At 44.9% G+C, this 144,179-nt stretch overlaps 1 long non-coding RNA gene across 1 annotated transcript; it reads right to left on the minus strand.

Moving 5' to 3' along the window:
• Nucleotides 1-2,859: 2,859 nt before the first annotated feature.
• LOC144255770 (uncharacterized) lies at nt 2,860-98,075 on the minus strand. The gene is made up of 2 exons (XR_013343930.1): nt 98,004-98,075; nt 2,860-3,082 (listed from the first exon to the last, which is right to left on the minus strand). It is a non-coding gene; the product is annotated as an uncharacterized LOC144255770 (long non-coding RNA).
• Nucleotides 98,076-144,179: the final 46,104 nt, after the last annotated feature.

Here is a 144,179-nt window from a genome sequence, read left to right on the forward strand (position 1 = left end):
GATCATACCTCAACATTGTAAAAGCAATCTATGATAAGCCACAGGCCAGCATCATTCTGAATCGAGAAAAATTGAAGGCATTCCCTCTAAGATCTGGTACAAGACAGGGATGCCCTCTCTCACCACTTCTGTTCAACATAGTCCTCGAAACACTGGCCAGAGCAATTAGACAGTCAAAAGAAATTAAAGGCATAAAAATAGGAAAAGAAGAACTTAAATTATCACTATATGCAGATGATATGATTCTATACCTAGCAGACCCAAAAGGGTCTACAAAGAAGCTATTAGAGCTAATAAATGAATTCAGCAAAGTGGCAGGATATAAGATCAACACGCATAAATCAAAGGCATTCCTGTATATCAGCGACAAATCCTCTGAAACGGAAATGAGGACAACTACTCCATTCACAATATCCCTCAAAAAAATAAAATATTTGGGAATCAACCTAACAAAAGAGGTGAAAGATTTATACAATGAAAATTACAGAACCCTAAAGAAAGACATAGAAGAAGACCTTAGAAGATGGAAAAACATACCCTGCTCATGGATAGGCAGAACTAACATCATCAAAATGGCGATATTACCAAAAGTTCTCTATAAGTTCAATGCAATGCCAATCAAAATCCCAACAGCATATCTTGTAGAAATAGATAAAAGAATCATGAAATTCATATGGAATAATAAAAGACCCAGAATAGCAAAAACAATACTAAGCAGGAAGTGTGAATCAGGCGGTATAGCGATACCAGACTTCAAACTATACTACAGAGCAATAGTAACAAAAACAGCATGGTACTGGTACCAAAACAGGCGGGTGGACCAATGGTACAGAATAGAGGACACAGTAACCAATCCACAAAACTACAACTATCTTATATTTGATAAAGGGGCTAAAAGCATGCAATGGAGGAAGGATAGCATATTCAACAAATGGTGCTGGGAAAACTGGAAATCCATTTGCACCAAAATGAATGTGAATCCCTATCTCTCGCCGTGCACAAAAGTTAAATCAAAATGGATCAAGGAGCTTGATATTAAATCAGAGACACGGCATCTGATAGAAGAAAAAGTTGGTTATGATCTACACGCTGTGGGATCGGGCTCCAAATTCCTCAATAGGACACCCATAGCGCTAGAGTTAACAAATAGAATCAACAAATGGGACTTACTCAAACTAAAAAGTTTTTTCTCAGCAAAAGAAACAATAAGAGAGATAAACAGGGAGCCTACATCCTGGGAACAAATCTTTACTCCACACACTTCAGATAGAGCCCTAATAACCAGAATATACAAAGAACTCAAAAAATTAGACAATAAGATAACAAATAACCCAATCAATAAATGGGCCAAGGACCTGAACAGACACTTCTCAGAGGAGGACATACAATCAATCAACAAGTACATGAAAAAATGCTCACCATCGCTAGCAGTCAGAGAAATGCAAATCAAAACTACCCTAAGATACCATCTCACTCCAGTAAGACTGGCAGCCATTAGGAAGTCAAACAACAATAAGTGCTGGAGAGGATGCGGGGAAAAGGGCACTCTTGTTCATTGCTGGTGGGACTGCAAATTGGTGCAGCCAATTTGGAAAGCAGTATGGAGATTTCTCGGAAAGCTGGGAATGGAACCACCATTTGACCCAGCTATTCCCCTTCTCGGTCTATTCCCTAAAGCCCTAACAAGAGCATGCTACAGGGACACTGCTACATCGATGTTCATAGCAGCTCAATTCACGATAGGAAGACTGTGGAACCAGCCTAGATGCCCTTCAATAGATGAATGGATAAAAAAAAATGTGGCATTTATACACTATGGAGTATTACTCTGCATTAAAAATGACAAAATCATAGAATTTGGAGGGAAATGGATGGCATTAGAGCAGATTATGCTAAGTGAAGCTAGTCAATCTTTAAAAAACAAATACCAAATGACTCCTTTGATATAAGGGGTGTAAACAAGGACAGGGTAGGGACGAAGAGCTTGAGAAGAATATTTACAGTAAACAGGGATGAGAGGTGGGAGGGAAAGGGAGTGAGAAGGGAAATTGCATGGAAATGGAAGGCGATCCTCAGGGTGATACAAAATGTCATATAAGAGGAAAGGAGGGGTAAGACAAGAGAATACAAATGGAAGAAATGATTTACAGTAGAAGGGGTAGAGAGAGAAAAGGGGAGGGAAGGGAAGGGGAGGGGAGGGGAGGGGAGGGGAGGGGAGGGGAGGGGGATAGTAGACAATAGGACAGACAGCAGAATACATCAGACACTAGAAAGGCAATATGTCAATCAATGGAAGGGTAACTGATGTGATACAGCAATTTGTATACGGGGTAAAAGCGGGAGTTCATAATCCACTTGAATCAAACCGTGTAATATGATGTATTAAGAACTATGTAATGTTATGAACGACCAATTAAAAAAAAAAAAAAAATGAAACTCGAGAACTGGGTAGCAGAGGGAAAGCTGGCATGGGACTGGGGTGACCTCAGGCCCTCACCTTGCCAAGGTTAGCAGACTGTCCTGTTGGTCTTTGTATGCGAGTTTTGGCAAGGTATGCAGTGGTAAAGAGGAGCGGTCCGAGAACGATGAGTAAAGAATACTACAGGGAAACTACATAAGCTTTGTTATTAGCTCAGTGACTCTTCTGTTCCTATTTACTACTCCATTTCCCTTCCTTTCCCATTTGGTGTCATCTGTTTCTAACCCAACACACAGTAAGTGTCTGTGGTGCACCAGGAATCCCCAAGGGGCTATGGGGAGTGGCCCTTGCCCTCACCTCTGTGCGTTTCCTGATGGAGAGTTCCTCACGTTAGGGTTACTGGAATGCATTGATTGAAATCCTGAGTCACAAACAGGGACGGGCTCACCGAGTTCCTCTCGGGCTATCGCAGAAGCAGCTGCTGGGAGCAGCAGCAGTGGCCCACTGTTTGCTTGGTGTGTACCTTAGCACTGACCACCTGTACACCTTTTTCCTCTTTGTTTTTCTCGGCTGGGGAAGTGGGTCCTTTCTCCTTGCAGCTCCCGCATTCTCTGGGTGTGTGCCTCCTGCTGCCAAAGGAAAATCTCGCATCTCCAGGGCACTCTACAAGAAAAGAACACCCCAAAATGGTGAGACATAACATAACACAGAAACATAAAACCACATCACAACAGGATCAAGAGGAAAGCACCAGCCAACAAAGAGCCAGTGAGATCATCCCTCAGCTTCCTGCAGAGTTAAAGAAAAGGGCGACACTCCTATCCTGGCCACGGGCTCTGGTGCTGAAGTAGCTGAAGAGTGACTAAGACCTTATCCCAGCACACAACCTCCCACCCAAGCAGCAAGATCCAGGCATCTGTAAGCAGAGGAGAAATGCAGTTTAGTCGTTAGCCACTTAGTCTCCTTCACATTTCTCTGCTTCTGAATACAAAATCCTCAAAAACATTTTATTCTTTTTTTCTTCTAAAACAATGCTTTGAAACCACTGGGAAGTGCAGATTCAGTGACTCTCTGCTATTTTAGCTCTGGTGTCAAAACAATGGCATCAAAATGTAACAAACCCACCCCAATTTCAAACCAGGAATCCAATGAATCTATGCTTATTTTCTTAGGGCCTCAAGGGCGAGGAGACATGAAAGGAGGAACTTCTGAAAACAAATATTGAGCCAATACTAAATACAATCAGTTCTGTTCCCGATTTCCATGATCTTTCTATTAAATTATGCCAAATATGTGTCTTGTGTTCTCACTGCTTAATGACAGGGACTTTAGGAATGGGTAAGCAAGGGAATGATCCATAATTCTGAAGGTAAAAGAACATCTTTGAAGGCTAATATATTTTTTGAGTCAATTTGCAAGGATAATGTGCAGCATAAAGGTCAAGTAAATATTCCCAAACCTAGCTAGAGAATAAATGAGAAAGCCCTTTATTTAGGGAAGCCCAGACTGGCTAAGGGAAAATCCAGGTATACCCTGAGTCAGTCCCTCCCCTCCCTCCCGTCCCGGTGCTGGTGTCTTACTTCAGAACACAAGACTGAAGGGGGAAGTCATTAAGTGCAGGACTAGCAGCTGAAGAATCAAAACGTGTCACAAATAGCTCAGTGTTGCAGCTTACATGTGTTTCCAGAGTTGAAAACTGGACTAATACCGGGAGGGTCAGTTATTTTCTAGGTTTTGGCAGTATGATTATTGCCAAGTGTTAAGTGTCTATTTTGTCATTTAGAAATTTTTACAGTCCCAACCACTTTACCTGGGATACAGAAGGAATTCATGGAAGTTCTGAATATACACACTTTTTAAATAGAGAAGGCAGGAAAAAGAACTAGAACAAAACATAGGGAATGTTTCTAGGCTAAACATTTTGTTTTTAATTTAAGGTTGTATTTTATCCCTATCACCTTTCAGCCTTTTTGCTTTTCCAGTTTAAACTATAAAATGGATTGTTTGTCCCATCTAACAGAGAATCATAAAGCATTCTGTAGCTTCCCATCCAACATCAGCAACCTCTGGTAGGGAGGAGCAGCAAATGCATCCACACAGACAAGGCTATTCCAAACCCTTTACCTCAGGGAAGAAAAGCAGTTACCCCTGTACAGGGCCCGTAGCTCCTGGTCCCTCCCGTCTGTGTCACACACTGACCTCCCCGTGTGCGTATTTTACCCCTGTGTGAAGGCTGTGTCTCTGAAGACAACCCCTGTTTCAACGTCTTTGGTTTTTCTATAACACTCAGCACAACACACTAAGAGAGTTGGGTCTTCTGTGACTTACTTGGCTTCTCACTGAATGGAAACACCCAGCATTTGTAACAATCTCTTTCCAAAGAAATACAAAACATATTACAAATATCAAATCTCTATTAATCTGCCATGAATTTATGATGAGCTGGTAGCACAGACTCTTTCTAGTAATAATCCTGTGACCATAAAACACTTTTATTTTCAAAGTACTTCTACATATAGTTCCTTATTCTCTTATCACCCCAAGCTCTAGGCCTTCTGATAGTAAGAACAAATGAGCAAAATTCTCATCTTTTTGTGGGGGATGGCAGGGGGTGCCAGGAACTGAACCTAGGGACACTAAACCACTGAGCCACATCTCCAACCCTTTTTACATTTATTTTGAGACAGGGTCTCACTAAGTTGCTTAGGGGGCCTCACTAAATTGCTGAGGCTGACTTTGAACTTGTGATCCTCCTGCCTCAACCTCCCGAGTGATGGGACTACAGGCGTGCACCATGACGCCCAGCTCATCTAGATTTTGCCAGGGATCCTGATCCCTTCCTTCTTGAAACTGACCTCATTTGGTTTCCCTAATACCATGTTTCCTAGTTTTCTCCTAGCGCTCCAGTCACTCTACACCTGCTTCCCTTGAGGCCTCTTCTCCATTCAGGCTCTAAAGCCCAAGCTCCTCAGGACTCGACTCTGGGCCCTCTTCTGTGCTCATCCTGGAGTTCTCTCCATGCCGACAGCTCCCAGATCCCCACGAGGCTCAGCCTCTGTCGGCAGACTGCACCCACCCCTACACTTCACACTTCCCCAGACAGGTCCAACCCGACAGGATCAAACATGAGTTCTTATCTCTGTGTAGTCTTCCTCCTTCAGTTTCCCACACTTTAATAAATGTCTCCTTTATCCACTCAGTTGCTCATGTCAGAAATTTGGTAGTCATTCTTGACACTTGTCTGCTAACCCCCACGTCAAGTTTGGACATTTTTGTTTAAAGAATGAAGTCTCAGCTTGTTTCTTCTTCAGAGAAGGAAAGTTCCTTAAAACCAGGAATCTACACGGGATTCTGCATTACATTCTTCTCACAGCATCCTGCATTTTCCATGTTTATAATTACATGTGTAATTATGTGATCATCTGTGTAACATTCATCTCTAACAGCACACCAGAAGCTCCATGAAGGTGGGGACGAAGACCAACTTGCTCATCCCTGTATTCCCAGAACTTACTACAATGCCATGAAAAATATTGGTTTTTATCCACAAAGAAAATGATATCAACATGGAGAAGAAATATCTGCATTCTCACACTCACTATAGCATTTACAATAGCCACGATGTGGAATCAACTCAAGTATCTGTCAGCAGATGAACAGTTAAAGAAAGTGCGTTACATTCATGCACACCCTCTGGAATACTATTTGACCTTAAAAAAAGATGGAAATCCTGTCATTTACAACATAGATGAAACTAGAGAACATTAAGTGAAATAAGCCAAGCACAGAAAGACAAATATTGCATGATCTCACACACAGAACTGAAAAAGGTTGAACTCAAAGAAGTAAATAGTAGGATGGTGCTTACTAAGGGACAGGAGGTGAAGAGGGGAGTTGGGTGATACAGAGGGGAAAAGGTCCGTGAAGCAAAGCCCAAACTTCCTGAAGACCACCTTTCAAAGCCAGGCCTGTGCCCCAGCGCTCTCTCCACCAGTGTACTCACCGAAACCCCCCAGGTCACAACACTGCAGTGCTCATCCTGGAGGTGGGGAGTCCGGAACCCCTTTCTTAAAGGTGATCTCACCTGGAAGACGGTAAGTAGTGGAAAAAAATTCCTAAATAAATTTTGAAAAATAAACCACATCAATTTGTCACTTAATAGCTTAAGAGAAAAACAGGTTTCCCACTTATTCTAAAATATTAATTGACAAGAAAATTGTCATCTCCATGTAAACAGAACCTACTCCCAATTATGAAAGGGTAGATATACAATCTGCAGATAATCCAAGACCCTGTAGCTTCTCCTCCTTCCCAACTGCGTATTTCACTGTCAGACACTAGAGAAATACTGGGTGAAATCAAAATTTATTTTTCTACTTTTGAAGTTTCTGGGCATTTGGTCGGGGTACTTTTGCTTCTGCCTATTTCTTGTGAGTATAGAGAATTGAGCACTGACTGTAAAGGTGAAAAGACAAAATTCCAGACGTGCTTTTGAATTGACAAAGTGAAGACCATTCGTGGTTCCTCCCTCCTCTCAACTGTATCTCTACAGGGCAAGCATCCAGCAAGAAAATGTATTTTCATATATTTTGGAAGGAACTTAGGGCTGAGCAACCTGGCCATGTGATCTCCTTTTATTCAACCCCTACTATGTGCAAAATGCTTAAGATTAAGCCAGCAGAACAAATACTGGTCAAGGAGAACTATTTTCAATATTAGTCCTCATATACTAGAGTTCTGACACTAAGCCCCCCGCCTTTGCCCAGAATTTATAGTTTTGAAATTGCAAGGAAAAACAGTTCCAGACTGTGTTACGGCCAAATTATTCAGAATTTTTAAAAGGAGACTCTATAGGTTGCTGTAAAGTTTTAGGTAAATTCACAAATAAATTTGACCAAGCTCAGAATCACCTCTAAAATTCCAATTTCAGCTCTGACAATGAAGCTTTCCTACTTTCCTATTCTAAGTTTATTAGAACTATGTCATGTTTAACAAATTTCATTTCTATGCTATGACCACTACTCCATAAAAGGCATAGTATCAAACTTAGAATGTGCAACTACAAGGCCTCAGGATTCCATTCTGAACTCATTCTTGACTTGTGGCATGCCAACTAATAAAAGGCTTCTTCTCAGCAAAAGTACGCAATAGGAAAAACCAATCTTTCCCCACCAGCAGGAAGACTGCGGAGGAAAGTAAACTCTACATAGGGTATGTCTAGACCTTGGTCCACATAAAATATCAATGTATGTATGAGGTAAAATGTATCTATTGACCTTCAATAACTAGCAAACATTCAAAGAAAGAAAAATTCATATTAAACTGAAGAATCTCGACAACATTCAAGCACTTAAAAATGAATTTCAACTACTTGATTTGAATCATTTAGAATAATAGCTACCCAAGGTAGTATTTAGAATAAATTTCCCTTCTCTGTGAAATTCTTCTAGATTGCCAACTGTCCCCCATATGTCCTCTATGGCCACATAGCATTGTATTAACACTATTATAACACCTATAAAACTGTGGCACTGTTATATGTAGACAGGGGACTCCCTGAGGACCATGTCTTTCATCACCTCAGCACCTGACACCCAGGAGAAACTCAATAAAAGCGGGTTGACACCTGCATCATAATCCCATCATAATGGGATTGAGCACTGCCACCTTCACCTTGCATTTCTAGGAACCAAAGGTGACGGGGCAAATGCCTGTTCAACCCCCTACCACCTGTCTTACTCCTCAGTCTCCTGAAGTGACTTACACTCAGTCCCTGCTCACAGAAAAGTATAAGGTAACTGCACTTGCAGTTTTGACTTGCATTTATTTGATGACTTTTACCTTAGGAACTGCTAGAATAATGAACCAATACAATTTTAGCTTAGAAACAACCCTATGGATACAAAAACAAAAACCCCCCAAAATGCAGACCGAATCCCAGAAGTTATGGGCTTATTATCAAGTTCTTTACCTTTCAAGGTGTCCAATTTGCTCTCTTCTTCTACATCAGGACACAAGAGCTTTCTGAGAATGATCTCTGCCACCCAAACAGAAGGAAATTTTTAAATCAAAGTGGAAGGACACTAGCTAGTCCCACATTCAGTCCTACAAGGACAAGATGAAAGTTAAAGTTTATACCCAAGTTCATACTGATTCCAAAGAAAACCACCCATTCCACAATTTTCTGTGGTCAAAGCAATATCTGGAAAAGGCAATAAAAAAAGCACGCTGGTCAAAAATGGGAAAGGAAGGCAAAACCCACTAGAACTCAGAATACAAGTTGGAGATACATACCCTGCAGCCCACATCTAGCCCACTGAGGAACAGTTATGATTAACAGGTAACTGAGAGCTTATAGAGCAAAATTCACCAGACACAAAAATTTCACATGAATTATTGTTTTTAACTTTTTCCACAGTCAAGAATAGCCACCATAGGCTGTAAAATGGACTTTTATTTCATATGTCCCTGTTTTTCAAGTGGTAGAGATACTGAAAGATATCACAAAGCCTAAAAGGCAAGTGTCCATAAGAAATGATAATTTAATTTCCCCAAATTGCTTTGTCTAGGAAGAAAACAAAATCCACTGGTTTGCAGCAGGCATTCCCCAACCTGGGAATCACTGACTCCCAAGGCTTCTGTGGAGAGACTTCAGGGAGGAGGTGTGTCTATGGACCTTTTGGGAAAAATTTCTTCAACTGTGGTTATAGTTATAATAATTCATAAAAGTATTAGCAATCCTGTGACTATGTTACCAAAATAACCACAAGACATTTTCATGTCAACATTATAGTTGTTGTAAATACCCTAACATAACTTAGTATAGTCGTTGCTACTTCAAAATTATAGTATCATTAAACTGAGGCTACATTTTATTATTCAGTGTGTTAAAGAAGAACATACATCACTATACCACAATTAACATTTTGATAACTGTTTACATTTCATAAGCAATTCTATGCTCTTTATTTTGTGTATTTAAAAAATATTTTCAGAAGGGGTCCTTTGTTAAATTGCTAAAGGGGTACATGGAATATAACAGTTAAGAACCCTCAATCTAAAGCAAATAAAGTTTCTGCAGACTCAACCATCATATCCCCGAGGCCAACAGAAGCTAAGTCATCCCACCACACTATTTCATAGCTGGAGAAAAGTAAACTGCCAGGAAGCAGAGAAACACATTCAAGGCCACATGCACACAGAGTTAGCAAAGCCCAGGTGAGCACTCACAGCATCTATCTTTCCATCCTCTCTTGGTGACCTTTGCTTACATTTCTGCAATTTTCATCAGTATTCCTATTTTGCCACTAAATGGACAGAGGTAATACCTTTCAAAATTAATATAAAACCAAAGCTCAAACAGAACAAGACAGCTTGATAAGCTTGTTGCTATAATTGTTACAACAGCTGAATTTAGTGTGCTAGTGAGATGGTAATTTTGTAGAGGTGAGAAAAAGTTAAGACTACATAACCTCATTCTCAGAGGTGTTCAAAGTACTTTGGAGATAAGCATTAACTTGATATGCTGAAATGCAGTTATGTGTGATTCGAGCGGGTAGCATTACCACTTCATAGATGGGAGAATAACAAGAGATTTGTTCAAAGTCACCATAAGGCAATTGGAGAGCTAAGGATTCCACGTTCAGGCTTTAACCACTGATCCAAGCCACCAGGATCAAATATTTAGTTGATTACACGCTTGTGAAATCTCTTTTTTCTCCCACAAAACCAGAGTATTTTCTTTTGATTTACAAGAGCAGACACTTCTGAAGGCTAAGGGGGAATCTTCTCATACAATAAATTTCAATGTATACAAGTACTTTTTGCTTCTGTTAGTCATCTAAACATCCAAGTTAAGAATGGTTTGCACAAGGGCCAGTTATGTACTACTCGCCTTATAAAAAGAGAACTACATGAAGACTGTAATTTCATCTTTTAGCCAATGACCTCCATGTCTGTCTATCCTATTATCACCTTAAATTCAGTACAGTTATTACAAAAGAACATGCTAATGGTTCAATACCAAATCTCTAGGTCATAAAACTACCAAATGTCACACACACACACACACACACCCCACTCTGAACTTTTCTAAAACTTTAGATTTTCTCTTCTTATCCAACCATCAAACAATTAATGGAACCACCAGTTAACTAACAGCTCCTTTTATTTACCTCTCTAATAGTCTGGGTCTTTTTCAGCAGTAAATAAAGAGGACTGTCTTAAATTTTTATTTAGGAGCATTATGTTTATATACACAAATATTTCTTCCTTGCTAAACTTCCCAGTCACTGGGAATCAAACAATCATGTTGCACTGTCTCCACAATCACAGGTTCTAAACACAGGAAGTCTTACTATCTAACATTCTTTTGTCCCCTCCTTCCACTTTTCAACTATTTTACAACTTAGACTTTCTGTCTGCTAATTCTGATTCATCACGTTGTGCTCAGTGCACAAGAGCCCAAATCTCTGCCTCAAGAACAAACATTTAGCCGGGCATGGTGGTGGGTGCCTGTAAATCCCAGAAGCTCAGGAGGCTGAGGCAGGAGGATCTAAAGTTCAAAGCCAGCCTCAGCAACTTATTGAGGCCCTAAGCAACTTATTGAGACCGTGTCTTAAAATAAAAAATAAAAAAGGGCTGGGGATGTGACTCAGTAGTTGAGTACCCCCTGCGTTCAATTCCTGGTACAACAAACAAACAAACATTTAATTCCTTAATAAATCGAATGCTAACAAATACTTCATCACATAACACTGACCAAAAGGTGGCTTCTAAGCCCCTCATTCCTTTTCCCACGGAGCCACCTGGGTCCACCTGACACAGGTGACTGGCGTCACTGCTGGCTCACCTTGGAGACTCTAAGACTAGCTAAGGCTCTGGTCCCCTAGTCCCCTGCCCGCCCGTCTGGTAACTTCCCTGGCCCCGGGCTGCCCCTGGGGCTCGCCCCCTGACAGGCTCTTTCCTAGCTCCCCCAGCCCAGGCTCTGGGAGGGCGGGCTCAGGCCTCCTCCTGGAGGCTCGGTGGCCTCCTCAGAAGGCCCCCAGCAAGACTGTCACAGGCCTCGGCCCTCCTTGGGGACAGGATGTCCAGCCCTGCCGTGCTCTCCTGGGGACGTCTCCGTTTCGCCAGTCCCACCAACACTCACCGGTGACATCTTAACAGTCGCGGCAACTTTGGAAGGCGGCGGCCGCTCCGCTGCGGGCGCCCGGGGCGCAGCGACCTCACCTGCTGGCCCGCCCCTCGGCACCCGCCAGCCGCCCAGCCGCACGCTCCCGGGTCGCGGTTTCCCGCCTCGGCCGCAGCCGCGCTCCGCCCCGCATCCCCGGCCTCCCTGGCCCGCGGCCCGCTCCGCTCGGCGCACCCCCGCGGGCGCCCGCCCGGCCCCGGGCCGCAGCCCGACCCGCGCCCCCGACCGCCGCCCTCCCCGGGGCCACTCACCCTGAGGCGGGCGGGGGCGCGGGCGGCGGCGGGCGGGCGCGCGGCTCTCAGCCCCCCGAGGCCGGGGCCTGTGGCAGCGGTGGCGTGGAGTCTTCCCCCGGCGGAGGCGGCGCCTTCCTCCTCCCGCGGGCACACAAAGGCTCCCTTGTCCGCCGGCGCCTCCCCCTTTCCGGCTCCCCCCCCCCCGCCCGCCTGGGACCGCCTCTTCCCTCCCCTCGGCCCTCCCCCAGCCGCGCCAAGCAGCCCAAGGGAGGGCCGGCCCCGGCCTCAGACTCGGGCGCAGCCGCCCTTCCCAGGCCCAACATCCCGCCCAGCGGGGGAAGGGGCCGCCCCGCCCTGCGCCGTGCAGGGCCGCCCCCTCCGGGGAAGGTCCCCGGCGCCCCTCCAGGAGCACGCGCGATGGCACCAACCGGCCGCTCGCTCCTCCCCCCGCCCTCCCGCGCAGGCCCCGCCCCCGCCCCGCCCCCCAGCAGCCCCGCTGCCTCCACCACTCCCTCCCGCGGAGGCCCCGCCCCGGCCCCGCCCACCACCAGCTTAGTCGCCTCACTCCCTCTCAGCCCCCGAAGTTTTACTACGGACCGCCCCACCTGCACCGCCTCCTGGTTGGCCTGGACCCGCCTGCCAGGTCCCCTTCCCAGCCCCTCACCCGGCCAGAGGCGACGCCCACTCCTCACCTTAAAGTGGCAGAGCCCTCTGTCTCAACTAAAAGCGCCTCCCGCGGGCGGTGGGGTGGGCGCGCCCTCCTGGAGCCCTGGCACTGCCCGCCGCCCTGGGAGCAGCCAGAGGAGACGGGAAAGGCGACGAGGGGGAAGGGCAACGTGGAACTGGGCCATCTTTGGCCGAAACCGGTGGCGAGGTCTGGCCCGAGCTAGAGGCCGCCTCCCAGCACCTGGGGCGCGCTCCGCCCAGCCCTTTCCGGCCTCCCGTCACCTCAGGGCTGGCCCAGCGGCAGCGCGCCGCGTCCCCTCCCTGGGGCGGCCCGGGTGGCACACCCCCCCCCTCCCGCCACCCGCGCCAAAGCGGATTCTGGCCAGGGTCCTGCAGCCAGGAGCGGGGGCGGGGTGTCCTTCCCCGTCGGACCCCGCCCTGCCCCGCCCCGCACGGGACGTGCTACCTAGAGCCACACAGGGGACCTTCTGTCCAGGTCTGGGAATCACTTCCGGACCGCAGTACGCTCCCCCCAAACCTCCGGATGGAGGCTCAAAGCCAGCGGACCCCGATACTGGGCACAGTGAAGTGAGAGTGGCTGGTTAGAGGGCACTTTTTCTCAGAAGGAAAAGTGAAGGCATCACGGTTCAGCATGTTGCTGAATCAAAGCTCAGATTCAGGCGAGTTCTCTTTTATCTGCGTGGCCCTGTGGCTGCCTAGACCGATCTTGATTGCACACCTGCTGCTCTGCAGCCTCCCCCAGATACATGGCGTTCATCTCGGCTATTGGGCTTTGTGGGGTCTTGACCTCAGGTGCTTCTGCAGCTCCGTGCACTGGCCCAACAACTCTTGGAACTCAGTTAAGTGAAGTCTGCCCACGTTAGAATGTGCCCTGTTTCTCCCCCAAAAGACAGACAGGCAACCCACTAAAAGACCTAGATCAATTTTCTTCGGCTCTGGCATCTGTTACCCATGATTTTAACCGGGATACCTATTTCTGTGTCAATTTCCCTGTCTATAAACAGGAAACCTTCCTGGGGACATCCTTGTAAGGAATAGTTCTGTGGTAAAGAATCGTACAAGAGAACCCTAAATGTCAAAGCTGATTCACTGCTTTCCAAACCACTTAAAACTCCTCACTGGCCATGTAAGTTTCGATGCCATACCTCCCCCACAAAGATCCTATGGAAAATTTTAGCAAGATGTTTTCTGTTTGTCTTCTGTTGTGACTGAGGATATAAATAAAGAAACCAATAATGGTTGTAAACAGTGGAAACCTAAGAGCAAGTGAGGGATTCCAAACAGGAAATAATTAAAATGCTTTTTGGTCAAGTTTTGTCTATAGAATATGTGATGTAACATAGCTAAGAACTTCTTTAAATGTTTGGGGGTGGGGGAGCCAGGTATGGTACAGATCTAAGAGAAAGACAACCAAACCCAGAACATGCAAGACACATTTGGGATTTCCAATGTAGGTGGAAAGAAGGACTCACAGGGTGTATAGATCAGATTGTAATTTTCAGTAAAAAACACTGCCAAAATAAGCCTTAAATTGGGGTCTTCCAGACTAGATCACCTCTGCTCAGCAAGCTCACAATACTCATAACGACACAAATTAAATATTCTTAACTGTTTTTGCTAGGCATTAAAACCTCATGCAGTCTTATGTGTCAGAGTTCAAAATTATTTTTGTTATTGGAACAAAAATACAAAGGAGTATTAAGTGTAGAACACTAGAATAAAAGGTCTAATATCAAGAATTGTAGCATGCTCTGTGCAACCAAAATAAATGAATGTTTTGTAAGGGAAAAAGAAGAACTTAAGCATGCTAAAAGTCACAAAATCTAAAGGTTAGAGTCTCAGTAGTAACATTAATTTAGTTGTAATACACATGGGATGGAAATGTTTTAAAATGTTTATTCTATTAAATAGTTTATTTTACTAGAATATTTGCCTTCTAAGTTTTTTAACTTCCATTCCTTTCCATGTCACTTGAGAAAGAATTCTATTTTGGTATACAAGGATCTGACACTGTGTGTGTGTGTGTGTGTGTGTGTGTGTGTGTGTGTGAACACTAATGGATAATGGTGAAGTCATTTTTAAAAGCATCCTATAAATAAATGCTTCAAACTGTTTTTGCTACTGTAGAAATTCTAAGATAAGGAATTTTTTAAAAAATCCAAATGGTAAAATTGCTTTTAAAAAAAAGGGTTTTGACACTAAAGAAACCTAGCTTTGACTTTCTTAGCTACTGAAATTTGCTTCTCAGGGATGATAAATAAGCATTTGCTGATTGCAAACGTGGGAGGTGGAAGTTTTGCTCCTTACTTCCTACATAGCATTTGTGTTATTATTTAGGTTTGCCTCCAGTCTTTCTACTGTACGCTACACTTTGAATTGAAGGAATAAGTGCTTGTGTTTACTCAGCTCTTGATAAACATGCCTGAATATTAGAATTGGAAGGAACTCCATTCCATTTCTCAGATAAGAATGCTGACCTGGAAGTCCAGTGATTTGCCAAGATCATGCTCTCTGTTAGGGATTAGAATTCAAGTTCAACACTCCACAGCATGGTTCTAATTTCTCAGGATAGTTCATTCCTAACAGTACTTACAATTGTGGAAAGAACATGAAGTTCTACCTTAGGAACAAGGAGATTAAGACTGAGAAAGGTTGAGCCCACTCAAGAGGCTCTAATGAATTCTTCCCATGGTCAAAGTCCTCAGCTTGGCCATGGGTCCCCACTGCTTGTACTACTTATGACCAGTTCATCTACATCACTGTCCAAACCAAAGCTAGTGAATCTCAATGCCAAGGAAGACTACCCAGGAAGTCATACTGACTCACATTGAAGGGTGAGAATGGAATGGCATCTCCTGCCTTGTGTGCTGCTGGAATAACATAGGCAGGAAATCATTTCTTCTTTGATTTGTCCATGACTAGAGAAACCCATCTCCTTGCCCTGACTTTCACCAGTCCACTGAGGGCCATGGGGGAGTGCCAGTGTTTCATTCCTGCTGGGGAATGTGGGACCAGCTGTCTCTTGTGTAAGGCAGAAATCAACATTCCCCTTTCCTTCCTCCCGTAGCTTCACCTGGAATGATGTGTGAGAGGCTGGGTACTGTTGTGTGTCACGACAGACGTGCTTTCCCCCATCTGGGAACTGGAGGCACCCTGTTGGTTGTGCTCTGGTGGATCTGTGAGATGACCTCCCATCTCTAAAGTTTTCACCAATGTTTCCCTCCTTTATTTTCATGCTTAACCTATACTGTTGTGCCTCTTAACTCTTGTCATTCTGCCTTAGAAGATTCAAGCTCTGTGACATTCAACCTGCCATTTTCCTGGGTCTTAAATGACTGAATTTCAGTGCTGATGCCCTCCCCACTTTTCAGACTCAACTGTGTGGTCCATTATGGCTTAGCATGACACTCAGTAAGCGTCCCATGAGCTGCGACCATTTCTCCCCAGATTGATAGAGCTTCATGCCAGGTCTTTACATGGGTTCTTCTCCCACTTCCCTCTTCCCCCTCTGTTTCTACTGATTTATTATTCCGTTTCTTATTCTTTACTGCTTTCCCACGAGCTGGGAAAGTGCCCCTCCTAGTTCATTTGATTCCTTCTAGATTTACCTAGGAGACAATAAAATGATTTTATTCTTCCAAGTTCTGCATTTGCTGCTGTACTCTTCCCACTTTGCAAGATCAACCTCTTCCCAGTTTCTCCTGAATTGCTTCTCAACCATTTCAACATTGACTTCACTTTTTTGGTTTGTATCCAGGTTGCTCTCATAGCCACATAGGCTACTATCTAGCTATATGCAGGACTGTCCACCATTGCAGCAATGGGAACGCCTAACGCTGAGATGAACCCACATTTTCCCTCCTGGGCTGCCAGACAAGAAACCAAGAAAGCGGATCCCAACCAAAGCAATGAAACAAACTGAACTCCATTTCTTATCACTTGGCATTCGTTTTATGGAGTCTTATTGTTGGCCTGTGACATATTCCAGAGAAATTATTTCAAATTTTTTCCATACTCCTCTGTATTGCAAGACCAACCTTGTTTTCTCTTTCCACTCCTGAAGGGCCTTGCTCAGTTTCTCCCTTCCAGTGCCTACCTACCCTTTGCTTCAGTATCTTCAGTAAAATCCTTCCTATAGCAAACTCCATTTCCCCATTTTTTACTCCAAACTTATTTAAATAGAAGCTGCCACCACAGTTCTTTCCTTCCTGTCAATAACCTAACCACTCTGAAATGTTCTCTTTAATAAGACCAAACCTAATGGCGAAATCCGCCTAATGAAGACCTTTTTTCCTTTTAACTCTGAATTCTAAGAAGTGATGATATTCATGTTTTGTCTTCTTTATTGATTCAAATCACTTCTTTTATCTGCAAACTGTGGGTGTTCCTTAGACTCCTCAGTTCTTTGATCAGCCCCTCTCTCCAGTTTCTCCACTTCAGCCATCACCTCTTAGAGTCTAAACAACACATCTACAAGTCTAACTCGGGCCTCATTTGAACTTAACCCTGCATATCTATCTGCTCCTCGGCCATCTAGAGGGACTTCACCTGTCAAAACAAATGTGGCTCAAGCGGTAACGAGTTCGCCTGGCATGCGTGGGGCGCTGGGTTTGATCCTCAGCACCACATAAAATAAAATAAAGATGTTGTCTCCACCGAAAACTGAAAAATAAATATTAAAAAAACAAACAAATTCACCCTCTTTCCAAAGTCTCCCCCCTGAATTTCCTGTCTTCCACCTAACCCAAAACTTCAGGAGTAATCCTGACTCCAAATCTCCTCTTGTCCATGGATCTTCTCAGTCACCAATATCCACAAATTCCTTCTTAAATGGATTTACTGTTTTCTGTTTCCAGATTGGGATTGTCACAACAATGTCCCTGCTTCTCCCTGACCAGTTGAGTCCACGTGCTTTCTCCAGATAGATCTCCCTAAAGACCTATCCACATCTCTTATTCCAGTTCATGCAGTGTCTTTTCCTCTAGAATTATTTAAGCCACACTGATACTTCAGGACCCATCTACTCTCAGATCCTAACAATACGGTGTAATAGAAACAACACTGGCTTTAAAGTCATATGGACTTGGGTTTAAATATTGAGCTACATTTTATTAATCAAGAAACTTTAAGCAAAAACAAAACAAAACAAAAAATCCTTTTTTTCTTTCTCATCCATTTTAGTGGTAGTTGTTTATATTATCAATTTAAACATAGCCTAAATATGCAAATGTTTAATATCATCCAGTTTTTACTGTAGGTCTCAGAGTTCCCCCATATCCTGTGAGTGGAATCTCATGCCTGCTTTTGAACAGCTTATTTTTGTTATATTTATTGAGCATCTATAAAGTGCATAGCATCTTTAGGATCCAAAAAATGAATCAGACATGAGATTCTATCCTTGTATGGATGGTTCATGTGTTTTAAGAAGGTTTTTTAGTAAGCATCCAGTGTGTGGCAGGTGCAAAGAACTGAATGAAATTCAAAAAACTTAAGATATGTTCCAGGATGTTGGGATCTGGGATCTATCTAGTTAGGAATACTGACAAGTAAACATTCATAAACAATTATAACAAGTGATATGATATGGAGAAATACCAGGGGTTGGAGGCATAGAAAAGAGAGGTGTCTATCCAATAGGAGAGTAGGGAATGCCAACAAACCTGAGCAGAATCTTAAAGAAGCATAGGAGTCACCAGGCAAAGGACTCAGCACCACGCCAGGCTGGGCTGTGGACCCAGTGTGACAGGGTAGAAATGACCACAGTGTGACAGTGTGTGGAGACCACCACAGTGTGACAGTGAGCGTAAATGGCAGAGGCACAAGTGAAACGGCAGTCAGAAAAGATATTTGAGGGGGAAGAGATGAGCAAAAACTGCTCCTTGGAGGTGCACGTGTTGGAGGTGACCTGAAGGTCAGGTTGGTGCCAACAGGCAGGGGCAGAGGCCTCTGTCTTCTCAGCACTGCATGCAGTGCCCTGCATGTGACAAGGACCCCTGTCCACTGTGATGATGACAGGGATGGTAGCTAGGTCTTTCTCATGAAGTTTGTTCCTCTATTTTCCCAGGATGCTTATAAGGGGTTAGACTGCCTGGTTTTGAATCCCAGCTCTGCCATTAGTAAGCTGTGTGACCTTAGAAAAATTACTTGACAATACTAGGATTCATCAAGTGACACTTTCCACCTGCAGCGGTAGGGGAATAAATGAGCCAGCAGAGCCTGGTACATGGGAAGGATTCGATAAATGCTGGTTATTATTATTACTGATGTCCTGGTTACTATTATTACCCAAAGTGGACCTGACTGTAGGGGAGATTTTAGGGGCCATCCACCATCCTAACACTTCACTTATTCTCATGCCTATGTCAATCACCAGCATCTTCTTAATGCTCCTGACATGCCCCTTTAAATTCTGCCACTAGAAATTCATACCTTTGGGTTTAAGATGCCACTTCCCCCAAGCCCTTGGGCAGACAGCACAATAAAGGGTTAACTCTGTTTTGTTTTAAGAAGTTATCTGGCCATACCTCTATCCTCCTTAATTGCTAACTGCACTGAGGGAATGTTGTGAGGAAGAAAGAAAAGGCTAATTCTGAAGCTTGGAGACCTTTCCCCAGAACTCAAGGCAGGAGGCGAGACACCCAGAGGGCTTTCTGGGATTGGAGGAAGGGGTTGAAACAAGAGAGATGCCAAGAAGGGATGAGGGAAACAAGGTCATTTGTGCCAGTAAAGACAGGCCTACTAACTTACACAGTGCTGGCCTTGATCTGGGGACTCTTCTTCAGTCGCCCCTTTCTCTACTCTGGGCTGTGTTTTGGAATTAGTAATTTCACTCAGAGTCAGTCCTCTAGTAGAGGATGCTGGACAGGTGCTCAAGGAACCCCTGGCTTAAAATTTCACAATGACTTTTCCTGTTTGCTTTCTTACCATTTATCATACAAGAATTGATAAGAACCTACTATGTGTCTGGTGCCAAAGAAGTAGGACGAGAGTTCCAACAGAAGCTGAAGAAATCTTAGAGTCCAGTTGAGGAAGCAACAAAAATAGGAATACTGACAAGTAAACAACTACAAAAATAAATAGATAAATGTTAAAATATGTCTGTGCAGACACTTATATGTGAATAGTCATAGCAGCATTGTTCCTAATTAGCCCCAAAGTGGAAACAACCTAAATGTCCATCAACCGATGACTCGATTAATAAAAGATGGTACAGCTATATACAGTGAGTTACTATTCAGCCATAAGGAATGAACCACTGATACTTACTACAACATGGAAATGCCTCAAAATCACTATACCAAGTGAGATGCAAAGGACCGCATGTTGTGTGATTTCATTTACATGTACTGTCTAAAAAAGGAAAATCTATATAGACAGAAAGCAAATTAGTTCAGGTAGGAATGAGGATTGGTTGCAAATGGATATAAGGTTCTTTTTCATGTGAAACAAATACTCTAAAACCAGATTTTGGCAATGGATACAAATTTATTGTGAATTTCCAAAAAAAATCATTGAATCATAATGCTTAAAGTGGGTTCAGTTTATGATATATAAATTATACTTCAGTCAAGCTGGTGTTTCAGAAAAGTAAAGCTGATTTGTGAGGGAGAAGAGAGTTAAGTTTTAGGGTTATGATTGACAACCAGACAGGGAAGTAGAGATGTCCTTCTAGGGGAGAGAGTAGGCCAGGGTTATAGAGGTGAGAGCCGAAGCCATAAAAATGAATGAGCTCAGCAAAAGAAAATGTTTGCAGGAGAAAAGGAAGATGCCAAGGGCAATACTTTTCCATGTCACTACACTTAGGGGCAGTGATGATAATGCGGCTGAGCGGATATGGTACTCACTTGGGTAACAACATATCCAGCCAATCATAAAATTTAGTTGTATTCTCAAAGCTCATATCCACTGAGAGCAGAGGTATGTGCCCCTCAAGAGTAGGGTAAAGCTGTCTAGGGGGAAATTGCCTTTAAGTGATTAAAATACACAAAGATAACTGTGAATGGACTGAATATGTCCCTTGCATTTTGGTGTTAAAAGCAATTTTATCCAAATTAGAAATAGGGAAAGTGGAGTTTCAAGAGCAATGCAATGATGATTCATTAACTACCAAGATGGATATTATGTTGGACCACCCCTGAAATCAGGCTCTTTGACCCTAACACAAACTTCTGAAATTAGAAAAAGCCTGTCCAGACTCTTGGAGAAATCCTGCAACTTATTTCCCTCTTTTGAATTTGGGGCAAACCCTCCTCTTCCTGCCCCGCCCCAAGCTTGAAGACTTCAAAGAGGGGATCCTCCCAGGCCAGGGAACTAGAGATCCTCTTTCCCCCAAGTCCTGACATCTCAAATCCTCAGCCAGTGGAGGGAAAACCCAATCATTACTGTCCTTGGTTGTGAAATAAAGGGTAAAAAGGATCTGGGGCAGGGTGCGGGAGTGCTGGGGAGTGATATTCGACAAATTACATTGCTATGTTGTGTGCGTGTAAAATATGTAACCAATCCCATCATTATGTAAGACTATAGTGCACCAACAAAAATGTGGGAAAAAAAAGAACCTGGGAGTTTCAGGTACAGAGGCAAAGGAGTGAAGGAAAGCAGAAAGTCAGAAAGCACTGACTTCGGACCACCAGGTCTGTCAGCTAAGCAGTGCTGGTCTCGGTCTGTGCTGGAGATGGGACCCCAGGCAAGGGCTCTACCACTGAGCTAAATCCCAAGCCCTAAACTGGGGATGAAGACTAAAGAAGGGATGAAGGCAAGTTTTCCCAAACTTCTAACTGAGGTTGATCATGTTCTTCAATCATAAATATAGGCAACATAATAAGATGGTATAAATAGTCTGCAATTCTTTTTTTACCAATACAATCACAGATATTCCAAGTACAATGATAGTCATCACTATGACAAAATTACAGTAGTTATCAAACCTGCCAGTAGACTTTATTAATGTTTTAATAAAGAAGCATAAATAATATTTGTACTTCAATATGTATTACTTGTATTGTAATACAAATACGTATCGCAAATTTGATGCTTTGAATATTTAGATCATTGTAACTATTTTTGTAATCTTATGTATTTAATTTTATGTTTAAGATCATCATTCTATCAGTAGAATATCCTATCAGTAGGCTTCACCAGATTGTTAAAAGGACCCACAGCAGAGAAAAGTTTAAGAACCCTGGGCTGGAGGAATTTTTCCTAGTCCCCATCTAGCACCATTAAAAAACAAAAACAACAACAACAAAAAAACTCCCTCCAATGCCTGAAATCCCACCATTAGAGAACATTTCCTTTGGGTTTTTAAGATTCCCATTAAAATGCAAATGCCCCCAAAGGAGAAGAACTTCTCCGAGTGTTATTAGTTAACCCTTAAATGGGGCTGTTTAGCAGCTAGCTGAGCACAACCTCCTACAATTCAATTAGACAAATGTTTATTGACCTCCTGCCACAGGGAGGGAGCCAGGCCGTTGAGGGCGCAGACCCTCCAGATTCCCCCCTCTAGGGTGTCTGCGGTCTAGGAGCGGAGGACATAGGTTCAGGGAGGAGAGCTTCCCGGATAAGTGCTGAGTCAGGTGGCCCGGGCAGGGGTGGCCGGGCGGCAGCGGCGCGAGGCCCGCGGGGTCCTGGGGACGAAGTCCAGGAGCCAGGGGACGCCCCTTAGAGCGCCTCGGGCTTTCCCCCGGATTATCAGGGTTTGGGGACGCGCAGGAGGAAGTGACTGAGTCCTGCGGGGGCGGGGGACTGCATGACGACCGTGTCGCTGAGGAGGTGACCTGCAAGCGGAGTCCAGCAGGGTCAGCCTGGGGGGAGGGGAGGGGCGGGGCGCCCGGCAGTGTGCGGGGCAGGGGACCGGGCTGCACCTGGTCCCGGGGCTGGGTGGCGAAGGGACCTGGACTTTGTCGCTAAGAATTTTGCCTCCTATCCCTTGGCGACCGTCAGAAGAGGCTTCACGAAGCTGGCCTGAGAGCACTGTCACAGGAGGGGACGGGGCCAGGCACACCAGGGGCCAGCGTGGACCTCGGGACTTGGTCAACCCGTCAGCTCCCCGCCAGAGGAGGGGTGGTGAGGGGTGTGCCTCGCCCCGGATTCGCCCCCCAAGTCGGGACTGCTCGGGGCCGTCTGGGTCTGCGATTCCACGGGGCTTTTTATGTTTTTGACTTTTGGAGATGGGGATGGAGCGAGGGGCGCCCGACCACCGAGCTCCACGCCCAGCCCCTTTCCCTGTTATCTCGCCACAGGGTCTCCCCAGGCTGCTTAGGGCCCGGCGGAGTCGCTGGGTCCGGCTAGGAACTTGGCTTCTCCTGTCCTGGCCTCTCTGGATGGCAGGCTGCCCCCGCCCTGCCCACAGGGGCTCTCAGGACTCAGTGGAGAGAAGGCTGAAGAGGAGGTGGCTTTGAGGGCAGTGAGAGCCTGGACTTACGTGGCTCCCGAGAACGGCCTGTGGGAGAGTGGTCTCCATCAAGACCGGTTCAGGCAGGCTCAGGGGACAGAAGAATCAGGATGGGACGTGTGGGAACAGATAGAGGCTCTCCTGTGTCCAGAGAGGGCCAGGAGGGCCGATCAGTAGTGGCCAGCAGAAAAGAAGGGAGGAAGGTAAAAGGTCTCTGGGTGGCAGATTGTCTGTGGCTCGCTTGGCCACAGAAGTGGGTGGAGAGGCTGAGTCACCCGTGACCTGAGCTGGCCGTGGGGGAAGAGCAGGGCCTTTGGGAGAGAAGCCGAGGAATCAGGTGACTTGGTGAGGCAGGTGGTGTGCTGAGACATCAAGTGCCCAACACAGAAAAGCCAGACGGTTACCTGGGAAACAGGATCAGCTCCGGGGGCACATCGGTGCTAAGTTCAGGCCGGGAGGGTGCCCAGGCTGGATGGATCGCCATTTTGTTGAGGATCCCCTAAAAAGGTGGCAGCAGCTCTGAGCTATGAACTCAGGCGATTCCTTCTCTTTTCGGGAGCTCCCTCTTCATTTTCTTGTTGGAAAAGCAGACAGTAATAAAACTGATCACCCACTCCTGTCTTGGGAGTGCTGCAAAGAGCAACCAATATGCATACATAACTAAGTTTGAACCTCTCGGCAAGAACACAGTGTGCTAGAGATGCTAAACAGTAACAAATCCAGCCACCCTTTCACCATGAGAGTAAACAAGGTGCAAGAACACAGTGTGCTAGAGATGCTAAACAGTAACAAATCCAGCCACCCTTTCACCATGAGAGTAAACAAGGTGTCTTTTTTTTTCTTTTTAAGAGCAAATGTAATTAACCAGGTACTAACTTTGAGGTTGTCTGTGTAGTCTCCTAACAACCAGTAATTAAGCCTAAAATCTTGATTTTTCAAGAGTTCTCTCATTAAAAGGTCTTAGAGTGACCCTCATACCTCCATCAAACCAAGGCTCAGACTCTATAGCAATTAACTAACATGAAAACCACTTTATCATCCTTTCTGACTTCTTAGTATCACGGATGTGACTACCAGCCACATGCCAACTGCAGGCAGTCCCCACCACCTTCTTAAACTGTGCTCCTTGTCACACCCCTGAGGTCCGCCTCTTGGCAGAATGGTGCCATATAAAATATTCAGATCCTGAATCAGATGTGTGCAACCTACAAGGCAAGAAGGCTGTCAGACAGAAACACTGAAAGGGGAAGCACCCCTAAAACGGCAAAGAGGGCAAGTCCAGCTTTACAGGAGCACACCTCTAATTACATGCTCCATGCACAGCAAATTTCTTTTAACAAATCCCATCGCAGTCTCCGCTCCCCTAAAGAGCAGGCCTGATAGGTCGCCACTCCCCTCTTCTGTGGTAAAATCCAATTTTCACACCTGGTAAATGAAATAACTCCACTGTGAACCCAGGGCAGGTTGGGGTGAGCCACTAACAGAAGGTTAGGGGCTCTACATCATGTAACAGCTCTTCTGGGAACCCCTGCTAGAGACTTGCTCTTTTCATGCCAGTGGAGGCTACTTGGCCAGAAAACCTCCCACCTCCCAGGCCGAGGCGCAGGCCTTCATCATTTGGAGTGCTTAAGAGGAGCCCTGTGGCTCAGGTTTACCTATGTGGAGGCCTGGCCCTGGCTCTTCTCTCCAGATTTGTGGGAAGGTTTCTTACTGTTTGTGGACTTTTAGAAGATAGGCTCACACTGCATTCCTGACAAAATGACCAAGAGAAGGGACAAGGGCAAAGGGATAACACCTAGGAAAAAGGAACTGAAAAAACAGAAGTCCAGCCAGGGTCTGTATCCTGTGAGGACCTAATAAAGGTGGACATCACAGGGAATCAGCAATGAGAGCGCGTGCGCACACACACACACACACACACACACACGCACGCACGCACGCACACACACACGCCCCTGAACATCACCGGAATGCGGGCCAAGAACACATCCCAGGATACATACGTTTAGAAAAGGTGATGATCACAAGTAAGTGGAGAAAGGAAGGATTACATAACAAATAATATTGGAGTGATTCTTCTCCTTTAAGGGAGAAAATTTATGATCCTCATTTCATGCCATACAATTAAAAAAAATCCAGAGTGATTAAAGACATAAGTATAAAAAAATGAATCAGGAGAAACAGAAGAAAATATAGGTGAATATTGGTCTAAAGTTGGGGACAGGGAAAGATTATGAGAATGAAATCAAAGGCAAAAATAATTGAATAGATTTGATTCCATACAAATGTAAAATTCTGTATATAGAATAATCATGAAAGTCAGACAACATAGTGGAAATTAAAATATTCCAAATGTAACTGAAAATAAATTAAAATTTTTAGTATACAAAGAGCTCATACAAAGAGATATGAAAGATATAAATGCCTTAGTAGAAATTTAACAATTTTTCCTTTCTTTTGCTCTTTCTCTCTCTCTCACTCACACACACACAGTATTAATAAAAAAAAATTTTTTCTTGGGGCTGGAGTGGTGGCTCCGTGGTAGAGTGCTCACCTAGCATGCATGAGGCACTGGGTTCGATCCTTGGTATCACATGAAAACAAGCTAATGCATCTACCTAAAACTAAAGATACATAAATAAATAAATATTTTTAAAAATTCTCTTGAACTCATGGAAAAAACTTATAACTAGTCATCAAAGAACTACACATAATTTATATTTTCCATGAGGACTTGGCACATGGAAAATACTTGATAAATATTTGTTGACTTGCTTAAATTAACGAAAAAGAGAATTCCAATGTTCAGTGTTGATGTATGTGTCAAAGGAACACTCTCATAGCAGCTTGTAGGATTGCACACTAAAGCAAGAATCATTAAAATTGTTTTTCTGTGTTTTTTTTTTTTTTTTTTTTGGTACCAGGGCTTGAACCCAGGGTTGCTAAACCACTGAACCACATCCCCAGCTCACTTTATATTTTATTTAGATACAGGGTCTCACTAAGTTACTTAGGGCCTCACTAAGTTGCTGAGGCTGGCTTTGAACTTGGATCCTCCTGCCTCAGCCTCCCGAGCTGCTGGGATTACAAGTGTGTGCCACTGTGACCGGTCGTAAAGTATTTTTGTAGCAGGCTGATAGTGCATATTTGGGGGTTTACAGGCCATACAGTATATGTTGATACTACACAGCCCTTACACTGTAGGGTGAAAGCAGCCGTAGACAGTGTGTAAATGAATGATAATGGTGGTGATCCAAAAATACTTTATGGACACTTAAATGTGAATTTCACTTAATTTTCATGTGTAATGAAATATTATTTTTCTTTTGGTTTTTTCCTAAGCATTTAAACATGTAAAAACATCCTGAGCTCATGGGCTGTCCAAAAACAAGCCACAGGACAGATTTGGTCCTCATGTTTTATTATATACTGGGCCATCTCCTGTACTAGAGCCACATTTCTGGAAAACAGTTTGACATCAGATTTTAAGGTTCAAGGTCACATGGTATAACTTTAATAATTAGACTTTAATAAGGCCACACACAGGCTTAGTAGGTATTAAAATATTCAGGAACAAATATCTTTTTAAGTATTAAATTAAAAGTTTATACCTTGTCCTAATTGCTCCAATAATTCCTTTTCAAGGAATAGTTTATAAGGCAAAAGGAAATCTTTACAAAGAGGCATCTAAACATCTGGCAGAATGGGGATGGTACATTAACACTTGGTACCGTGCATACGATGAAATATTATACAGACATAAATATTTTGTCACACGCAAAAAAAAAATGCTCATGAAAAAGTTATGTGGAAAATCAGGATACAAAATATGTACATTATTCTACCCCAGTTTTGCAAAGCACACATGCACATAGGGTTTATGTGGATAGAAACATATATGCATAGAGAAGAGATGGAAGGAAACGCAATGAAATGTGGATTGTGCTCTGGAGGCTGTTCGTGAATGGCTGGATCTTCCTTTATCCTTTTGTTGTAATTCTCCACCATGAACAGTCATCACTTTTGTCATTAGGGAAACATACAAAGGCTGTATCTTAAATAAACTGGAAAAAAATCCAAAATCAGAAGTTCACATAGAATAGAGAAGAGATAAAGAGAAGGCTTTCACATTCAACCTAGATGTAAAATCCCGGCAAAACTGCAATGAAAAACAGACCCAGGCAACTGAAATTCGCCCGGGTCTAAAATTCATGCCACATCACCACAGGAGGAAAAAAATTCTGATGAAAAGCAGCTGAGACCTGGAGTCTACTGCTGACTCCACCCTGAACGTCTCCAGAAAAAGAAGCATGAGATCAAACCCTCTGCAGATCCCTGCGCACAGAGCGGCTGGGTCATGGAAAGGCTTCCTTTCTCCTACACTCCAGTCTCCCTGCCTGCTGCCCCCAAAGAAAGATAAACCCAAACCAAAACAAAACAAAAACAAACAAACAACACTGACTCTGCTTTCAGACTTTAGAGTAATAGGATTCTACAACTCCCCTGGACTCTGTGTGACTGTGAAAGATCACGGTCTCTCCTGGTGTCTCTCTTCCGAGTGTTAACAGCTGGTGACACCTTGATGCATCTTTGCCTGGACCCGAGGATGACATTAATCAGGGAGGACAATTTAAGTAAACAGAGGGCTCCCTTAACCAGTCCAGGATTTCACAGCTTGTTCCAGAACCTGACTGTGCACAACCGGTCACCATTGAGGGGAGCCCACCGTAAGCCAGTTCTAGGCTACACCTGTATGCTTTACTTAATTCTGATAAAAAGACAGTAAGAAGGTCTTTCCCAAAGTTACCTAAACAACTGTCCTGTCAGACAGACACACCACATAGACCTTAGAAGGGTCAAGTGATTTGCTCTGGGTCCTCTTGATAGTTAGCCATATAAACCTGAATTTCAAGTTTGTGACTTGAAACACTTCTAAAATGGCTGAAATACCTCTAAAATCAGATGTTAAAGAAGCAGGGTAGAGCACCAGTGCTACCATGAAACACACTTGAGTGTAAGGTTCAAAGGTCACATGGTATGACTTATAGGCAATTAAAAAAAAAAAAAAACTTAGGTTTTCTCACCTATAAAACTAGGAGTAGTAATAAGACCTCTCCCTTAGAAATGATACAAAGGAAATGCCCAGCACACAGCGGGCCCTCAGTAAAACGTGGCATTAGGGAACCAGAACTACTCATCTCCTTGGCCAAGTCAAAACATACATAGGATTGCCATCAGGAAAACAAGAAATTACAGTCAAGCAGGGAGATTGTGTAGATTATGGGAAAAGGACTTTTTCTTCCTTTTTACTTCTCAGAAGTTCAATTTTTTCCTTTTCTATTCAAGATAAGGAAGCACGTTTGAGACAACAGGTTTGGAAATGGAGGTACTTCATAGCATGTCTGTGCTTTTGCGATCAACCTAAACCACTGTGCGTGGTGCTTCTGTGGACGGCAGGAGTGATGGACAAGTTCCTATAGGAAGACTCGGGCTCACAGAGCCCCTGAGTGAGCCAGAGGAGAATCTTTTACCCACAAAGAGGAAAGTGGTCACATCCTTCACTTCCTTTGTGGTTTTGACCTGAACCACAACTCCTCCCCTTTAGTTAGAGTGTCTTCTTCACATCCACTCAGATGGGAGTGGGTTTTCTCCCATCTAACATGTCGCTCCCTTCCCTGACTCACAGAAGCACATCCCACGCCCCTTTTCGCCAAGGCAAGCCTGACCCGTACCCAGGAATGGTCTGAGCTGCTCTCAAGGCCCTGTTCTATCCACAGACACCTGCGGGTGTAAGAGTCTGTCCCCGGAGTCTCCCGGAAGATTCCAGAGTCCTTCCAATGCTCAGGCCCATGGCTTGGGGCAGGAGGGATGAACTCATGTCCTGGGCACTGCTTAGGCAGAGGGGAAGCCAGGGCTGGGGTTGGGGCTCAGTGGGGGCACGCACGACAGGAGGCACTGGGTTCTATCCTCAGCACGGCATAAAAATAAAATGAAGATATTGTGTCCACCTAAAGCTTAAATATGAATATTAAAAAAAGAGAAGAAGCCAGCTGAGCACCTATAATCCCAGTGGCTCAGGAGGCTGAGACAGGAGGATCGTGGGTTCAAAGCCAGCCTCAGCCATAGCAAGCCCCTAAGCAACTCAGTGAGACCCTGTCCCTAAATAAAATGCAAAGTAGGGCTGGGGATGGGGCTCAGAGGCAGAGTGCCCCTGAGTTCAACCCCCTAGTACCAATAAATAAGTAAATAGATAACAAGGAGAAGACTTGGGCCCTGAAATGAATGAGACGTCGGGCTTTCCAGGGATGATCGGAGGAAACACCAAGTCTTGTTTGTGTTCTCTGCGAGAAGAAAGAATGAATGAAAAGGGAGAAATAAACAATGCTCAAGACACGAAAAAGAAAAATCAGAAAAGACCCCAAAAGCAGTAGGTTCAGGAAGGTGGGCAGACGGTGCAGACGGCGGTCTCCCGACTGCTGCTGTGGTTCCCGAGTTAATATTTGCCAGATTTAGCATTCCTGTGAGTGCTGTTGGGGTAATGGGCCCCAGTCAGCTCACGTGAGCTCTCCGTGTCAGGGACAGGATTTCAACCATGTCACACACAGCTCTCGTGACTTGCAAGGAAATGATCTTACTGAGGAAAGCTTCACAGACCATACGCACACATACTTAGGAGACAGAGCTGCTAGGTGTACCCTGTGCATGACTGACACAGCTCCTCAGTCTCCGTTGCGGATGCCCACGCCCAGGAAAGCATCTCCAGGGTGGATCTGAGAGTCCCTTCAGGACATAGGTGACGAGACAAACAGTCAGTTTCGCTGTTTTGCTAGAAGGGGTGGAATGGCAGTCATCTTCTAGTTTATTAAGCACCATCAATGTCAAGAGGGTTTCTACTCCAAATAGTAGGAAAAAGAAGACCCTCTGCTGTTGAGGATCTTATGATCTTGCTAGGAAACTGATAGCACAGAGTCAGAATTCTAAGGCTAGAAAGGACCCTGGGTGTCATCTGATCCAGTTCAATCTCACGCCTCCGTCCGGCTTTTTGGTTGAAAGTTTGATAACTGAAATCTAGGGAGGCTGAGTGCTCAGTGTCCTTCCCACTCAATAACAAGCCAACAGGGATGGAGCCAAGTTTTCTAACTCCAGTCTGGGTACCCTTCCCTTACACTTCAAAAGGAATAACTAGAACAAATAACTATGTGAGTTAATATGACAAAAACCATGTGCACAGAAGTACTGTGGAATGTGAGCTCTGGAGTTTGTCCACAAGGTCTCCCTGGGAGGAAGGTCTGAAGGATGTGTGTAGGAATGGTCAGAAATGCAGTTCAGCTCAGCAGCCGCTTCTGAATGCCGAATGTCTGCAAGGTATTTGATAAAGAGGGGAGGAAAGCCCATCAGGTGGGTATCACAGAGACCTGTCCTACAAGGCAGCTGTACCCACTGAATTTATTAGTGGAGGGGAATAACTGAAGTCAGCCACACAGACAGTCCTCAGCCAGCAAGAGGAGAACGGCCCTCAGAAATACTGTGATGGCAAAGAAAAGTGATCAAGAGGGAGAGTTCCAACTGTTATCCAAGTATGAGGGGAAGGTTTTCTAAATTCAAGCAGAGTAAAAGAAGAAATCATCAATTCACTTATAGATTAAAACTATTTGGAGTTTGTCCTTATAGACATCAGGTCTTGATTTTTTGTATTGATCATAGCCACGTTCATTCAGCTTGATATCACGAAGACGCTGAAGAAGACATTTAAAACGCACACACACAGAGCATTCATAGAAAAACCAGAAGCACTCTCCAGAGCTCATATGGTAGACTAGGAGGACACCGCAGACCAAAAGGGACCTTGGAGGTCCTTACCAAAGGAAAAATAAAGGTCCAGAGAAACAGAAGGAAAACCCATTTGGTTTTAGCTCTCAGGTTTATATTTTTTAAGCCAAAAAAATTAGGAGATGAAATATAAGCACCCTATGGACCCAATGGAACATGATATTTTTTGTAATATACCTATATTTGTAGTTGTTGATGGACCTTTATTTTTTATTTTACTTTATATGCGGTGCTGAGAATCACACCCAGTGCCTCATACATGCCAGGCAAGCGCTCTACCCCTGAGCCCCAGCCCCAGCCCCTGGAACACAATATTTTAAATAAAGATACAAAGTTACTAGGTTTCAGAACATTCCACTGCTTTAGAACTTGGGTTTGCCAAAGATACTTTCCAGAAGAGAATCATGTTCTACTCAGTCATGAGAGCCTTCCATAGTCTTTACTAAAAACAACAACAACAAAAATCAATCTATCTCAGTCCAACACGAGCCCATGGTATTAAAAAAAAAAGCCACAGGGAATACAGACACATCTTTGATAAATAAAATGAGATGATAAATAAGACCATCAGTTCACAGGCCACCAAGTTTTCTACAATGCCTAGCATGTGCAGGGCTCAATAAATTCTAAATGGAAACTATAATAGACTAATGATGACCTTGACTAGTGTGCTCTTTGGAGATCATGATGCTTATTCTGCTGTAATATTAACCCCGTCAACTATTACTTGCCCAAATGTAAATCTAATTATTTTACTATCACAGTTATTTCTGGCTATTCAAAAGCCAAAAACAATCCCAATTTTAGTGTGATAACTACTGGAAGTTGTGTGGATGTTCTTGCACTGATAGCCCTCCAACAGATTCACCAACCCTGCCCACACAAATGATACGACAAAGATGCCCTTCATAGAAACAGACATTGCTCTTCTGACAGTAATAGATCTGCATGAATTCTCTTCACTTTCTCACCTTGTTCCTCCAGTGACAAGAGATCAGCAGTAACTGAAATTGCTAACAGTGACCGTGACCTAGCACCTCAGTCTCATTACTGCTGATATTGAGAGAAACAGCAGCATAGAAACCTCATCTCAAGAATTAGTCAAAACAGAAACCCAGGAAGGTCCAGGAGTCATTCTCGATAACGTCACCGTTGTCATGAGTCAAGCAGCATTTCTCATTCATCAGTTCTGTATTTCAAATCCCAGTCTATCATCAAGATGTTTCATAATGGTTTTTGCAGGAAGGTAGACTTACGGAGCTTGGTTCTTTGGTTTCTACACAGTGGATGAGGAAGTGAACTAACTCACTTCTGTGTTCACTGTGTACTAGGGTGTTCTGTTAAGGATAAGACCTTTAAGAACGTATATGCATAGAGTGTGCGAAACTGGTCATCTCTGGAGTAGCTGGGTGTGGGGGAAAGTTGGAAGGGAGCTTTTTCACTTTTAGATTTTTGTGATGATTTTAGACTTGGCACAAGTATCACTACCTGCATTATAGTCCTCGCACTTGTGACACTCAGGCAGAGGGTTCCTTAACCCAAGAGTTTAGGGCCAGGGGAGGGAGGGGAGAGGGGGTGGGGGGAGATGGTGGAATGAGACGGACACTAGTACCCTATGTACGGGTGTGATTCCACGAATGGTGTGACTCTACCTCATATACAACCAAAGAAATGGAAAGTTGTGCTCCATTTGTGTAAAAAATTAAATTCACTAAAAAAAATTTTAAAAAGAGTTTAGGAGCAGCATGGGCTATAGAGTGAGAACTTGTATCATAATAAAAATAAATAAGTAAGTAAATAAATAGGTTTTCATAAAGTAAAAAATTCTTGTTGAGCTCCTCACTTCCCAGAATGTTTCAGCAGCGACCAAGATTAATAGCAATGATTCTCCAAGTTTAAAAGGCACAGGCTCCATTCTGGTCAGCCTGCTCTCGGTCCTCCACAGTGCACTGGGGGCACTGTTTCATTTAAACATCTGGCAGAGTTAATTTGAGACAAATATTCCCCCAAATTTTGTGTTCATAATAAGTGAACATTTTTGAGGTTTGCCAAAACCGTAGCTGGTAATTGCTGAAATACAGACTCTGAGAGTGTTAGGTACACTTAAAGAATTTACAGAATCCAGTGATGTGTAAATGCACATAAATTCTATCTGGTTTATTCCAATTCTCTTAGGGTTATTAAATTCAATTACCAATTATTAGACTATGGGCAAAAATCTCTAAATTGTAACATAAGGTTGGAACGTTAAGCAGATAAATATTAATGAGTGGTTAAGGGGATCTATAGCAAAATTGTAAAACAGCATCTTTGAAATGGGAAGAAAGTGTGTATTCCTCTCTCCTTTCCCCAAATGAACATTATCATATTTGTATTACCTAGAAACTTTACCTTTGATTTTTCTAACATAAAGAAAGGAAGCAGGATGTAATGGAAAACACGGAGTGGAGAACCCCACAGCCCTGGTTTGAATCTCTGGGTGACTGATAAGCTGGGTGACAGTTCGTTAGGGTCTTCTTGTTCCGTTCCTGAATACTGCTGGCACTTCACAGGGTGCTGGGCACTGGGCAGAGAGCGGTGGCAGAGGCAGAGGTTAGATTCGAGTTTGATGCGGAAGATGGACCATTAGACTCTGAAAGAGTGTGAGAAAAAAGTCACAAGGAACTCTGGAGGGGAACTAACCAGGCCTGGTGCTCAGAGGTGGCCTCCAGAGGAGTGGTGTTCAATGCAAGAGCTGAAGCATCACCCAGACTCAGCCAGAGGAAGCGACTCCTTCCCTCCAGGAAGCAGAGTTGTAAAACACGGAATTTAACAAGTTATCTCAGAGGTCTCACTGAAGTTTTAATGAGTTTTGACATTTAAAGCATTTAGCAGAGCATCTGGCACATAGTAAATGCTCAATAAATGAGAGCTATGATTACTCTTTTTACAGCCTTCCCTGAGTTGTCTGAATCCATCCTCAAAAGTACAAAAACTGACAAAGTGACCTTCCAACCAAATATTTACCTTCTCCTGCTTATGTTCTGTGGAGCAGGAGGGTCGAGCAGACCAAAAGCACATCCTATTGGCCCAAGAGTGCTCGCCCGCAGCTCAGTGTGGGCCTTCACCTGGACCAAGAGACAGGTGTCCAAATCTCTTTTCCTGGGGTTAACATGTTACGTGAGTCAGATCCACATTCTGGCCCCTTCTCAGGCTGCTGGTTCTCCCTGTTTAATCAGACAGGAAACAGATCGCGTGCTGCGGCAGAGGCGTACAAACACGCTTTAATTACAATATTGTAACACCAATTAGAGATCTATCTAATCGAGGACTCCGCACTTCCTGCTCGGATATTACTCCCATGTTGGGATAATTACTGCTAATTAAGCTTGGAACTAATTAGGCCAAATGATCTCATTTATACCAACAAAGATGACTTCTAGGAGTTCATAAGTAAAACTAGGGTGATTCTATCATTCCTGGACTATTTGGCATTTCACACTGGAAACCGAGCACCTTCCCCTGACATCAAGTGGTGCGCCTGGTTTGTTCCCCTGGAATTCTGGTCCCGAATGGTGGTAGGGTCTTCTTTGTCTAGGGATTCTTTCATACAGGGAGACAACACTGTCCACTCAAATGATACCGAGTTCTTCCACAAACGGCAATCATCGTCCCATGAAGGGGCAGCCGAGAGCAGGGACAGTGACCCACCACCACCTTGTCTCAAGTCCTTTTGTCTTGCAGTTGCATTTACTGTGCCTCCAGACCCTGCCTCAGGTAGAGTAAGGCATGGCTGGGGGCTCAGTGCCTTATTCTCCTAAGCTCCGTCTCCATCTCCGTCTCTAGGGCAGGGACAATAATAATGCCCTGTAAGTTTCTCTGAAGATAAATGAGCTCATACATACATACGGTAAGCAGAATAGTTCTTGGTCACAGTAGTTCTCAAAAGAACAGGATTTTTCCCTTCCTTTAGGGCACCATTATACCCACATCTGAACGAAGTTGCTCATCTCACCTGCCCTGCTGTTCTTCTAGGGCATAGTGCAGGGGCAGTGTCAAAAATCACCCCAGGAATCCAGGAACCCTGGTTATTTTCTTGTTTACCTCTGACTAGCTGTGTGACTTGAGAACGTCCCCCCTCCTGAGAAACAATGACACTCACTGCACGTGTGGAGCCAAGCACTATGGGGAGTAGTTCACATGGACTTCCCGACTGGACCTTTATGGCAGTCCTCCCCATTTTAGAGATAAGGAAACTGAGACCTAAATAAATACGTTATTTAAGAACAAAACAATCCATACTGCCTTTAAATGACAAGTTCAGAAATTTAAATTGCATCTCACTTCAGAGCCTGCTCTTTTTACACTGAAGATTGAATCCAGGGTGATTTACCACTGAACTACATTCCTAGCCCTTTTTATCTTTTAAAAATTTTTCTTTAGACATTGATGGACCTTTATTTTATGCATTGATTTATACGTGGTGCTGAGAATTGAACCCAGGGCCTCACACATGCTAAGCAAGCACTCTACCACAGAGCCACAACCCTAGCCTCCCCCCCTTTTTCATTTTTTCTTATTTTGAGATAGGATCTTGCTAAGTAGCTGAGGCTGGCCTCGAACTTGCAACCCTCCTGCCTCAGCTTCCTGTGTGGCTGGGATTAGAGGTGTGTACCACGGGCCCAGCCAGAGCCTCCTCTCTTAATCTTTGTTACACCGAATATTTCCCTGTGCCCATTTTTGACTGATAGAACTGAAGTCTCCAGAGTGCCTTCTGGTTCTAAGAGTCTGGTTCTTGTTCTGTGGTCAGGAATCTTATTTTTAAGCAGCAGTATTAATCAACTATGAAGACTTTATTTTTATTTCTCCATTTTATGGAGAATAACACAGCCCCACACAACGCCCTGACATATAAGTCTAATAAGATCTGCACCAATCTGTGGGCACACTAACGTGTGCTCCTGCGCGCACACAAACAACACACGCAGAGTCTTTGCTGGATTGTTCCATAGGGAGGAACAAACCCCCCAAACAGAGTCAGCTTCTGTCCTTAAATATGACAGAGGACTGAGACCTTCAACCGGCGGACCTTCCTCCTGAAGAGGTGTTCAGGGGATCGGAACACAATTCTGGCTGGTCACCTTGGTCAGTTCAGGTCAAGAATTTCCTCCACCCACAGCTGTCGCCTCTCCCAGAAGTGATTTCAATTAAGGCTGAAGAGACGGATGGAAACACATCGGTTGCCTGGCTCTGAGGGGCCTTTGCTGAGAAAACCTGCCCTGATCCTGGCCTCTGGTTCACACCTCATGGAATATAAGACCCAGGAAGACATGGGCTTTGTATGGTGCTTCATCTCCAGTCCCCCAGACAAGGCCTACCATCTAGTAGATGTTCAGTCAATGTCCAGTAGGTAGAGCAATGAACCAAGAAAATGAAAGACCCTGGTGTCCCAGCAGGGGTTTGGGGCAGAAGCAAGGGAACTCACAGACCTCTCCAGGTGTGAGAAGGTCCGAGAAGGTCCACCCCCTCCTCGTTCTGCCCTGGGATCCTTATGCCTGGAGAGTTGCCCACAGCCATGCCTTTATCAACCCGTCCCTGGTTCTGGATTCTGTCCTTCTTGAATCTCTCTGTGGGGGAAATGGGAGCGGGATTCCTGCTGAGAAAGAACTCAGGACTTGAACAAAACCTAAGGGACACTCCCCAGGTCTCAGATGGCTGAGTTCCTGCCTCTGGGGGCTTCACCCTGAGGGACAGGAGGCCTCTGCAGCTCGGCCGGGAGGGTGAGGAGCACCAAGGCTCCCTGCCCAGGAATGTGGCAGGCTGGCCCTCACAGCCGGAGTGGGAGCAGGAGTGCTGGTGGCCAGGAAGTTCAAGGGGGATGGAAGGGTTTGGAATCTGACCACCTGGGTCTCGGACCAGCAGCCTTTGTTTCTTTCTGTGTAAAACGGGGACAACAAGAGCAAGAGTTGTGAGAACTGTCACAACTGATCCCACTCCGCAAATATCCGTCAAGTGAGAGCGGTTGCCTCTTGGTCAAGTTCTTCTCTAGTGAAGGAACACTCCTAGGAAGGGTGGGACCGCTGTGTCCTCAGAGGCACTTGGTGGCCCGTGGTATACAGCCGGGTGGACGGAAGACAAGCAGGTCCCCTGGCTCTGCCAGAGGTTGGTTCTGGCTGCCCATCTGGCAGGTGGCCCAGAGCCTTGGTAGCAAACCGTACACAGGGTCTTCCTGGGCTCCACACAGTCCTCTGTGGGGGATGGACTTATACGGGTGGAGACCGGGAGGAGCTAAGGAAGCCCTCCTTATATTCTGCTGTTTCCAGGGTGGTTTCCTACCATTCCTGAGAGTATGAGCAGCCGTGGCGACTGAGGGAAAGACCCTTGGTCACAGGGAACCCCATATGGCTTATTAGAACTCACTTTTAAGAAACCTAAAAGAGGGCAGCAACCTGCCTCTAAGGACAGGCCTTGAAATATGATTTAGGAGAATAAAGATGAATAAATTCATGCTTTGGTAAATTACAGGAACTTTTGTAAGGCGAATCAACAGGTATCCTCTCAGTTCTCCTGTATTCTGTGCGTGCACGATTTTAACTCCTAGTTTTTGTTTCCTTAATACATATGTGATCCTCCGCTTCCTCTGCTGCCAAGACGTGCCGGCCAGGGAGATGAGGGCCTCTGGGATGAGGACCCCAAATCAGCACGGTGCACCAAGGGAGAACTTGGTGCAGTCGACCAACGCTTTCATTTGATGATGAAGAAGTCGTGGCCCAGCAAGGTGTCATGACGTGCCCAGGTTTACACAACTGTGCCCTCTGAAGACAGGCTACTGGGATACTGCCTGAGAAAGCATGCCTGCTTTCCCCATGTGAGAAGAAAAACAAAAATGTCTAACATCTGTTGCTTTGGGGGGGAAATTCAACAAAGTTGCCAAAACCCAAGGCCAAAATCCCCCATGGGGGACTCTCATTCCAGATAACTCCTAGAGATGACAGGAAGATGACGTGGCCAAGGGCAGGTGTGTTAGGAAGCCCATGCCCTAGCTATTCCTTCCCCCACGGGGCCAGGATGAGCCTCAAGGGGGCTGATATCTTCAGGAAAGGAATATGCCTGTCCCTGAAGACGTCATCCAGCTATTTGGATATAGATCTCTCCACATATTTGAGGGCCAGGCACGGGGGCGGTGCATGTCTGTGATCCCAGAGACTCGGGAGGCTGAGGCAGGAGGGTTGTGAGTTCAAGGCCAGCCTCGGCAACTTTATGAAGTCCTAAGCAACTTAGCAAGACCCTGTCTCAAAATAAAAAATTAAAAAGGTTGGAAACGTGGCTTGGCGATGAAGCACCCCTGGGTCCAATCTCCAGTACCTAAGTAAATAAATGAAGGCCCAACTTTGAAATGGGTCTTCCTAAACAGCCTTCAGAATGTCCTTCCTAGTGTACAAAGTGGCTCCCCTGGGGTCTCACTGGGCTTCTCTCTGCATCCAGGCTCCTCTCCCTCATTTATTCACTCATCACCTGGCCCTGCCTGGGTTCCTGTTCTGAGCCACACAGGATAGGCCTGGGAAGGCCGCGTCCTGGCAATGAGGAGGGAATTGCTCTCCAGTAATTTCCCCTACCTCCACCCCCTGAAGACTGGGTTACCTATCACTCTTCTTACCTGAGAAAAGTATCAGCCTCTTTTGGAAGGGGAAGGAGGGGAAAATTCACAACTAATTGGTTTCATGACTCCGATCGTCAAGCCAGCAAGCTCATGTCACCCAACTACAGCGACAGTGACCAGCTAGGGGGTGGGCAGATCAGAGAGAAGAAATGGCAGGGCTGCAAGCAGAGAAATGGTTCTATAAACTTCTGGACGGCAGAACAAACAAATGAACAATAACCAAGTGGAACTGTTATGATTTGGACATGAGGTGTCCCGCAGAGCAGGAAGGTTCGGGTGTAAAGTGATTGAACTGTGAGAGCTGTGACCTAGTCAGTCCCTCCTGGTCTGAATGGGGAGGTAACGGTCGGCAGGTGGGGCCTGGCTAGAGGAGGGGTCGCTGGAGCACACCCGTGGCTCCCCACGCACCCCGAGCTCCTTGCTGCTGGGAGGGGAGACTTTCCCTTTGCTGCTCCCTGCCCCCAAGACTCGTCGCTTCATCTCGGGCCCAGAGCGACGGGTGGGTTCTCTATGAACTGAGATCATCTGCCCCCAACACACTATTGCTCCTGTAAGTGTTTCTTGTTGGGTATTTTGGTCATGGTGATGCAAAAGCTGCCTAAACAGAAATACAAAAAAAAAAAACCCAAATCTTATTCATTCATTCCACAAATATGAGATGAGCACCTGCTAGGTGCCAGGCACTGTACTAGGGGCAGGGCTATAGATGAGATAAAATGATCTTATTCTGGAGACTCTCAGGATTTAGAGGAGGAGACATACACATCCTCAAAATTAAGATGACATACGTCCTAAAGGAAGTATATCTGCAGTGCTAGATGGAAAAAGAAAATACCGAATTTGGAGACATTTTAAAGATGAAGTCAAAGATTCTCATGATTATAAAGATGCAGAATCAAGGACTGGGTTGGTCGGAGGTTTTTACCTTTCTAAGGTGGTATTATTTAACTAGGAACGGGAAGGTAAGAGGAGATGTAGGCTTTCTGATGTTGAAAATGTGCCCGGGAGGTCGAGGTTGAGATGCCCGAGGGCAATTGAAACTGTCTGGAACTCAGGAGAGAGGCACAAGTGTCAGGGAAGCCAAGCAGACGAGTAGCTGTGGAAGCCCTGGGAAGCTGTGGGAGAGTACAGGGACAGCTGACGGGGAGTCGGTCAGTGGTGTCGTGTCAGGGAGAATGGGAGTAGGGCAAAGGACAGGTGCGGACAGGAGCAAGAGAGAGGACATGCTTTGAATTGTCAGGTCCAGAGAGCCCTGGCCGGCCTCCATCTTGCCTGACCTCTCTGTGGGCTCTGACTAGGGACTCGTCCATGCCTCTGTCCATGCCTCTTGAAGTTCTTCCTCATCTGGCTTCCGTGATGCCATCTTTTCACTTCTTCTCTTGTTCCTCATTTTTTTCCAGCTATTTCTTTTACCTTTTCCTTAAGTATCAGGGATCCCCAGAGTTCTATCCTAAGACTTCTCTTTCGTTCAGTGTGCACTTTCAAGGGATTTTGCAAAGTTTCATTTGCTGCTTACGAACAGATGGCTTTTAAACCGTATTTCTAGCCCAGACATCCAGTCGAACACAATATCTGATATAGAAAGGAAGCAATCAGTGTCGGCTGAAACCGCTAGAGTTCTAGCTGGATTTTGTTTGGGTCTCAGACTCCAGTGGCCAGGATCATCAGAATGTAACAGATTATGCCTGGGGGGTCTTCAGATTCATCATAAATGGAAATAATCTTCCGAGCCTGATCCTTCTTTCTTAACTTTGTCCTCTTGGGGAAGCGGCATTTGTTAGGAAGAATTTCTTTTGTGGGTTTTAAAGCCTCTCGAGACTGTGGCACCACATCTCTTAGGAGATGATCTGACCGTACTACTTTGCCCGTAAGCACTTCCATCCTGTGACAGAGCCTGTCGGGACAGATTCCAAGACTACGACTTTTCCTGAGGATAAGAGGATAGCTTGGACATTTCTCAAAAAGCAGGCGTGGACCCCAGAGGCGGAATTGTCAGCCTACCTCCACGCTGGCGTGCAAAGGCTTCCATGGGAAAGGCTGCAGCGAGCCCTGTCACAGAGAAGGGCGGACGCCGAAGTGTGCTGTTTGAGCTGCAGCGGGACATTAAATCTGCAACCGCCAGCAGTTGGGCAGGAGGCAGTCTGACTGGGGGTGACCAGCAAGGCCACCTTCTACGTAGATAAGGGGATCTCTGCGTTAGGGGAGGAGGGATTGGTTCCTGAGGTGGGTGGGGAGGACTAGAAAGGATTTTAGGCTTCACTGTGCAGGAATACGGCTCGCTTTCATTTCCCTACATGTTTTCCTTCCACAGAATTAGGCATTATTCTCATTTGGGGTCAGTTACATGCCAATTTTGATGCTTAAAAAAATAATGGTTTTTTGTACCATTAATTGTTGAGCATATCTTTTTTTAATAAGTGAAACATTTTCTCCTGGCTTTCACTTGACTCAGAAGTAAGTGTCCCTCTTACATGTGCCTTGGGCATTTGGCAAGTATGCATGAAATGTCACCTCAGTTAGAATATTTTGGAAGTAAGTTATCTATGATTATGAAAAGCAGGCCAGAGTACAATTCTCTTCCTAAACTCACTGACTACATGGCTGCTGCAGTCATAGCAACAATCTCTTATTAAGATTTTTAGAATATTCTCCTCTGAAAGACCTAAGTCAGTTTCCTAAATTCTGCCGTCTGTTGGATTCACTCTTACAGAAAACTGTTACCAGAGCCAATGTGTCTGTAAGATCCACTTGTGGAAACCGTGCTCGTTCGGGGTGGGGGTGGGGGGTCAGGAGAGGGAGGATTGGAAAGAGCTCTCAAGGTGCGATATCCCCTGGTCAAGTAAGACGGGACTGCAGACAGCACCGTCAGCACCGGGGGATGCTCAGTCCCCGCAGGCTTCCCAGCCACCAAGGCTCTGTTCCCCAGCGCTCAACCTTCACATTTTTCTCTTTCTCTTTTCCCTCTCTCTCCCTCCCTCCCTTCCTCCCCTAGCTCCCACACAAGGTGAGGTGTGGAAAGTGCCTGATGCCGAGACCTCTCCCATCCTGAGCCTCTTGTGCTCACCTTCACCCAGACGCTCCACTCTCTGTCCCATCAGGTACATCAGAAGGAAAGGAGCCCCACTCAGGCCTAGAGGTAAAAGTCGAGACCTAAGGACCATAGGCTTTTAAAAGCACTTCCCCCGCAGTTTTATAACTATCAGCTTACTGCTCATTCAGTAATGGTCTTTCAATGACAATTAATCAAAGAGACAAGAATTTTAGGAAACTGTAGTTTGGGTTCTAGTACATGGTAGCATTGGTGCAACTGTAACTGCAAGCGTTTTGGTGGTCTTGGAGAGGGCCAGCTGGTGAGAAGGTGGGGGTGGAGTGGGTGGATCTGGAGGGAAGAGAGTTAAACATCTACCAGGAACCCACGCTTTACGAAGACCTGGTATTTCTAACCATCATGTTGCATGTGATCCTGGGGGACAACAATCCCCATCCCAGATTCCCCAGACGTTTGCCTGAAGAGCAACTATTTCAGGATTGAAGTGAAAAGAGAAAAAGAGGAGGTAAGGCCAGTCCCTGGGTATTGACGTGGGTCTGGGAGTTTATTCAGATTCCAAGTCACTGAATACTCTACCCCCACAGCCGGCTGTCTAGGACACTTGTGGTTTCACAGAGGTGGGGCGAACGTTCTGCGTATCTTTGTTCTAACACAGTGAGAGCTTACCAACAGCACTGCGCCAGGCAAGAGAAGAATGTCCCCTGCCGGCAAGAGGAATGGAAGCCCATCTCCATCATAGTTACCCTGTGAAATAGCAGGGGATCCACGTAGAGCTGAGTAGGCGTCAGCAAGTGTTCTCATCCCTTTGGGCCTACATTTTCTCAGATATAAAGTGAAGAGATTGGAATAGATGATGGCTAGCTAGCATCCTGTCAACGCTCAACATTCTAAGATTTAGTCCTTGAGTTTAGTACATTGAGTTATTAACTAAAAACAACTAGCTTGCTTTTATGGTACCTATAGGATCAGGAGAAAGTATGGGGAAATGGAATTCAAGAAAATTCAAGAAAAACAACACTGTTGTGCAACAGAACTTTCTGCAAAGATGGAAATGTTCTCTGTAAACAGTGTCAGAAGTGGTAGCTACTGGCTATCTGGGGCTATCAAGTATTTAAAATGAAGCTGATGCAACTAAGAAACTGATTTTAAAATTTTATTTCATTTTAATTATTTCAAATTTAAATAGCTCTATGTTAATAGTGGCTATCATAGTGAATAGTGAAAATAGCCATTTTATGTGAGCCAAATGTCAGGTATACAGATCAAATAGGGAGAGGGTCGAGAACTGTTCAGTTGAAGAATAAAGAAAGGCATGGGTTTAATTTTGGAAAGTTACAAATAGAGCACAATTATTGTATTTTATTTTTTTTAGTTGCAGATGGGTACCATATCTTTATTTTTTATGTATTTATTTTTATATGGTGCCGAGGATTAAACCCAGTGCCTCACGAGTGTGAGGCAAGTGTTTTACCACTGAGCTACAATCCCAGCTCACAATTATTGTTTTAGATCTACTAAGAAAGAAGGACAGACTCTCAGTTTGTAGGGAAGGAAATAATAATGAACCTTGTGATCATATATAACCTCATGCTCTCCAAGAGCCTTTCGTGAGCATAGTTTGATATTCAAAACAACTCTGTGATGTTTTCTCATTTTACAGATGAGGAAATTGAGACCCAGATATTTGTCCAAGGTTGCAGGCTTCAAACAGTAATGAAGAAATGTTTTGAACCAACCAATCACTTCGGCTTCACTTTTCTACTTCCTCTCCCAGACAGTCCAACCTCCAATCCCTCCCCTTGCCTAGCTTCACCATGGAAATGGTAACAAATTATAAAATATCCCAAAATATAATAAGAATAGAAAAGATGAGCAAAAGAAGGGCTCAATAGTCCACCAAACTAGATAATCAACCCTGAACAAATCAAGAGTCCGTTATATCTCAGCTGGGCATGGTAGGTAGCTGTAATCACTGCAGAAGGCTGAGGCAGGAGGATTGCAAGTTCAAAGCCAGCCTTAGCAACTTATTAAAAAAATACTTTGATATAGCTCAGTGGTAGATGCCCCTGAGTTCAGTCCCCAATATGGGAACAGCAGGGAGTTGTATCTCTTAAGAGAAGAGGAAAGGAGTGAAAAATTAAGTTTCCAATATGTGTTGGGTGTTGAGGAATCACTAGTTGGAGCTCATACACCAATGAAATGGCACAACTGGAATTCTGTCCTGCCCTCCTGGATGTTCCCACAGTCATGTCCACATTCAGAGGAAGGAAGATTGCCTCCCTTTTCTCTTCCCACGGAGAATGCTGCAAAGAAGCCAAGCATGAATCTCTGGGCTGCCAGGCCTGGACTGGACCTTAGATCTGGCACCTTCAAAGGGTTCTACATTTCCAAATCCCCTTCCTCAACTGCAAACCTGGGGAGACATTCTCCCCATTTTATAGGGCTATGGGTGGATTCAACCAAAGTAAGTTATAAAAAACACAGCATAGTGCTTGGCGCACTTGCACAGTGAACAGTGGTTATTAATATTTTACATTTTTAATGTGCTGCAGACTGTTGGCAATTCTAAAACAGGAGTTCCCAAAATTACTTCAGACAAGTAGTGTTTTTACAAAAATCCACTGAGTAGATGATCTCTGAGGACCAAGGACGCTCAGTTGGAGGATGGGAGTGAAGATGAATGGATGCTGCAGATTTCAAAACGGTCATTGGCAGGACCAGCGGCCAGACGGAAACAGAGAGGTGATCTTGGCTCCAAGTCCTGGGATGGCTTTCTGACCCTCTCTCTCTGTGAGTTGGTGTCCCCATTATCCCTTCTGGAGTTCACATATCCACTCCTCATTGCCTGTGTCTACCTGAATGTCACATCTGGATGAAAAGCAACATTCCCCAAAGAACCACTCTTTTTACTCATTCAGTAACTACTTAGGAAGTACCTCATGTGGCCAGGCTCAGTTCTGATAGTCAGGGCTCAGCAGTACACAGGACAGGGGGAGGGGACAGACACAAAGTGCACAGAGGGACAAGATCCCTACAGAACGCAGTGCTATGGACAGCCAGAAGGAGAAAGCTGGGCTTGTAGGTAAAGGGCCGGACAGTGGACGGGTCAGGAGAGGCAGAAAGCCAGACCTGCAGGACAGGGAAGAGCCAGCCTGCAGGATCTGAGGGCAGATGATGGTGGGCAATTGTCACAGCAGGTGCAGGAGCCTGAGGCAGAAATGAGCTTGGTGCACCTGGGGGAAGGAAAAGGCCAGCGTGGCTAAGCTGAAGCCACCTGTTAGGAGGTGAGGGCAGACCCAGTCAGGGGCCAGATCATCATGCTCAGCCCTGGGAAGGAGTTTGGGTTTTGTTCTAAATGCATTTGAAGGCCACTTGGATATGATTAAGCAGGGGAGCGATGAGATCTGGTTTGCCTTTTAAAAAGATCACTCCTAATCCTACCCCCCCCCCTCCCGGCTCTGAAGGTGAGTGCACAAGTGCACGCACTAGGCCTGCCTGCGCCTCTCCCCGCCCTCCAGCCCGTGCCAGAGCCACCTGGTCTGCTGCAGGAGTGTTTCTGGAGCTCAGCCTCTTTGTATTTCCCCCCAGGGCCTAGTCATGTCCTTGAATAAGGTCTGCTAATGTCACCTTCCTCTTCAGGAACTCCAAAGACCTCCAGTCCCCAGAACCCAAGTCGGAATTCTCTAACCCTCCCGTGTCATCATGAACTGCTCTTCTCTCCCTCTGCACTCACCTGTGTGCCTTCTGTAAGCCACCTGTGTGCGTCTGTACTCCACCTGTGTGCCTTGTGTACGCCACCTGTATACATCCTGTACTCCACCTGTGTGCCTTGTGTACTCCACCTGTATACATCCTGTACTCCACCTGTGTGCCTGTGTACTCCACCTGTGTGCCTTCTGTACGCCACCTGTATGCCTTCTGTATGCCACCTGTGTGCCTTCTGTACGCCACCTGTTTGCCTTCTGTACTCCACCTGTATACATTCTGTATTCCACCTGTGTGCCTTCTGTACTCCACCTGTATGCCTTCTGTATGCCACCTGTGTGCCTTCTGTACTCCACCTGTATGCCTTCTGTACACCACCTGTTTGCTTTCTGTTCTCTACCTGTATACATCCTGTACTCCACCTGTGTGCCTTCTGTATGCCACCTGGGTGCCTTCTGTACTCCACCTGTATACATCCTGTACTCCACCTGTATGCCTTCTGTACTCCACCTGTATACATTTTGTACTCTACATATGTGCCTTCTGTGTGCCACCTCTGTGCCTTCTGTATACATCCTGTACTCCACCTGTATGCCTTCTGTACTCTACCTGTATACATTCTGTACGCCACCTGTATACATCCTATACTCCATCTGTATACCTTCTGTACTCCACCTGTATAATTCTGTACTCCACCTGTGTGCCTTCTGTATGCCTTCTGTACTCCACCTGTATACGTTCTGTACTCCACCTGTATACATTCTGTACTCCACCTGTGTGCCTTCTGTATGCCACCTGTATGCCTTCTGTGCTCCACCTGTATACATTCAATACTCCACCTGTGTCCTGTACTCCACCTGTATACATTCTGTACTCCACCTGTATGCCTTCTGTGCTCCACCTGTATACATCCTGTGCTCCACCTGTATGTGTTCTGTACTCCAGCTGTATACGTTCTGTACTCCACATGTATGCCTTCTGTACTGCAGCCAATCTGGCCGACCTGCTCCTCTTGCACGTGGCTTGCTTTTATTTGTACTATTTCCTGGGAGTGAACTGACACTCCCTCAATTACATCTACTGAGATCTTTGCCATCCAGTCTCTGGAGTAAAATGATACTATCTCCTCAACACTGGCTCTGCTCTTTCTGACTAAATGTGAACCTCCCGCAAGATTTTGTCTGAACCTTTTAGAGTATTTATTATATTCTTCTTTGTATTACAGTTAACTCCCCTACCAAATTATTAGCGCCTTGAGGATGGGCACTAAATACTATTCATTTTATTTTTGTTTTTCAGTTGTAGATGGACACAATGCCTTTATTTTATTTATCTTTATGTGGTGCTGAGGTTCAAACCCAGTGCCTGACACATGCTACTCAAGCGCTCTGCCACTGAGCCATAGCCCCAGCCGGAATGCTATTCACTTTTTATGGCTGTTAGTATCTACCAAAGAATCAAGTGCTTGCAAGAGGTAACTGATAAATACGTGTTGAATGAATGAATGAACAATGGAATAAATAGACAATAGATTCTACAATTCATCTTTGGGCTGCATCCCTCAGCAAGATGATTTTTGGAAATCTATGAATAGTCAGAAGCGGGAAGAAGCAGGGTCCAGCCCTTTCATCTTCACAATCCCAGAGCCCCTGGGTACACCAAATAAGCGTGGAGACAGTCTTCCATTGTTGTCCATGGAATGGGAGTCAGGAAAAGTCACTCGGGAGTTGCTGGGAATCACGCACTGTGTTGACGGGGCCCTAGGACCTGGCCCAGTCTGTGGCTCCCCGCTACCCACAGTCCTTCAATCCCCGAGGTGGATTTATGGGAAATGAGGTAAAACCATTTCCCTTAGCAATTAATTTTGAGTTGAGCAGTTCCTGTTCTGAAAAAAAAGATAGAAGTTCTAGCTGATTTCCCAGTTCTTCACTGTACTATATCAACATTCCCAAAGACTGAAACAGTGTGTGGGGTTTACCTCAATCAATGGCATTGGCGAGTGCATTTATTTTAAGTGGCTTGGCTTTGGAAGAAAGAACTCAACTCGTGGAGCAGCCTTCTGTTTCTTTCTTCCTTTCTTTTTAAGAAAATGGGGGCAACATTTGCTTGGGAAACAACAAAGCAACCTCTCCTCACTATCTCTTGCTTCGTGCATTGACCTTGACTCTTTTTGAGAATACGATGGTAATCCCAGGGCATTGTTGCTATTTAAATGACAGGGACTGTTGGTACACTGCTTAGTTGAAAACGTCTGTTATTTATTCTATCTGAGCCTCATCAGGAACCCATGAATAAGGGTGCCTTGTTTTTACTCCTTTTTAATAGCTGAGGAGACTCCTCCTAGAAGATGAAGGAATCCCTGCAGATGGTCCCTTTGGTGAGGGGAACGCAGCAGTAGGTGGCTCCTGGGGGTGTGGCTGCTCACCTGGGCTGCTGCTCCTCCTGAGTCCTAGTGCACTCTCGTGGGGAGGTGGTTCCCCATCATCATGTTCGTTTACCTTTCCTTTACTCTGAAGTATGGAGTCCTGCCGGAAGTGAAGAGAGGCGAGGCGGCCTTCCCAGTCTGGTGTCTAGAGCGTGTGGGATTTTGTCAGCCAGAGTTTAGGGAGCCAGCTTTCTACCAGCTTCACACCTCTGTTCTCTGGTCTTAGTCCCTGGCCTTAGAAAGCCAACTACTGCTCCATTACCCGGAGAGTCCAGAAAACAAGCTTCTTTTACAAACACTTTTTTTTTTTTGTGGTGCTGGGGGTTGGACCCAGCCCTCTACCAGCTGAGCGACATCCCCAGCCCAAAAACACTATTTCTATAGGTATGAGAGGTCAATGGAGAGATGCAGGTGTGAGCCTATCCTCAGGGATGAGCGTCCCTTCTCTTGGCTGTGGTTCCCTGAAGGGAGGGGAAGAAAGTGCATTTTTATTGTGACACTTGGCTCCTTGGGGTCAGAAGTACTCTCCTGTAGTTCAAGAAAACAAGGTAAAAAAAAACTCCGTTTGCATTTCAGCAAGGTCATTCTCAATGGGAGAGGAAAACCTGGATGCAACCCTGGTTCTGCTTTTGGCAAATGTCTGTGGATCAGTTTGCCTAACTGTAAAACAGGAACAAAAATACCGGAGTGTGAAGGTTTTGCACAGGTTATATGGGATGACAGGTATAGACAAGATAGAGAAATACAGGGGATGACAGAAGAATCTGGTGGGCTGGTAGCTGAACAATCAGAAGATTTATCATGACCTCCCAAAGCCTCTGTCTTTGGACCTGTCCCTCTCCATTTATATAGGAATGGTTTGGTTAAAGCTATAGAAAGCATTTTTTAAAATCTTATTTGACAGAGGACGAAAATCAGGGATGACCTGTTGGCTACATTTCTTATCACAGTGCTACAACTCCATTTGCTGACACAAAAGAAGAAAAAGAAAAGGAAAAAAAAATGTCATTTGAAGATGCTATAAAATTGGTAGAAATGACTATTAAATGCAAATGCAAAAAATAAACCAAAAAAGCCTCAAAATGTTAATTTTAAAAAAATAAATTTCAAAATAGATACAAGCAAAAATAACTTAAATCCAATATATAAACCCATAAGTCCAGGTTGCTTCCATAGCAGCATGTGTTGGGGAAAGGAGATGGGGGAGAGCGGGAGGGGAGGTGGAGGCTGGAAAAGTAACGTCCTCTTGGGCGACACCAAGAGACTGTGATACCTAACGAAGGGAGGTGAGGGTTCTGCATTCCCGTGGAGACAAGTGATCAGTTTTGAAGGCCTCTCTTTAAAAGGAACACAGACAAACTGAAGGGCATTCAGTACAACAGCCAGAGAGAAAAACCTTACATGGTGTCCTATAAGGAACTCAGTGTTCCACCTGGAGAAGAGAGGACTTGCGGGGACCCTCATACCCATTTCAAACAGGGGGAGCACCGCTTGTAGTTAAGATGGGTGAACTACTACTCGTCTCCCCAGACAGAGCCAGGACCAGTGAACAATGAACCAAAGCTCAGGTTGCACAAAGCTGCCCTGTCACCACAGGTCCTTTCTACAGACTCTGTGTGGCTCCTCCAGGGGAACCTGACAGGAGACCAGACCAGAGGAACCCCAGAGTTTCCTTCTACCCCTCAGAAGTCATGGCTGCCCCTGATCTTTGGGAGACAGATCCAAAGGTAAAGGCTTTTAGTGAAATATGTTTAATTAATCAATTAATCAAAAACCCCTGGGTTCTGGGCAAGTAGTGGTTTCAATCACCAGCACAGGACCATGGGAAACGTATATAAGTGGAGACAGACAAGTTTGGGTCAAACCCCAGCTCTGACACCTGCAGATCACCCAACTACCCTTAGCCTCACTTTCTTCATCTACCCATATTAGTACTTAGTTTAAAGGTTGTTGGCAGGATTAAATGAGGTACCGCGTCTCATTGATTCTAAGATGCATATGTATTTGCATTTCAATGGCTCTGAAATGAAGCTGTCAAACATTCTAATATTGATGGTACCTATAGCATACATAAAATGTAATTGGAAGTGTTTTTTTTTCAAATTTCGTGGTGACAGATTGAAGTGGGCCTTACTAAAATCAATAGCAATTTATATTCAAAGGAATATACCAATGTGTACTAACAATTAGCATAACGAATGGCACACAGTGTGCTCAGCACAGTGCTGTTTCTGTTCTTCCTTTTTAAAAATATTTTATTGGTAAGTTGTATTTGGACACAATACCTTCATTTTATTTATTTACTTGTACGTGGTGCTGAGGGTGCAACCAGGGTCTTGCACGTGCTGGGTGAGCACCCCAGCCCCCGTTCCTTCTTTTCTAGACAACTTTTCATGTCCTCCTAGGGAACAGGGAGGTCCTGCAGTATTCATGACTGGAACTGGCTGACGGATTCCCAATGGCAGATGAACGCGGATGTTCACTCTCACCTGACTCAAGGAGGTCATTCCTAACTCCCCCTCACACCTACACACACTTAGGTCTGTATACAACAGGTCTTCCCTCCCGTTCTTCCTGTGGTCATGGAAACATTCTGTACCTCCCAGCTCTGCCTGCTCTGGATACTTGAGTTCAAACCGAGGTTCACTTAGGAACACCAGACGTGCCTGCCTGCTTTGTATGAAGAGAGATTCCTGCCTTCACCAGTGCTCTCTCCCAGTTTTCCAAACCCATCACCTGCCACAGATCCGAGTTATTCCCTCTGCTGGTGCTCAGTTCAAGGTGTTACTTGGCCACGAGAAGCATAGAATAAAGTCAGTGCTGCAAGGATACATCAGTAAGGGAAATTTTTTCTTGACCTGGCTGGCCCCGCACATAATCATCAGAGAGGTTTTTCTTTCCTTCTTTGTAGTCAGATACCATGGTTGTAAGAGCAGATTTTTCCTCACTGTTATTTTATGTTAGTGAAGTTGGCCAGGTTAATTACATATTACAAAATCCACTTCTTTATAGCTACCTCACATTTTTTAACTATTTAATGGTATACACCATCTAATCTTGCAGCAATATTAGAAATTCATTTGCTAGTGCGCACTCTCTCTCCCTCTCTCCCTCTCTCCCTCCCTCTCCCTCTCTCCCTCCCTCTCCCCCACCCCCCCAGCCCCACTTCTAGACAATGGATTGCTGCTTGGTACCCCAGCAGAGGGTGTGCAGGGAGTATGGTCAGTGATCCAGTAACTTAGTCAACGGTCATTTGACCCCCTGTCTGTCTGCCATGACGCTAGGTTCTGGGACTAAGGAGAATGACCAAAGCTAGGCCTTTGAGGCGTTCGTCTTCTAGAATGGAGATATGGAACAGAAGCCTTACTGAGCAGCAGTTTTCTCAAGCGATAATAGTTTGCTGATTTGGCCGTGGTCTCCACCCCCTTGGCATGTTGAGCCACAGCTGGTGGTAGTGGGCTGCCCTGGGATCCCCATACTCGGCTGGAGTCATCGGTTCACAAAGATTCAGTGTGTTTGTTCCCAGACCTATCTGTGCTAGTTCTTCTTATTATTGTAATTACATGATTTAATCAAACTTTTTTAAAGTAGAGAAATACAGGTACAAAAAAGAAATTGTTTCTATAAGATCTAAGTTGGATATACGAGAGAGACATTAAAAGTGCGTTACTAAAACCAACAACAAAACTGTGCTGTCAACGTAGCCATGGGAGAGCCAATTGCAAAACATCGTTTCATTTGGGAAAATTCATTTGCCTGACAACTGTCTTTGAGATCTTGCTTCACTTTAAAGAAACCAAGACAAATATATGTATATTATTTATATGTAATAATTTTTATATATGGGGGGAGAGAGAGAGAGAGAAAGAGAGAGAGAGAGAGAGAGAGAGAGAGAGAGAGAGAGAGAGAGAGAGAGAGAGAGAGAGAAAGAAAGAAAACGCACCTCAGAGGTGCAACTCCAGGTCAGAGTGCTAATTGGAAGCCTTAGACTCCAAAGATGAGGCTAAAGGTTAGGGAATGATTCCATCATTTGTATGCTTTAACTCTCTTGTTCAACTAAATCACTAACTATGAATCAAGTCGGTTATGAATGGGTTTCTAACGTTGCTAACATAAAATGTGGAGAATCAGACAAGATGGCCTCTTCCGGGGAAGAGAGTGCTCAGGCAGACTCCACGGGAAGAGGTCAGTCCTGCTCCTGGCCAAAGGGGTCAGAAGTTCCCAGGGAAGTAAGGAAGGGCGAGTCTCTTCCCAGGGGAGAACCAGGTGAGTCAGTCACAGATGTGGCTTTTTTCTGTCCGGTGTTCTCCCAAGTTACCCGGGCCTCGGTGTGGGCGGAGGTGAGGAAACAGTGTACCACTTCAGTGGCCTACTGTGAAGATGAGGTGATCATGTAGTAATAGAGAGGTAAGCAGAAATCATTCTAAGACTTTTCAGAAGTAAGGTAATAGGAGTGCTGAGGATGATTCTAGAGATGAAGGAAATATTTCATTTATTTCTAAGTCCTGCACCAAGAACATAAGAAGCATGAGGTTGAAGAGAGGAGAGGGTGGACCTAGGCCCCAGAGGCACATGGAATGGAAGACACTCTTAACTAGCACTCAACTCAACTAACCAGCACACCACAACTCAGACTCCTCCAGCTATCTCATTTGGTTCTTCCAACAAGCCATGACCTCCACTTGTTTTTCTGTGTGGGAACTGGGTGTCATGGAAGTCAAGCACATGACACAGGGTGGTGCAGATGACCAGGGGACGGGGACTAGAACTCTGTCACTTGATGGCAAATTCTAGATGCACTCCAAGATCCCAGGCCACCTTCTCTGGAGCTGTGCAGTTCACAACCCTGGGCTGGGCTCTTGTGTTTAATCATTTGTTAAAACTTTGGGTAGGAAAGGGAGCTGCAGCTAATGGCTGGAATGAGGGCTGGAGATTACCGAGGATTTCAGTAACGCTGCCTACCTCCGACCTCCATTACCAGGTATAATCAGAGCTAGCTCTAGCAATTTTCTGCAACTTTCATTAATTTTAAGTAAATTTATACACTGTCATTTCCCCCCTTTACCCAGATTAAAATGTCCTTGTCTTTTCAGTCTCATTGCAGGCAGACCCCTTGCATGTCTCTGAGCCTGTCTGTTGTTTTTCTCTGGATCCTTTGTATTTCTGCTTTATTTTCTTTGAAATGAAAGGACCCAATGCTGAATTTTGATTTTAAGGTGAAGTCATAACATCAATGTATATCATTAAAATGTTTTATTGTAATTACAGAAATATTCAATGCCAAATTATGTGCACTATATTATTTTCTGCATTATTCTTTATTCCATTCTCAAAGTTAATACATCCTATTATATCTCATTCATTCTTCTGACTGCTGCTGCACAGCGAGCAGATGTCTCCATTGAGCGATCCACAATGAATCCGAGATCTTTTCCCTGAGCACTTACAAGTAGAGTAATTCAGAGCCCATCAGTGAGCATGAGCTGTTTCAATTGTTCCTTCCAGTGTACATTAGCTTGCACTTGTCTACATAAAATTTCAAAGAATCATAGATGTTAAAGATGGAAAAGACCAGTTAGTTGATCAAGCTTTCCCGCTCTGCCAGCAAAAGCAAGCAAAGGAGGGAATTCTACCAGTATGTACTATTTTAATGATGCTGATTAATGATTACAATTACCGTTCATAGTACGTGATCTCTTTCATGCTGAAATCAGTTAAAAGACTTTTTAAAAGCAGCATTTCTCTTTTAAAAGGAAACCAGGCACATATATCAACGTTACCATACTCTAAGTCAACCCAAAGAAGCCATACATTCAATGCAGTTGCCTGCAATAAACAACTCCTGCCCTCTTGTGTACCAGCTACTAAGCGATTTCTGGCAGTGAACACATAAAGCTATCACAGTCATTCTGAAATTCGGAGATCAGGGTTGGGTGGTGGCTCAGTGGTGGAGCACTTGCCTTGTAAGTGTAAGGCCCCGGGTTTGAGTCTCAACACCACATATAGATAAAGTAAAGGTCCATTCACAACTAAAATAAATATAGATAAAAAAAGAGTTGAAGGTAACATGGACACTCTGGGGTAGAGTTTCTCCGGCTCTAGGAATTGAGAAAGACTTCATGAGGAAAGTGACAATTGAGACCGGCCTTAAAGGATGAGCTTAAAGTCCGTCGACAAGAGTCTGGGGGAAGGGGACTTGAATAAGGACCGACCGAAACAAAGCTAGAGATCTTCACTGGATTTCCACTTTACAGTATGCATTTTTCTTACTCCATGTGAATAAAGTCTACTTGACCTCTTAAAAAGGATGAGGATCTAGAGACTCAACCAATCACCTTAAACAACAACACAACACCTGGACTACCAGTGACTACCAGTGGTGATAGACTTATGGAAACAAGACAGAATACCTTAAATAAGACTCCCTAAAAATTTTTTTCGGAAAACCTGGTATTGTATATAAGGAAAATTGGGACTTCCCAGCTAGAGACTAAATTCAAATCAAAGAGTAGTTGCATAGACGATCTACCTGTTGGTGCCTTCGTACTCACCGAGCAACACAGGAGAACTGACACCAGGGCATCATTGGGTCACTCCACAGATTTGTGGGTCCTTGTTGGAACACTGTCCAATTCTAGAACACAGAGTTGGGGATAGAAGCGTAGAACAGGAGGTCTCATTTTCTGACTCCTTCAATAGTTATCCATGTAAGTATAGACTAGGAAAGGGCAGATACATTCTCACACTGAGTAAGAGTAGATGTTTCTCTATTTTCACTCAAAGAACCTAACCTTTGAAAACCCTGTCAGCATATCTGTTACTTACTTTATTAGTTTCTTATCAAGTTAGCTATTAATGCCTTTTTCATCACACCACTGGTCTGAAGAAGAAGAGACAGCTGAAGACTTATGGCGCCTCCACATTTGCCCTCAAGGACCTTGCAAACATCTCCTATGTGAAGCCTAGCGACTTTCTGCAAATTTCATTGACAGATTAATCGTGCTCTGCCACGATGGACTCCTGTAGTTCTTTGAGCATCGCTAGGTGCTTTACCATGCGTATGATCCTCTCCCTCCGACAGGACACAGGACGGAAGTACTGTAAAGGAAGGGATTCATGCTCTATTCATGAATTCCCCACGGTACTGAGCCCATTTTTTGTTGCCTGACAACAATAAATATTCACCACATGTCTGTTAAATTGCTTCTCCAGGTCTCCGAAATCTTATTTTGACATATTTAAATTATTAAGGTTTTTTTTTTTTTTTTTTTTTTGTCTGTAACCTTTCCAAAATGTGCCCTAGTCTGTTTGATCATGTCATTCAGATTCAGATGCCAGCTCCTGGTAGGTGGGTGCCTAACGCGATCCTTCATTTAATCAGTATGAACCTCTGGTAGGGAACTGGACAAGCCCTTAACAAGACTGGAACCTTGACTGAGTCACTTGTGACTTTGCAAAACCTTTGGAGTCACATGAACCTGGGTTTACACAGAATTGTATTCCAGCTATGATTGTCCTTTACTAGTTTTATGACCTTAGTTGTGTGAACTTGGGTAAGTTACACTCTCTAGACCTCAGGGTCCTCAACTAGGAAATGAAGGTATCAGCAGCATCTGTCTCATTTTAAACGAGACGATGTACGAAAAAGTTCAGCTCTGTCCTTGGCACAGAGCAAACGATGATCATTGTGGTATTCTCATTCATCAAATAGAAATAATAATACAAGTGCTTTAGGATTATCGTAAGGAATAAATAACCAGTGAAAATTTACTTAACACACCACTCCATAAGTGTTTCCTTCTTCCTATGAGCTAAAAGAATGCTACAATTGAGTGAGGACCTATTACATACCAGGCAATGTATCAGTCACTTTAAATATATGGGCCCATCTGATTTAACTCTTATGACAAGGTATTGAAATCATAATTATCATGCTTATTTTATAGTTGAGTAAATTGAGTTGAAGAGGGAATAACCAGTCCAAATTCACATAAGGGTTCATATTATTCCAGAAGCTACAGATGAGAAGGATTCGGGGTAGATGAGGGAAGTTTAGGAAACACACACAGAAGAAATGTCCTATGGAGTTGAGCATTTCTATTCTCATCCTTGGCCTCCAATTCCAGAATCATGCTTGCTTCGTGCACTGGCCTCTGGACTCCATGTCAGTATGTGTTCTCGCTCACTCTTCCCCTATCTCGCTTTTAAACAGATATGTGACATAATGCAAAGATATCATTCATCCAAGAGTCGACTCTCACACACCTCCCTCTCCCAGTCTGTCTCACTCATGAATCCGCTGCTCCATGGTTGTCTCATCTCTTCACTGATCATCACCCTCGAAACATTCTAATTTTAATGACCTGGTTATCCTTAATTTCCTAGACTTCCATATGGACTTCCATTAGACACGTCAAATGGACGAGGTGCCACTACGTGGGAGGAAAATGGCCCTCCCATGGTTCCTCCTCAAAAGCAGTCCACACCAGCCCTGCCCGCCCCCTCGCCCTGCCCAGCACCCTGGACCAGAGGGGAGCGTCCGACCTCTGGCCACTGCACACAGCCATCTGAGGACAGAAAGCATAAGAGTGGGAAGGTGAGATGTGCTAACTGGGTTCTTCCTTGGGATCTGCATTAGGGAATTCCGGAAGAATGAAGAAATCTTCAGGAAAACAACAACCGGAAGAATATGAAGAAAAAACCAGACGCCATGAAGGGGGCAGAATAGAGAGGGCAGAGTTCTGGTGTGGGAGTTGCCGCAAGTTGAAAAAGCTACAATTGGGTGTCAGCGAAGGCTGCAGACTAAACCAGCAGGTACCAGGGGAGAAGGAGGTGAATGCCCCTGAGCCAGTCCTTTGCCACTGGAAGCCCTTTCCCACAGAGTTCAGCACCTCAAGTGTCTTTTAGAGAACTGAAGCGTATTGTTCCCTTCCACAATTCTGATGGTCACCACGCAGACCCTGGAAGCCAGGCGCCCACCTGGCTGCTCTCGGATGGCCCAGCCTCTCTCAGACACCTCTTCATTCCCCATTTCTGAGAGAAGAGAGTCCCCTTTACCTAACACCTAAGTATCAACCAACAGTCCTACCAGGGTGAGACAGGCAAACGGAACCAAATTATCCATCTTCAGTGATTCTTCAGCAGAAGAAAATAAGTCATCAGTGAAGAGTCATGAGGCCCGGGAAGGGGAACCGTGAGAGACAAGCTTTAGGGAGACCAGCTGGGAGCCAGGAAGGATCCCGGGCACACAAAATACTTGATTACAAATGTCAGTTTCTTCTTTGCAATGAGAGAAAAGGATGAAGACCTTATGGAGATTTCCTTTTTAAATGTGAGATATCATGCTTCAGTTCAGGGTTTTTGTCATTCTTGTTGCATTTACATTAATTAATAGGCTCTATTTCGATGCGAATTGTTTATCATTCTACAGCACTTATTGATGGCCTGCTGCTTCCTCCCCTTCCTAAGCATTAGGGGTACAGACACTATAAACGTCTCACCCCGAGGGAGCCACTGCCCAGAGTGGAAGGCGGAAGATCTAGGACAGGTGCTAAGGGTGACGGGTGCATGCCCAGCTCGGGGGGTGAGCATGGTGGGGTGATGACGAGGGGACGGCTTGGGTCAGGGAGCTTTCCAAAAGAAATGCCTGGGATGAGTCTTGCAGGTAGCAGGAGCTGGTGTGGAAGGATGACGCAGAAGGCAGACCAAGGAGAGGGGCAGCCTCTAGGTCACAGTGGCTTTAGACACCCTAGTGTCACGCACCTCTGTGTGGCATGGCAAGCCATCAAACAGGCATCCGTGGAGCATGTGCCCTGACCCTCACTCGGAGACTCCTGGCCATACCTTCTCACAAAATCTCCCTCCTCAAACACATACCAATTGCACAAGCCCGAGAAGAATAGAAAAGCCAACATGTCTAGTGTGTGACAAGATAAACTACCTCCAGGTTCACAAATGTTTCTTCTGAGCTAAATGATGGCTTGGTTTCTTTCAAATGCTATTAATGGCAGTTTTGAGTTTGTGTATTTATTTTTCAGGAAAAAAGGGTGATTATGGTTTTTGTGGAATTAAGAAAGCTTTTCAATGCTTTAGACCAAACGCATTTTAAATTTTGAAGTGAATAACATAAAACTACTTTTGATAACGACTTAAGCCATTAAAAATTAGATTGGCAACAATAATAATAAATATGTAGAATACGCTTTTCTTTTCCTTTATAAAAGCAGTTATGTTCATCAATAATAAATATTTTTACATATTTCTAGAGTATATTTGTATGTTCTTAAAAGCTTGCCGATAGACTCATTCTGCTTTTCTATCTTTAAAATCAATAATACATCACTCTTATGCATTTGCCTTTGAGATTGTAATGAAATTAAACAAGATACCCAATGTTAGAAATTTTAAGCAACCCAGAATAAAAGGATCCATATAAGTCAAAGATAATGATGTATTGGGATAGATGTGAATTGTTTGTTGTCTTCAAAATCTCCTTTCCCAATTAGGAAGTAATTATATCTTATATACTAATTTTTTTTTCAGATATGGGGGGGGGAAACAGACCATGAGGCCAATTAAGAGACTCATGGGTTTCCTAACCATCAAAGCAGCCTTGAGAGGGTCTCCCTTGCTACAAGCAAAATGATTTTACTAAAAGATGACAGAGAATTTACACTGGGTTATAAAAATCACACTAAGAGCTATGGTACAAAACTTTAAAATCATGTCTTTTCAATGGTCGAACCAGTTTTAAATAACTAGTGCCTGAAAAGGCTCACAGGGTGACATGATAAGTGGTTCGTTCCCTCTCTGCTCTGCCTCACCCTCAGGCCCACTTCAGAAGCAGTCTGTTACTCACATCCTAGAGGCATGTACAACATGCACACACACAACACATGTACATGTCAGCAAGTCTGCATAATGTCCTCATAGACGGTCGATAGTCCTGTGGTACCCAAAGCTGAGTGTCACACACACAGCACGTATCACCAGCACTACAGCTGCTTAAACTGGTCCTCTGCACCTAAAACAACAGGTGAGCATGATTCAAAAATAAACAGCCTGCTTCTACGAAAAGGCTGTAAGAACGGTGAGGCCATGGGCCCAGTGATGCCCGTTTAGATTCATACTTATTATACGTGAAGACAGGCATCGAAGCAGCCTATTCTTTTGAAAATGATTCTTTAGTCTTGCACATGTGCCTGCATGCTGACTGGCAAATTCTTTCAAAACCCATGAATTAAGATCCTACTTTTTCCTATCGTGCTTTCCACCTCAAAATGCCAATGTAGTTTGTACAGTGGATACACAGGAATGAATCCCAGCATCCACAGAACCCATGGTTCTTGAATTGGGCTTCTTGACCAAGACCCCAAATTCATGCTGTATTCTTTTCACAGAATCAGAAACTCTGAAGATCTGAGCTGGAAGGAATCGTAAAGATGATTCAATCCAATTCTCTCATGGAAAAGAGATCTAGAGAACTAAAATGGGGATTTTGGAAAACCCAAACTGGAAGCTGCTCCAGTGTACCCTGCAGAAAACATGTCATTATTAATCAGATTTGGGATCCCTTTTTTTCCTTTAAATCAAGGGCTGGGGCTGGGGCTCAGCGGTTGACTGCTTGCCTGGCACGTGCGGGGTGCTGGGTTCAATCCTCAGCACCACATAAAAATGAATAAATAAATAAAGGTCTTGTGTCCAACTACAACTAAAAAAAATTTAGAAATCAATACTTTCCAAGTCCTAGTATTTAAAAAAAAAAGTGTGTGTGTGTGTGGGGGGGGCAAACTACAGTCATCATTTTAATGCCATGTCAACACCTGAATAGCACAGTGACTGCCTCAGTTCTCTGCTCCTCATCACTTGATGGGAAGACCTAGCGACTGAATCGCCACTCACACATTGCACCTTATTTTCTTGAGTTCTTGAATGAATCATATAACCTTATTGGAACATAACAGAAGGATAACAGTATCACTGAATTCACAGTCTCTTATAGGAGATGACCAAGCATATATTTTAGAGTGCATTGAAATATCAGGGCTTACAAGGAATGAAGGTGTTTTCTATTTTACATTTTATATTTTATGTCTCTTAGGGCTGGGGTGCAAAATTTCCTTCAACCAAGCTGTATGCGACACAGGATCTGGGACTGAACAGTCTGGGGACATCCTGCACATGGTGTGAGTTTTGCCTTTAGTGGGACTAGAGGTGCCAGCATTTTTACTCACACCCAGCACAGACACATTGAACCTTGTAAAACATCACAGAAGTCTTCATTTTTATTCTCCCAGAGTTGAGGATGGTCTGTTAAACCTTTCCTCCAACCAGGCCCTGGTTTTATTCACGTCTCACCTGCCCACTGTTTGTTTTTGGATTACTCTTCCAGTGCCAACTCAGATTTCCTCTGCCAGAGGCAGCTCCCGGGTGAGTGACATGTTTGGGAGGCAGAGTTAAATCGGAAGTGATCAAAGACTTGCAAATAGAGTGCGTGCATCCTGCCCCAAGAAATAATTGGCCTCAAATGCCAAAGGCAGACCCTGGCAAGCTCTGATTTAGGGAGTCGGTACAGTGTGGGTGGGGCACATCACTATCTAACAATATGGGGTGCCCAGGAATGACTCCCACTTTGCTCACGATGTGACTGAACCATACCATGTGTGTGTAGGTTCTCAAAGTATACGCACCAAACCTATGATTTATGTGTGGGTGGGCATGTCTATCTTCTTTTTAAGCTATTAAATTAATCTTTTTTTTTTAAAAAAAAAGACAGATTGACAACACTCAAGATAACATTTCCTTGAGTACTAGAAAAAGACACCATGTAGAAAATGGTGATACAGGCACCCACATAAATCTGCCTTCTTGCAAAAATGACTAGCATTTCAACCATATCCTCTCTCCAGGGAACAGGGATGGGGAGATGGCCCTATCTTTGATATCACCAAACTGGGAAGGTTTTAGTAACCCAAACAAAATGGAATCTGTTGCTGGGATTTTTAAAAAAATCTTTTCTCTCTCTATATGGGCATGTTGGGAAGAGTGGGAAAAGCCATTTCACTACCCTTACTGCCTTGGAAATTCCAAGATGACAGTAATCATGGTGGAGTTTCCTGCAGCCAACTGTTTAGTATCAGCCCAGGAACTATGGAATAAGTAAAGAAGGGGAAAGCCTCCCGAACCACAGTCCCCTCCAACGCCTATGAGGATTTAACAGCGCTCAGAGGCTACCACTAACTGAATTACCCAGATAATGACTGTTATAAGGCCGGCTCACAACAAGTGTTAAGGTATTTAATAGTACAAGTGTAAAGGGTTAGCAGATGTTATTTGAGTCTTTGCTATGCTGTGTGCTGGGGTTGGGGGTTGCGGGGGGAGGGGGGAGAGGGAGAGGGAGAGGGAAAGGGATAGGGATAGAGGGAGAGAGAGAGAGAGAATTTCCTAAAGTCTTTGTCATTGCAATTGCTGGGCTCCATGATCAGGAATGTCACCAGTGGAAACAGGACTGGCTGGGGCAGGGGAATCTCAGGCACAAAGAGAAAAAGACTGTCAGCTCATATCCAGTTAGAGAATTTAGGTCGACAACATGAATGTCTTATTATGACCTCTGCATGCTGCTGTTGAATCTATATCATGTTGTGATCCCTATCAGGGTGTGGGGGTACACCTTCAATCCCAGCTCTTCTGGGGACTGATACCAGGGACCATGAGTTTAAGGACAGCCTCAGAAATCTAGCAGAATCCTCTCAAACTAAGAAATAGAATGGACTGGGATGTGGCTCAGTGGTAAAGTGCCCCTGGGTTCGATCCATAGTGTAAGAAATAAAAAATAAAATAAAAAAGAGCTGGGATGTGGCTCAGTGATATAGCACTTGCCTAGCATGTGAGAGGCCCTGGGTTTGACTCCCAGCACTAAAAACAAAAAACAAAAGTTCTGATTACTGATTTGTGGAAGTATGTATTTAATGTTGATCATACCAATAGCTCTATAGGCTCCCTAAGGGTATGGGCTTGTCTGTAGTGCTTTTCCTATATCCATAGTGCCCAATAAGGTGCCCGACACATAACAAAGGCTCCCAAATATTAGCTGAGTTAACAAATGAATACATGAATGGATCTGTGCCAGTCCATGTTGTGGCTGTGTTTGCCGTTTGTGCATGCGACGGCAGGAGCAGGGCAGAGCGCTGCTAGAATCTAGCATAAGAAGAGAACCAGAGAAGCTGCCTACCCTAGATGGGCCAAGGCTGGAGGGTGTGAGATGGAGTGTGGGGGAGGCGAGGTGGCTGGCATAACTACCCACAGGACACTCTGAGCCCCAGGGTGAGGTCTGCATGACACCACAGCTTCTCGAGGCCTCCTCAGATCATTAGTTGCCTCTCTTGGGCCTTAACATCCTCATCTGAAACACGGTGAACCTGGGCTCAGTGGTGCACACATGTGACTCCAGCTACTCAGAAGGCTGAAGCATGAGTATCACAAGTCTGAGGACAGCCTGGGCAACTTAGGGAGACTCCATCTCAAAATAAAAAATCAAAAGGGCTGGAGATAGAGCTCAGTGGTGAAGCCCCCTGGGTTCAACCCCCAGGACTGCAGTGAAATAAATAAATAATAAAACATGATGAATGACCTTTCTTCTCCATGGCAGTTCTGAAATTCGGACATTTTAGAAAGGTATCTGAGCCCCAAGAGCTTGCCAGAGACAAACCACGGCAAGATCTTCTGCCTACGAAGTAGGAAACAATTAAGTTTTAAGATATAAAGTATCGCTCCATTCCAATAAAATAGTCAATGTGGGTTGGAGGGGGGCGGGTATCTTCTGGCCAGATTGAGACCAATTAAACGTCTTTCATACATCATCCTTTCCCTGCCTAGAAATCAGTTTCCAGGCCTCCTATCAGAACAACAATATTCTCAACCAGGCCTGGCCTTAGCTTCCACCTCTGGCTATCCCAGGGAGTTCTCTGATAAACATTCGCAGTTAGAATGGAAGTCCTCACAGCCTCCCAGACTTTCACAGATTTTTTGGGGGGCAAGTAGCAGAGTCATAGGAAACCTAGAATTAGGTAAGAAAGCAAAATTCCCCCAGAGAATTCAGAGAGAGCTACAACTGAGCATCTTAAACAATCACTGTGTAAGAGCAGAAGAAAGAAAACCCACAATTCAAAAAAATGTCTATCTATAATTGCATATTTTTTTTCTTCCAAACCAACATCTTAGAGATGAATATCAGGTACTAATTTCAGCTTTCTACTCCCCCATCTCAAGATCTCACTTTGAAAAGCAAAAGGTTTTATCCTCAAAACCATCAGTGAGTAAAGAGTCACATTCCTACCCTCACACACACAGTAAGGTATCTACTCTCTGATAAACGGCAATTGCAAATAAATTGCATTTAATCTCTAAAAGCCACAATAAAAATCTTCACCCTCCACGGCAGAGCTTACAGTTGTGTATGCAGCCCTGCCGGTGCCAGAACACAAGGTCTTGAATCAACTACCACAACAGGAGGCACGTTTTCTTCTCAAGCATCTTACATTGACCTTCTTTTTAAAAAAATGTAGGAGGGAGGAGGAAAGGGGAAAACCCAACCCCTCCCACCCCATTCTCTGTACAAATCGGCCAATAAATCTAACGAGGAGACACAAGAGAAAGGACAGAAGCCAACAGGTGAAAAAGGGCTTTTTGTTTCCTTAGAAATGCCCAGATACTTGATCTGTGCTCGGGGTGTTTTTCTCAGGGTGTCCTTAACGAGGGTTTTGTCATCATTAGGGGGATGATCAGGGATCATGCGGGCACTGGTACTTGGTGATTCCACAGCATCTCTAGCTTGGCGATTTCTCCACTGTGTTTTAGACACAGTGATCTGTTCTGTTTTGCTAAATCCCGGGGAGGTGGGCAGCATCCCCAATCCGCTTTCTCTCGTTTATACAGGTGGGGAAACTGAGGCTCAGGGCACCCCTGGCTGCTTTACAGTGTCTGCGACTGGAGAGATCCCTGAGGCTGTAAAAGTTTGTGGATCATCTTGTGGAGAGTTCTCTGGCTCTCCCTTCTCACCTGCCATGCCGCTCTTCCTGGGAGAGTCTGGGCGGGGGCTGAGGACCGGGGTGACTCCCCTCCGCCACAGGGGGGCCCAGGCAGAGTGTGGGAAGTCCACACTCCCACAGATCCCGGCAGACTGGCACACACAAAGCTCGGTGCCATCTCTGCAGTCACTCAGCACAGCCCAGCCAGCCCTGGCTCAGCCTGAGGCACAGCTTGGAGCTTGCAAGGCCGCCCTGGCTCAGGCTGGGCTTCCCCAAGGAGGGCTCTGCCCTCTCTCCCTCTCTCCCTCTCTTTCAGGCTTCTCTCCCTCTCTCTCTTTCCCTCCCACCCTCCACCCTCCTCCCACCCTCTCCTTCCACCCCTTTCCCCCACCAACCCAGAGGCGATCGTGTTCCTGGGGTTCCCTGGAAAGAGGGGCCATCCCCAGCCCTGAGCGCCTGGGAGAGACTGGCAGGGGCAACGCGGGAGCTCCAGTCGAGGGACCCCAGCACTCCTCCTGAGCGGCACAGGAAGGGGACCCCCAATTCCAGGCACAGGCGAGCCAGCCTGCACAGAAGAAGGAATTGTTAGGGCTCTTACCTTTTTATGAGGAGAAATTCTGGAGAATCATTTCAGAAACTGAGGGGGGAAAGTGAATGAAGACAAAAAAGGCCCTTTTCCTGCCATCCCTGGCCTCCTGGTATCAAGACACCAGGACAACATCAAAGCAACTTAGGGGGAACACTTTAGGGGCCTATTGTCTGCTCTGGTCTGATCTGTTTTCCTTCTGACTCCCCCCTTGCTGCGGTGACACTTGGTATGGCCCAGGCATTCATGCCAAGTAGCTTTCACACATGGAAGCTTGACTGAAGCAATTGCTGACAAGCCACAAACAAGACATTCCCCTCCCTTCTCTGCACCCCCACTCCTCCCCCCTCTCCGCACCCCCACTCCCCCTCCACCTTTCCCTCCTCCCCTCCGGTCTCCCTCCTCCTTTCTTCTGAATGCAAACTAAAACTCTCCAGTGACAGGCCCAGCTTGCAGGCTGGGCCTAGCTGCACAGGCAGGCACACACACACGCCAGCAGCTCAGCTAGTTGCTGCTGCACTGGTGGAGTTGAGAGACAGGAAAAAGCCCAGGCTGAGTTGGGGGCAGGGAGAGAAAGAGAGGGAGAGCCAGAGCAGAGCTGCCTCCCGTGTCCTGGTAAGATGGAGAAGAGCCTCGAGCTCTTGGAGACACAGCAGGGCCACCACGTGTGCCCACAGACACAGACTCCAGGCCAACTGAGCTCCAGGAAGAGTGAAATGAATGACCTGACAAAGGAAAAGCAGAGTCCCATCAGTTGGGGATCAGGGGACGGGGAGATGAGAGGGGAGGACCCAGGACTGGGTTTGGTGAATGTCTGGAGGGTTTCCTTCTCTCCTGTTGAACCCTGAGGATCCGGTTTCCTTGGCGTACCATTGAGCACAGACCTGTGCAGGAGGCAGAATACAACCGTGAAATGTGTAAACGTGTGAGTGAACTTAACTGTGGGCTCAACTTGTGCCCAGGATATTTTTAAAGTGGAACTTTTCTTTCTTTCTTTTTCCTTTCTTTCTTTCTTTTTTTTTTTTTAAGCAGAAACCCTAGAGAGCAGTAGCAGAGAGAATAGTAACACGTAGTGTGAGCTGGGAGAGCTGTGAAGTGTGATGCTAAAGTTACTGATTGTCAGGCTGCTGGAATTTATGGAGGGTGGGCCTGGGAGTTGGAGGGGGAAGGGTGAGTCTCTGTGAGCTGATTTCTAGGAATGAGGGGGATGAGGTAGGATAATGAATATGGCAAGAAGCAAGCAGGAAATTGATTGGTGTGGAGGGCGGAGATGGGGGGAAAGGGGGGAGAAGAGGGAGGGAAAGAGAAACATCACTGCATTGAAAAAAAGGAGAGAGAGAGAGAGAGAGAGAGAGAGAGAGAGAGAGAGAGAGAGAGACCCAAAGACTGAAACATGCAGCATAAATGGGATGGCAAAGGAAGCATAAGATGTGAGCAAAAAAGCACAAAGGATGTGCAGATTCCCAGCTGGCCTGAAGTCAGAGGGCCCAGGAAATCAGGAGGAGGACGGCAGGGTGACTGTGAGTCAGCACTAGGTCTCCTCTGCTGAGGCCAAGACAGCTACCCTGACAGGCCAGGAGCCTGGCGGAGCTCAGCCCACCACAGGTTTGAGACCAGAGCTGTGTTTTTGCATGAAGGTTCCTTATACCCTACCCCTCAGGATCTTCTTCTACAAAATGCAAATCATGTGAGCGCACATCACTCATTCCTTCATAGGTGTGGAGCAAGGAGGAACCCAGGACTTTTTTGATACTTGATGCGAGCTAAATGACCTGTCACTACCTAAAACTCACCACGTTAAGGACTTCTCGTTCCTTTCCCCTTAGCTTGCTTCTTCACTACTGCTCATCCCTGGAGCTGTCTGACTAGACTCCCAGGCACCGTGGCGACGGCGGTGGTGATGGTGATGACCATTACCTTTTACAAAGTATTTGTTCTCAGCATTTTCCCAAGAATTGACACCATGAAGTAATTTCTACTAAGACCATCTCCAGTTACAGATGATTTTAAAATGAGGCACACAGAGGCTTAGTAAATTGTCTGAGATCATATAGCAAGATAGAGGCAGAGTTGAAATCCAGCTGAGCTCCACGTGATGCACAGCCTCAGCACGCGCCTCCACGTTGTGCTCCTCACTTGAGCAGCCCAAGTTCTCCATGACACTCCAGGTCCAACTGGCCACAGAAGCACTCAGTTCTGCACCCCAGGACTGGGTTAGATCTTCTCACTCTGAGCCAGGGGAACTTCTAACCTTCCCTTAGAAGCCACTGACTCTTGCTGCATTTTAGAAGTAAAAGATTTGGATCCTGATATCGGGGTGCTCATGAACGAAATGAACTCGGTTGAGTTTTTTGACCTTTCTGAGTCAGTTTCCAATGAGTTACTTTGTAAATCGTCTTTATCAACAGTAAAATTCTATACCCATTTTAGCAGGTAGCATTTAATAGGAATAATACCTAATAATAGTGCCAACAATGAGCAGGCATATTCTTTGCTTGGGTTTTCTCGTTTAATACTCCCAACTCTCCCTATAAGGAGAGTACTACCCCAAGGACACAATATCAACACAGAATAATGCGGTATTTATGAACTTGGTCTTTACAGCTAAAAAATGTGGCGTTGAGCTAGGGGCTCTGCCATCCTGAGATTGTGGACAAGTTACCCAACCTTTCTGAGCTTCGATTTCTCCATTTGTAAAATGAAGATATTAATAGTACCTTCCTCATGAGATTATTTTGAGGATGAAATGAGATAATGAATGCATGTGACAGAATTAGCACAGTGCCCAGCACATAAAACGTAATCAACAAATGTTAGATGTTCTATTCTCATTTTACAGCCTTAGTGAGATTAAGTGCTTAGCTCAAGGTCACACAGTTCATAAACAGAAGGGGTTCAAACTTGATTCTGTTTGATCCCAAACCCTGTTCGTTACTGCTGTTTTATATTGTCTGTATTGCCATCGATCTTTCTGACCCACAGATCATTGAAGGGACACACTATTTACATCACCTTTTAAAAATATTATTTGACAAGACCCCTCAAAGCAATCCATATTGGAGTTCTCAGAAGGGCATGGTGACAAACTCATGTTTTAGGACTTAAAAATTATTCGTTTACTTTTCACCTTCTACTCAGCTAAGCGTCACGTCAGGAAGGAGCATTAAGTGGCGGAAGGTCAGGTTCAGAAGAAAGGACAGGGCATCCGAGTGATCCACAAACTGAAACGCGCTTTGCCCAAAACTCTGAGATTGTAGAAAATTGAGAACTACATTGTTTACTTGTAAAACGTGTGTAAGGAGACAGGAATCAACCTTAAAAATATGAATTAACAAAAGGTGCATATTATTGAGCTTCTGTGAGAGGTAAAAATAGACTGTCATCATGGTAAGGAAGAGAAATTTCCCTCTCCTTCAGAATAAATGAACACAACTTGATTCTTTCAACCTGTAAGTAGTCAGGAGAGTATGCAATAGGTGCCCAGGCTGAGAGGCTATTCATCCTGGAATCGGACCAGAGGCTAAATGCCCAAGATCTTAACATGTCATTAAAAAAAAAAAAAAACTTTTAAAAAATCTTTATTTTATTTATTTATTTTTATATGGTGCTGAGGATTGAACCCAGTGCCTCGTACATGCTAGGCAAGTGCTCTACCACTGAGCTATGACCCCAGCCCAACACGTGATTTTTTGTACACATTTATTATTCTTGCTTTATCTTTTTCATTAAGTTCTAATTTCTACCAAATGCCTATGAAATGCTTTTGAAGGGTCCTTTCTAACTGATAAAGAATAATCCAAGAGATTTGCTCAAGGTCATGTGTGTTCCATTCATATTGATAATGGTCACGGAAAACTCTGAGAGAGGCGTGAGAATCAGTGTTGACCCAGGCGAGGAGGGTCCCCACCAGAACGCAGGGCGGTGGCTGTGGGCTGTTGGTGATGCCCCTTCCTTGAGATCTGCCTCTGTGGAGAGCTGGCTCATCAGAGCAGAAAGAGGAAGTGGAACTACCAGGGAAGCCACTGGGTTGAGTAAACAATGAGCCAATTTCTCCCCTAGGGAGCACATCGGACGGACGTAATGAACTATGGAGAGAAACTCTCCAGCAGTCAGACAGCCAGGAGAGAGACTGCCTCTTCTGGTCAAGCTTGGCTGCTGCCCTGGCCTTGGGGAGTGGACCAAGGGGTCTAGATGTGATCTGGGACACGGAGAGGCTAGGTTTAGAGCCTAAGAGGCAGTGGCTCCCCGGACCACCAGCCACAGCTCAGCAATGCTCTGCTCAGACCAGCCTGGTTTAGTTGAAGCTCCTCTGAGAGGGTTCCTTAAAGGACTTGGAGTTGTTCTGCCCCACAGAGCTAGACGGAGATAACTGCTCTGAGACGACTGCAGCTATATTCATAGTTCATCTGAACCTGAGGTCGTCCACCTCACCACCTAAAGTGGAGACAATGCCATTATCTCAGCTAACGAGAGTTTAATGATAGAAAAGCAGCACCAAAGCCAGGGAAGGAAACTCATCTTCTAGGTCTTGTCTTCTGCCCACGATGGAAGGCAAACCTTTCATCAAGATAAGAAGTACACTCAGGGCTGAGTGGAGGTGATGTTTCAAATTCAGTCAGTGTTTTCTATTGGTGTTGTGGGCAAAGCCTTGATAGGCTGGGGACACCCAAAAGGGAAATACCCTGTCCCTGTCCTAAAGGGACACTTTCCCTAGTGGAAAAGAGAGATCCATCAGTAACCATCGTGAGTTAAGTGAAGCCAGCAGACATCGTAAACATTTTGAAGTGTCTACTCAGCGTATTCCTTCCACTTAAAAAATAATCATCCCTGACCTATCCTTTTGGATAAACTTTTCACTAATATTTATCCTATGCCACCAGTTCCCTTAGCCAATCAGATCTCCTCTCCCAGAAATTTAAAACGAAGACTCACAGAAGCAAGCTGATCTCCATTAGCTCTTGAACCGAGAGGACTGCCCAGAAAATAAAGAGTAATTAAATAAACCTGCTCGGAGAGGTCAGTCTCAGAGTCCATGTGGCCTGAGAGAGAAGTCTGATGTGGGCTCCCTGGATGCAGAGTCTTTCAGATGTTCCTGATTCCAGTGACCCTTCCTTCCCAGTCCTGGACCCAGTCCAAGGCGTCCCTTTTCTGGCACTCAGCAGAGGTGGGGTGAAGCTCAGCGTTCAGCCCAAGCCCGCTCAGTGGCCAAGCCTCCACCACTTCTGAGTGCGCGGTGGGGAAAGGGAACACGCAGGGATCTGGGGCCCAGTAGGGGTCGGGTGGGGGGAAGCACGGTATATGGCAAAAGAAGTGCCGAGAGGGATCTGAGCAGGAGAATGTGGGGGGAGGCTTCACAGAGGAGGTGACATTTGATCTAAACCTTGACAAGTGAGAGGGATTTTAACAGGTTTGGTGGGAGAATGCATCTCCAGGAGAGGAAAGGGCGCTTCCCACTGAGAAGGCAAGAAGGTGGTATTAAGATGTTACTTCTACACTCCATTTCCCCTCTAATTTCCAACCAAGCTCCAGAATGGCAGGCTAGTCTACTCCCTGTGACCTGCAGGGCAAATCTGGCCCGCCGCCTGTGTTTGCATAATATAGACTTCAAGATGAAAATGGGTTTTACATTTTAAAATAAGGTTGTGAAAAAATCAAAAGAAGAAGAATATTTCATGACACGTGAGAATTATATGAAATCCAGGCTTCAGTCTCCATAAATAAAGCTTTATTGGAACACCACCGTTCATTCATTCATTCACGGATTGTCTATGATTGCTTTCCAATGACAACCAGAGAGTTAAGTAGTGGCCACAGAAACCATGTGGTCTGCAGAGCCTCAACAATTTCTATCTGGTCCTTTGCAGAAAAAGGCAGCTGATATATATGCAACCATCTATGAACATTGGCTACTTCTGAGATGTGAATTATGAGGGACTTTATAAAACAATAACAAGAGTAACCACCTTGTACTGACTGTTCACTATGTGCCAAACACGGTGTTAGTGTTTAGTGTATACATATATCATCTTATTTAAATTTTCCAAGAACCTGATGATATAAAAATTATTATTGCCTTCATTTAACAGATAAGAAAAGTGAGACACAGAAGAATTAAGTGATGTGTCCAGAATCACACAACTAATATCAGGAGATCCAGAACGTGAACAAAGGCAATGCGAATCTAGTGCCCTTACTCCTTCTGACACAGCACACTTTTTAATACTGACCACGTGTAACTTTTGTACTGCATGTGTGTGTGTGTGCGTGTATGTAGGTGATATGTCGTATATGTGTGTATATATATACACACACTCATGTATATAATACATATAGTAGCACGATTCCTGGCTCAGAGTAAAGATGATGATAATGAGGAAAAGGAAGAGGAGGAGGAGGAGAAGGATCACATATTTTTTGAGCTCTTCCAATGATTGGGTTCTGATAACACGTACCAGACACTCTGCATGCTAACTGGGAACACATCTGACAAATTGTCATTGCTGTTGTCATTCTTGTCACCATTCTGTATTTCCAGGATAGGCTGGGGCTGGGTGTGGGTCTGGGATGGAGCACGGCATCCCACGTCTGTATTTGGAAGGTCAGGAAGGAGTTGTTCTTGACGCTTCCACCTGTTCCTCGCCACGTCAGGTGGTCAGAGAGTTAGTGAGTGAGGATGGGTGAACCCAGCGACTGCTGGGGTCCGGCAGGGTGAAGTTCTGAGTCTGACTCCAGAACCTGTTGTCTCTGTGGTCTTGCTCTAGTCCTCGAATTGTCACAGTTGGATACATTTACCCCATTTCCTCCATCTTACCTGCTGTGACCAGGCAACAGGTATCGAGGCCCCTGGGAAGCTCTCCCCGCCCCAAGCCAGGCCTCCAATGGCCTGAGAGTCTCTCATGAAAGATTCACTTCTTTGGCTTAAAACTCTGCCAGCAGAGGTGCCAGATGAAGCCAGCAATGCCACGGCAATTTGATTTCATGGAATCACAAGATGTTAGAGCGAGGAGTCACCTAGAGTCGACAGCCTCATTATTTCTGCATCTGAGCTGGTTCCTTCCTCTTTCTATCTTCAGTGGGAGATGTGTCCTGGCTCCTGTATAAGGTGATGTTTCTCCCTGTTCCCTGCATCCACCTCCCTCCTCCTCGGAGACCCCCCCCCACCCCACTGTCCTCTGTTCCCACACCCTCACCGTCCGCTCTCCCAGCCGCGCCCTGGAAGTATTTAAAGAGCGCAAGTCTCGCTCACCTTTGGGGCCTCACCCCCTCGGTAGCGACTGCCTCACTCCACATCATTCCTTTTTAGCCAAACTCCTTGTCAGGATCACCCCTAAACTTAGAGGGGTGATGGCAGAACGTTCAGGGCAGGCGCAGGTTCACCTGGGCCTGGGCCAGCCTGGAGGAGGAAGTGGAGCAGCACCGTTAGCTGAGGAATGGAAGAGAGGAGAGGGGGAGGTTCACGTGGACAACTGCCTACGTCACAAACTGGGCCCCAGACCCACAGTGACTCTTCACCTATCAACAGGTCACACTGGATTTGGGTACTACTCTGAGAATGCTGGCTAGGTACGGTGGGGAACTGTCCAGTCCTCACCCCACCCCTGCCTTTCAATGCCTCCTGCCTTCCTCTGGGTCCTGGATTTCAACACAGGACAGCGCAGGACCAAGCCGAACGAGTGGTCAGGGCCAGGCTCCCCAGGCTGTGAGCATCACACCACTTGGGGACTTGCCAGACCCCTTCTCAGGGCTCTGTCTCAAAGGCCCTCCAGGTGATTCCGGCAGATGCTGGGGTTTGAGAATATTGAGTGGACTCTGGGGACCCCTGTGCAGTGGAGGTCAGACCCAGGGCCATTTGGCACTTACCTGTGATTCTGATGAATGAGGTTCAGCACAGGGTAGAAGGGGTCCAGGGAGGTGGACTTGTGAGCCAAGGTACAGAGATGGGACCACACCAGATCTGAGAGTGTGGGTGGAGGGGCTCTAGGAACGAGGGAGGTGAGGGATGGGGAGCCAGGACAGTGCTTCAGGGGACAGGGGGTCCCAGCGAGGATGGCACCAGAAAGCCTTGCCACCAGGGGACAGAGACCTCTCTGCCCCTCTGCCTACAGAGGGTCCACCTGCCCCTCCTGGACCCTCTCTCTCCTCCACCCCACAGCCTCCCTTCCCGTCACCCTCTCCCTGGACCCTCCAGCTCTGACAGGATGGCATCTCCTTCCATCTCTGCGTCCGCCTCTCCCCACGGCTGCAGGTAGAATTTGTCACCAGTCCTCGAGAGGCTACTGATCAGAGCCAGGCCCTCTTCAGAGCATGGGGGCTGCCCCTGCCCCCTGACCGTGTGTGCCAGGACACTCAGCCCGGAGCCGAGGGTGGCTTTCCGGTGGCTTTCTCCTGCCCTCAGCAGTGAGGTCACAGGGACCCCGTGGAAGGCTCCACATGGCACAGTGGGCAGCTCCCCTCGGGAAGTCCCTCCAAAGCCCAGAGGGATCCTTTCAGGCTGCGCACGCATCCCTGTTTCCCGTGGGACCTTCTCTGAAGACAGAGCCTTCCCAGGCCCCCCGAGGCTCTGAGGTGGGGAGCCCCTCATTCCCGAGAGGCACCAGATCCTGTGGATGCGCAGCGGGTGCTGAGTGCACCAGCAGGGGGCTTCTTTTTCCTTAAAGGTTTCATCCGAGGACCAGGATTTTAAGCCTGAACTCTTGTATTTGCTCAACAGGTGACTTGGTCTGATTTCCTCACTTCCCTTAGTGGTCTGATCTGTAAAACGGGCATGACAGCCAACGCAGTCACCGTGAGAAGGAAAGGGGAGGATCGCAGCCTGCCGTCCTTCCACAGGCTCCGAACCGCTTTCCTGCTCCTCTGTCCCCTTCTCGCCTCGGCAGAACGGGGCTGTGAACTGGTCTTCCTGGAAAATCATTCTTATTAAATGGCAGGGTAGTGTTTTAAGATATCAATTCACCTTTCCTGTCTCTACTTCCCATTCCAAGGTCTTCTTTCGTCCTTCACCTGTGGCAGGTGACATGGCAAAAAGACAAGTACACCTGAGACCAGGCTCTGCCTCTCACCTCCTCCAGGCCAGGGAAGATCTGTGACGTTCACCAGTGGCCCTCAGCCGGGCCCTTGTGGAGCAGCCCAGACCTTCCGGGAAGGAAGGTGTCCGGGCAGGCGTTGGCGGGGAGGAGGACGAAGGCCAAGGCCAGCCCCTCTCCGGGTGCTTGTGAGCCTACAGATCTTGCTCCCTTTGAGCATGGGGGCGCAGGCCCATCTTTTGAGGTGATATTTTCACTGCAGGGTGGAATGGGGTTGGAAATAAAATTCCATCTTAGTTTTGGGCGGATTCAGTTTGAGACTTGACATTTAAAATGCTGTCATCGACCAAGTCACTTCCTTAACCTAAGGGTCTCAGTGACTGCTTACCAATTCCACACTCAAGCGCAGGTGTGACCTGGCTCCCAGCTAGCCAGTCAGCTGGACTTCCCGCTGTCTTCCTCCAGCCCGCCCCTGGGGCTCCCTCTGGGTCTATCCAGTGCCCTGCCATGTCCCGATATTGCCAAGTATTTCTGGATTCTCTCCCTATTCCCACCTGCACTGCTTAAGATCTGGCCTGATATTTTATTCTGAGTTTGGTTTCTCCCCTCACTATCCCCCTCCCTGTTTGTTCTGTTTACAGAGAGGCCACCGAGTACAGGAGTTTAAAGTTTGTCCCTGAAGGCAGAAAATCTTTCTGAACCTTGCCATCTTGTTGACCTTGGGAAAGTTCATGCATCTCTCTGGACATGGTAAATGTGCCTTCGAAGTTAGATGTTTATAAATCACAGGTGGCCCTGGATACACCCTGTGTGGCTTAATGATGGGGTGTGTTCCAAGAACCGTGTCACCAGGGACTCACCATCCTATTTAGGATCTGTCATTTACCAACACTTTGTTATATGAAGTGTGGTCGCAGCATACATAAAGTCATGGCTATTTTTATCTTTCCAAGATGCAAATACGATAGGTCATGTCCCCTACAGTCTTCACGGATCGCCCAGTCCTCTGAATAAAGCAAATCCCACGAATGTCTTCATAGCCCGCAGGATCTGATCTCTACCTCATGTCCCATTTCCTGTCTCCCTCTGTCCCCTGCGCTGTCCTGCAGTGGGCTTCCACAGGACACTCTGCGCATGCTGTTCTTGCGTCTACTATGGCCTTGGTTCCATTGACACCCATCGGGCCCCCCAGCCATGCCCGGGAAGATAGTGCCCTTCTGCCTCCTGCATTATCCACACTTGGCTGTTACTGTCAGTCCAGTGCAAAACACTTCTCTTTACATGTCTGCCTCTCCTATTAGACTATGAACTGCATGAGGGAAGGAACGATGTCTTAGTCATCTTTCAAATGCATGATGGACATTACCAAAAAAGTCTGTTCAATGCATTGATGAATCAATATAATCTACTGGAAAATCAATAAAATGGAAGTCAGGTTTCTTGGAAGGTGAGTCACCTCCTGGTGTCTTCGAGTCCCACCGTTCTCAGAACGCCACACCAGGCCCTCCGACAGGCAATTCCACTAGTGCTCCCAGCCAGCTTCCTGGCTCTGAAAGTGAGGTCATCTTGCCAGCTGAGGTCTGTGACCTCAGAAACTCCAGAGGCTGGACAGAAGCCCAGTCCAGGGCCAGCCTAGGCAATCAACAACACCACATCTCAGAATGACCAAGGGACCGGGCACATAGCTCAGTGATGGAAACCCCAAGTCCAATCCCAGTACCAAAAACCTAAAAAATAAAACGACGCGAGACCATGCTCTGGCCTGGGTTGGGGCATTCTCATACCAGTCCCCAATTAAAATCCAGGTTCCCTGAGGGCAGGGGTGTAGCTGCCCAGCTCCCCATCCCCGTGGCTTCCTGCAGACTGGCTGCTCAGCGTTATTCAGCAAGTCAGAGGGAACGCACGATGCGGTGGCCCCTCTGCCCTATCTTCTTGGGTCATTAACTGTTTTGAGGCATGATCACATACCATCTTGGGTTGTAAGCCCGAGAGCAAGCACTACCCCATACGCACTTTTCTCACAGCCCTGATGACGGTGCTGAGAAACATGGCAGGAGTTCGTGCACATCATGAGGAATTGCGCCTGCCCCTCTGACTAGAAATGGGACTAGAAATGGGAGTAGCTGTACAGAAAGAAATTGGCCTGGTGTCTAACAACCAGCCGTACCCAGTGTACCTGCTTCTCCGTCACACTGTCCGTCTCCTGTCTGCTCTCACTGAGTCTGTCCTCTGGCCTGCGACTAAGCTAAGCAAGACCCATCTGGTTGGTCATGTTCTCCTTCCCTCAGTCTCCGTCCCTCTCATTTGATTCATGCCAATAGCCGTTTCCTGGGGATTCTTCCCCCGTTCACGCCTCCATCGCCTGCCTCTGTTCTAAGTTGGTCCAGGACAAACCTTGGCTTCTGCCATCATCCTGCAGGACGGGTAAGATCAGAGTGACTCTTATAACCACAGCCAGAGCAACAGCAATGAAGCTGCATCTAGCAAGGGCTTGCAAGGCAGCGAGCCATGAGCCAACTGCTTTCATTTTTTTTAATATTTAAAAATACTTCATAGCGGGGCACATACCTGTCATCCCAGTGACTCAAGAGGTGGAGGCAGGAGAGTTGCAAATTTGAGGCCAGCCTGGGCAACTTAGTAAGACCCTACCTCAAAACAAAATTAAAAAAGGCTGAGGATGCAGCTCAGGGGTAGAGTATCCCTGGGTTCAATCCCTCGTACCGCAAATAAATAAAAATAAATAAGAATAAATAAATAAAATTAATAATAATACCCGCCATCACATTTTATCAGAATACAGTAAAATGCAATAGTTTAGAAGCCTACTGAACAACACATAAAATGCTGAGTATTTTTCTGAGTGTTGTCAATTAATTCTTACAATGATAATTATCATTCATTTTCAAACAAATTTATAGCCAGGCAGATTTTATGCACTTCACGCACGTTGGCTGGCTGCAAGCCTCGCCACAACTTTTGGAGGTAGATGTGCTTGTGTTACCACCGTTTTCAAGATGGGGAAACTGAGGAACAGAGAGGCACAGAGAGGCACTAACTCGCCAAAGTCACAGGAATGGAAGTGGTTGAGTCCTATTCAGCTCCAGGGCAGGGCCGGCTCAGTCACTCAGCGCTGTCCGTGGGGTAGTAAGAACAGTATTCCCGTCAATAAATAGATTCCAGATAGATTTATTCAAGCAGGTTCACATTGACGGATGCATCCTGCCTAGGGATGTTACTGTGAGTAAGGCAAAGTCCTTGTCCTGGTGGGGCTCCGTTCCGGATGAGGAAACCGAGGCTCCCGGGGTAAACAGTGGTCAGTGAGGGCTGGTCAGCTGTGGACCCTCAGTTCCCACCCCGCCCAGTGCCTTAATCCTGAGCCCTGCTGCCTGCCTGAAGACAATCCCCTGTCACGGCCCAGGAAGGGGTGGGGTGGGGCCACTCCAGTGACATGGCAGGACTCAGCCTGGGAAGGCTGTGTTGGTGGACAGCAGAAGGGGGAGGGATTGGCTCCCCTGCCCTTGGAGGAGAATTCCTGGGAGGCTCCAGACTCCCTGCAAAGATGAGCAATGGCCATGATGTGGGGTGTGTTGATCTAATCTCTCCAGAGCAGACACCACCTATAAGGCCCCTGAGGCCAGATTAGACTTGAGCCTCTAGAACTCCCCTCACAGAACTGTGGAGTGCAAGGATCTGGTCTGTGAAGACAAAACTCTAACCTACAGCATTTCCCACTACTTGCTACCTCCTACTGGTGAGAAGGGAAGCTGAAAGCAATTTCAACTGGCTTCAGTCTTATTCCACTCCAGGGGGCAGCCTGGAGAGCAACACAGAAAGAGAAAGGGGTTAACAGCTCCCAGCCTTTGCTCTCTCCCTTGGTACACCCAAGAAGAAACAAAAAAGACAGCCAAGGATAGGCAGTGAACACCCATTTTCATCAACTTTTGATCATCTGAGTGGAGACAATACCTTCATTTTTCATTAAGAATATTTTCTCTCTTTTGGGGAGTGGAGGTGTTCTGCTGTGCTGATTAGTTCATGGCCATACATATTTACATATTTCTTTTGTCTCTTTTTTTCCTTGCCCCTTGCCTTGTCTTTTAAGGGGTAGGGTTTTAGTTTATTTTGGTTTTCATTTTGTTTCTCTTTCTCTCCTTTCTTCTCCTGCTAACAAATTCTCTTGTTCTTACTTTCTCCCTCCCTTTATTTTCTCCTCTATTTTTTTCTCCTCCTTTGTTATAACCACCAATTGCTACACCTCTCCTGAAATCTCTATTCACTCTTTGAACATTGTAAACTCTCTTCAACAAACCTATCACATTTTCCTTTGGACTTTACTTTTGAAATCATTTAGAACCATTTGGCTTATATAACTCCTGCCCTCAACATTCATGTTGATGTGATTACTTCTGTGGATGACAGTTGACATGTGCTATTCACTTTAATGTCAGATCTAGTACATAATCATTTATTATTTTTTGTTTTCGTAATTTCTGATCATACCTTCCTGTTTTTTGGCATAATTAATGTTGATATAATAGTAGAAACCAGGTAGTTATTTTAATGCTGTATAGTGCTTGCATTAGTTGTTACAATTGTTGGTTTCTGCCTATCATGTGAGGTGCTGGGGTCCTACAGAGACACTATAAGTTCACAGGGCAGAGAATCTTCTGCTGAACTCACTCAGCCAAAAGACAGAACACTTTACTCCACAAACAAATTAATGACATTTAAACTTCAACACAAATAACAGAAGGGACAAATCCAAACCAATGACCAGGTCCCAGGTAGGAATGGCTAGGTGTGGGCTATCCTTCCCACTCATGGACATTCCATAGCAAAAACAGAATAACACAAAGGTGCGGATACCAAACCAATAAGGAAGTATCAATCTAGATCATTCTAGAACCTTTTGATAAGTGAAGGGTGTTCTCTAAAAAGGCCCACACAGAAGAGAAATCCATTCCAAAAGATAAACAAAACAACACAGGAACACAAGAAACATTGAAAAAATGAGGTAATACAACACCTCCTCAAGTTCATAATTCAACAACTGATCCCAAAGATATTGACACCGATAAAATATCTGATAAAGAATTCAAAAGAATAATTATAAAAATAATCAATGAATTCTAAGAACACAGAGCTAATTAAGAAAGTCAGTACAGGATATGAGTGAGAGACTCAATGGGGAAGACAGAATATAATGCCAAGTGAAGTTAGCCAATCCCTAAAAAACTAATGCCCAATGTTTGACAACAAACTAAACAAAAATCTTAAAAATGAAAGAATGAATCAAATAAAATGTTCAGGTGAAATACAACAGATCATGCTGAAAACACAATCTCACAGATGGAAAACAAAGTGACCAGCCTTAAACATGCAGACACTATTAAAGAAAATAAGTAACAATATGATTATAATATACAAGAAATCTGGGACAACATTAAGAGATAAGATTTAAGAGTCACTGGAATAAAGGAGGGTTGTAAGACACATGCTGTAAGGACAGCCTTAGGCCTTTCTTGAGCCTAAGCAACTCTATTTTTAAAACTCCAGTTTGAAATCTGCAGTCTCACCAACAGAGCCCTCTAGTATGGCCTCACACAATGCTCCAACAGAGCCCTCAGACAAGTTACTTCCCCTCACCCTGATAAACAGAGTGAAGCCTCTGGCAGTCTGTCCTTGCCAGATAGAGGGAAAGAGGAGAAGATCAGGGTGCAGACCACCAGACCAGATATTTCCGACCCCAGGGTAAATGATGTCATGGGGAAATCCAGTGGTAGCTGATAAGGATTGAAAGGGGGGTCAAAAACCCCAAAATTTAGTATAAACACTATAGCTGATGAACGGGGATTCAGCCAGCCAAAACAAGGATGCACACGAGCTGGAGAGCCTGATGAGGACCTGACATCCCATCACTTGGTTCTCTGCGTGATCCTCACCACTCTCAAACTCTATAGCCTGGACCTTGGTGAGAGCTGCAATTTCTCCCTATGACCCTCTATTCAATGGGTCGTCCACTCCACACCAGGAAAAGCCTGCCTTGGTTCTGGACCTGATCACCAAGGTCTGAGTCAGTATGCATTTGCTAGACATAAAGCCTAAGGCTTCAGACTTTTGAACTTAGCATGCAGAGGGAATGTCTGTCATTAGCCTGTCCTTTTTAAGTTTGTTTACAGTGCTTAGAATTAATCTAGAATTAGATTAAGGACTACTAGCATTAAGGACTGTCCTTTTCTTGATTAAGAACCTATAGAGGGCTGGGGATATGGCTCAAGTGGTAGCGCGCTTGCCTGGTATGCGTTCGGCCTGGGTTCGATCCTTAGCACCACATACAAAGATGTTGTATCCGCCGAAAACTGAAAAATAAATATTGAAATTCTCTCTCTCTCTCTCTCTAAAAAAAAGAACCTATAGAGTGAAATTATATTGAGTAATTTGAGTGAATAAAGCATTGAAAGGGGCAGAAGTGCATGGACATTCTTTATTTCACCCTTCGACTGTTTACGTTGCAATTATGCCCCCTCGAGACACATGCTAATGGCATGAATAACCTCCTCAGGAAAATAAAAACTGAAAATTTTCCAAACCATGAGAATGAAATGGACATCCAGATAAAGGACACATTCAAAACCCCATTCAGTCAAATTCAAAAAAGCAGCTCTCCACAACATATTACAATTAAAATGCTAACATGAAAAACAAGAATTTAAAAACCTCAAGAGGCAAGCCGGTTTAGAATTACTTCCATTTTCTCTGCACAAACTCTAAAAGCCAGGAGGTCTTAAGTGATGTGTTCCAAGCCCCTAAAGAAAATATGTCAACCAAGATGGCTATATCCAACAAAGCCATCCTTCAAAATCAAACAAAGAATAAAAAACCTTCCAAGATAAGCAGAAAATAAAAGAATTGATGGATTCTAGGCAGGCATTACAGAACTTTAATTAAAGAAAAACTTGGGCTGGGATTGTAGCTCAGTGGTATAGCCCTGCACACATGAGGCACTGGGTTCAATCCTTAGCACCATATAAAAATAAATAAATAAAATAAAGACATTGTGTCCACCTACAACTAAAAAAAATTTTCTTAAAAAACAAAAAGAAGAGGATGGGGTTGTGGCTCAGTGGTAAAGCACTCGCCTCGCACGTGTGAAACCCTGGGTTCGATCCTCAACACCACATAAAAATAAATAAGTGAAATAAGGGTGTTGTGTCCAACTACAACTAAAAAATAAAATATTTTTTAAAAAAAGAAAAGAAAGAAACTAACTTAGAAGAAATAAAAAACAAACCCCAGAGCTCGAAAATGAACAAATCTCATTTTAAGAGTAAGTAAATAAGAAACAGGACCAAATTAAACATTAGAAGTGAATAAAAATGGCAGGAATAAATTCCCTGTATAACACTATTGAATATAAATGTTCTCAACTCTCCAGTTGAAAGACTTAAGGTGGCAGAAAGGATTAAAAATCAAGACCCAACTATATTTTGTTTGCAAGAGACTAGTCTTACAGGCAAAGACAGCCACACACTGGAAGTGAAAGGATGAAAACTGATGTGCAATGTGAATGGAGTCACCAAACAAGTAGGAGTAGCTACTCACATATGTGACAAAGCAGACTGCAAAAACTGATGTTAATTAGAAGAGAAAAAGAAGGTCACTTCATACTGATAAAGAAAACAATCCAACAAGAAGATATAATAAGTATTCATGCCTCAAATGTGGGTGCAATTAATTAAGAAACACTACTTGAATTAAAGTCTCAGATAAAACCCAGTACTGGGAGATTTTACCATTAGATAGGTCACCCAAATATAAACTCAGTAAAGACTCTTCAAATCTGAAAAAACATTATAAATCAAATCAACTGAACAGCCATCGGTAGAGTATTTCATCCAACAGCTGAATATATTTTCTTCTCAGGGCCTCACAGAACCTCCAGAATAGACCATATTTTAGGCCACAAAGCAACTTTTCTCAGATCAAATCTGAATGAAATTAGAAAGCAACAACAGAAACCATACAGAAAACAGTATAAAATGTGGAGGCTGAATAATACCCTTCAGAATAAAGAACGGGTGGTAGAAGAAATCAGGTGAAGAAAATTTAGCCTCAATAACTATACAACATACCAGAACTCTGGGACATTATGAAGGCATTTCCAAGAGGAAGGTTACAGCTTTGAGCATCTACAAAAGAAAATCAGATCAATCCCAAATTAATGACATAATGATGCATCTCAGGGCCCTTGAAGAACAAAGCAATTCCAAAACCAGTAGAAGGAAATGATTAAGATCAGAGTCAATATCAGTGAAAATTAGGGGAAAAAACACAATACAAAGAATCAATGAGATAGTTTGTTTCTTAAAAATATAAAGAAGGGGCTGGGATTGTGGCTCAGTGGTAGAGCACTTGCCTAGCATGTGTGAGGCCCTGGGTTTGATCCTCAGCACCACATAAAAATAAATAAGCAAAGGTATTGTGTCCAACTACAACTAAAAAATAAATACTTAAAAATATATATAAAGAAGATTGATAAGCCCTTAGACAAATTAACCAAAAGAGAGAAGACACAAAAATAAAATTAGAGATGAAAAAGGGAGAAATTACTACAGACATCACAGAAATCTAGAAGATCATTACACACTATTTCAAAAACTTACACTCCATAAAACTGTAAAACCTGTAAGAAATTAACATTTGTAGGCACATACAACCAGACAAAATAGAAATAAAGAAGACACAGAAAACAAACAGACCAATAACTAGTAATGAGATAGAAACTAATAATGTCTTCCAACAATGAAAAGGGCCAGGACCAGATGGATTCTCAGTTGCCACCAGACCTTTAAAGAAGAACTAATGCCAAGTTCCTCAAATTATCCTATGAAAAAGAGATGAACACTTCCAAATTCATTATATGAAGTTAATATCACACTCATATTAACACCGGATAAAGACACACCAAGGAAAGAAAACTTCAGACCATTATCCCTGATGAACTTAAGACGCAAAAATCCTTAATAAAATATTAGCAAATCACATACAACAACAAAGTAATAAGACTGTATATCATGTCCAAGTTGGTTTTACCCCACAGATGAAAGGATGGATGGATATATGCAAGTCAATAAAAGTAATTCAACACATAAATACATTAAGGAAATCACTTAGTTGACAACAGATGCACAGAAAGTCTTTGACAAAATTCAGATTCCACTTCATGATAAAAGTCACTGAAAAAACTAGGGATCAAAGGCTCCTACATCAACATAATAAAGGCTATACATGAAAAACCCAAATCCAACATCTGATCAATTGGGGAAAAATTGAAAACACTTTCTTTAAAATGTGTATCAAAACAAGGATGCTCATTCTCACCCCTCATATTTATTATACCATTAGCAATTCTAGCCAGAGCTATTAGACAGAAGAAGGAAATAAAAGACATGAAAATAGGGAATGAAGAAGTCAAAATATCAGTGTTTGCAGATAATATGATCCCACACATAGAAGATTATTCCCCCCACCAAAAAAAAATACTTCCACCAAAAGACCCCTAAAACTATTAAATTCAGCAAACTACTAGGTTTCAAAAATCAATTGCTTTCCTATATACCAATGATGAATCTGTTGAGAAAGAAATCAGAAAAACATTCCTATTACAATTGCCTCAAATAAAAATAGTAATAATATATAGGAATACTTCTAACCAGGGAGGTGAAAGACTTCTGCAATGAAAAATAGAGAACATTGTAGAAAGGAACTGAAGACAAAAGAAGATGAAAAGACCTCCCATATTCAAGGATAGGCAGAATTAATAGTTAAAAAGGCTACAGTACCAAAATTAATAAACAAATTCAATGCAGTTCTTATCAAAATATCAGGGACATTATCACAAAACTAGAAAAACAGTCCTAACGTTCATTTGTACAAGTAAAAGACCCAGAATAGCAAAAGAAATTCTAAGTCAAAAAAAAGCAATGCTGGAGACATCACAATATCTGGCTTCAAATTATACTACAAAGCAATAGTAACAAAAACTACGTGGTACCAACATAAAAACAGACACACAAACCAATGATACAGAAGACACAGAGACAAACCCACACACCTATAGTCATCTGATCCTTGACAAAGATGCCAAAAACATACTCTAGAGAAAAGACAGTCTTTTATACAAATGGTTCTGGGAAAACTGGTTATTCATACATAAATGAATAAGACTAGACTCAATCTCTTACTCTGCAATGAAAAACAAATCAACTCAAAATGGGTCAAAGATCTCAAAATTAAGACCAGAAATTATGAAACTACTAAAGGAAAATGTAGGGTCAATACACACTCATACACAGTAAACAGACACAGGCAAGAACTTCATCAATAAGACCCCCAAAGCTAAGGAAATAATGCCAAGTGTTAATAAATGAGATGGCATCAAATTTAAAGGCTTCTGCACAACAAAGCGCATAATTAAGAATGTGAAGAGAGAACCTGCTGAACAGGCAAAAAAAAATCTGTGCAAGCTACTCTTCTGATAGTATGAATATCCAGAATAAAGATCTCAATAACTCAACACCAAAAAATAAAAGGCCTTTTAATAAATTGGCAAGTGAATCCGACACTTCTCGAAAGAAGAAATACAAATGGCCAATAAAAATGAATATTCAACACCATTAGCAGTTAGGGAAATGCAAATTAAAATTAAACTGAGATTTTATCTCATACCACCAGTTGAATGGCAGTCATCAAGAATACAAACAATAATACATGCTGGAGAGAATATTGGGAGAAAAAAGAACACTTTTGCACTGTTAGTGCAATTGTAACTAAGTAGAACCACTATGGAAATCACTAGGGAAGTTCCTCAAAAGACTAGGTGTGGAAACACCATATGACCCAGCTGAATCCCCTCTGTATTTATCCTAAAGAATTAAAAAGTCAACATTACATATATGCCCATGTTTATTGCAACACAATTCATAACAGGCAAACTACGGAACCAGCCTAGGTATCCATCAATGAATGGATGGATAAAGAAAATGTGGTAAATTTACATAATGGAGTTTTATTTAGCCATAAAGAAAAATAAAATGTCATTTGCAGGAAAATGGATAGAACTAGAAACAATTAAGTAAAGCAAAATAAGCCAAACTCAAAAGATTAAAGGTTATATGTTTTCTTTCATATGTGGAAGTTTGAGAGGAAAAAGGGAAAGAAATGGCAGAAGGCCTCATAAAAATCAAGAGGAGATCAGTAAAGGAAAGGGATCAAAGGGCAGGACAAGGAGGAGGAGGAAATATGAGGAGTGACATTAGCCAAGTTATATTATTATAGTATATGTATGCACAAATATGCAACAAATCACACCATTATGTACAACTGTAATTCACCAATATAAAAAGGGCAAGAGAAAGAATACCCTTCTTTTCTTTAGCCCTGCAAGCCCCTTCTTTTTATTATTCAAGATCCAGTCTGTGATGACCATTCCCAGTTTATTTCTAAAAACTCATAGCACTCTGTGCTTTGGTTATCACACTTATCATCATTAGGTAATATGGGACAGGAACTTTGTCCTATGTCCCATATTACATAATTCCCAGTTCTCAGCTGACAAGCAAGAGACACCCTAAAAATCCATTCCACTGATTTTTATGGATTCATTGCTAGGAATACAGTAGTAAGCAACATAAAGTGAAAGTAAACTCCCCTGAAATTTACTATAAATAGAAAGAAAGGGGAGAAATATTTAACAAGTAAATGTATGCATAAGGTAGAAATGAATATAATGAAAAATATATATAGCAGAGTAAGGGAAGAAAGTGTGCCTACATTAGATATGGTGGTCACCACAGGTCTCCCTGATAAGGGAGCTTCTAGCGCAAATCTGAATCAACTGAAAGGTAAGAGCATTCCAGTCAGGGTAAAAAGTAAATGTGACAATCTTGGGTAAAAAATGTATGACTGCTGGAGCCCATGAAGAGAACTGGAGGGAATGATAAGAAAGATACAAGTGGGAAAATCCTAAGGAGCTTACATCACATGCAGTCCCCTCCTCAAACCTGGGCAACCACCATGGTGATTGGTACACACCTGTAATCCCTGGACTCTAGAGGCCGAGGTAGGAAGATTGCAAGTAAGGGCCAGCTTCAGCAACTTAGCAAGACCCTGAGCAACTCAGACTATCTGTAAATAAAAGAAAAATTAAGGGGCTGGGGACGTAGCTCAGTGGTAAATTCCCCTTGGGATTTACCATTCAATCTATTGTAGGTGGGTGGTCAGGGCATTATATAATTTTCTCAGAGAGGCAGAGATCAAAAATCTATCAAGACAAATCAAAATGAATCATGGTCATTCTTAATTCTCTTTGTTAAGCTGTCTAGAACAACTGGATGCTCTTCAGTTAACCAGAAATTCAGCCTACATTACTCTGGTCTCTTCTTGTGGCTGCTGCTATCTTTATAAATCTTTTCTTAGCTTCTGAATCTCCACAACTTTCCAGGGTGAACTCCATTTTGCCTTCTTGAATGTTCTTCAAAATAAAGCCTAGTAAATGCTGTGGTCCTATTTCCTCCTTCCTCAAAACAACTCATAGCCATTTCATCTGAGGTTCCCAAGACATCCTAATAATTCTTCCTCAATTACATTAGGCAGTCTTCTCCTTTTCCCATAGTAGCATTAGAAAACTATCTGACTTCTTAATCAGAATTTTCTTCCCTAAATATATTGAATTCTTAGAAAATTCTGCCCACTGTTTCATGTTATTCTAAAGCTTAACTGCTATGAGGACTTTTCATTTCAAAGAAAAATACCTTGGATTTAAACACATCTAATATTATTGACTCATATATTGGGCCCGACTTTGTTTATAAAAATATTTTTCACTTAAAAAATGATTCATAATGGCATCAGTATAAATGACAAGTTTTTCAATTCATCCTAAATGTAAGATACAATTCTCATCCAAATCTTGAGAATATAACATTAAGTTCTGTGAGGTATACCTGGACAATGAAATCTTTCGAAGAGCTAGGCTTACACTCCTATCATATAATCTTGGGAATATTCGTTTAATCACTACTAATCTGAAAACATATATTACTCAAGAATTGATTTATAATCATTCTATTATGAAAGGCTTTAATTCCTAAAATGGAGGCCTCAACTCCAAAATGTCAACAAATTTAGCAATTATAAGTCCACCAAACCAACCAATTTCCTTCTCTCTCCCTTAGATTTCAGACTTATTGTCCAAGTAGCCAATCTATTAGTTTTCCATTTTTCTTACAAACATTATCATGCCAAATTACTTACACTGTTCTCTACCATTTCTTACAGAAATGGTTTCAACATTCAGGTGTGAAATCACACCTCCCAGCACACAAGGCTGAATTATCCCCTTACCTCTCACCTACAATTATCATTTGCTCCCTGCCCTGGTGGCTCTCAGCTACCATGTATCCTCAGGGCCTCAAACATACCTTTGAGGGTCTCATCTACTATGTAGTGAGAGAGAAGACAAAAACAAAAACTTCACCCAGGTTCACACAACTTCTGAAATATCTTTAAAACACACTATGGGGCTGTGGTTGTAGCTCAGTGGTGGAGTGCTTGCCTGACATGTGTGAGGCATTGGGTTCAATTCTCAGCACCACATATAAATAAATACAAATATAGGTCCATCAACAACTAAAAAAAAAATTTTAAAAAAACACTCTATGGTTAGGAATGACTATTTTTCAAAATAAAAAGAGTAAATTTACTTCATAGTTACTATAAAGGCCAGCTTCTTCCATTAAGATCAATTCTAAAAATTTAGCAGAGGATGTTTCATCAGTTGAGAGGGCATAATTAGATGTTTTGATTAAAGCATTTTCCTTCCCTGGTTAACAAGATATAACAGATGTCACCAACTTCCCTAATAACAATACAGCCCTGCTTTTGGCATCTTTACAATTTTAAAACTGAACTGTCATATAGAAAAATTATAGCTGGAGTGTTTCTGTACAATCATGACTCTGAAGTGGTTATGACATACCTGGACTCCCCAATGGAACAGATATGGAAATCATAATCCATATTCATAGCCTGGAGCTCTCCTTAGCACGCACTTGAAAACCTAGCTCTGAAATCTGAATGATTCGGGCTTATTCAAATCACCACCAATTATTCCTGGAAGCCCCAACCAAGTGAGGTATGAAACCTGAACAGAAAATGCAAATTTCAGCCACCTTCTTCCAGGAGCACAGTGAATACATGAAGAAATGTGTCTCAAGAAAAGCTATGCCCTCTCACTCTACAAAAACCCCAGCTTCCCTACAGAGAGGAGTGCTGTACTTGTTTGTTTTGTTTTAAAGACTCATAATTTGGGCTCGGGACTTAGCTCAGTGGTAAAGCACTTGCCTTGCATGTGTGAGGCACTGGGTTCGATCCTCAGCACCACATACAAATAAATATATTGTGTGTCTATCTACAATTAAGTATACATATTTAAAAGAAAAAAGTCTTTAAAAAAAGACATAATTTTTCACAGCAAAATTCCCTGGCACATTTGATCCAATTACAAAAAAAAAAATTTGATTTATACCAGTTTTGTCAAAGTATCAGTCCAGAGTGTAACTAGAGATAGGTCTGCATTTCAAATGGAAGGCAGAGCCTCTATGATTGAAGTTTAACTCAAACATCCTGGTTTAACAACTCCATTAATGACATCAAGCAAGATCTAAAGATTACTCAGCCCCTATGTCAGTCGCATGTGTTATTTATAGGACAGTACATCAATCATGTCTTCCCCTTATTATTTCCTACTTTCTGGCGGTAAGCTATTTGGTCTGCCAAATTAATACATTTCCATTGCTGCTGCAAATCTAAACAAAGATTGATAAAAGATTAATAAAATAATTGGGTTCTCTGCAACCACATACACACCCAGGGAAATTCATCAATGTCTTTTTATTTGCATATTTGGCTGACTGCCCCCTAGAGCAAATATGTAAGGCACAATGCTCAGGTATCCTACTTTATGATTTGCATTTAATTCTAGGTGTCAATCTGCTTCTATTTTAATTACACCCATCTTGATATGTTATTACAATCCCATGAAAACTTCTTTTCATTATATGAATGGCTATAAATACACACACATGACAAATAGTTGTTATAAATTTTCTGGTTCAGCAATGAACAGACAAAGTGCCTTAGCCAACACATCTGAGGACTTAATATTTTCAGTCTCTTCAGTAGAAAAATTTTGGTTGAGTCTTCAACTCAAATGTGCTCCAAAGTTCCCTTGTAGTATGTGTTCTGCTAACAATATTGTTAAGTTGTTCTGAGTTTCCCTAGATTTCGAGACTGAAAAAAATATTATGCCCTCCCCTCAAGAAAATGGCCCAAATTAAGATCATCTTATAACTAAATAGTTATTTTTACATGGGACACTAAGATAAATGAGCAACCCTCAAAAATATTACCACCCTAACTTCTTTGGCAGTAGGGGGGATTTTTTTTTTAATGTGGTGCTGGGGATCGAACCTAGTGCCTCACACTGCTAGGCAGGGGCTCTACCACTGAGCCATAACCCCAGCCCAGTAGGGGAGAATTTTAAGTAAGTACACAAAGAAAAAGGTCAATGAATTTCAGGATAATTCAAGTGCTGAGGAAGAATTATGAGGTTGGGAAAAATATTTTTTTAAAGATTCTTGATATTAGTAATAATCAGAACATTACTTAAAAAAATGGAAGCTTTACAATCATGAGTATCCATCCTTATTTGAAGCAATAAATAAACAAACAAATAGACACTTCCTTTTAAGGTTCCCAATCCACAAAACTCCCGGGTACTAAGGAGAAGTAGAGTCCCCTAGTTTGGCTGAGTAACACTTAGAGCCTCAAATTCTCAGAGTGATCTACAGATCAATTAATTCCTCAGAGCTGTGTTTTCATGTCAAAATGAGAAGTAGAAATACATAACTGACTATAAGGTCTCTATCTCTGAAGCCACTGAGGCTTAGAAAGCACTAATAATGGTTGGAGTGGAATGGATCCAAAGGATTCTCTGAAAAGGTGTAGGTCCAAACTTGAGGAACATTAATCTCAAAACTAATTTTCACAAGCAACTAAAGTGATCACCATAAAAAATAAGAAAAGAGCAAACTGCAAAACAAAGCAATGCATAGTAACAAATGCTTGTGTCTTTTACCCTGATGAAAGTATAAATTCACTTTGAACTATTAAAAAAGATTTTTCTTAGAAAAACACAATCCAGGGTGATCACTATTTTCTCCAACTTAACATGTACAGAGTCAGAGGGTAGAAGTCATTGGAATTTCTTCTTGTGGCTGGAAACAAGTGATGATCTAATCTCCAACTATTGTTATCTACATCTTCATTCTCTTAAGGATTCCCACACACACACACACTTTGTTTTTAACTATGGAAAACCATTCACTGAGCAATGCTTGGCCAGCAACCTTTAGCCTGCAAGCACAAGTGAACAAAGACATCTAGGAGAAGAAGGAAAAACAAAAAGTCTACTTCAATATAACAACTCAGGGATAACTGCAAGCCTGAGCTATAATCGATTTAATTCCTTAGCTTTAAGTTCTTAAATATCACTGCCATCAGAAACTTTACTGAAACCTAAAATGAGTTTGGCTCTGAGCTGCAATAAATGGTTAGTGTGAGGACAAAGAAAATGACATTCCTCAGTTATCATCACATTTTGACCCTGACAGACAAGTCTCAGATTCAGAATTTAGTTGCAGTTTGAAAACATTATGTTTCATCCATATAATCAAGAGTAATGATCTGTCTTTTGCAGGCTGTGCCTTAGTAGCACCCAAAGGTACTTACAATATGAGGATTTTCTGCCAAATAATTAATTCCAACCTGTGTTAGCCACTTCGCATTACTTTATTCACTGGGCTTTCTCCTTCTGTGACTCCAAGTTTACTGTACATGGGTTTTCTAGGGCTCTGAAGGTACCAAGGAGGTATGGCACCATGAGGTATACACAAGCCAAAACAACAGGAAAAGTTTTTTTTTTTTTTAATATTTGCATGTAGTTAGTAATGTGTCATGTTTGTTCAGGCAAACCCCAAACAGAATTCAGAAATAAACTGAGAAATTAGAAAGATGAGTCTAGAAAATTATAGCAAACAATTGCCCTATACAGAGCTAGTATCAGAGTCCCTCAAATAATGCAAGTTCAGAAATTTTAAAGTCTTCACACTTCATCCACAACTTCTTAAATCCATTCATTATCTTGTATTATCTGCAGTATTTTGATAGCTTCACAGTAAAGGAAGGAGAGAGGGAGGAGGGAAAACAGGGAAGTAGAAGGGCAGACAACAAGTGCGTGATAATCTAACTAAACCCTAAGATGAGATTGCCACACTAATACACTAATGTGTGAAATAAACACTTCAAAATAAGGGAGCAGTTCCCATGATTTCAGACTTCAAAGTTCCCAAATTCATGGAATCAAAGACCTGAACAAGACTGAGGCAAAGAAGCCTGCACTTGCCTAGACCCTCCCTTCCTAAGCAAGCAAAGGCATTTATCATTTTAAAAGCAAAGGCATTTGATGAAATTTACTCCTTCCCTTCCTCAGTTACTAATAACTTAAACAATGATATGTATTCAGTAATATCAAAATATGCAACACTAACAACCCTTATCCTACAAGTTTGACAGAAGTTACTAATAACTAAAACAATGATTTGTATTCACTAACACCAAGATATGCAACACTAACAATCCTTATCATACAAGTTTGATAGAAGTAAAGCAAAAATAGAGCTCATATCTGGAAGAAAGAAGATACTTTGGGTCTCAGCCTCAAATTCTATATTTTCCTTCTAGAGGAACAACAAAAAAAAATCTACATTCAGAAAAAAGGTATAAATTATATATATCAGAAACAGTTCTGTCCCCCTAATAATGTACCCAAATTGTTTCTGATCCTCTCCTGTCTCCAATTTTACCAAACTAATTGCCATATTTTTCTTCCTAACCTCAATTATCTGAGTTTTCAAATCTAAATTTTTTCAGAGCTTTTTCAAAAACTAGTAATTTTTATAAGGTTAAAACTACATTTAGTATATTACAACTCCTATTCAGTACAGAGGTAAAATAAAATTCACCCTCTACATGGATACCCATGAAAACACACACACACACACACACACACACACACACACACACACACACACACACCATGTCCCTCCCTTCCTCAAGTGCTACCAGCCTTCTTGTCCAAAAATGTCGAAATGCTAAACTTCAACTATTTTTTCCCATTTGGGGGTCTTTATTTGTAATCCTAACATTCCCTCAAACTAAAAATCACCTTTTTTAAATTTAATGATTCATTTATATCCTCTCTACTTCCAAAAAAACAGCTTAAGTGGTTAATTTCCAGTTAACACAAGCCACATGGACTCATCCTACCACAACCATCAACCTCATCTCACATAAACACTCCTCCAGTGATACGCTGCCTTACAGAATAAAATACTGAAATTCAGTAAGTATGGTAAAATGCTTGAATTCGTAACCACACACACTATCCACACTCTTCTGTCTTCCAACCCTTCTCATCCTTTACAAACTCCTCAGATGCTAACGCTATACACACTTTCAGAAGTGAAATGCTCGGAACTGACCCATTTACTCAGCAGTCCCAAGCCAAACTGTCTTAAGACAGAATGTGAAACAGTTCCACAGCTTTCTTTGGCTCTGTTAACAGCAGAAGAGACATTCTGACCCTTTTTGAATTGTCAGTTCATACATATGAGCAAAAGGCAGCTAATCTGACACCTTTGTTTTATCATCAATGTCAACCTTCTTTCTCATCCAACCTTCCCGCCCCCCGCCCAGGTTGCTAAAAAGCAGCAACACAAGAAACTGGAAGGGACCAAGGGAGGATAAAACATACTGGCTGAAGGGCAGCTTGGTGGCCTCAGAATTGGGCTGCTATCACAATGAAAAGGTTAATAATGAGAATCACTCACCAATACTCACCTCATGGTAGGGATGCTAACGATCAGCTAGAAAGCTCACAGCAGCCTATAACCCTCACTATGTACGCCTCACACTGCCCTTGCCACAACTGCTTAAGCCGAAGCATCCCACTCAACTACACGCTTCTGTGCCTGATTTTCCAAGTTGTCTAATGTCAGCCCATTGATCCAAGACTGCCAAGAAATCACCATATTCCAAGATCTAGAAAGACTTCTTTTTGGAATACTGTCCAGGATGTCCCATATTGGTTTACAGATTACAATGCTGAAGTATAAGTACCCTGTGGCCAAATAAATTTAGGAAACAAGTCACATGTATTCACTGATATTCAAAATTCATTTTCACCTAATGAAGACTTTTAATTCTGACAGAATAAGTCATTCATTTAATTTTGTCTAGCCCTCTAAGATCCAAAATCTGTTTTGAGTGTAGCTTACTCTGTTTTGGTCTGAAATACAACTTATGAACATCCTGCAAAGCTATTTTCCCTTTCAAGATTGAGACTCTTTTGCTCTAAACTAGCCCAAATCCCTTCAATAATGGATGAAGAAAATGACACTTTTATAGAGTTAACACCCCAAGAAAGATCTCTATACAATTAGTTTAAAGGGATAAGCCTGGACCATAGGTCTCCACAGGTCTCTTGACCCTGGTAACTGTTTTCTTTTTGAGAACCCAGGGGGGCCCTACCATGGAGATACATCATCAGCTTTATATTTAATTTGAAACAGGGTCTCATTAAAGTTGCTGAAATCAGCCTTGAACTCAAAATTCTCCTGCTTCAGCCTTCTGATTAGCTGGGATTAAAAACTTTATATGGCAACAAGCACTCTTACTGTTGCACTCAATTCTAACAGCACTTCCTTGCCCCCATGTCTTAATCACATAATGTAATGTCTTCTTACTTGTCTATTTTATGTGCTTCTTCAGTATTTAAAATGCTCTCCAGTTCTCCACTCCTACCCTATCTATGCAAATCACTTCATCCTTCTAGGACCCAACTTCTCCATGAAGACCCCTCAAAAACTTCTGCCTGGGGCTGGAGTTATGGCTCAGTGGTAAAGCACTCATCTAGCACACGTGAGGCCCAGGGTTCAATTCTCAGCACCACATAAAAATAATAAAATAAAGGTATTGTGTCCAACTACAACTAAAAAATACTTAAAAAAAAAAAAAACTTCTGCCTATCTCTGAAAGTCTACTGCACTTATTATGTCTAAGTCTACTTATTATGTATTCAAATACCTGTTTAAAAGAATTTTACAGGTGATAAACTTATCAATTAAACTGCATACATCTTCAAGATGCTATATATTTTTTAAGGTTTTTCCATATTTCTAATGCCTTGCACATATGAAGCAATCCATAAATATTTGCTCTCTCAAATAAAGAACATGATTATTGTTGTTTTTAAAACAACTCATTGAGACTTGACCATAACAAACTGTTGGAAACATGGCATATGATAAGTACATCAAATTTTGTACAGCTGGGCTGGGGTTTGTAGCTCAGTAGCTGAGTGCTTGCCTCACATGCATGAGGCATTGGGTTTGATCCTCAGCACCACATAAAAAAATAAACAAACACAAAGCTATTGTATCCATCTACAACTAAAAAAAAGTATGAATTTTTTTTGTACATCCTATTTAAGACCACTGATGTGTGGGTAAGCCCTGAGACAGAGCTAGGAAATGAAAACCACAGTATGATCTTATACCCACCAGAAAGAACTATGTTCCTTAATTTTCACAAGATTCCAAGGCTCTAACAAGTCTCTTATCTGCTAATTCCACTAATTTAATCTTTACATCCCCATGTTAGTTGCACTAAGTGAATATTCCCAAAGAACCCAATGCACAAAAAAAGAACAAGGGGAGGGGGGCTGAGGTTGTGGCTCAGTGACTGAATGCTCTCCTCGAATGTGGAAGGCACTAGGTTCCATCCTTAGCATCACATAAAAAGAAAGGTATTGTATCCATTTACAACTAAAAAAAATACTTTGAAAAGAATAAAGGGGAAGTGGATTTGCAAAATCAAATTTTCAGCCATAATGCTCACATAACTTCCTCTTAACAGAGATGACACAAAAAGCCAAACATCAAAAAGTTACTATTATCTGGTGCATCAGCATGCACTGATGGTACTAGGACCCCAATATTTCCACCATTTGTAAGTTCTTAGCTACACCCACTGTAAAAAAAAAAAAAAAACAAAAAAAAAACAAAAAAAAAAAACTCTAAACATATCTGGGGATATTCGCTCTTAATTCTGTCATTTAAAAAATTTCCAGCTAAACAATACTATACCCAAATGGTAATTCCACTTCTCTACTACATAATGAAAAGAACACCGTGTTCAACTTTAGCCTCCTCACCTACCCTCTTATCTTCTATCATCAGATTCTTAATAATCACACACTTGAACTTCAGGGAACAATTACTCAAGGGAAATGTCCCTGCAGAATATAAAACTACCTCAGCCAGTTTCACTGTCTATGAGGTGTGAGACTTGCCAAACTACCCGTATAGCTTTCATCATCTAAAAAAAGATTCCAACAATAGTAAAACTAATCAGCATAAAAATCAAGGCTTTCATTAGACATTACTTACTCTCCAGTATCTGTAACATCATAGCTGGACTGGAATTATTTATGTCAACATATTTCATTATGAGTTTTTAAAAAGGGAGCCCAAAATCAAGCTACTCAAGACAAAATCATGAAGTCAATGTGTCCATTAACACCTGAAGCATGTTCCTTGAGTCTGACAGCTATTGTTATAAACTGGCATAAGTATATAAGCCTAGCTATGAAAGTCAATATTCCTGGTTTCTTATCATTGAATCATACCAGCAGCAGCCTTAGTGAGAGGTGATAACAATTGTTTTCAGTTCTCAACACAGGGCTCAAAAACACAGTATACATTTAGGGTAACTCTTAGGCTCTATAATAATTCTTAACATTTACAAACATGGTCTTAACACACATTTTTGTCCAAGTTCATAGTTTAGTTGCCCGTTTCCTAATCAGCCCTCATGTTTCCTGGTTTATAATTTACTAAACCTTCCAAAACGATTAGTGGAACACGAGAGGTTTTATTTTAACAATCACTACACATATATTCTGACTATTCAAAAAGGACACTGTGTGATACCAAGCAGACACCACATCTACCTTTTGCTAAAGAACCAGACAAATATTTTTCCCCAGTGTATGTTTAATATGAAAAGTTTATTAAGAGGTTTCCTACAAAAGTTAGACCTATGAAAATGTAAATAGTAATAGCATATCTGACATTTAGGAATTGATGAATTTCTTTAGGAATGATAATGATACTGTGGGGGTTTCGTAGTTTTTGAGTCATTATTTAGAGATTTATATACAAATATTTACAGATGATATATTACATCTGAGCAGGGAGTAAGTACATGGACCACGCAAGAAACGTGATAACACATGAGTTGGTAGTTACTGAACTTTGGTGTTGGGTGTATTAAGAATTAATGTTCGGCTTGTCTACTTTTGTGTATGTGTACATTTTGCTACCAAATTTTAAATAAACTTTTCAAAATGTTAGGCCTGTTATACCCACACAGATAATATATATTTAGATATGAAGGTGACACAGAGTTCAGCTAACCAAACTAGCCTGAGTTTTGAATCTGGAAAAGTACCAGAAAACAATTACAGCAAGGAAAGAAACAGTATTAGTAGTACATTTTTAATTTGGGGTCTTACTTAAAAATTAAGTTTTCAAACTCAAAATAAACTGGAAAGAGCACATTTTCTTTCAAAAGCCAAGCATATTGATAAATATATTACAAATCCAAACAGCTATTGTTGTAAACTGGCATAAGTATATAAGCCTAGCTATGAAAGCTTACTAAAAATAAAACAATCAAAAATTATTACATGTTATAACCATCTCTATTTGGTCTTCCAAAATGATTATGGGAATCCAGAGGCCATTCTTGCTTAATGAGAGGGACCATTCAAAGAAAGAAGAACCACTTGTAACCATCTTTTACAAGTACTTTCCTGAACCAACCACAAATTAGCAACGGTGAACCAAATTCTAGGCAATGCTTTCTCTTAGGAATACATGATGCCATATCAATCTCTACCTTGAAGAGAAGTCACACTTCAAAGTACCCATTCACCTTGGCAAAGTTAAAGCCACGGTTAAAATTATCCTAAGTGGTGAGCTTCAACACTCAAAATTTTGGCCAATACACCAGTTCTAGAGCCAAAGGGTGACTGATTCCATCACTGACATCAAAATCTATAGTCACCACCAAATAACCATCATCACCTTCCCTTCCTCCCCAACGAATGTCCACCATCCACCACCACCTCGACCAAAAGCATTTCACAGAAGAGAACAATGCTAACAGGAAGATTTTTTTTTAACCTGACACCAGAACACATACACAGAAGTACTGTTACTATATGTAAAACATAACCTTTCATCAAAAAAGCTTGTATTTGTGCTTTTGAAACAATACCATAATAACAGCTAAAAAAAAATTAAAGTGAAAACTTTCCTTCAGGATTCTCAAACCTTCACATTAGGTGCAAGAAAGGTTTTGTGCTTAAGAAAGCTGGACCAACTATGCAGTCTCAAAGCATTCAATGTGTGTGTGTGGGGGGGTATGAACACTGGGGGAAGGGACAGGAAAATGGGGGGGGGCAGTTAAAATTCATAGAGGCCAATGCTCAATCCTAGCATCAAATTAGATCTGTCCAGGCAAATATAGTTTCCCCTGAACCCTAGACAGACTCCCCCCTAGTACCATCTTCTGAACACCACCACCACCACCCCAAGCCTCTTAACTGGCAGGAAAATGTGCATTTGAAAACCAAAGCTGCCTGCAGGTGCCTAAGGAATAAAGACACACATACACATACACATACACACACACACACACACACACACACACACACACACAAAGCAAATCACTTAGGAAAAGCATACACACACACACCCCAAAAAAGAGAAAGGAAAAAGAGAGGTACAATTGTGACAAGCCCTTCAGCAACCAGCTAGAATTTTATTCTTTCCTCCTACCAGTCCTCTGGTGTACCTTTTTCTGTCCTTCAACTCAATTGCTCATGTACACACACACGGGAATGTGTATGTGTACAGATAATATTATAATTAACCCTTGCTGTAACAGAGCTCCACACGGAATACAGAAAAATATTCCTTCCTTTCCTCTTCTCTCCCCTCCTCCCTCCTTTCTCCCAAACAGGAGAAAACGCCCCCTTCCCCAGCTTCAATTAAAAAAAATGTGGTGGGAGGTAGCAAAGAAACCACGAAACCCCTCCGTCTCTGGCCCCTGGACACCAGGAAAGGTGTGTGCTAGACACACGTGGACACCGGCTCTGGAGAAGCACCGGGGAATGGTCCACAGGCGCCCCAAGCCCAGCAGAGACTTCACCAGCCAAGAAGCCATGATTGGGGAGGGCGCGGAGGCAGGGGCAGGGACAGCGCTCTCCGCGGAGGGGGGCGCATTGTTGTGGTCCCCGCACCCCTTTCTCTCTGCCCATCCGCTGTGGAGGGGTGCGGGAAGGGGGCGCCGCGGAGGCGAGCCAGGCAGGGACCCGCAGGCGGGCAGGGCTCCGCGCGAGTCCGCCGCCAGCGGTCCGCCCGCGCCCCCGCCTGCGGCAGCCCCGGCAGGCCAGACAGACCAACAGACAGCGCCAAGCGTGGCGATCCCGGCGGGGAGCCCGGCGCCGCCAATGGGGCCGCGCATAAAGGCAGACGGGGGAAGGGGCGCTTACCTCCAGCGTTTCAAAAGTGACAAAGCTGGTCATGGCAAACCCATCGATGATGTCCTCTTTGGCCGAGGTGGACTCGGGCCGCCTCCTCTGCGGGGGTCTGGGCTGGGACGGGGCGGAGGATGGGGGCTTCTCATTGTCTTCCTTGTTGGAGCCCGACGACGAGGCGAGCGAGGGCGCCCGAGTCGGCCGGCCCCCAGACCGCCCCGGGAGCGCCTCTCCCGGTCTCGCTGCCACCGCGACCGCCGCTATTTGCGGAGTCCATGGCCCCGAGCCGGGCCATCCATGGCTCTGCCACGCCAGGGTCCCCGCGCTCGCAGCCCGCGCGCCACAGGCTCCGGCCGCGGCCGCACAAAAAAATTGACACGGAGCCCTCCCTCCCGCAGCACGGCGTCCCTCCGCCCCGAGCAGGGCGCGGGGGAGGCGGCGGCCGGGCGCCCGCAGCAAGAGAAGGAGGAAGGCGCGGAGAAAGAAGGGGAAGGGGCGGGGAGAGGGGAGGGCGCCGCGGCGAGGACGCGGGGCGCCAGGCCAAGTGCGGGGCTGCCCACCGCACCGACGGCCGAGACGCCTGCGAGCGGCGCCTAGCAAAGTAATGGCTGCACACACAGGTCTCCTCCGGAGGCAGAGAAATAACTCGCCGAGAAGGCAATAAATCAGAATAGCGGAATACTTTGATCGGGAGTCGAGGAGGCTCCGGGGAGCCCGCCCCGCGGCTGCGGCCCGCCGCGCCCCCCGCCCTGCGCAGACGCTCGCCGCCCGCACCCGCCGGCGGGCCCGCAAAGGTCGCGGCAAAGTGGGGGCGCGGAACTTCGCCCTCCCCGGCGCGGGAGAACGCCCCCGCGGCTGCTCACGCTCGCCGGGCAGGAAACTCACTGCCCGGCTGCAAGAGGTCCTAGCCGCGCTGCCGGCGGTGGCGCGGCCAGACTCCCCAGCGCGGGGCGCATAATAACGCCCGGCCCTTGCCCCGGGGCTCCGCGCGCTGCAGGCGAGTCTCGCCAGGCAGTTGAGGTGGCGCTTGGCCCCCGGCTGCCGGAGGGGAGCGGAGCGCCGCGTTGCCCCTGCCACAAAACAGAGTCCCGGTTCCGAGAAGAGGGCGCCCTTCCCCAAAACCGGGAGGGTGAGGCAGGCGGTCGGCAAGCAGAGCAGAACAGAAAGAAAGCTCCCCGGGAGCAGCTGGGGAGCCGTCGCCGCCTCGCGCCGACCGCCCGAGGCAGAAGCGCTGACAAGAACGCAGCTCTCACCGCCGCCGCTAACGCTGCCGCCGCCGCCGAAGCCCCGAGCCAGAGGGTGCACGGCGTGTCCCCGGGCGGCTGCAGCGGGAGCCCGGGCACGGCCCCATCCTCCGCCCGCCTCGCTGCGCTCCCGCTCCTCCCCCTGCGCGGCCTACCCACCGCCTCAGCCGCCGCCGCCGCCGCCGCCTCAGCCTATCCCCGCGCCGCCCGCCCGCTTGCTGCCTCGCCCGCGCGGGCGCTCACGCTCACCGCCTCCCCGCGCCCCGCTCGGCGCGCGCTCCGGGCCAACAGGATCACGTGGGCGGCCGGGCTCCTCCGCCCCCGCCCCCTCCCCAGTTGTAGAGTGTGTGGAAAGCAGAAGGCTGGGGGCCGGCAGCACTCGCGAGCCCAGGGCATGCGCGCTGGGGTGGCCGGGCCTGTGCACTGGGGGTAGCGGGGCGCCACGCGGGGGCGGGGTGCGAGTGGTAGGGGGCGAGGGGAACGAGCAGCGGGGGCCGCGCGCAGGGGCGGCCGTCCGGAGCGCCCCGCCGGCGGTCCCCTACCCTCCGCGTGCACCGCGAGCCTTCCTGGGACACTTGCTCCTCGACCGGCCCGAGGAGCCCCAGGGCGTTTCCCCCGGGCGACCCGTGGGGTCGGAGGAGGACGCTCGGGGCGGGGACGCAACGGGGCGCTCGAGGCCGGGGCGTGACCGGGCGCCGCAGAGGGAGCGGGGGTCAGGTCGCGCGAGGTCCTGCAGAGCTCCTGCAAACTTTTCCCCACGTGGCGCCGCCGCGCGAGGCCGAGCCTCCCCGCGCCAGAGGCCTCCAGTGCGGCCAGGGGCGCTGGCGGCCGCGAACTTGACCCGTCGGAGCTGTCGCCGCCGCCGCGGGCTTCCACCGCGTCCCCGCGACCGAAAGCAGCTGGTGCTTGTCGGAAAAAAAATCATCAAATAAACATGCCTTTCTCATTTGAAAGGGACAGGCTTTATGGTGAACAGGAAGGAATTGTGATTGTTGAGGAGGCAATTGAGTCGAGAATTTTTATGTTCCGCTCCAGAGGAGAGAGGATGGAAGGCATGAGGTTAAGGTCAACTTCTACCATGTTGGAAAAACAGGCTCTTCCAGACTGAGGGGAAAGAGCCTCACGTGAGAGGGAAGAGAGAGAAAGTTTAGGAGAGTCTCAGGGTCAGGGGGAGCTCACAAGAGCTGTTGCCTCCTCGGAGAGGACCTCCCTGATTAGCTGATCTCCGGTCCCTACCTGTTGTCATTCTCTAGGCCCTCACCTGCCCCATCTTTCCTTTCTTCTTTCTTTTTCATTTGTCACTCTCTGAAATTGTGTTACTTATTTTGGCTCAACAATTATTTAAATGAAATAATCCAGTTCTTTAAGGATCCTGAGCTACCCACCACTGACGGCAACACTGTCTGATGGGATACACTGGGGACCACACATGTAATTTAAAATTTCTAGGGTCTCTCTGTTGTGTCCTAAGTTTCCTGCATAGTATGTGCAAATGGGATTTGGCAGATGTGTGCAGAGAAAAACTCAAGCCCCGGAGAAGTGGGTTTGGCTGTGGCTCAGACATCAAGATCCCTTCATGGGGTGGAAGCTTTCCACTCCACAAAGATTGCACAAGGCAAGGCTGACATGTTTTAGCTTTGGCCCACCAAGTACGGCAATCTGTGATCCTGGGCAGATGATGTTTCATGTCCTCTTGTACTCATGTCTTCCTGAGCCTGCAGAAGGAAGGATTCTGAGGCTTCCTCTGAACTTCTGGGAAGAGGATGTCTTGATCAATTAGTGATGCCTGCCCTGGGCACCACCAGGAGCGTTGGGCAGGATGCTCCGATTCCCTTGAAGACTCAGTGTTCTCCTCATTCAAAAGAGGATAAAAATACAAGCTGTCTCAGACTAACAGGGACGCTATGAAGCTCAAATCTCAAATGGAAATGATCTCAAAGCCCAACTCCATGCTGAGGTACTGTTATAGATTCACCTTCCCAGCTGGGTTGGAGGTAATATAATGAATGGGTGCATGTGTGTGCATGAGTGTATGTGTGCATATGTGTATACATGTGCATGTGCACCTGCTTGCATGTACTTTCCCCCAGGGGAGAAAATGAAGCACAGGTCAAGATATGCCAAGAAGCCAGGTTTAAAAAAATACTCAGTTATTCTGAGTTCAGGATGTGGAGAAGCTGTCTTGATGAAGATTAAATCTATTGATGATTTTTTTTAAAACGTTCAAGTTAAACTTTCCCCCCTGTAGAGTCAATTTATTACCTGTGTACATGCACACATTTAATCTATATATACTTTTTCCAAACAATGCCTCTTTATACATCATTTCACTTTTTTAAAAAAACTCAGTTTCTGCTTCTTTTGAGGGTCTGGGGAGAGAGAATGCCATTCTTCCTCTTTATAGCCTACTTATGTTCTGACCAAATGAACTCCCTTTCTCTGCCAGTGTCTCCTTTAGCATCTCCCCTCTCTCCAAAGGCCCAGGCAACCTCTGAGAATATGCTATTATTGATTCAGGAAAAGGCTTTGATTCTGCAAACCACAAGCTGTTACTCATGAAACCATGACAACTTGGTATTAGCTGCAAATCAATGAACTTTTTAAATGCAGTCGAAGCAACAAAACTTGCTTACTGCTAAACCTTGATAAGCCCACCCCAGAACAGCTGAACCTTTATCTTAACAGCATATGATCTTTTCTGCTTTGATGGCCCCTTTGCTGCATTGATAAGGATCACACATCTTACAGGAGTTGGTTCACTCTCTGGGAGCATTTCTAAAGTGGATGGAGGAGAGGAAAGGAACTCTGTCTAGGGTCTGGCAGCTCGGTCTAGGGTCAGCGTTCACAAATAGACCCATGCTCAGCCTCCCTCTTTGTCAAACCAGCTGCTCTTTAGAGACAAACAGAAAATGAGAACATGGCCAGGAAGAGTCTGAGCTGTGATGAAGTGCTCTTGGCATGATTCACTGGCGAGGTCATTAAGATGGTCATTCTTCAGGGCCATTCTACAGAACCAGCCCTCTGCCCCTTGCTCCACAGGAGGGAGTGGTCCCTGTCTCTCATTATTTCTCTCAGTCCTCTGTCAAAAAAGTGTATATAACTGGGTCACTTAGGCATCTGGTGTCTGCCCTTATCATCAGGACACTTTATGTACATGGGTCATTTTCAGCTGAAGTTGGGCTGCAGATGAGTTTGGTGAAATTTAGGAAAGTAAGAAGGCCAGCTCGCCTGAGGACATCTTTGAAGGGACATGTGTGGACCAATTCAATCTCCTGCCACTTATGCACCCTCAGCCAGCAGCTGGGACAGCCTGACAGTCCCTAGGAACTTCTTGCTAAATTGACCCTCTGCTTGCAGTTTCTCCCTAGTCAGGCCTTACGGGAGGGACCAGAACTTTCAATACTTCTCCGTCCTGCTCTTCGTCTGCCTTGTCCTCCTTCTCCCTGCCCTCCTGGTCTTGGACTTCACCTGTGCCCCATTTCACATCCTTTCTTCTCACCTTTCACTTGGGGCGTTGCTGTGGCAACCAGCTCCATGCAGGTGAAACCAGATAGCCTCTGGCTCTCTGTCCTGCCTAGCGTTCGCTTTCTGTCCAGGCTTCTCTGGGTCACACCTTTGGGCTGCCTACAAAGCCTCCTGAAAGTGAGACAGTTAACATCCTAGGATGCAGATCTGTCCAGTGTGGAAGGGGAGAAGGTGTTGGAGACCCTCCTTATTCATGAAAAAGCTCTTCATCCATCGTTCCAGGGGAGGGTTCTTAGGTGCATTTTATGTGCTTCTCAGAAGTCACGGTGGAGCCCCGGTTTCCCACAGAGGCGAGAACCCAAGGATTCACCCTCACATTGGTTTGACCCTCTCCCCTCCCAGAGCTGTCCCTTAGATTGCCTCCCAAATTGGGGCTGTCTCAGTCCCTCTTTCCAGGGGAAATCAGCACAAGATTGTCTAAAATCAGAGCTTCAGGCTGGATTCTGGAAGTGGGATCAACTCCTGGTCAGAGGGCAACAGGGAGTCCACTGTGGGGACAATTAGGGTGATAACCCCCAATCCTCAGGAGCATGACAGTTACTAGACAGGGGGGACAAGTGGCCCAAGGAACAGATGGGTGGAGGGTGAAGTTTTGGCTTATGCAGTAACTGTGAACTTGAATAAAACAGGCAAGGATGAGAATAAGGAACATAGGGTTGGTTGGTTTTTATCGACTACCTTAGGAGCTGTGGGGAATTTGTTCCATGTCACCTTAGCTGAGCTGGAACTAAACTTCTCAGAAGTCCCTTTCCTGCACACTCTGGGCCACATGATTTCCCCGAGCTTTGGAAGGCAGCCATGTGTATTTAACACTCAGAAGGGGAGTAGGGGACCAGGGGCTCTTGCAGCCCACCTGCTCTTGTGGCTGGTCTGCCAATCCACCTGTGGGTGTGAAGCTGCCTCTCTTCCCCAGCTTCTCCTCCTTTGACCAGACCTTTCCCTTCAGTTTCTGTGACTCCTGGGCCACACTTCTTGCCTGCTGAATTCATTCTTAGCACCAGATGCAGAAGCAACAGCTATACATAGACTGTGTAACCAGCTCCAAAATTATGTAATAAATCCTGTATTCCAGATCATTTCTAGTGGTTCTATTTTTTGATGAAGCACTGGCTGGTGTAATTGCAGGAGCTGGTTGCCAAGTTTGGACATGAAATGTCCCCCAGAGGCCCATGCTGAAGTCTCATCTTCTAGCCTGTGGTGCTGTTGGGAGGAGGCGGAGCCGAAATCAGGTTACTCAGGTGAACTTGAATAAAACAGGCAAGGATGAGAATAAGGAACCTAGGGTTGGTTGGTTGTTACTCAGGTGTGTCCCAGTTACTCAGGAAGCTGAGGCCGGAGGGTCACTTATGCTTGTGAGTTCCAACCAGCTTGTTCAACAGACAGATCCTGTCTCAAAAAAAAAAAAAAAAAAAAAAGAATAGCCGGAGACTGGTTGGATGCAGGTAGATCAATGAGGTTGTGCTCTTGAAGGAGATTGTAGGGCTCCAGACCTTACTCTCTGCTTCCTGGTGACCAGAAGGTGAGTCACTTTTCTCCACCATGTACTACAGGCCCACAAGCAGTGGAGCCAACTGACCATACACTGAAACCTTTCAAACTATGAGCCAAATATATCCTTTCCATCTTGTAAGTTATTATTATTATCTCAGGTATTTTGTCACAGTGAGGGAGAGCAAGCTGACACACAGCTGATGGAACTGGGCGACACCCAGGGAAGCCATGGGGAAGTGGATCCTGAGCACACTGATGATGGGACATCGGCATGTCTTTGAAAAGCTGAGAGAAGCTCTGGGTGGTTCCCTCACATTTACCATTCAGCTCACTCTCCTCCCTGAACCTTGCTATGTCTACCCTGCTGTTTAACCCACTTCCTGATTATTTTTATTTCATGGACTTATTTTTAATTTTTGAACTTTTATTTGATTAGGTGTTTCCAAAAGAACCAAAATTCTTTTTTTCATAATATTCTGTCTTGTTTGATGAATTTTATTATCTTAAAAAGTTAAAATATAGTTATTTTAAGGATTTGTTTTTAGATTGATCTACTCTTCAAATCTCTGGAGGGGGTACATTCTTCATTTGTTGTTTCTGTTCTCTCTTTCACTGGGACAGTTGATTCATGTGATTTATAAAGGTGAAGGCACCTAAACACATATGGTCTGTGGTATGGAATCAGAAAACAGTTTTACTTTCATTTATGCCACCCTTTGCATTTTCTCAGTTGGACTAGTTTTCCCATTGCCCTTGGATAAAAAGTTGTGCAGTGCTCATGACATTTTATACTCTGTAAAAGTTCTATAGTCACTTTACATCAGAGGCACAGTCTCTCTCTCTCTCTCTCTCTCTCTCTCTCTCTCTCTCTCTCTCTCATACACACACACACACACACACACACACACACACACACCACCCATGTAATAATTAGTGCCTAAGTTTTCTTTCAAGGGCAAAATTCTGCTGCTCTTCTGCAGCAGGTTCTCTTGAAAAGACGGGAGAACAGTTGGGCTCTTTCTTTCCCCAGTTCTTTTTTACCAACTAAATGACAATGGTTTCTGATCCCTCGTGGACTGGAGAAAATACAAGGGAGGAGAACATTCCTACTGATTGGCACTGCCCTTAGATGGCCCTGTGCTGGTTGAAAGTGTGTAAAGTTGACTCATTTCCTTCCTTCCTTCCTTCCTTCCTTCCTTCCTTCCTTCCTTCCTTCCTTCCTTCCTTCCTTTCTTTCTTTCTTTCTTTCTTTCTTTCTTTCTTTCTTTCTCTCTTTCTTTTTTTTTTTGGCAGGTGGTACCAGGGATTGAACTCAGGGGCCCTCGACCACTCAGCCACATCCCCAGCCTTATTTTGTATTTTATTTAGAGACAGGGTCTCACTGAGTTGCTTAGTGCTTCACCATTGCTGAGGCTGGCTTCGAACTCTGGATCCTCCTGCCTCAGCCTCCTGAGCCACTGGGATTATAGATGTGCGCACCATGCCTGGCAGTTGACTCATTTTCTCTGGGCATTCTGATAGTTTTTCTTTCTTTCTTTCTTTTTTAAAATTTTCTGTGTTAGGGATTGATCCCACGGCCTTAAGCATGCTAGATGAGTGTTTTGCCTGATGGTTAATTTTACATGTCAACTTGAGTGGACTAAGGAACACCTGCTGAGCATGTAAAATGTCATTTCTGGTGTAACTGAGGCTGTTTCTGGGAGAGATCAGTGTTTGAATTGGAAGGAAGAGCGTGCTCTACTCTTGCCAGTGAGTGTGGCTCTGTCCAATCCGGTGATGGCCAGAATAGGGCAAAATGATGATGATGTTGTTTCCTCTTCTTGATGCAGCAGCCACCTTCTGCCTCGGACAGTGCTGTTCCTGGTTCTCAAGCCTTTGCCCCCTGGGATTCACACTAGTGCGCCCCCTCCCCCACTCTCAAGCCTCGGACCTCATTCTGGGAGTTACACATTGGCTTCTCTGGGCTCAGTCCTTTGGGCTTGGACTTATCACACCCCCAGTTTCTGGCTCTCCAGCTTGCCGAGGGACTTCTCACCTGCATGATAGTATGAGCTGATCTTCATAATAAACATCCACCTATATATCTCTGGATATCCTGGAAATTCTTCTTCTTTGAGAACCCTGACTGATGCAGGTATGTTGTGAATTCTTCTGAGACTTCTGTTCCCTTTATCTGGGTGACACATGTGACTTTGCTGTCTTATGCTCCTTGCAGAGCTCTTGGATTGGTGGTACCTTCAGGTTCTCTCTGCTGAGGCCTATTCACACCCTTGGTGAACCTCTTGTCAATTCTATTGCACTTGACCATGTCTTGTTCATGTCTAGTTCATGGAAAACACACATGTGTCCTTTGCCCTGATCCATGGGGAGGGCTGTCTAACCCCCAAAGCTGCCCTTCCTCGGGCTCCTCTGCACAGCCTACCAGACTTCACCTGTTAGATTTCTCCCACTCAGGTAGGGGTCAGACACTAGTCCATTCTGTCTGCCCTTGACTTCCTCTCTGTTGCCCTGTTGTGTAGAGTAGTTCTCACACACCATGACCCACCTGAAAGAAAACTTCCACCAAATACCTGAGTCCTTTCCTTGATTTGGGTGGGGCTTTAAAAGTCACCTAATCACTTGGGCTGGGGATGTGGCTCAAGCCGTAGTGCTCTTGCCTGGCATGCGTGCGGCCCAGGTTCAATCCTCAGCACCACATACAAACAAAGATGTTGTGTCCACCAGTAACTAAAAAATAAATATTAAGAAAAAATTCTCTCTCTCTCTCTTTAAAAAAAAATATTTTAAAAAAGTCACCTAATCTCAGGGCAGGGTGGGGGCTGCTGGGTGTTGTACCCAGGGCCTCACACATGCATGTGCTCTACCATGGAGCTATACTTCCAGTTGCCTAGCTAACTGGATCACCTCCTTTGAAGTTTCTGCTTAAAAGGCTACCTTTTCACATATTTTGGAATTCTCTATCAACATAAGATGAACATGAGATCTCAATCTGTTAAGTCATTTTTTGCTAAGGGTGAAATGGACTCTCCTTGGGCATCCCAGGTGCTCTGAGTTTCAGAAATGTCCTTTCTGGATGAGTCCATGTTTCCTTTTAGATCTCATGGGTTCCAGGCTCGTGCATGTAGGGATTCTCAGTATGCAATTCCTGCAACCTGTGGGTGGTTCTGAGCATGGACTCTCCTCCAGCAAATGGTGCCACTTTGGAACTTGACTTCTTTGAGGTGACTCACTGCATGGAACTCTGGGCAGACAACCCATCCCTCTAAACAACTGAGCATGTTCTTAGGGACTCTGATTCTTTTATCCAACATCTCCATCAAACTTCACTTGATTCTTTTGAAAAACATTTAGAGAGGATTACAATGATTTCTGGTGCAAACAGCAAAAGATTCATTGTAAACCAGCTTAATCTGAAAACAGAACGGGGAGGATTTCAGAGTTACTGTGGAAGGGAAGGTTAAGTCTGGCCCCAGGGCAGGTTTTCTCTGGGCACAATGTAACCCTGTTGTTACTCTCTTTTTTCCTCTCTCAGTTCTGCTCACTGAGAGTTGGCTCTGTTCTCTGGAGGGCTTCCTATTCTCTGTGCCAGGTTGGCACTCAGCTACCTCCAGGCAGTGATTCTCAACTGGGGGTGATTTTACCCCCACAAGGGGACATTTGGCAGTGTCAAGAGACATTTTTGGTTATCTGTTTTCCAGAGTTCCCTGAAAGGGCCTTGTTTGGACCAGTCTGAACTCAAAGCCATTTCTCTGAAGACTCCTGCTCTTGGTTGTAACCAGAGTCTTTCTCCTTTATTTCTCCCTTTCCCAGCTCTTTATTATGTGGACAGACTTGGATTCTTGGCTTAAATCCTTCTCCTAGTTTTTCAGCCTCTGCCATCAGTGGGTGGAGAAGGGAAGGCGTGGAACATGCATGGTAAATCTTGCGCTTGTCATTTATGAGCATGTTTATTTTATATGCCTGAGAGCATGTTATACATACATACTTAATATTGGGTGTCGTGGCTTTTTTCCTCTCAATATTTCGTAATATACATTTTTCTGTGCCATTACAAACTGTTTTGCAACAAATATCTAAAAATTCAGCATAAAACTTCAACATATAGAAAAACCATCCTCAAATTAATCATTACCTGATGGTTTTCCTTAAACTTGGTCTCTCCCACAGTAAATTTATACAATGTGAGAATGGTTTTTTTTTTATGTAGCCATTTCTTGTGCCTTAGAAACAAAATTAAAGTAGGTCAGTAGGCTTTTGGTCAGCTGAGTATAAGGACAGGGTTTCAACAGTCATTATCAAATGATTGGAAACAGGTTGCATTTGAGTTACCTGGAGATTTTTTTTTTTACAAAAACAGATTATAAGACCCAAACACTACTGAAACAGAAGGTGCACAGAGGGGACCCAAACAGAGGTCCTCTAATTGTTCTGATGCATAGTCAGGTTTTGGAACCACTAGTATTATTGACCTACATGAATGGCTAGCTTGATCTTTGCATAAATTCTCATTCATAAATACTAGTTATTATAAAAATGATACCTTGAGCTGGAATTCGTGATGCATGCCTGTAAACCCAGATGCTCAGGAGGCTGAGTTGGATGATCACACATTTGAGGCTAGCCTGGGCAACTTAGAGAGACCCTATTTCAAACTGAACGAAAAGGGACTAGGGGGCTGGGGTTGTGACTCAGTGGTACAGACCCTAGGTTCGATCCTCAGCACCACATAAAATAAATAAATAAACAAACAAACAAATAAATAAATAAAATAAAGGTATTGTGTTCAACTACAACTAAAAAATAAATATTAAAAAAGGGCTGGGGATGTAGGTCAGTAGTATAGCACACTTGGCATCAATCCCCAGTACTGCCCCCCCACCCCCCAAAAAAAAGATTCCTTGGAAGTTTGGTGGCTGAATGGTGGTTGTAGTGGTTATTTGTCATCCATCATGGCCATGTCACAACCGAATCTCATTCTTTGCTTAGGAAGCCCCCCATGGTTTGTGACAAACCCTAAAAATATTCTGTACTTCTTTCTCTCCTGTGCCTGGAAACCAGGGCTCAGGCATGTGACGTGGGCTCTGCCAACTTTATATCCACGTCAGATTCTGACTTTGATCCCCAAGTTACAACAAGTCAGGGGTGTGGAGCTCTCTCAGTGTCACAGTGGTGATGGCCAGTAGAGTTGCTGGTGTTACGGTGGCAGGGGGCAGAGTTCAGAGCTGGTTCCCTCCTCAGATCCCGTCCATGGTGTGGTCTGGGCATGGTGCCCAGCTGCCTGGACACTGAGCACTCAGCCTGATTCTCCATCCCACGGCGATGCTGTTACCCACCATCCTTGAGATGAGAGACAGACACCTCCTCAGCAAGCAAGCGGATCCTCCTTCCCTGACTGATCATGCCTGGCCAGCTGTACGTGTGGGCTTTCAAGGGTGCCCACCCTTGAAATATGCTGCATTGTTATTTGGTGGAGAAACAGACGCATGTTTTAGATCCCAGTTGACAAAGATCACTCTCTCCTCAATGGAAACGTTGTAAAGCTTTGTTTCCTGCCTCCAGCAGGGGTAACCTCAGCTTTGCATGGTGGGAAGCCACAGTGGACACATTAGGGTTTGGATCCTAAAGGATCCCCCAAAGCTCATGGGTTTAAAGCTTGGTTCCAACTAATGGAGCTATTGGGAGGCGGTAAACCCTCCAGCAGGTAGGGCCTGTTGAGGAAGCAGGTTCTTGGGGCCTTCTCTCCAGGATATACTGGGACCCCTTCCCCTGCCTCTTTCTCCGCTTCCTGGCCACTGGGAGGTGAACTGCTTTGCTCTGCCATGATGCTCTGCCTCATCACAGGCCCGAAAGGATGTGGCCAAGGGACTGTGGACTGAAAGCTCTGAAACATTGAGCCAAAATGAATCCTTCTTCCTTTTTAAATTGCTTTTCTCAGGTATTTTGTTATAGTGGTGGGAATCCGACTTATACAGGGGACTATAGACAAGACAACACTTCCCTCCAAACGAAGCAAGGAATACACCTGAATGCCTAATTGTGATCCTATAATTCCACGTCACAGAACCAGGAAGGGAGCATTTTGGCAATGAATCAGAAGGCTTCCATGACATGGACTGGCTTCCAGAGGTCTTTTCTTTTTTATTTATTTTTTTAACATTTTTTTTTAGTTGCAAAGAGAGGCACAATACCTTTATTTAGTATTTTTTACGTGGTGCTGGGGATCAAACCCAGTGCCACATGCATGCTAGGCAAGTGCTCCATGACTGAGCTGCAAGCCCAGCCCCAGAGGTCTCTTCTGAAGCCTCATTGGAAGCACAGAGCCCCCTAGTGGGCTCACCAGCATGGATTAGCTAAAAATCTTCCCCTCTTCTTCCAGCCTATGTTAGCTTGATGGATGGAGCTTTGTAGTATTGTCCATTTGAACGCTGACAGATTTCTACCCAAATCATTCATGTCTTTTTGGCACAGTTGACTTTGAGCTGTTCTTCTTGACAGTGACTAGCCAGCAGTCTGAGCTGGGTCTTAAGGCTCTTGGTGTTCTAAAGCATTACCAGTATATTCATCCATCTTCCTATTAAAGGTGGAGGAGGACAGGCGTCCCATGCATCTAAAATAGGAATTAAGTGCTTCCCGTGTGTAAGTTCAAATGTAGAAGGACTCAGAAGGTACTGCTTTATTCTGTTTTGAAATGGAATTTTATCGTGCTGAAGATCTTCCCTGGCAATGTGGGTTCTGGCACGGGTATTATAATACAGGTTTTGAGCAATGTTCATCACCTGGGACTTTTGCCAAGATCATCAAATTCAGTGCAGAGACAGTCCCTGTCCGCAGAGCCAAGGGCTGGGGATAGACTCATAAACTCGTTATGAAGTCCTAGGTTGTTCATAACTAATGGCTCAAGAAGCATCATATGCTGGGAGAGGGGTGGAATTGTACATGTGCATAAATTGAACTTAAAGCCTTCTTGCTCCTCAGACAGGATGCCTGGCTGAAAGGTGGGGTTCCGAGAGCAGGCCCACCAGTGGAGTTCATGGTCTTCAAGGGGTGACAGAAAGCTCTTTTGAAGATGGAAGAAGCTCTACTTTCTGTTCGGTCTGAGGAGTCCATACTCTGAGGAGTCTCTTTTCTTTTGGTAGAAGTTTCAGTAAGGATTGAGGTAAATAGCTACAGTTTGTCTTAAAGATGCTGGCAGATCTTACAGAGGAGTTTTCTAATCCCAGCTGTTGAGTATTCCAGGGTCTACGAACCTGGCAGAAGTTGTCTTCAGATTTAAGCTCCAAAAGACCAAATCTCTCAATTGTAGGTGTTTTTTTTTTTTCCTATACTTCCTTACAGAAGCTATATCATAGGCAGCAATGCCACCAAATCTACGGAGGCCAAATCCAAATTCCATTAAAAGTAAATTTTTGGCAAATGAAATTGTTTGAGTCTTTAAACTTGACAAATGTCTATGTAGTTTTTGATGTGTGGTCTGATTGTGATGCCAGTTTCCTAATTTAATCGATTTTGTATGTTCTCTCCCTTGGCATTCAAATCAAGAGGCCTGATCACCATTCTCCTGGTGGCTCAGAGTTGTTGGATGAGTCAGGAATATGTTTAATGTCCCTCTACAAGCATTAAGAATTGGGTTTCTTTGTTTTGTTGTTTGACTCCTTTGAACTCCTGAAATTTATTTATGACAAATTAATATCTGGAACTTATTCTGACAATATGAACTTTTATTTACAGCAAGATAAGAGGGCAAATAGACTGGGGTTTAGCACTGGAGGCTTGGTTGGGGCAGGAGAATTCGTGGTCCAAGTGACCTGTCTGCATTGCCCCCTGGTACTCACTAGCCTTGGCTGTTTGAGTGCTGTTCCCACACCCCATGGCCTTGTGATTGTGAGAAGATTGTGTGTTGAACTCAGCTTTTTGAGGTGCCAGGGATCAGACCCAGGGTGTCATGCATGCTAGGTAAGCTACCTCCAAGCCCAGAGATGTCATGCTTTGAACTTTCCTTCTGCCATCAGAGAATAACTGTGCTGTATGTTATTCTACTGTGTCTTTGCTCTGTATTTGCACATTAATTTGATGAACTTTTTTATTCAGTAGTAGCAACATGATAGTTTGATGAGTTAAACCTCATTGGGTTTTAACAGGAGACTCTTAACAGATATATACTTTACCCTATAGGATAAGTTCCTCATAGAAATATTTAGGCAGGCTACAAGGACAAGATTGAGAAGTATGCTTTCAGGGGGGCCTAAATGACTAATCTGATCTAATTTGCTTACTTTCTTATATCAGTTCTGCAAAGGTTCAATAAGAGGTAGAAGAAGCTCTGCAAAGGTAGAATAAGGTGCTCTCAGGACTGGAAGACCAAGTTCTCTTTTTTCCTTTCACAGAAAACTGTCCTCTAAGGAAATGATGCATATCACTGATCTGGGCTCTAGGTAGGAAGATATTTATTACATCACTTGGAAACTTTCATGAAATTGGAAATAGTTAAACAATTCCCCAGCAGTGCTGTTGTGAAGTTGGTCAAATCAATAAATGCAAACCAGGTTAAACAAACATATTTTCAAAGACTACTTGAAGGTTCTCGTCTTCCCCAGATTCTCCCACCTTTGGCACTTGGATTGCATTCCAGGGATTTATTTGAAGAACACTTGGAAGATCTTAAATAACATTTTGCCTCTTTTTGAATCAATGGGAAAATCAGGCTTTCTAGCAATTCTTCATCAAATGAATCACTTTATTGAGCTGTAAATGCTGTTATTTATGTTGCTGCTTCTCTCCTGGCACAAGCTTGGCTGTCACTGGGTTATGGGAGCTGGCTCTTACGGTTCTGCTCTTCATGAGAAAGGGAGCTGCCTGAAACAAGGTTCCCCACTGTATAATTTCTATGGCTTGTATTAATGCAGATAGTAGAGTCACCATAAAGAAGAAAAATTACCAGGGGAAGATAAAACTAAAATACTAGTTGCATTACAATCACATTCTAGTGTTGCAATAAATTGCATGAAGCCAATAAAGCAAAACTAACTGAAGATATTTGGCACAAATCAAAAATGAAATGAGAGTCATTATGCTGTCTGCTGCAGGGACAAGCCTCAATGTAGTTAAAGCCATAAACTACCTGGGAGTAATCTTTACTTATTTTAAATTGCATATTCCAATTGCAAAGCTCTTTCTGGCATTTTTGCCACACTTAGCTTTACTGAGCCGAGGGAATTACATGTCTGAATAGGTCTTGTTCTGCTAAATGTGCCTCCTACCACCAGTAACTCACAACTCACTGGAGTCATAATATTGTTTACTCTGAAATTAATCATGGTTTTTCTGCCAGGAATTAGCTATTCTCCAGTGGACTGGACCTGGATGGATCCTGACCTCCAACAACTAGTTTCTCAGTAACTTCCAACCTTTTCTTCCTATGATCCTAAGCTTTTTAGGCTTTGGGGAAGCAGTGAAACTTTCTTATCAGTAAAGCTGCCAAAGAAGTCATAGCAGTGGGGATTTTAGATGTGGACTTTTATATGGTGTCAGATGGTTAAGTAGCTGTCCAGGAAGACAGATCACCTGAGAAGATGGGTGATGGCCCAGGTGTACATATGTTAACAGATGTTTTACTTTCACAGGAGACCTCCCTTGAGCCAGCAACCCAGAGAGCAATCACATCTTTAAAAGGGTAAGAATTTACAAAATTTGATAAAATCTAACCAGTGGATTACCTCAGCAGCATCCAGGGACCTATAGAAGTGAACCTCGGTGTTTCTTGGATAAATAGATGAAAGAGGTTTCAGGCTATTCACTTTCTCTCTTCTTCTTCTTAAAAAGTATGTTTTATGTTTAATAGACACACAGTACTTTTAGACTCTTGTGGGGTAGGTACAGTGAGGCCTGTTCACTTGAAGTAAGGAGGGTAGAAAAAAGACCCCCAGCTGGTCCCTGGAAGGCAGGTAAGCTCTAGGAGAGGAGAAATACACTTGCTATCTCTCTCTGGTCACATTTCAGCTGCTCCATGCATTGACAGGACTGCTTGGATCCAGTTTTTATTTTTATTTATTTATTTTTTAATAATTTTGGCTGTAGATGGGCACCATGCCTTTATTTTATTCATCTGTTTTTATGCGGTGTTGAGGATCAAACCCAGTGCCTCACACGTGCTAGGCAGGCGCTCTGCCACGGAGCTACAGCCCCAGCCCCTGCATCCAGTTCTTGAGGGTCCCTTCCTGCCTGGTTTCTGAGGAGGGCATCCTCATAGGCCACCACCGGGGGTATAATCAGTGCTTCTCTTCCGGAGGACATTTTGGAGCATGCATTAAAAGCCTTAAACATGGGCTGGGGTTGTGGCTCAGCGGTAGAGCACTAGCCTAGCACATGCAAGGGCCTGGGTTCCATCCTCAGCACCACATATAAATAAATAAAATAAACTACAGCTAAAAATAAATATTTTTTTAAAAAGCCTTAAACGTATGCAGGAAATTTAGGGATTTATGTTAGGGAGAGTCTCATGATTTGGTTAAATATGTGTGTACAAGAGGCATTGTGTGCCACAGTAAAAAGCTAGATACCCCCTTGACACCTCAGTGCTGTGTGGCAAAGGCAAGCACCGTGCCTGCAGTGCTAAATACGCCATCAGGAGCTTAGGAGGGAAAGGTGGAGGGATGAAAGATTACCTGAAAAAGAAGGTTACAAAACAGCACGAGCAGGATATTGTCATTGTTTTTGCTATTAAAATGTATCGAGAGGAAACCAGGAATCAATACATCAGACTGCTAAATGAGGTTGTGCCTGGCGATGGTATTATAGAGGACTTATTTTCTTTTTTTCACTCGTGTATATTTTTCAAGACAATTCCAATAAATATGAATTACTCTTGTAACTAAATAAAAATATGGTTTGAGGAAAACCCTTAACAAAGTTCATGTATCACAATTATCCCAGGGTGAAATAATATCCTTCCCTCGGTCTTCGGTCTAGCCGTGGGCACAGCCCGAGATGGCCCTGCCCTCTCTCCAGGCTTCCCTTCTCTGTCATGGCCTTGGTGGCTTCAGTACCCTTGGTTGTGTGTGCATCTTTGGGGCTGGGGGTCATTTAGCTTTGTCCTTAATCCCATGGGGGATCCTCTACACTTTCTTTTGTGGAAAAGGAGTTCATAGGAGGGCTCTGGAGTGCCTCCTGACATCTATTTCAAAGCACACCTTCACCGTCTGGGAAGTTTTGTGGGAAGTAGGAAGCATATCTTTGGTGACCTTCAAGTCACTCAAGTGTGAAGAACTGCTCAACAATCAGAACAAATTGGCTTCAAGTTCTGGTTCTTAACCTGGGCCTCGATGTAGTTAAAGCCATAAACTTGTAGTCCCAGCTACTTGGGAGGCTGAGGCTGGAGGGTCCCTTGAGTCCAGGGCCAACCTGGGCAACCTGGCGAGACCCTGTCTCTCTAAGAATATTTTGATTCTTGGTGTCCTTGGGCAAGACATGTAACCTCTCCACATCCCCGTTTCCCTACCACTAAGAGACACTGGAAGAGTTCCTACCTCATAAGCTGTTGTTCTTCTCCTTATTTTAAGTATGATTATTGCCTCTAACTTAGGTTGTGCCCCAAGTGTGTGAAGGCAGAGAAGGGCACCAGAGTATCACACCAAAGCATGCCCCTGTCACTGCCTAGGGGTCTGGGTTCATTGTTTCCATTCAGCAAAGAATTGAAGAACAGGACACAGAGACAGCAAGCAAGCAGCAGGTTTATTGTAAAAGACAGTGACAGGCTTCCCTGAAAGAAGGGGTCCTGGAGCCGGGAGTCAGGTGGGGAAGTTCCATCTTGTTCTTTTTATGGTCCCCGGAATTTCCTCCTCTCCTTATCTCCTCCCTGTCCACATTCTCCTCTCTATTGTTCATTGGTGTCCCCTGTGTCCACACACCTATTTTAGTTGTTCTACAGAAGGATATGTGTAGGTTCTGTGCAAACTCTGAACCATTTTACATCAAGAACTAGAATGTTCTTGGATTTTGGAACCAATCCCCCAAGGAAACTGAAGGAGGATGGATTTACGAAGACGACCAATACTATAAAGACTGTATTACTGATCACTTACAATTTTTCCATCCCTGTGCTAAGTGTATGACAGACATGGCCTCGCTAATGCTCAGAACAAGCTCATGGGGCCGGTCGCACCCTTGCCTCCCCACTCTGCAGACATTGAACACACAACTCAGACGTCCACGTTGAAGCTATTGAGTGGCTTTTAATCCTTGCTCTATTTTATCCTCACTCAGTGAAATCAATTATGATATTTAAGATATTTATGTTAATACTCATGATTGAGAATTAATTTATCTCCTAATTACCCATTTCAAGGTCATGATCATCAATGGCTGTCAGCTGTGCACCACGTACAGGTCGCCAAGCTGGGTATGTGTGAGAGGGACTAGGAGAAAATGTTCTTTGCTGTGTTCGAGCTTCATGGTTTCAATCCATCACCTAAGTAATACTCTAGGATGCAATGGGTGTGTTTCATGAGAAGTGTCTCCTGAATTTAATGCAAATGAGGTGAATGGCAGCACACTGCGTCTCTTCATTAGGGGACAACCACCCTGGCACTAATTACCTTTTCTTTCTCTTCCTGCAAGGCAACTGCGTTTAGATTTCTGTTGCATAGAGAGCTGGTTCCATTGTGCTTTCATCACATGTCACCCTTTAAAGAGTTGGGACTTGTTTTTGCCGGTACCTTACACCTGCTGCTGTCTTGCCTGCAGCATTCTTCTCTGTTGGGCCTGGCTCCCTCATCAAGTTTCTGCAGCAAGCCTGTGACTTCACAGCATGTGTGTGTCACCTTCACTTCCTTTTGGAGTCTTTCTTGGATGTTAAGAAAGCCATGTTTTTCTATAAAGATGGGAAAAATCACAGCTGTGAGACTGACTTCTCCTTTCAAAACGAGGGTTTACAAATGCCAGCCATCTGAAAAAAAGAACAATAAAACAAAAAAAAGAACCAACTCACTTTTTTTTCTCCTCTTTTAAACCAGCCTCCTTTCCCCCTAAAGTTGTAAACTGGAGACTCAATTAATCATTTCAATGTTTTATTTATCACATTTTAAACTGATAATATTCTCTCCCTGCTTTACAAATCCTGGTTAATACTAGTAAATAAAATCCCAACATCTCAGAGAAAGTCAGAGTCACTGAAGTTTTCCCAGTCCCTGGAGATACCACTGTCAAAACCCTGGAGGAAAATTGTCCATTTTTTTTCCTTGACTGTAAGATATTGCACGGTGTTGGCAAGTCAATGATGACTGGATGACTAAAAACATTTCTGCAGTAATTCAAGAAACAGTGGTTCAGAATTCCCATACGTGTGGAACTAAGTAGGCAAACACCCCTACTATTATTACTCTATTGCCACCTCTGTGATTAAAAGTTACTCAAATACTGAGGATGCTCTGGGCATTTTCTCTCATTGACTTCTATCAATGACCCTATTATTGGATACTATTTCTAGACACTATTTTTTAAAACTTTACTTTTAGACAAGGAAGTGGAAGCTGTGAAATGTTCAGTAAATTGGCAAACATGACTAATGGTCAGTGGTGAACTTGGGGTGAGTACTTAATTCTATCCCCAAAGCCTGTCAAAATTATTTTAAATTTGTTTTCATGGTTACACTCACTTTAACTACATAGCTTTGTATAGCCATTATTTAAAAGTAATTATAAGATACATGACACTCATCACTCATGAGGTCAATTGGACTTTGGACACTTTGGACCAAAATTAGAGATGGCTGGAAATTTTCCATTTTTTTTGTCTTCAGTTGTGATAGAACTTTATTTTTATTTATGTATATGTGGTGCTGAGAATTGAACCCAGTGCCTCACACATGCCAGGCAAGTTTTCCATCACTGAGCTACAACCCTAGCCCCAAATTTCCATTTCTTATATATCACATAACAACAACAACAAAATTGTTCCCATGGCTTATCATTGATGTTAAACTTTTTTTTTTTTTTTGGTTCCAGGGATTGAACTCAGGGGCACTTTACCACTGAGCCACATCCCCGGCCCTTTTTTATATTTTATTTAGAGACAGGGTCTCACTGAGCTGCTTAGGGCCTCGCTAAGTTACTGAGGCTGGCTTTGCACTCATGATTCTCCTACCTCAGCCTCTCAGGTCGGTGGGATTACAGATCTGTGCCACTGTGCCCAGTACTGATATTAAACTTGATCATCTAGTTCAAGAGTGGTTTGCTGGTTTTCTTTACTATAAAATTACTTTATTTCTTTCTATTCTCTTTTCTTTAAATTAAAGTCACTAAATTTACCCACATTCAAGGTGTGTGTGTGTGTGTGTGTGTGTGTGTGTGTGTTTGAAAGCATTTAGGAGATTAATTTTCATTTCCTCTAAGGGGAGTATATATACATAAATTATTTAGCATTCTTCTGTAAGGAGGATTTGTCTCTATGCTCATAGTTATTTATTTATTCAATCACTTATATTATCAATATGAGTACATGGTTGCTTATTGTGTACTTTGGACTATAATTCAACAATACTTATTTTATTGCTCAAATTATTCCTGTTTTACCGCTGGGGATCTTCCAGGTTGGCTCTTACATTCCTTTGGCATGCCCATCCTTTTGGTTTTTGATCCTTGCTTGCTTATTGGCACCACAAGATACTCCTGCTCATCGTGTGTCTTCCCTGACCAGCCTTAGAATCAGCCTTATCTCCAAGGAGCTGAGCTACCTTTCATTGGAGGATGGTATTAGAAACCAAGATTTAGATGCTTGCTGTGCTCATTTCTACTGGGCTGTGCCTGCCTCTAGGCCTCTCAGCTGACAGAACTGGGAAACATGTGTGTGTACACACATAATCCATATTTACCCATTTTCATCTTCATTAAGCTAAAAAGAGTTCATATTGAGTCTCTGAATCTCATCCAGCACCACACAGTCCATTCTAGCTTTCCCCTCCTACTTGTCCATGATATCCCTTATCAATCCTGTCCACTGTTTACTTATTTGTTCAACCCCTGTACACACAGAAAATAGTTTCAGAATTTTTGACCTATAATCCTGCAACAAACAGCTTTACTGACTAGAGTACATGGATGTGCAGACTTTCCTCTGCATTTTGCCTTGGGTTTTACAACATTATTAGATCAGCACCCCTTTCCCCCACCATCTGCTTAATACACTTGTAAAGCATTAAGATTCTTTTGTCATGATCTGCATCTCAGGCTGGGATCCTCTCATCTCCTGGTTGATTTTTTTAAAAAAATCTGCATACACTGAAGTTTGCTCTTTTGATGTAAAGTTCAATGGGTTTTGACAAATGTTTAGAAAAAGGTATCCATACCAACCAGCACCATACAGAATGATCTCACCATCCCAATATTCTCCTGTGTGTTCTCTCTGTAACTTACCCATACTTTCTTTTATTTTCATGGTTTTAGTTTGCCTGAATTTACTCATGTTCCTTTGCTGAGGTCTAAACCACCAAACAAGAATGGCTCAAACATCTTTTCTTCTGTGAACTCCATTCTTAACCTTATGACTTCCAAAACTCACAACACACATCTTAACTAAAAAATAATCATTAATGGGGCAGGGATAAAGCTTAGTGGTAGGGTGCATGCTTAGTGTACATGAAGTTCTGGGTTCAATCCCTAGTACCCCAAAGCAACAACAACAAAATCATTACTTAAGTCCCTCATAGTAATTTACTCTTACTCCTGTTATAGAATTTCAATTTTATAATAAAATAGTTGATTTAGAATTTTGTCTTCCCCTCTCCATATACAGCTCCTAGGGACCAGGGACCATGCTTTATTCATTGTTACTTCTCAAAATCTTGGCTTGCAGAGAGTGCTCATTAAATGTTTGTGGTTTTCTGAATTGGATACATTATAGTTAATACTCAGATTAACCAGCTAATTAAATTGAACAAGTATTTATTGAGCACCAGGTAAGTTCTTGGCATTTTAATAAATGCTGGCTGTGGGGAATACAAAATGAGTATACTGTGTTACAATTTCTGTGGGTTTATAATGTCAATAAGACAGTAGTTCATGTTTGCTTCTGGCATGTGTCATTTCCAGGAGGTTGGGGCTGGGGTGGGGAACAATTTTTAGTTTGGCATTTTGGACAGTAAAATTTCAATGATGCTGACTTTGGATTAGAACTTCAAGAAAAGGAATTCCCTGAGATGATTTGTTTATTGATTAAAAAAATACAAACTCTCCCCAATCTGAAGGTAACCAGCTCCTTCAGTATCTCCTCTTAACAGTGGAAAAGACAGACTAAAGGACTCTAGCTGGCTTGTCCTGCTGTATTTATGCTGGCAAGAGAAGGGCATTTGTATTGCACAATAAAGAATCTCTTTGGCCTTTGGCCTGGGATCCTGGCATAGAACTTCTAAAACACTTGGAATTTATCAAGTGATAGGAATGTCAATGCTGTTCATGAACCTTTTGGATCCCTCCTGAGTTCATGTGAGTTTTATGACTCACAGTGAGTCTCAAGACAGCTTCACATTGGTGGCTGGTCACCAGAAAGTCCAACCATGTAGTTGGAGGGTAGAGACTCTGAGCCGGCAGGGCAGTAACAGGATGAGAGACTAAGTTCAACCATGTAACCAATCCATCATGCCCACATAATAAAGCCCAGTAAAAACTCTGGACCGTGGAACTCAGTGGAGCTTACTAGTTGGTGAACACAGTGATGCGCTGATGTATTCAGATTCTGTGGGGAAGGGGATAGCAGCTCTGCATTTGAGATGCTTCCAGATCTTGCCTGACATTTCTTTTCATTTGCTTGGTCCAGATTGATATCCTTCATAATAAAGCTATAAGGGTAAGTGTAGAACTTTCCTCATTTCTGTGAGTCGCCAAATTATGAAAACTGAGAGTGTAGTGGAAACCCCTGAATGTACAGCCAGGTGTTCAGGACCAAGGGTGGCCTGGGGATCCCCAAAGTGCACATAGCTTCTAAAGTGAGGTCAGTCTTCCTGTGGGACAGTAAGCCCTCAACATGGGGGGTCTACACGGACTCTAGGAAGTCATGACAAGAGGCTTGCAGTGTACCAGTCGGGGTTGAAACGGAATATATGCACCCCAGTGAGCAGATACAGCGTCAGGTCGAATTCCATGTTGGGCATTCAGAGAAGAGTGATGTCAGCGTGTGGTGGTTAGTTTCAGCTGCAGCTTGACTGGACTAAGGAATACTTGAAGAATTGCCAAAGCATTACTTCTGGGTGTATCTGTGGGGGTGTTTTCAGAGGAGATGGAGTTAGTGGTCTGGGTGGGGAGGAGCCACTCTCAATATGGATGGACACCATCTACTCAGTTAGGGACCCAGAGTGAATAAGAAGAGAGAGGAATTTCCTGTCTGTCTCTTAGATCTGGGGCTCACTCTTCTTCTCTTGCCCTTGGACATCAGAATTCAATGCTCTCTGACTTTTGGACTCTAGGATTCATACCAGCAGCTCCCTGAAATCTTAGGCCTTTGGTATTGGACCAAGAATCACACCATCAGCTTACCTGGTTCTGAGGCCTCTGGACCTGGACTGAGCCATGTTACTGACATCCTGGGATCTCCAGCTTGCAAAGGCCAGTTTGGGACTTCTTGGCCTCATTACATGAGCTAATTCCCCTAATGAACTCCCTATCTATCTATCATCTAAGTCAGCTTTCTGTTACTGTAACAAATACCTGAGATAATCATAAAGAGAAAAGATGTTCTTTGGATCACCGTTTTACAATGAACAATGAGCCACATTGTTCTGGGCCTTTAGCAAGTGAGCCCTTCAAGGCGGAAGTGTGTGGGAGAGTAAAACATTCACCCCTGGCAGGAAGGGAGAGAAGGAAGAGAACTTGGTCCCCAAACCCCCTCCAGGGCATGCCATCAGTCACTTAAAGCCTCTTCAAGTAGCACCTCCCTGGGCACACATAGGCCTTTGGGGAACATCTCAGATTTGAACTGTGGTATGTTGTGTCTGTCTGTCTCCTATTGGTTCTATCTCCAGAAAACCCAGACTGATACAGAAGCACTGGTCTTTACAAATCCTGGCTTGTGGTTTTCCTGTGACTTCTCATTACGCTGAGGACTGGTGGCGGGGGAAGCACAGCTTTGACCTTGGAGAGCTGTGTGGCTGGAGCTGGCTCTTCAGGGGACAGTGGCAGTGCACAATGGCTGGAATCCAGTCTGCATTTTCCCCAGGTTCTCAGGCTGCGTGCCTGTTGGGCCCTCCTGCCTAATCCTTCACAAGGGTCTTCATTCCTCATGTCCCTGGTAGTTGGTGTTTTTTTCTTCTCAAAAGGTAAATGTTATTGATATTGATATTCAACTGCTGTGTCAATGAAAATAATTGCATTGCCAAAATCCAGCTTTCTGCTGACAGACCCAATTCAGACCGAAAGCAATTCACAAATCAATAAACTGTTATTATCTAAAGTTCCATGTCAGGATCTGAATACTGCCCTAATTTCATATGACTTAACACAATTCTGTATTTCATTTCTACCCTTGTTCTGCCTGCTGAAAGAAAACTATCTGTGAGGCAGTGACACTCTGGGTTGCCACTCTCCTGGTCTCCTCTGGTTGTGATTTTTTTTTGGAAACAAAGTTGCAAGGTAGAAAAACTGCATGGGGCCTTTCAGTCTGTCCTTCACTGTTTCTGTTTCCCACAAGGCATTTAATTCCCAAGTGACCTTTGTGTCCCAGGAGAATACCATACCCCTGCAAAAGGTGACTCATAACAGTACCACCTTCCCTAACTGCATTTTAACATGAAAACCTAACACTCATTCATCAAGGCTCAGAGGAAACCGCTGGGTGGAAAAATGTCCTAAGAGCAGAGGTGACACAGGCCCAGCATCAGTGCTACCTGGGTTCAAATTTTAGTTCTGCTGCCCTCTGACTTTAACTAATTGTCTCAGTGTCTCATGGTCCCCTGTTCTTTACTCAAAGCTAAAGATACCTTATCAAGCAGGGTGTGGTGGTGCACATCTGTAATCCCAGTGGCTCGGGAGGCTGAGGCAAGAGGATCTTGAGTTCAAAGCCAGTCTCAGTGAAACTTTTTCTCTAAATAAAATACAAAATAGGGCCAGGGATGTGGCTCAGTGATTGAGTGCCCCCCCCCCAAAAAAAGATACCTTATCAAACAGTTTTACTCTGCAAAATTTTGTGTCCTGAACATCTTGTCCTAGGAATTTTTATGCAATAATGATGGTTCCAAGAACCTTCAGTCTAGAATTTGCCCCTGTGAGATGCATGCATCTTTTAGCAGATGATAGTTCTTGGAGCGAAGCTGCCCAGTCCCTTACCAGTAGGGACTGAAGAACAAGAGAGCGGGGCTGACTTGGTTACTATACAGCCTGGTGTAAAGTAAACATCAAGTGTCTTTTTTTTTTTTTTAAAGAGAGAGTGAGAGAGATAGAGAGAGAATTTTTTAATATATTATTTTTTAGTTTACGGCAGACACAATATCTTTGTTTGTATGTGGTGCTGAGGATCGTACCCGGGCCACACGCATGCCAGGCTAGCGCGCTACCGCTTGAGCCACATCCCCAGCCCAACATCAAGTGTCCTTGCTTGAAAATCATTGTTTTAAGATAGGAATAGCAAAGCATTAAACCAGGATAGAGTGTGACTGCACAGGTCACAGGTTTGTGAAGCCATTTCTGCAAGAGAAATGTGGGTTCTGGGATCCAGCCACATGCGTTTGTACTGGTGGCAAGGAGCTTTCTGATGTCCTCCGGGTCCTGCTTCATTGTTTCCTACTCAGTTTTTTTGGAAAGACTATCTCCGGAGCTTATGTTGTCTTGGCCTGGGTCCCTTAATTTTGACACATTTGTTCTGATGTGTTTCTTCTCCAAGTTGGCGCAGGAGGAAAGGGAGTAAAATCACCGTGTCCCTCCCTTGCACGAGGCATTTCCATATGCAGCACCTCTTTTATAATCCCAACTCTTTAGAAAGGAAGTGTTTTATATCCCTGTTTTTCAGAGGAACCAAGAGGCACAACGTGACCTGTGATGTGATGGGGGTGGCGACCGGAGCAGGTGTCTTTGCAATCCTTGGATTCTTTCCTCTGCCTTGCCCCATCCCTCCCTGCCAGGCTGCCTCTCCCAACTCTACAAAGCTCCAATGACACACTTTGTATCTGTGAGCGAGCCCCATCCCTCCCAAGTGAGGTGGGCGCATTACATCTTGTGCAGCCTCCTCCGTCCGCGGCAAGGGATGTCTCATCAATTATTTCACACTCTGTTTAACCCCACGGGCGTCATTACTGTTGGAGGGCAACAATAAAGCAGGCTCATTGGAATTTCCTGAAGGTAAGGCTCTCCTCTAAACCATTTCATTGTGCTAAAGAGTAATGGCCAAGGCTGTTCCTCTCCCTGACGACTTTGATTGGCAGGGAAGTCCAGACTGCAGGCTGGAGCCAACAGTTCCTTTTTTTTTTTTTTTTTTTTGGCCACAGGAATTGGGCCTGGTTCCAGGTGCCGTTCCAGTGTGGGAGCCAAAGCTGATAAATGCCCTTGATAATCACCTTCCCACGATGTCCAGTCCATCCCTTGGCATTCCACTGCTACTTCCTGAGCCTCCACACCAGTAGCTGTGGTGCTCTGTGGCTGGGGGCCTGAGCTCTCTGCTCTAAGGGGGGTTGCTGTCTAGGAAGAGATAAAGACAGGGAGTGGGAGCAGAGAGCAAAAGTACCTGGGTCAGGAGGGACCCACGACCTTCTGTAGGGAATGAGGGCAGAATTAGCAGGAAAGGAGTTCTTTGAGTGTTGAGATTGCTAAGTGAGATGTGGATGAGGTGGGAATCCCCCCTTTTTTTTCCAGCACTGGGGATTGAACCCAGGGGCACTTTACCACTGAGCCACATCGCTAGCCCCTTATTTTGAGACAGGTCTTGCTAAGTTGCTCAGACTGGACTTGACTGGATCCTCCTATCCCAGCCTCCTGAGTCACTGGGATTATAGGCAAGACCACTGCACCTGCCAGGGAGGCAGTCTTTTAAAGCAGGGGAACAGTAGATATCAAACTCCAGAGCAGCATTTTGTGTGTGATTCGTTGCTATTACTATGTAACAAATCTCCCTGGAACTTAGTGGCTTAAACAACAATCATGAGTTTTCATGAGCTTGGCTGTTGAACTTAGGCTGGGCTCCGTTGGGGGCTGGCTCCATTCCACATGTTTCTCATCCACCAGCCTGTTCTGGCACTAGCACATGTAAGTGGAAATGCATATCGTCATTTCACCCCATTCTATTGTCCAAAGCAGGCCACATGGACAAGCACAGAGTCAAGGGCCAGGGAGGAAGACCTGCCCGGGTGCTGGTAGAGCACTCTAAAGTTAAGTGGTGTATAAATGTAGGGATGGGTAAAGGTTTGGGGTAATTAATGCAATTTCTGTAGGAAGAGTTTCAAAAGTAACAATCAGCTGGGGGGTGGTGGCATATGCCCGTAGTACACACTACTGAGGCTAAGGCAGGAGGGTCTCTTTTGGCCAGGTGTTTGAGGCCAGCCAGGACAACATAGTGGTACTGGTTAAAAAACTAAAACAAAATGAAACCCCTATTCCCCAAAACCCAAAGTGACACGATAGACATTTTGGACTGTATTATTATTATTTTTTTGTGTGGGGGGGAACTGTCTAGTGCCCTGTTTATACAGTGTTTAGCAGTGTTCTTGACCTGTAGCTGCTAGATGTTTGTACCACTTTCACTTGTGACAATCACAAATATCATCAGCATTTCTGAATGTCTATGGGGTGGGTAAATGAACAAAGGAAACTGTGGTATTTGAAACCACTACATCAGTGTATGCTTAGAAACCTCCAATATTCCAAAATTGAGGGGGTGGGGTGGGGGTGTAAGATGATGTAACATGAGAAAGCAGAAAGAGGGAGCAGAAGAGTATTAGTTTATGTTTTGTTACTGTAATAAAACCCTTGAGGCAGGCTCACTTTAAAAAGAAAAGAGATTTACTTAGCTCAGAGTTCTGGTGATTAGAGGGCATGGTATCACTATCAGCTCAGCTGAGGAAGGCCTCATGGCAGGATAAATCCGTCATGGAAGTGTGTGTGCCAGTGAGAGATCATGTTACAAAAATGGGAAGTCTGAATGCCCCCTTCCAAGGACATGCCCCCCATTGGGCCTAAGGACCTCTCAGTAGGCCCCACACCACCTTCCAATACCCTGGGAAATAAGCTTCCTCCCCACGGACACTTGGGGAACAAATTCAATCTATAGCAGAAGGAAAGCCTCAGCAAGAGGCGGTGGAGGTGGCCAGGGGCTGTCTTTTGACGGATCTCGTGTGCCAAATCAGGAGCTTAGATGTCATCCTCTAGGTGACGGCAAACTGCTACATGGGATTAGAGCAGGTTTGGGGGAGTTGACTGACGGGTAATCTGTCCCTGCACAGGGGCTCTCCCTGCTGTTCCCGAGCCAGCCAGTGAGTGGTCTTAGAGCAGGCTTTTCTGGGGCGTGGACGCATGGCAGCCACAGCTTTCTTGGCTCTTGGGGGTGGAAGGAGAGAGGCCGCTCGCACAAAGGCCTCCACCTCGGTTCGCTTCACGTGGCACTGAGCTCTGATTTATCTCTGCAACTGCATAAAGATTAATGATAGCCTTTTCCTGAAGCGTTCTGCTCCTGGGCCTCCAAGAATACATTGTTCCAATAATTCCTTTGATTTTTCTCATCAGGGGACGATGCAGCTGAGTAATAGCTCTCCTGTAAATACTTCTTTCCCTTTCAGAGAGCAGACGCCCTTCTGTATTATACACTGTGATTTAGAAATTACACTCACATGTGGAATAATATGGTTTGGTGTACTTATTAGGGGGGCTGGCGTCAGTCCTTCAATTGTTAAAGATTCCTGGGTATTTCTATTATGGTGTAAATTAGCTAGTATTTTCCGAGCTCATTATTGCTATTTTTATGTCCATTATTTATTTATAGGCCATTAGAGGTATGTGCAGGTTCACGACTTCACAGGAGAAATATCTTCTGGTTAACTTGGCATTGAAGGTCTTAGCACAGAAACACTTTCTTTGAAATTAGAGTCTGTTCGAGTTGATTTGATGGTTATGGTTTATGGCACAAATACGTGCTGAGTGTGTCTTCTTACTGAAGTCTTGCCAAAGGAGGAAGAAATTCTGTGAGAAGGGAACGCTTCCTACGCGGTGGCTTTGACATTGTGGGAAACCATTTTCATTTTCATGATGCGTGACCCAAATGTCTTATGGGGTTGTTCCTGTGTGAGTGGATCAGGACCCGAGGGGTGAGATCTGGTTTGTGTTCGATTTTTTTTTTAACTGCTTAGAGCAGTGCCTCCCAAACCTGCTGGGTCCAAGAACTATCAGAGGTGCTTGTTCAACATTCAGATTCCACACTCCAGATGGGAAGGAGGCCTGGGACCCGCACACTTAACAAGTGCTCCATGTGCCTCCTGTGACTGGGCCAATTTAGGAAGGACTATTGAGAAAGCTTTCCACAATCCAGATTCCTGGGCTCCACTTCAGATCTCAGAGGGTGGGGCCCTGGAGTCTATATTTTAAAAAGCTATTTTGTAGATCCTTCAGGTTTCAGTAATACTATATTCAGTTGCAAGCTGCTCAAAGTGGGATATCCTTCTTGTTTACCATTGTATCTTAGATCTGTCCACAGCCATACTTGGGACATAGTAGATGCTGAGTAAATTAGTTTAATGAATGAAGTCTTAATACATATTTCATGTGACTTTCTTGTCTTTCGCCTTTGTTTATTCTGCTCTTTTTCAGAGGCTAGAAGTGTCAGATTAAATGGACTTTTTTCTTAGGATGGAAATGCGCATTTTAAAAAAAAAAGAAATGCGCATTTAACTGAGCTGACGTGGTAGTTCAGTTAGGGACGTGGCGGGTACTGGGGAAGGTGTGGGCATTTCCATATCTGATGGAAAAATATTTATCCAGTAATCCAGAGATTACAAAAACAAAGTAATAGTTGCTGTGAGAATTTGGGTTAAACACGTTACTTTGTTACTTTGATTCATCTGCAAAATGGAGCTAATGGCCTATTCCACAGGGTTAATATGAGAATAAAGATAAAGAATCTGAAAGCCTTTTAAAAAGTCCAAGAAGTATATAATGTGTAGTTATAAAAAGTGGGTATCTTTTCTCTTGGGGGATAGTATAATACATATTAAGCATCCCTAGTACAAAAATCCAAAATCCAAAATGCTCCAAGATCCAAAATGTTTTGAGCAGCAACATGATACCCCAAGTGGAACTTTCCATGTAGGACCTCATATTACAGATATAAAAATAGTGAATAAGAGTATCTTGTGCTTAGACATGGGCCCCATCCCCCAGAGATCTCATTATGTATGTAAATGCAGGTATTCCAAGATCTGAAACATTTCTGCTCTGAAGCATTTCAGATGGGGAAATGCTTATCCTCTGGAAAGAGCCAGGGGTTTTGGTCTCAGACTGAATTGGATTCAAACCTGATCATACCACTTATAAATTCTGAGACCCTATGAGCCTTAGTTTCTGAAGACTGAATGAATGAATGCAGTGTGCAGCTGCCCGGAGAATCTGCTGTGGAAGGGACTTTCTCATGGGCTTCACAAGCAATTGGACTGGCTCTAAGATGCTTATGAGATCGAGGACATATTGGCTCCTGCCTGTCCCAGGCTGGACACCCTGCTATTCTTTCATGCTGACCCCCTCACTGCCAGGTAGAGAATGGGCAGGCAAATCCTCACTAACTGCATTTTATAAAAATTGTGTTAAGATATGCATATCAGAAAAGTCATCATTTTAACTATTTTAAAGCACATAGTTTGGTGGCATCTAGTATTCACAGTGTCAGCAACCCCACTATCCAGAATACCATCATCACCCAAAGACAGACTCCTGCCCAGTAAGCAGCTGTCTCCTGTGCTCCCCTGCCCCACCCTGGCAACCACCAATCTGCTCTCTGTTTCTATGGATTCACTTACACTGGACACTTCACATAAATAGAACCATGTAATAAACATGTGACCTTTTGTGTCTGGCATCTTGTTAGCATAATGATTCTAAGGTTCACCCATGCTGTATGTTATTTGCACTTTACAGACCAGCAAACTGAGGCTCAGGCAAGGTCAGTAACTTGTCCAAGGTCACTTGGAGCCCAAGCAGTCTGACTTGGGCTGTTCCTCATCTTTATCTGCTTCTGACTACATGCAGGCAGGCTGTGCCCTGTGGGAAAGGCCATTGTGATTCTGATTAGGTGACCAGGCCACTGTCCACTCAAGGTTTAGTTAAGTCATTTCTATGTACTAGAGAGAAAAAGGATCCACCAGGCTGGGAGTTTGTCCAAATTTCCAAAAATGAGCTGTGTTTCTGGGTCAGCAGCTGTGAGGGCCACAGTGGACAATGATAATAGCTTAGACACATTTAGCCCCAAAGTTTTCGACCTGTCCTCTACAGCATCCTTAGTTAAAATAGCATTTCCTGCAGACTGATCATGGGCCACCCCTAGACCCAACTGTCAGGGCCTCGCTGTTTAATAACATCCTGTCTGATCCCAGGGCCAAGGGCACGGTCAGGTGGTACCAATTCTTTGCTAACTGACGGGAAACTGAGGTGGGCTGCAGAAAGGCGAGCACCCTCTGGTTTGGGGTGTGGTTCCTTTGACTCCTCCTGATGAAGAATGGGGCCTGAAGTATCAGAGGATTACTCTCAACACATATTTCTCTTATGACCTACTTAGCTCTTTCAGGAATGGTGACATCAAAGGTCTGTAATCTCAGCTCCAGGAGGAAGAGAGAGTGTCAGTGTGCCCTCGTAGCATTAGGGGTGATGAAAACAATGCTCGTGACCATGATGAAGACTGGACTCAGCACCAGGGCCTGGATTAAGTCCCCAATTTTCTTCTCTTCCTTTGTTACATCTGGATAATGAGAGTCTCCTGCTGTTCTTGGGGGAGACCAATTAACTACTGTCTTGGAAGAAAGCAGACCTATAAACACATTGTAATCTATTCAAATGCAAAAAACTTGTTTGGTGAGGACTTTGTGAACACAAGCATACAAAAGCCAAAAAATGCCAATAGTCACGCTGGCCTGGTGAAGCCAGGCTGCCAGCTCCATCCTGATCTGCCCTGTAAAGCTTCGCTAGTCATTCAACTCTAAAAAACAAGCAGCTGATGGTTTTGCTTTACAAAAAAAATCCTATACAGAATGAGTATAAACTGATCATCATCAATAAATTCTATGAAGAATGCCTTGAGGGGGTGTGTGTGCACATGTGTGTGTGTGTGTGTGCATGTGGGTGTGCACGTGTGTGTGTGTGCATGTGCATATATGTACTGTATACGGGGTTGTTGTTTTGAAGTTCTTTTTTCATGTTGGTGTCAAGGCCAAAATATTTATGTGAGATCTTATTTGGAAATCATGTCAATTTAAAAATCATAATACAGCTCCTAGCCCAGAAATCCTGAGTTGTGTTTGTGCTGAGCGGTGGACTTGGAGGCTGCCGTTCTGCCCATGCTCAGGCTGCGTGAAGGGAGGAGGAGCGGGTCGTTGGGAGGCGATGTCCTAGCTGCATCGAAGCATGCAGAGTCTCGCCCACCCACGCTGGAGCTGTCACTCGGCCTCCTTGGTTGCCCCTAGGAACTAGTATGTTTACAGCTTCTGTGAGTTACAGACCACTCTTGACATTTCTTATCACACTGAACGTAAAAACAGGTGCCAGGTGGTCCAGACCCTTGTTTCCTCCCTGTTTTGCAGAAGAGGAAATTGGGTTCCAGAGATTTGGGTTTGCCTTGCTCAGTGTGGTTCAAGGTCATATGGGTGACATCCCATACCATGTTGCCTGGAGCAAAGGGAGCTTCCCCAGGAACCGAACATGTTTTCTGGGTCATAGCTAAGTAGGGATCAGGCCAGTGCTTGGGTAAGTGCAGGAAACTTCCTGAGCTTTGGGATTTCCAGTGCCCTTGTCTGGGGAGCTCACCTTTCCTGAGCTCTCTCTCGCCATTCGAGGCCACTGATGTCCAGTGCAGCCCAGCGGCTAAGAATGGGCTTCAGATCTTGACTTTCCACTTCCCTGATCCGAAATGCCAGAGAACACAGGGTTTTGTCACAGGAGAAGAGATGTTGCTGGAGAAGGATCTGAGGAGTTCCCAGAAGAGAGGGGAACCAGGGGGGTCCTTGGCATACCTAACAGGAAAGGACTTCAGCACGAGCCAGACAAAGGCCTAGGCAGAGGTTTATTTAGGAAGGAAGATACACATTCAAGGGACAGCCCACATGGGCTGCCTCCAGAGTGAGAAGCCGCCTGGCTTGGGCTGTGGGTGCAATATTCATAGAAGGGCTGTATCAGGGAAGAACCACATCCTTACAAGAGTAGCATGCCAGGACTCCGAGGTCATCATGCATTCATTCTGATGTTTACTGAAGCCAAGTGTAGTGGCACACACCTGTGATCCCAGTTACTCTCTGGGGAGGCTGAGGCAGGAGGATTGCCATTTTGAGACCAGTCTGGGAAACTTAGCAAGACCCAGTCTCTAAGTAAAATCAAATGGGCTGGGGATGTAGCTCAGTGGTAAAGCTCTCATCTAGCATACTGGAGGCCCTGGGTTTAATTCCCAGTATTGTGGAAGTGGGGTGGAGAAGAAAAAAAATTAATTAAAAACAAACAGGGCTGGGGTTGTAGCTCAGTGGCAGATTGCTTACCTAGCATGTGTGAGGCACTGAGTTCCATCCTTAGCACTTCATAAGAACAAATAAATAAAATAATAATTAAAGAAAAAAAAAACGGAACCATTTCCTGAATGCTCACAGTGAGCCACACTTTCAAATTCATTTACAACTCCGCTATGAAAAGGTTCCAGGCAGAGTGGGTTGCTGCCACTGGAGAGGCCAAGGATGCTGGAGGGCCCCCCAAAGAGGACCTCAATCCAGTCTTGGGGGAGAAGATACCCCTAAACTGAGTCCTAAAGACAGCCCGACTGGCCAGGTGGAGGTGTGCAGTGGAGAGAGCAACCCACAGGTGCAAAGGGCCTGGGAGATGGGGGATGGCATTAGACAAGAATCAGGGCAGCAGGGGAGGATGTAAGTGGTGAGGCTGGAGAGAGTATGGAGGCTGGTCTGGTGGGCCTGGTGCTCTAGCCCTGGGGTGTGGAGGGGCAGTGGCCTCAGGCCATATGTACACTTAATGACTGGTGTGGGGAGACTATGGGTGAGCAGAAGGCACTAAGCCAGAGGCAGGGAGCAGAACTGGTCAGATGTTATAGGACAAGGGCCGAAGGTCAGGGGCTGGATGAGGGGAGAGAGGAGCTTGCATCCCAGGACCCTCCTGGAAGGCTAGGATAGCCTCATGCAGCCCAGTGAGGCTAAGGCATGTTTGGGCCACACTGACTGGCTTTTGTTCCATCACCTTGCCAGCTGGTATCACATCTGGGGTTGGACTGGATTGCTGCTCCAGCCACCTCTGGTAACTTCCTTTGACTCCAGCATCATTTCCCCAGACTTCTTGGGGGGAAACCCCCTAACTTTTGCTGCAGAGCTGTCACACAGGGTGGGGTCCCTGCTGCAGGGCACACCCTCAGGACATATCTGGCTTCCAAGTAACCCAGGTGCTTCCAACTCTGCCGCAGCCTGGTTGGCAGCAGGAACTATACTGCTGTCCTCAGCAAAGTTCCAGGGTTTGGAGATCCTGCAGACCCCGCAGTCTTGGGGGGCCACCCAAAGGTCTGATTCCACCCCAAGCCTGGCACCAGGGAAGCTAGAGTTTACAAGGCAGGTGGACAAAAGAGGCAGTGAAGGGCTCATAGTGCCTTAGGGAAGGAAAGTGCTGCCCGGGCTGTTGAGGAACACCGGACTCCTGACCTGCTTTCACCCTGGCAGGAGGCAGCTCTGCAGAGCCCTGACCTGGAAGAGCCACTGTAGCATCTGCCAGTCTCCATGGTGTGAATCATCTCACCATATCAGATTGCAAACAGCTCACATGACATCATTGAACGGAGTTGGGAAGAGATGTGCAGTTGCATGTCCTTCTATAGTGTTTGCAAAATGCACAGATGGCAGATGTAAACAACGCAAGGCAGAGATGGTCTAAGAGTAAAATAATTAAGAAAGGATGAGTTTTAAATATTTATCACCATTGTTTATTTAATTGTAAGTTTAATTTAATATTTATTTACCTACATATTTCTGTGGTGCTGGAGATTGAACCAAGGGCCTTGTGGATGCAAGGCAGATGCTCCCTCCCACCCAGGCCCCTCATTTCATTGTGAATAACTGTGTGCATTTCAGGGTAAGAGCTGGCTCCAGCACCCCAGTGATGCTAAGACATGTTTGGGACACACTGACTGGCTTTTGTTCTATCACCTTGCCGGCTGGTATCACATCTGGGGTTGGACTAGGTCCCTGCACCAGACGTCAAAGGTGACGGAATAGCCCAGCCCTTCCCAGTGGCCTGGGTTCACAGCGCTTCTCTGCTTCTTTTCTGGAATGTCAGGCTTCAGCTGTTTTTCATTCACTTGTTTTCCCAGAGCCCCAGTTCCAGATGGGGCCCTCTCTTGGGTCCCTGGGGGAAAAATCTAGCAATTCTATCACTGATTGCTGTGTCTGCCACATCCCACATTCAGACTACCACCCTCCCTCTAGCTTCTCCTCTGCAGTGTCTCCTGCAGTGTTTTCCCCTCTCACCCAACATAGGTGGCTCAGTTCCCTTCTCATTGATCACTGTGTCTGCCCTGACTGTCCCTCCCCTGCCTGTCGCCTTCTCCTGTCCACTCAGCCTGGGCAACTGGAGCCCCTCACCATTCTGATCATGCTTCTGCTGCTTAAGATTCTGCGGTGGGACCAGCTCCTCATCAGATCACTCCAGATTCCCTGGTCCTTTATCAGCCACTGTCGTTATGCCCCAGGCTGCACAGGGCAGACTCCTGGCGTCTCAGGCTTGAGGGTCTAGTTCTTCCTACCCCAAGGCCACGCTGTGCATTTGCAGGCATGGAGGTTTTTGTTGGCCAGATCTGCTGGCAAAACCCTCCGGGATCATTTCTGTAATGTGTCCTCGTGCTGATTTGACTCACCTCCTGTGGGAATTTAAAAATTTTAATCAGCAGCACAGAGGGAGAGAGTGAGAATCTGGAAGTCACAGCTTCAGCAAGATGAATTTGGGCAGATTCCAGTTTGAATCCAAGGTCTTTTTTTGGACACACAGGCTGAGTCCTTCTTCTGAGAGCCGGGGGAGGGGGAGGACATAAAAACCACCGGCTCAGAGTGAACCCTGAACCAGGTCAGGGGTTTTGGCATGATTTGGGCAAACAAGGGAGCAGGCTTAGCACCTCGGGTGATGCTGTTCAATACTGCATCCTGTGAGGCGTGTGCAGAGAGCCTGGGGAGGCAAGAGAAAGTTCTCACTTTCTAAAGAACACAAATCCCCAAACCATTAACTAGAACTATTTATAAAGCAGAAGCAAAACAGGTGAGTCCTACATCAATTCTTAATTTTTCACATTTCCCCTGTGTATAGACAAAGGCCAGGCTGGAACAGAAAGCTCTGGAGAAGCAAGTCAGTTTCATGTTGCAGTGCTTTGAGTCTGGTGGCCAGGCTGCTGTGTCCCCCACCAGGATCTCCTTTCCTCCTGCCAGAATACCCAGCAGCCAGTGGTCCTGCCAAATCCCAGCAGATTGTTCCCCTAAGCGGAAAGTCTTAGGCTGTAAGTCTCTTAAGTGGCTTGGGACATTGACATCAGTTAAGTTGAACTGAATTAAATGGTGTTTGGAGAGAATGTTTTTCCAGAAAATACTATCAGGTTCTTTCTAAACAGTTTATAGTGCATGGTTTCTAAATGTCCTGTAGTAATTATAATTTAATGAGAGTGAATATTGATTATGTACTAGGTTACAGTCACTACACTAAGAATTTTATAGATATTATCTCAATGAATTACAACAATTTTATGATAGAAGCCAGGGAGGATATTAGAAATATTTAAAAACTAATCTAGCATTAGGTTGTGTTTTGTTTTGTTTTTTTTTCCAATTGTTTTTAGTTGTTGATGGACCTTTGTTTAATTTATTTATATGTGGTGCTGAGAATCGAACCTAGGGTCTTGCACATGCTACGCCTGTGCTCTACCACTGAGCCACAACCCCAGCCTTTATTTTTTGTTTTTTTTTTTTATTATGGTACTGGGAATGAACCCAGAGCCTTTGTGCTTAGGCAAGCTGCATCCCACCCTTTTTACTTTGAGACTGGGTCTTCCTATTTTACCCAGGCTGGCCTCAAACTTGCAATCCTGCCTCAGCCTTCCAAGTCACTGGGATTACATGTGTCTACACGGCATCAGCCAGTGTTAACCTTCTGGTTGCAGGATGATTCTGGGTAGCAGGGAGAGGGTCAGGGTCACTTGGGGTGGGATAGGTTTTGTTATAAGTTGGTATGGGAGTATTCTAGCAACCGGTAACCACAGTTAATATGGTTATGGGCTGAAATGTGTCCCCTCCTCTCAGATTCATATGGAGTCCTAATGCTTATTGTCTTGTGATGTGACTGCATTTGGGGACGGAGCCTTTAAGAAGTGATTAAATTAAATGGAGTCACTAGTATGGGCTCTAATCCAATCCAAGAGGTGTCCTTTTAAGAAGGGGAGATTTGGATGCTAAGGTGCTCAACCCATCGAGGAAAGGCCATGTGAGTCCTAGATAAGATGGCAGCCATGTACAAGCCATGGAGGGGGCCTCAGAGGAACCTGGCCCTGCCAGTCCAGGCTCCAGAACTGAGAGAAAATGCATTTCTGTTTAGCCGGGTGCCGTGTCGCCCACCTATCCTCCCAGCGACTCGGGAGACTCCCATAACAGCTCATACCAATGCCTCTCCTGGTGTCCACCCCTGCATTATTGTTTATGTGCATAGACTCCTCATTTACTGGTGAGTCCCTCAAAGACGGGGATTATGCTTTGGGGTCATTTCTTTATCCTCAATGCCCAGCGCAGTGTCTGGGCCAGCTGAGGAGAGTTTGAGTAAGATCGTCCAGCATCAGGCCAGGCCAGGGCCTGAGCTCTGAGCCGCTTGTGTCAGCTCCTTGGTGTGCCAGCTTCTCTCGCACAGGTGCACGCACACATGCTCACTTGTGCTCATACTGGCAGGGAGCCAAGGCCCTTTATAAAATTAATCACGAACAGGCACTGAGAGGCCACAGCAGAGATGCTGGCAGCCCAGTTCCCAGCCTCTTGGCTGCAGGAAGGGACCTGCTGGGAGGAGGAGGTAGGTAGTAAGCCAGTTAGGGCTGGCACGTGGCTGCACTGCGAGAATGCCCTGCTCCCACAGGACCCTTGCTGTCTCTGTGCTGGGGGAGGTCATGAGCCCTGGGACAGGGAGCCCTGGGCGGCTTGTTGGGCTGCCACATGGGCAGGGGAGTTCACCTCTGGGGAGGAAGGGGATCGGGGTTGCTCTGCGGGAGCGTGCTCACTGTCAGCACCAACTGGTCCAAGGGCCGAGGAGAAGGCTTCCTCTCTGATCTGAACCCCACCTCAGCAGCTTTCCGTGCACTTGGCTCTGGAATGCAGGAGGCCCACGCTGTGTGGACATTCCCCATCGGCACTCCACAGCTTTCTCTCCCTCTCATGGGAGGCCGAGCCTCCCTGGGAGGATCAGGCAGCCCTGAAGGTCCCTGGTATCTGCTGCTGACCACGGGGTTAGAGGCAAGTGACTTCTCATGGAGTCCCAAATGCCCATCTGTGAAACAGGACTCTTGTTATCCTCTCAAAGGCTATTCTGAAGAAGAAAGGAGTGTAGATAAAGTGCCTCATACAGTGGGCATGGCACAGAGGTCAATATTACTGTTTTTTGGGGAATAATTGTTCAGTCCAAGGAGTAGAAGTCTCTGTGAGTGTGTCTATAGAGGACATGTGCACACGCACCCCTTCTCCAACTTGCAGATTTCTGTATCTGCAGACGAAGCCTCGCTGTAGCTGATTTTCAGGTCTCCCTCTAGCAGTGTGTTTTGGTTGCTAATCAGAGCTCACATTTGCTGAGCCAAGCACACGCCTCATTCCATTTCATCTTTGTGGACATCCTATAATGTTGGTCCAGCTCTCTGTGTTAGAGGACACCAAGACCCTGAGAGGTTCGGGTTCGCCTAAGGCCCTGTGGGGTTGTCTCCCAGCATCCCTCCAGGCTCCTCGGTAGGCCACTCCTTCTTCCTCCCCTTGCCGCGCTGTTGGAGGCCTGGGTCTTGCTGAATAGGCAGCCTTCTTCCTTTTTAGCTTCATTTGAACTGTTGACTCTGCTCGCTTGCTGTGCAGCTCCCTTTCCTCCAGATCAGCTTGTTCTTTGCTCAGAGCCAACCTATCTGCACAAAAGCACTAAGGAGCCCAGAGATTGCTGAATATTTCACATTCACAGGCAACCTGCCACAGTAACCAAAAACACTTGAAACCCAACCCAGACAAGGGAGAGGGGGAAGGGGAGGACTGCACCACAGCCAGAGGAAGTGTCTGTCATTCAAGCACTTCTTGCAGGCAGAAACGCCAGCCAGCACTACTTTTATTCTCATCTGCCAGTGGAAATGATCTTTGGCAGCAGAGTATGCAAAAACCCAGACAAAAGAACGATTGATGGAGATTAGCCTTCGGGAAGCCCTCGGATGCTGGTGATCGGTTTAGACAGGTAGCATCTTGGAGTTGGTGCCATGGTTGCCACGAAATCTTGCCAGTTGATGACTTCTGGCCTCGGATTTCCCTGTCACCAGGGAGGTAGATGGCTGGGAAGTTCTAGCATGAAGAGCAGGAAGAAGGTGCTCTTAGCCAGAGTGGAAACCACTTAGAGAAGGGCGAGCGGCTTGAGATCTGAAGTTTGGACCTTAGCTTTTCGGGACTTTTCATTTTAAGCCAGCTATCAATATTTTCCTTCCCGCTGCAACACACAGGAGGTACGTGGACCGTATTTCCTTCTTAATTGTGGACTGAGAGGTATAAATTTGTTGAATGGAAATATAATGCCTGTGGATTGAACTCAATTGGGTTGTCAAGTTACATTCAGGAAAGCGTTCTTTAGCAAGGAGCAGGTACACACGCCCCACGTTCTTGGCTAGAAAGGTGAAAACAGGAGCAGGAATGCTAGGGGCATGGGGTTGCTGTGGTTGGCAGTGACAGAATCCAGACGAAGTTCCCATGCCTGGAGAGTAGTGCAGATTTGAAAAACAGTGCCATCCCCATGGCACCTGGGCCTGGGAGGGGATGAAGAGAATTAAGAGCTACCTTAGCTTCATTGGCTCCATTTTGCATATTCTACATGGGAAATGGGGGTGTCTATGACTAACTTCCAAGAAGCACCTTCAGGAGCTATTCCTCCCACGACGTTGCAGCAGAAAGGACATTGTACATTCAGAATTAACTTAGAGTGGCCTTGGTGTCAGTTACCAGTCTTGATGAATTAATTGGCAGGGGCGAAGGAGCCAGGGTCGGGGGTCAGGAGTGGTGTTTGTGGTGACAGCTCCCAGCTGCATGTGTGTCATATTCTGGGTTTCCAGGATGGGGCCCCAGGAGCCTTCTGGGGAGGGGAGGTGTTTCCACAGTGGAGGAAACCTAAAGTGGGGGTCTCTTCTAAGCCATGAGGCAATTTGTCCATGAGACAACTGCCTTGATGATTTGTCACTGGTGACTAGTTTTGCTGTCTTGAGGTTGTCATCTCTTCCTTCCTCACAGGCTTTGGAGGAGGGGTGATGGTGGCCTGTGGTCTCTTTAGCATCCACTGTGAGTTTCCATGTTGTCTCGGGTACACCAGGGCTGGGATGACTGAGCGCTGAGGGGTTGAGCCTAGCTCCCCCTCTTGAAGAGAACTCAGCTGGTGAAGTCAAAAAGCAGAGGCATGTGCACGGTTGTGCTGGAGCTGGAGAGGCCTCCCTGTGGGATGCTTTCTGCCCACACCAAAGCTTTTGGCTTTTGGAAGAGAATAGAAGCTGGGCAAGGTCTTTCCAGATGGAATTTCAAGGCGTTTCCCCTGTACAGCCCCAGAGATAAGGACAGGGGCCATTCCTGTTGGCCTGACCTGATTTCTCCACCAGGGTCATGGATGAACCCCATCCTCACGTGGATTTTGGAGCTCCGGCCAGGGAGGAAATGTTGAGCACACTTGGAAGCAGCATCTTGCCTGGATGACTGTGGGTGGGAGTCATGATGATGTCCTCTTGGTGGAGGTTTGTGAGCCTTCTGATTCCTCCAAAAAAAAAAAAATCACTGAAGGAGTCCTTCGAACAACATTGGACTGGAAGTTCTTTGTGTGAGCAAGCTTCAGGTCACCAGGGGTGATGCTTTATCCACAAGGAACGGGGGTTGACTTTCTTCTGACCTGCTTTTAGGTGACCCTTCCTCTCAAGCAAGCAGGGATTAATCAGCATCTCTGGTTTCTCTTTCTCTGAGAATCTGGCCAACAGGAAATATTTCAAGGTCACAATCAGGAGTTCATGGCTTTGGAATCTGCATTTGCCAAACGCTCCAGGAATTGCACTTTCAAACGCTGCTCTGAATTGGAGGCCAAACGCCTGTGACTGGGAGCAGGTGGTTCAGGGGAAAGTGTGGGCATGGTCTCTTTCTATCCCATGGGCAGTGTGAACCACCTCTGCCTGGGCATGCTGGTGAGCAGCTTCCTGGAGAGGTCCCCTTGCCCTGTGGCTCTTTGGCATCTAGACTGAAGCTTCTTCTACATCCATCAGGAGACTGTTCACATTAGGTAAATACTTTATGGGTGTCTCTGGCCAGGTATATTTTGTGGTAGGGAGGTGTGTTTGGTAGACAGGTCCCCTCTAAGTCAACCTCCATTCCTTGTGGACAGAGCATTGGCCTGGTGACTTGGAGCTTGCTCAGACAAATAACTTCCAGTCCAGTGTTATTTGAAAACCCCCACAGTGGTGTCGATTTTTTTTGAGCAGTCAGGTAGCTCAGGCGCTCACCTCCGCCAAGAGGACATTGTCATGGCTACCCTCTGTGTCATCCAGCAACGTGCTGCTTCTGAGCATGCTCAGTATTTCCTCCTCAGCTGGAGCTCCTGAGCCACCTGTGGGTGGGGTTAGACGGTTACCTCCTGTGGCAGGGGAGGGAAATCTTGGCCCATGGACTGTCTCAGGACAGAGAGGGGGAGGGGGTGACTGGGAAAGCACTAGAGGGCAAGCCAAGGAAGTCCTGGTCACCCTGGTGAAATTTTGAGCAGATGGTCAAACGGGGGGCGAGTCCAGTGCTCTGCTGGCTTGCCAGGACAGTGCGGTCTGCGATCCGTAATCCCCATCCACAGCTCATCTGTAGCTGTGACCTTGTGAGAAGCACATGCTTGTGTGCGGGCGCTGAGTCAAATCTCCCTGATGAGGAGCCCCGCGGGTGTGAACCTTCTTTGCCAAGCAGAAAGCTGGAGAGTGGCAGGACGTCAAGCCAGGCTGGTCCTGCTGGAGGCTGGGGAAGTCCAGAGGGGAGGCGGGCAGAGCCCCAGAGAGGGTCGCGGGATGGCTGTCAGACACCCTACTCACAGCGTGCCCTGCTGCGTGCTAGCCCTCTGCCCTTGGGTGAACCGATGGACTCCCCGAGCCCCTGTTCCCTCTGCTTTAAAATAGAAATAAAATAAATACATACAATAGGAGTAATGCCAAGCTCAGAGGGCTGTTTTCATGGTTCAGGGAGCGGGCGCATGTAAAGCACTTGGCTGAGTCGTCTGTCCAGCTCTGAGGCTGTGTTAACTCTCTCTCCCTCCCTCCTGTCCCTCCAGAGGTGCCCGCACTTTCTCCCTGTGCTCTGAGGCCTTGGGTGAACCCTGCAGAAGGTGGGACAGCCACCTGGGGGCTTTGCCTGAAAGAGAAAAGACAATCTTTGGATTCTGTTTTCCCTTTTCTTTAAACAACACCCAATGCCCCACAGCAGAGTGTGGTTGGACCCCCTCCATCTTCCTCTGGCCTGGCCTGGGGCCCTTGTTTGGGCAGGAGGAGGGACGGCCCAGGGGCCGCGGAGGGGGCTGGCCAAATGTTCCTCCTTTGCAAGGCTGAGCTGGAGCAGGGCTTGCTGGCCTGGCAGCCTGTGGCTGAGTGTGCTTAGCTGTTTCTTGGCATCTGTTTTCCTGATTTCCTTGGTCTCAGCTGTATCCCTTCATTTCGGCTGAGAGGGCTGGTGTGTCCTCATGTCAGGGGAAGGAGGTGCCGGAGTGTTAGCCTTGGAGAGGGGACTCATCTAGTATATGCCCAGCTGTACATGGAGTGCTCCCAGTGGGGTTCAAGGTGTGAGAAAGGCTGTGACAGTGGAGATGGGGGAAATTGTTTTTAAATACATTTTTTTAGCTGTAGATGGACACACTATCTTTATTTTATTATGTGGTGCTGAGACTCAAACACAGTGCCTCACACGTGCCTGGCAAGCACTCTACCACTGAGCCACACCCCAGCCCAAGATGAGAGGGATTTGAGAGGCTAGGACTTTCCTAAAGTGCTAAAAAGTCAAGTTCACCAAGCTCTTACTGAGCAGCTGTTATGTGGATGAGCTGCGTCTCCAGCCCCCGAGCAGCTCTTGGTGGATAGGAGAGAGGAAAGAAGTCAAAATATAGCAAAAGTAGTTGGATGATAAAGGAATGGAAGAGGTTCTATGGGAACATGGAGAAGGGAGTAATTGGGTGAGGTGGCAAAGTCCCTGTCTCCCCGCAGGGGTAGGGGGTAGGGACATAAGAGTCGTGAAGTCTGGGGAGAAGGACAGTCCAGGCAGAGAGTAAGGACTGGCCCCTGTCAGGGGCAAGAGCCTTGGTATTTGAAAACTGAGCTGCTGCTGGTCCGGTCACCCCAGAGTGCTGGGACAGGGTGGCAGGGCTAGGGTAGCAGGAAGTGCTCAGAGCTTGGGTAGCTGTTTTTAACCAACTGATTCTGTTGTCCTGGGGCTGGTCCGTGGAATGGTCTGCTCCTAGCTGAGCAAGAAGTGACCCCACATGATTTGTGATGGCTGCACTGGCTGAGCCCCTGGAGTGGAAGGAGGTGAGCCTGGAAGGTAGGTGGGAGCCAGAACATGACCAGCCTAATTTTTTATGCTCAGCTAAGGGGCAAGGAGCTGATACGAAGCTCTGGCTGCCATAGAAGGTGTTAAGCCAGGGTGGCCACAGGACCCGTCTGAGTTTCTGATGGTCGGCCCTGAGCTTCTGGACAAGGTGGATTGGTGAGGCAGGGGGACCCATCAGGATTCCCAGGAATCCTTGCAACTGATGAGAGTCCAAATGAAGGCTGAGTCAGGAGGAGGGGCTGGGGCCAAGACCTGCTTATGAGGTCTAATCCCAGGACTGGGAGTGCAGGGGGAGGGAGGATTTGGACATGTGTGAAAGGGGGTGCCAGGCAACAGGATCCAGAGAAGCTGGAGATGGGTGCATAACAAGACAGGCGAAGACGGGTAAGGAGCAGAAGGTCCCATGGGAGAAAGCGGCCAGGCAGGAGTGAGGTGTGTCCACAGGAGCCCACTGCAGCCAGAGTGGCTGGAGGGGAGCAGTGGGCCTGGGTTAATGTGTGAGGATGCCTCTTGTCTTGGAGCCAGCAGGAAGGGTGTGGGCTGGACGGCAGCAGGGAGTGACAGGCTTTGAGGCCTGGTGAGTTTAGAGCCAAGTCAGAGGTGGGCTGACAGCCTGGTGTGGGTGGGGCTGGAGGGAAGACAGTGGAGGGAGAATCCAAGGGAAGCTCATGTGAGGTCCAGGTGACCTGGGGGCCAGGGGAGCAGCGGGTGAGTTGGGGGCTGCCAAAAGGTGCTGGGGCCCTGTGTGCTGGGTGCCCTCCTTTCCCCAGAGTCTTGGTTTTTTTAGTTTTATCTTTGGGATTTGGTGAAAGATTTCACTGGATCCAAGAGTTTTGCTGGGAAAATAGAATTTGCTAACCACTGCCCTCTGCAATGGAGGGGAGGGATGAGGAGGGACCTGGAACACTGTGTGGAGACTCCAACAGCGTTGGTGAGGGTAGTGTTCTGTGGCAGAAAGACTGCAGAACAAATTTGATCCCAGCAACTTGTGAGGCTGAGGCAGGAGGATCCCAAGTTCCAGGCCAAATGGGGTAACTTAGCGAGATCCTGTCTCAAAATAAACAAGTTAGAAAGGACTGGGGATGTGGCTCAGTGGTGAACACTCTGGGTTCAGCCCCCAGAACCCCTAAAACACATTTGTTTGTTAGATCTAAAAATCATAGTTTGGGTTTGAAGGCCCCAAGTATGAAAGGTTCTCAGGAGACTGAAGTCCTTCTGTCCCTTTCTTACTTCATGATATTTTTGTGTCCTCTGTCAGGGCTTCTCTCAAGGAACTCCTTATTGATGAATACAGGAATGGAGGTTGAGTGTTCCTAATCCAAAAATCAAACATCCAAAATACTCCAAAATCTGAAACTTTTTGAGCGTCACAGGTGGAAAATTCCAAACCTTGAAACTATTTCATGTACAAAATCATTAAAAATATCATATAAAGTTGCCTTTAGGCTATGTGTATAAGTTATCTCTGAAACATAAATGAATTCATTTTTAGATGTGGGCCTCCATTCCCAGGAGAATATTATGCATAAGTAAATATTCCAACCTCTCCCCCCCCATGTTTTTATTTATTTATTTATTTTAAAATCCGAAACACTCCTTGTCTCTGGTGTTTGGATCAGGATTATCCACTGTAGCTACAACACTCATCCTTGTTGAGTGTGGTAGTGTTCTAAAGGTGAAGATATGGTAGTGAAGGTAGAATGTTCCAACCTAGGTGTAAAGAGGTAAGCTCCTCACCTGGGAAACCTGCCACACAGACAGTGGCTTGAGTGGGGAGGGCTGGAAGTCCCAGGAGCAGAACTCCCTGCGAGGGGCCCAGAGAGCCCAGGGCACTGTAGGTCTGAATCTTAAGCATGCTGGAGGAGGAGAGAGGGGGTCTGGTAGGGGTCATTATGGCTTAGGTGGGTGAACAGTCATAAATAAGGACCCAACAGAGAGGCAGGTCCTCTGTGA

Source organism: Urocitellus parryii, chromosome 7, assembly GCF_045843805.1.
Source record: "Urocitellus parryii isolate mUroPar1 chromosome 7, mUroPar1.hap1, whole genome shotgun sequence".
Taxonomy (NCBI): Eukaryota; Metazoa; Chordata; class Mammalia; order Rodentia; family Sciuridae; genus Urocitellus; species Urocitellus parryii.